General features: G+C 40.7%; 2 protein-coding genes across 3 annotated transcripts in view; one reads left to right on the top strand and one right to left on the bottom strand.

The window, feature by feature from the left end:
- Positions 1–4,974: 4,974 nt before the first annotated feature.
- Positions 4,975–95,031, top strand: APBA1 (amyloid beta precursor protein binding family A member 1). Of its 2 annotated transcripts, XM_055791093.1 has the most exons (13): positions 4,975–5,123; positions 57,272–58,476; positions 68,572–68,673; positions 71,744–71,783; positions 76,113–76,258; positions 81,566–81,598; positions 82,682–82,768; positions 83,320–83,505; positions 86,920–87,099; positions 88,108–88,320; positions 92,092–92,211; positions 92,844–92,984; positions 94,744–95,031. In XM_055791093.1, the coding sequence occupies exons 2-13, from the start codon at positions 57,325–57,327 to the stop codon at positions 94,813–94,815; spliced, it is 2,472 nt and encodes an 823-aa protein (XP_055647068.1). In that variant the 5' UTR covers positions 4,975–5,123; positions 57,272–57,324; the 3' UTR covers positions 94,816–95,031. The 2 variants fall into 2 exon arrangements, with proteins under 2 accessions (XP_055647068.1, XP_055647069.1); XM_055791094.1 differs by lacking the exon at positions 81,566–81,598.
- Positions 95,032–102,040: 7,009 nt separating this feature from the next.
- The window catches only part of ENTREP1 (endosomal transmembrane epsin interactor 1), a 21,532-nt gene continuing 8,078 nt past the window's right edge, over positions 102,041–115,494 (bottom strand). Inside the window, 9 exon segments of the mRNA XM_055791687.1 lie at positions 102,041–102,596; positions 102,599–102,689; positions 103,774–103,951; positions 103,953–104,076; positions 109,840–109,912; positions 110,531–110,660; positions 113,152–113,246; positions 113,366–113,473; positions 114,231–114,353. Of these exon segments, the coding sequence (XP_055647662.1) occupies positions 102,502–102,596; positions 102,599–102,689; positions 103,774–103,951; positions 103,953–104,076; positions 109,840–109,912; positions 110,531–110,660; positions 113,152–113,246; positions 113,366–113,473; positions 114,231–114,353 (1,017 nt within the window). The 3' untranslated portion in view covers positions 102,041–102,501.

Raw genomic sequence — 115,494 nt, 5'->3', positions numbered from 1 at the left:
CCATTTCAGACCAAGCTAATCAAGATGATAAACTGGTTGAGTCTAGGAGATTTTATTCATATAAACGCCTTCCTTCAATTCATTGGTCCAGTATCAGAATCTGAAAACATATACATTTCTGAAAGCTACCTACTTCAGTACCAGCAAGCACTTCTGAAGCAGCCCACAGTCTTCTAGCAGCAGATAATTCACACACCACCGGTCAGAGACTAATGCTTTTTGACATATGAAAGCTGTAATCCCGAGGTTTCAGACAGTTAAAAAGCACTCATTTCTGTCCCTCATGGGAAAAGATCTGACCTTAAAACTATGTCAAGCTTGCAATGGTCTTTTCAGCCTTCAAGAGCTGTTTTGCCTTTGGCCCAAGACTGGAAAAAACAACATTATTGGAAAAAAAAAACATACAAGCTGACTGGATTAGTAGACTAATGTTCAGCTCTGGGGCTCCCAACATAAGAAGGACATGGACCTGATGGAGTGAGTCCACAGGAGGGTCACAAAGATGATCAGAGGGATGGAGCACCTCTCCTACGCAGACAGGCTGAGAGAGTTGGTGTTGTTCAGCCTGGAGAAGAGAAGGCTCCAGGGAGACCTTACAGCAGCCCTGCAGTACCTAAAGGGGACCTACCAGAAAGCTGGAGAGGGACTTTTTACAAGGGCATGTAGTGATAGGATAAGGGGTAAGGGCCTTAAACTGGAAGAGAGTAGATTTAGGTTAGATATAAGGAAGAAATTCTTCACTGTGAGGGTGGTGAGGCACTGGAACAGGTTGTCCAGAGAAGCTGTGGATGTCCCATCCCTAGAAATGTTCAAGGCCAGGTTGGATGGGGCTTTGAGCAACCTGGTCTAGTGGAAGGTGTCCCTGCCCATGACAGGTGGGTTGGAACTTGGTGATTTTAACCCACCTGAACCCAGGTGATCTGAGTCCCTTCCAACCCAAACCATTCTATGATTCTATGAAAGTGTCTGAGCTGCCATGGCCAAGGCTTTTATCTAGGCTAATGGGTATATAAATAGAGGTGGAATGTGTCTAATTATTGGGCTTTAGAGAGTGTAGTTTTTTCCTGAAAAGATAAACCTTCAGCATAACTTCTTCCCCTTTGAAATATCCAGGCCCAGCTAACGAGATGTCCATATGAAACCTGGGCCAGGCTCTTCTCTGTGAGATAGATGCTTTGATGATATTCACAGAGCAGCTTGCGGCAAACAACCCTAAAATATTACAAGAACAAAGGCAGACTGTTGTGGAGCAGATTCAGCCACATACAACTCTGTCCATGAAGCCCAGAGGACCTCCCTGTGTACTCAGGAGCCAAGGGGAACAAGGGCTCTCCAAAATCCATTTCCATCTGCCTTTCTACCTTCACAGCAGTGCTGAGCTGCAGGTGTAATCACAAGACTTATGTGAGGCAGGCAGCGAGGCTGGTTTCAGCTGGTGCAGGAGTTTGGGAAGAAAGGCCTGTTTACACCCATGTTCCCCTAAGGTAAGCATGTCTTGGTCATTGGCAGGGGGCAAGCCTTAAAAGCCATTGACACAAGGGACAATGCAAATGCTTGTCTTTAAATTGAAACACAGGGGGTCAAAAAAACTACATATACAATGAAAAATTGGTTCAGTTTAAATAGCACGATTTATGCAGCAAGAGTGCCTGAATGTGCCAGAAGTTGGTTGATTTGCATTTGTTACGGATTGCCAGAATGACTTGGAACACTGTCACTCTCACAAGGTTGTCCAGCAGATTGTATAAATTCATCCACAGCATTTCTTCATTTTATAAGTGTTACAGATAAGTCTTGTGCTTTTGATACTAGTTTTTCAGTCAGGTTTTATTTACTATATTTAAAGGGGAACTGGTCAGTTTTAAAAGGGTAGTTTACATTTGTTCAGGAGGTTAATTTCATGTAAGTGTGGCTTTACAGAGCACAAAATTGTTTCTGTGTTTCCAGAGAGAGTGATGCCACTGTACAGATACCACTGTATATACATTTATGTTGAAGTATTCTGTTAAGGGAAGGTTGGTGGCTTAGCAAAAGGTCTTAACCTTTTGATCTGTCATGTAAGGGACAAAATGTCTGAACTCCTGAATTACCAAACTCTGATTTAGTGTTTAGCTATACGTTACACAAATCTGTGCACAAAGTTTAGGTCAAGCTGACTCTCAGGTTGTCAAAACTGATGAGTGAAAGGACTTCTAATCAAGGGAGTCAACCTGGGGAAACAAAGAACAGATAATGGTAAGAACACCGTTCTCCAAATCATGCAGAGAGATGCCTCCATGTGAGGAAGTTCTGCCCGTGAGAGGAGACAAACTGGTAAGGTGTTGCAACCCCCAGAAAATTAGCTGGAAGTAGGACAAAGGTAATTGTGCTAGTGGGAGATGGTGACCTCCATCTCAAATAGCCTCCCCAAAAGAGGGCAAACCCCTGCTTGGGGAGCACGTGCAGCTGGTAAAAACCTTCAGCCGTGCTGTCTGAGGATGTGTGCTAATTGGCGTTAGAAGCAAGAAACTTGTAACCAAACCTGTGTGTGTGAACGGAAATGATATGTAATACACCGTGAATGTGCAAGTGCTCTGCTGTGCATGTGTACCCTCGAGCAACTTGGTGAGCACGCTTGGAGGAAACATTCCCCCGTGCTCCCAGCACTGTAATAAAGAATGCCTGCCTTCTAAAACTTCAAGTCTTAGAGGGTTTTTCTTCATTACCAACTTTGTGGTATCAAAAGATAGAACAAAACTATGTTGCATAAATGAAAGTTTAACCTCAAAAACAGATGGCAATTTCCAGCATTTTAATTGCAAAAATTGAAAGAGGAAAACATTTACTAAATAATGATGATCAGATTGAAAATATGTAAGAGCCTGAAGCTCAACACTAATGCAGCATACTAATACTGTTGCTTTAGCAGTAGCATCTCTTCAGGTCCACAGACAACTTGTGTGCTATAAGACCTGTCATGATGAGCTGTGCAACAAATGGGGTAGAGCAGAGCTCTGGAAAAAAAAATGCATTTAGGATATGGAACTTTTCCCTGATATAATTTAGCAGCCATGAAGACTGTTAGCAGTAGTCTTCTAAATTTTAGGAACGTAACAGTGTAAGGTAGGTCAGGAGGGACCTCTACAGGTCATGTCCTTCCTAAAGCAGGGCAAATTTAGATCACATTCAGGCCTAACTGCTCTGTTATTTTGAGAGAAGAAGGATGACAAGTGTTTTACTTAGTGTAACTATCCAAGAATCAATAGCTGTTGAAGTCTCTCAGACGCATTCTGTACACCCTGAAGAGTGGTAAGCTGGGGCTGTAGCAGGGCCATATATGGATGCCATAGAAAAGAAGAAGGGGGACAGACATCACCTCCAGGTTTTGTTGTTTTCACTACAAAAGTTAGAAGGTTGATAGATGTGTCCAGGATTGGAGAGAAAAACACCAGTGAATGAAATCTATTAGCATAGGAGGGGAAAAAAAAATTAAAGTGTTGCAATGTATTAAATATAGAGGAGAGGAATCTGGTAGCAGTTGTCTGAACCACAAAGCTCACTCATATTTTCTTAACTTCTTCCTTCTTTTTCAACAACATTTTTTTCATACTCTCATTTTCAAAGTCTTCATTTGTGGAGTACTGCAGCATTTTAGATAGGATATAAAAGTATGCCTGTGTGTACAGAGTGGCTGAACCATACCGTAACAGGGGAATAACTGCTACCCTATTACCAAGAACCAGAAAGTCTCTTTTGGGTGTCTTTTTGGAATGGGAAAACCAGAAGTATATTATATTATATATTTTATATATATATATAAAACATTATATTCCAAACTAACACCATGCTATCATAGTGACTAATTACAAGCCTTTATACGTGCAGATTACTTATGATGGTTTGCAGTGGTGCATGCCTAAACACTTGGCAGGCGTTTATCACATTCTCTGAAGAGACAAACTCACAATACTGTTAGAATGTACCAATTTATGTTACCAGTACTACAGTTCAGCATTAGTTGTTAGGCATCTTAAAGACTCCTACCTTTTTTTAAAAAAAAAAGTAAAACTGAAAAGTCTTTAGCAGGGGTCCTCCAACTTTTTAACCGGGGGGCGGGCGCGCGGATGCAGTGGCAGGCAGCCATCTGCGGCTGCTTGGTTTCCCCCCCCAGCCCCCAGCGGGGGTGGTGGTGGTGTGTGTGTGTGTCTGTAAATACCGGGGGCCGGATCGAGGACCCCGGGGCGCCGTATCTGGCCCGCGGGCCGTAGTTTGAGGACCCCTGGTCATTAGGTACTAATCTGGGGGTGTGGGGGTGGGGAAGGTGTATTTCTTCTGCTAGTTCCTTTAGGTTATGAGCGTCGAGCCGTATTGATTTAACGACCATACAATGCAAAGCACTGTCTTGAGGATTTGGGATTTTGTTTGTGTGCGTGATGGCATCGTGAGGCAGGGGCGCACGGAGAGCGGCAGCGTGCAGAAGCAGTTACAGTGGCTGTTGCAGCCTGGGCTACAGGAGCGGCGTGAGAGCTAGCGCTGTGCGTGCGTGTGCACACATGCGGGCAAGCAGCCCTCTGCCAGGGACGAGGCACCGCTGAGAACTGTACAGCGGGCGCAGCTCCCGCGGGCTGCGGCACGCTGCGGGGAGGCTCCTGCCGCCTCACAGGCAGCCCCGGCACACCCACCCGGCACCCGGCAGCTCCGCGGGGGCAGCCCGGCCCTCCCCGCCGGGGCAAGCCGCGTCTGCGGGACCGTGCGACAGGGGAGGTCCGTGTCCTGCGGCGCCTCCCCGCTCTGTGCTACCCGGGCAAGAGCTGCCTCCGCGCCGCCCGAAAAGCGGCGCTACTCGGCGCCGGGCGCCTCCGGGAGGGCTGGGGCCGCCGCCCGGCTACCGCCGCTCCCCGCCCCGGCTCCCCGCGGCCTGCGGGGCGGAGGGAGCGGCGCGGCGGGGCGGGCGGTGCTGACGCGGGGGGGCGGCGCGGCGCGGCGCGGCGGGAGGGGCCGGGCCGGGCGGTGCTGGCGGCGGCAGGAGGAAGATGGTGGCCGCGGGAGGAACGGCTGGCTGCCGGGCTGCTCGCCCCGCGCTGCGCTGCCACCCCCGCCGGAGCCGCCCTGCGTGCTGAGGAGGCGGCGCGGACCCGCACCAGGTGCGGAGGGGCCGCGGCCGGGAGCGGTCGGCGGGGTCCGTCCCCTCCCGCCTCGCCGTTGGGTGGCGGGGAGGCCGGTGGGCCCGCGGGCGAGGGGGGTGGAGGTGACGGGCGGGGGGGGGGGGGGGCGGCTAGCGCACTCCCGCCCTCGCTGCGCCTGCCGGTAGCGGGGACTGCGGCCGCGGGCTGCGGCGCGCCGCGGGCGGAGGGAGGCGCCGCACCTGCCCCGGGCTGCGGGGAGCGGCGCCAGCGCCTGCATGGATGCCTCGGCTCCTGCCTCCGGCGGGCAGCTACGTGCTATCGCTCTTTTTATCCATTTAATTATGTCATGTAATGTTGGCGGGGCACGCGTGGAATAATAGTGGCTGGAGCTGTGCGTACCCTGGTGCACTGGGTTTGCTGGTTGTGATGTTTTTAATCCCCCCCCCCCCCGTCCCCCCCCGCGTCTTTTCAGTGCTGGGAAGGGAGAGGCGCGGTGGGCTGTGTGTGCGTGCGTGTGTTTCGCAGTGGTCGATGGAGCGGTGGCGGTGGCAGCGGGACGGAGCACAGCCCTGCCCCGCAGCAGGCGGTGCCGGGCGCTGCGGCCGCGTCCCGCTTTGCAGAAGGGAACCCAGCGGGGCCTGGGTCTTCTCGTCCTCTCTGCGGGGTGCCCGAGCTGTCCGTTCTGCCCTCCCGCCCAGGCCTCGGGGGGAGGTGACATCTGCTGCCATCACCTACTGGTTTCGGGGAACGGAAGGCATCCTCATGTTTTCTTCCCGGAAAAGCAGTTTGATACCGTGATTGCCTAAATCGCAGTCGTGATCAGTGCAGCCATATGTGCTGCTGCGTTCTGGAAGGATCAGTGTTAATAGGAGCAATTTACCAAGACTCGTTTTGTTTGCCATCATCGACAAATCAGCCTTTTAAGAGAGATGGGAACTTGGGCCTAGGCTGGAAAACTGTAACATCTTTTTGCTTTTCCCTGTTGCAGCTTTTTTGGGCTGTGGGATTGCAGTTTGCTTGAGAGAGAGCACGTTGCAGATCCAGCCGTTTTCATAGCTGCTGAGAAGCTAGGAGGCAGAGATGTTTGCCTGACTCTGTGTGTATTAGGAGTGAGCTAATGTGGGTGTAGGGCAGCAGATGGGGCATGGAGCGTTTCTCTTGTCTTTGACATGCATCATGTTGTGCCCACTGAGAAGAGTATGCTCATGTCGCTGCCATTTTGCACCTGCTCTGCGACTGCAGCCCATGAGGTCCCAACCAAGTTCTCCTGGAAAATATTCCAGTCACAGTACTCCGGGTTCTGCTGCATTGCTGTTAAATCCCGGGCTGGCTGCACCTGCCTTTGCAGCCTGTGGTAGGAACAAGCACATGATGCCTGATTTTCCCAAACAACGACAGGGATGTAGAATAATTTTATTCTCTAGGTGCTATGTTCTAGTGATATGCAGATAACCAAAAGTGAGGTGTGTGTTTACCTTTTGCTGTAATGGTGGTGGGGGAAGGGTACACTGCCTGGAAACACTGTTTGGGAGTAAGGGAGAGCATTACAGGTGAATTCTGTGCATCTGTGTGTATTTGTATTGAAAAATTTAGTGTCCAGTAAACAATAATAGAAGACTACAGGAAACTCTGCAAAAGCAGAAAATTTAGCATTCTAAAGCACCTTGGGACAGACATTGTGGATGTCTAATGAGTGAAATACAAACCTGAGTGAAAGACAACTTGCCTTGGTTGGAAAATGTGATCTGAGATTGAGAGATCTATGAGCTTTTAGGCCAAACTGTTTCCACAAAGTAATGGCCGTTCAAGGTTGGCAGTGTAGTATGAATCATATTGCTCTAAGTTTTCTTGGATGTTTCTAGTTATAGCTTGGAGCAATACTTTTATCTTACATTAATGCATTGTCCTCACTTAAAATAGCACATTTTCTGGCTACTGTGTTCTCTTCTAACGGATGCAAGGCCATCCTTTTGGAACGCTATTAAAATAAAGGTATTCACTCATTAGCCCTTTGGGTTATAAAATGTAAGAATGCTGAGAAGGTGACTTGGTACGTCTAGGTAGATAGAAAAAGATAGTTTTGGTGTGTTGGAGGGGAGGCAGAGACACCAAAGCTTTTTAGGATACAAAGCTCTTTTGGTTACTGAATTTTCACAATTTCTTGAGTTAATAATTTAATTCTCAGTCATTTGTTTATGGTAAGTTTGCAATCCTACTGTATTGTTGGGAAGAGTGTAAATGCATTCCCGATTTTTGATTTATTAAAACTGTCTTCATGTGTTTAATCCATAGGAAGTAATGCTTGAGAAAAATTTTCTTTATGCTGGATGGGGTGGTGGATGTCAGAGGTGAAAATCTTGGTGTAGTCCATTGTGCCCTTATTTTTGTGGGGCAAGGAAAGTGAGTGTGGATTTTTAGAGGTAAGCCTGAACATCTTGTTTGGTCCGCATGGATGTGAAGACTCCATAATGCTTTGAAATCAGTGGCTACGAATTTTGAGGCTAAAGTTTGTCTCACCTGTCTTACAAGCAGAACTACCCAGAAGCCTGAGTTCTTTGCATATGACATTTGAGTAGATTTTGATTGGACCAGGAACTGGCTGCTGACTTCTTTGATATCATTTTAAGCCACAGTCACATGCACTGCTTATGTTCTTAAACTTTAAAAGCCTGCAATATGAGGATTATATGCATCTTTGAAAGGTGGTTAACATTCTCTTTTTGTAAGTTGTGCCTACCGGTGCTAGAGCTGACATGAAAGCCATGTGGGTGCGAAGAAATGGAATCTCCTTTCCAGCTGCACACAAATTGCCTGCTATTGATCATAGCTGTTCTGGATTTATATGAGATTATGAATTAGATGTCAGACTTTTCTCTTATATCCCAAAAAAAACCCACAACCAATAACCGCCCCACCCCACCCCCCCAAAAAAAATACAGGTGCTTAGGATAGGTTAATGCACGGTGTCCATAGGCAGTGCAGCTTGGTTAATTGAAGCTTAACTTCAAACAAGAGCCTATTATTGTAGATTTAAGTCAAGCTTTGATGTTCTGGTAATGCATTCGTAAATGTGTTTTTCTGGTTTCACAGAAGGTGAAGATTCCTGCATAATCAGACATCTAGCAAACAACCCTCTGCTCATTTATTTCTAATAGTTTTTCTGTAATACATATTGTATAGGGGTTAGAGGTTTCTGAAAAACAGATTGATTGTTTTTGGTTTAAAGTATTGATTAATCTGGTAAGCTAGCTGCTCAGAGCAGTGTCATAGTATTTGTTTCCATTGCATGAGACTGTGTTCTAAAAAAGTTGTTACGTTTGTTGCTTTACTGAAGGAGCCTGGGGAAACATCTTTATTTGCCACTTTCACATATGCAGGCAAATAATGATGACAATACTTGTCCTAATTCTGAATTAATAAGTACAGGAGCAGCATAATGGATACATGACATAATGTAGATGACAGAGAATTTAGCTGAGGATACTCTAGGACCATAGGATGGTGTTTTTATGCTAGCCCCTTTCTGCTGCAAAAGGTCCATCTGGACGTGGGAGGAGGAGTGGGAATGGGAGTACAAACCTGCTTCCCAGGAGCCAATAGGGAGATGCTGCTGGGAAGGTGAAATCTCACCTGGTCTGTCATGTTGTCCTTACAAGATCATGTCCTGTGCTGTGTTCTGTCTAATTACAAGTATTTACGGGGAGAAATTTCCATCATCCAGTAAGTCTGTATAAGCAACTGTTTATGAATAAGCAGTGAGGTTTTTGTGCATCGTCAAGTAAACGTGAAAGAAGTGGATTACAAGTATTCAAAACAATAAATAGTCTAGGTGAGGTAGACCACACTGGGAGCCTCTGCCTAGTGAAAGGAGGAGGAGGTGTTCTGTGACATTTAGCCAATCATTTCAGAACATTAAGTGTTTAATTTATTTTGTTTAGACAGGTACCCTCCCTCCAGGCTGTCCAACATGTTATTGGATTATCTATATGGTCTGTCAAATCTTGCTTATAAGCCAGCAATTAAGCGTTACTTGCTTCTTTCTTTTTAATGAGCACTTCAACAAAAATGACTTTCTGTAAGAAGATGACCACGTTGTCACCTCTCTGAGGAAAATGTGAGAGTAGGGAGTGAGAGACTTCATTAAAAGTCTGTGGGTGAATGTGACAGATGAGAAGTACATCCTGGGAATTTGGGCTGAATCCTTTTAGTAGTAATTTCTTTTTTCAACTAATTAAACTCTTCTGAACCTCTGTGGCACCCTTTTTCTCCATCAAGAGTATCTCTGCTGAATTTGATATTCAAACTTCAAACCGTAAAAGGTGAGCATGGATCAGGAAAACACCATGGCAGCGGGGCTATGGACTCTACCAAACTTGGCCACCTGCTACCAAGATCGATTGAGCAACCAGCCTACATAAACTCACTTTATTTTTTCCGTGCTATGAACATGTATCAGGGGAAGAACTGCCTTTATATGGGTGGCTAAGGTACTGGTTCAATACCGAGGAGATACAGGTTTGGTGCCCTATATTGATCTGGATAAATAATTTTGTTTATCTGCAGTTACTTTCATTTTTGTATGTTAAGTGAAACGGTTTCTGATTGTTGCTCTTCTGGTGGTAATTCAGAATTATTTTTTTTTACAAGAAACACACTTTTCACAAAAATTGGTGGGTATTTGGGTGAGCAAGGGCTTAGGGGCTGGGGTAGAAGAAGGTAATTTTAAACAGGAGGAGGAAAAAATCAGAACATAATGAAAGATTTGAAACATACAAGAATGTGACTTTTTTTTCCGAACATATGCTTAGGTTTTATTTGTGGATTTTAGAATTTTATTTATTCTGATATATAAGTTGCAATTCTCATTGACAGTGTTACTGTTACCAGGTATTTCTATAGCGTCTGTACTGACGGGGCTTTGATCATGTTTGAAATCTTGGTGCTTTGGAAACCTTAAATGTAACTCTTCTTCAGACTAAATAAATTTAAATTAGAAAAAAACATTTTTAAAAGAACAACTGAGAGTAGTATCTGAAAAAGCTTCTGCCAGAGCAAGGGGAGGAAGTGGAGAGTAAAAGCCCTTGCTCTAGGTCTTCCCCAGGCTAATGTAAGCAGAATGCTTTAACTAACGGTCTTGAAATACGAACAGGCAAACCCAGTAGTTTTCTGTATGTTGGCTGTGTCAGGTGAATTTTGAGAGGGTGAATGCTGCTTCCACTGTTGGAAGAGGCAGTTGGTGTGCTTTGTGTGATGTGTGTGGGGAGCTGAGGTTATTTTTCTTCTTTTCTCTTAACAGCTTTCTTACACCAGCTTTTTTATGATCATAGAGTAACTTGAGTTGGAAACGATCCCTAAATGCCATCTGATCTAAGCTCAGCTCAAACTGGGTGACTAATACAAGGGATGCACATGCCGTGTTTGCAGCTCTTGGCTTAATTAAAGCATGAAGCTCTGAAACCAAAGTGCCGTGCCTCTTGTGGGTTTCAGACACAAGAGTGTGGAGAAGTTTTAGCTTACCACCCCTCAGGATGGGCATGGCTGCTGGAGGCAAGCCTTCCTCCAGCCTGCCTTCCTCCTCTGCTGGCTGAACTGCCGTGCAGAGAGCTGCTCCCTGCCGCCACTGCTGGGGCAATAGGATGTTGGAGTGAAGAGCATCTACAGTTCAAGGGAAATGGCAATTACCTCCAGATGTGTGCTGGCTTTTAAGTCTGTCTTACTGTAATCATTCCACCCAGGAACAGGCTGAAATACAGGTGTATTTGCTGTATTAGTTTATCTAGTAATCTGGTATTTTTTTTTCCTTTTTCTTTTTTTAAATTTGATTTTTAAAGTGATCAAACTGGAGAAAAGTAATATCCGGAATTTAGAGAACATTTTCTTGCGTTAAATTATGTTGCAACAGTTTCAAAATTAGAACACTATTTTTTTTAAATGAAAGATTTATTAAGCAGCGTTCCTAATAATTACGTGCTGTGCAATCACCTTTTACCTAATGAAGAAAATCTCCTCCAGTGACTTTGTGGAGAGCTGACAGAAACTTGTATTAAATAAAAAAGTCAGTGTAAAACCAGTCTGTAGCTTTATAATTACATTGCATTTTCAGTGGACGTTTTACATACCCTTTCCACAAATTTCTTTTGTATTTATGATATCCACAGCTATTTTACCTTTTGTCCCAGAGTGATAAATAAGTATGAACTCAGGGTTCTGCTCTCACTCAAGAATTACCTTCCCTTGCTAATAAATGATTAATGTAATCCACTTACGAGATTGCCGTGACATCATTCAGATTTTGGCATGCTTAATTTTGTTTCATAACAGTGACAAAATCCCAAAGTCCTTGAAAGTTTCTTTATGCAGGACCATGCTAGGGCTGTGAGGAGTGTGGGAGAGACATTTGAGCTTGGTGCCTTCTTGGCAAGAAATTGGGCATCGGTATGAGGGGACAGTGCCGTACTTAATAATTTTGACTCTGCATGAGCTTCAACATCCAGGTTTTAGACTTTTAACTACAGCCTTATGAGAACTAGCCTGACTGCTTAGCTCTAAAGTCTTGTCCAAGTTGGGCAGTTTTACTGGGTTGTAGTTTGAGTGCAGTATCGTATTTGGAATCAGCAGGTTTAGTTCCAGTGAAAGTTGAGTTAGGGACTTCACACACTCTCACATATCTTTTTATTTTGCTACCTAGGAAAACTATGAAGACTGAATGTCTTTATTTCAGCTTAGGTCAAGCTGTGTTTGAATGCAAATTTAAAGGCAGTTAATGCTACAGAAAACATGTATATTTTAGGAGCTGCACACATTTAATGTTTTGATAGACAATACGTTGAAACATTCTGGATTCAAGTTAACTATTTTATTAAAAAGAACTTGTATCTCTAGTTAGTGACTGACGATTATGTCTGAGTTTGGAGCCAAGATATCCCAGCCTCTTGAACAAAATTTTTGTCTTAAGGAAAGCCAAATGCGTAAGCTGGAAGGAGAGGAGAAGAATAAATTGATCGGAGGTCTATAAGCTGCCTTATTTTATCACTATCACTGCTTATTTTAGATAAAAAGTAGTCTCAGTAATTTATCAGGTAACTCGCTGGGTTACATTACTTATTGCAGGTGACACAGAGCTGAGGTCTTCTGCTGCGCTGGGATCCAATTGTTAGCTGTTGTTGACCAGGAATAACAAAACATTTCCTAGAGGAGATCTGATTCTCTGTCAGACCCCCCTCAGGATAATGACCTTCTGATGGCCACTAGAGGCATTTGGAACTGAGTGGCAGTGCAGAAATACAGTTGTGTGAAAAGTAAATACGAAAACCACAATCCTGTTTTTTATGCTGTTAATATTTCTATAGTCAGTCAATTTTCAAAAAAACTGATAGTTCTCTGCTCCTGAAATGGTTGTCCTTTGGTGATTCTCTAGGAGTTAAAAAGTGCGACTTAACAGCACTTTTTGTGCATGGCGCAAAGGCAATTTTTATATGTCATGTTTCTGGTATGCGAATTCAGATCTTTTGGGAAATGCTTTTTCTTCAGCACCTTTATCCATGAAGATAATGACTTCTTAGGTAGAGGTCCAAAGATATATTTGATTTTTTTTCCCTTCCAGTATATAACAGTGTTGAAACGTGAGCAGTTCATAACGCGGTTTTGATCTGCAGTGTTAATCTCTGCGTTTCGGTCTTGTAACCTGTGGCATCCACAGATGCTGTGGTGCAGGTTTGTATACATACACTAGGTACACTCTGGGTAACAGAACAGCAGAAACAGCAGTAAGGTAAGAATTTCTTTTTTATTAAGAAACAGCACTTCATTTATTTGGAAAAGGAAGACTTTCTCAACTGCCTGTCCAAGAGCCATGGGTTTTCAAATGACCGAGTGTGTAGAACAGTGACTTTAGGGCCATTGGACATTGTAAACACTGAGGATATGTACTCTGATTTTGTAGGTGTCTTACGCCTGAAGCCAGAGCATTAAATGACCAGGAAGGAATTCACAGGGTGGGGTTGAATAATTCTGGGCTTCTTGTGATACATGGAAGAGGAAGATACTTTTTGAGTCAGTTAAAATATGTTTAAAGTCAATCTGAAAGTTTAGTAACCATATGAACTGCAAGGTCTTAATGACAGTACACAAAAAAGCTGGCTGTTAATCTTCCATTTTTATATTATTCTGTCAGATTTGTTAATGCTTAGTGTGTCAAAAAGTCAGATACACCTCCTTGAAGACTAACGTCTTCCGACTAGGTGCATATCTACTGTCATTTTACTTACTCTGCTGTTGCAGACTTTCCCCCTCTCCAGTATATGACAGGAATCTTCCAGCTTCATGGCCTTTTGCCATATCTCACACAGTTATTATGACATATTAGCATACAAACCTTGGTGGCAACCTTTCTATGTTGGTTTTTCACATGTAGTGAGGTGCTGAATAGTGGGCATACCTGATAACAGGGTAAAACTCACTGCTTTAGTGGCTCTAAAGAATCCAGTGAAGTCTCTGGGTGGATTTTGTTGGTTTTCACCTGGCACCTGGGGGGGGTTCATGCTAGGGATAGAAGACGTGTTTGCAAACACAAAGTCATTAAAGCTTTCAGCTATGAAGTGGTGTACTGTGAAGGCACCTATAATTGCTTATTTCGTTTGAACAGCATGGGAGACCTGGCTGAAATGCTGGTGGGTTTTAGGAAGGCAGACTCTGCTTGCAGGTGGGAGTCGCTCAATGTGAGGCAGTGGTCTGTTGCTGCAGCTTGCTGGAAACCCACCATTGGTGCCACTTCCCATGAGGAAGAGGCCTTGCACCACTCTTGTGGTCAGTGTATCCAGTGGCAGCAGTCTAAAGGTGACATGTGCACATAAGGGGGAGAATAAGGGAAAGGGAGAAGCGTAGTTAATGTTTTATGGGGTTTTATTCACTAAGAAGACAAATCGGGATGTTGAAAATGCAAGAAAGTATCAGTCACCTGTTAAGGCATTGTGGGGGGGGCCTGCATGAGGTTGGTGGCCGGAGTGGATTATTCAGGAGAAAATCAAACTTCCTGAGGCTTTCAGTTGTGGATAGTTCTGTGTTCACCCTGGTCAATCCAGACTTTTCTGGAGCCTCACAAGCACTGCAGCAGTACAGTTCTGTACATGGTTTCAACTTCAAGACCAAATTTTACCATTAGTTTTGACTAAGGTAGTGGAGCAGTGATTATAATTTGGTAAGTATAAGTAGATATCAACATAAGACTTCCCATGTTGGTGCCTGTCATTGCTCTTTAAAAGTTACATCCTGTTTGGAGGAGAGGAGTGGGGAACGGAAGAGACTGTGTAATTGGAGCATCCATCTGGTGTGTTTTGATGACACAGCATGCTAGTGGGTTATCTCATACTTGCTGTAAGCAAGCCAAGCCAATACCAAATACGTAACAAGGACATAGCATACAATATAAAAAGCACTCGCTATTGTACCTGAATATTTTTTATTTAGACTGTTATAATTTCTGGTCTGTTTATTCTTTTATTTTTATATGCTTGTTTATTAACTGAATGTTTTGAAGACACACTAAGATCCCTGTCTAAAACAGCTATTTAAGAGCAACATTCATGAAATATGACCTTTTTTTACCAGGAGGAAGGAATCCCCCTAAAGACCTCCACCTTGCTTTTATTATCCAAAGTGCGAAGCTTCTGGCTGCAGTGCTGTCTAAAGAAAATTTATGGATCAACATCTTAAGCTTCAAGGGTGGAAATCTGGAAGCCATTTTCTGCTGAGGAGAGACTAAAGCCTTAGAAATTTCGTTTGTTCTGTTGCTCATCAGCTGTGATATGCTTTCCCCACAGGCAGTAGTTTCTGAATTCTCTTTTAGTGGCTCCCAGATCTGTTCTTGCTGATGTTTGTAGCTTCCTAAGCACTGACACAGAGGACTGATGAGATTTTTGACACTTTCACTTGTGAGGAGGCATTTGAGTGTCAGAAGCAAAGATGGAATGAAAATACTCCAATTCCAATTTGCATTTTATGAGATGACAGTGGTATTGTTACCGGTTTTTGTCTGGGAACTCGGGATGATAACACTGCTTGTATTTCTATTTCCAGAATTATCATTATGATTGCAGATTCTTCAGACTCAGCCCCAGGTACCTCACAGGAAATCTTTCTGTGTACTAGTTGTAATTTTATTTTCTCTGTCCCTAAGCACAGCAGTGAAAATTTAATTCCTTCATCTAAGGCATAGCATTGTCAACCTTCAGCTCCATTCACATGTGCGTGGTACTTGTGACAAGGTCTGAATGGTAATGTCATGTACAGGTTTTATTTTGGATCTGGTGTGTATCTGTTCTAGTTTTACATGGGTGCTTCATATTTTAAATGCCTTTCAATTGTGTGTGGCTGTCCTGGTTTTGGTTGGGGCAGAGTTAATTTTCTTCTCAGTAGCTGGTGCAGTGCTGTGTTTTGGATTTGGTGGGAGAACAATGTTGATGGCACAGGGATGGTTTTGGTTGTTGCTGGGAGATGTTTATAGTAGATCAAGGACTTGTCGGTTTCTTGGGCCCTGCCAGCAAGAGGTCTGGCGGGGCACAGGAAATTGGGAGGGGACACAGCCAGGACCCAAACTGGCCAAAGGGTTCCACACCATGGGTTGGCATGCTGAGTGTATAAACTGGGGGAAGGAGATGGGGGGACGTTCGGTGTTATGGCATTTGTCTTCCCAAGTGACTGTTGACATGTGATGGAGCCCAGCTTTCGTGGAGATGGCTGAACACCTGCCTGCCCATGGAAGTGGTGAATGAATTCCTTGTTTTGCTTTGCTTGCAGGCATGGGTTTTGCTTTCCCTATTAAACTGTCTTTATCTCAACCTACAAGTTTTCTCACATTTACTCTTCCGATCCTCTCCCCCATCCCACTGTGGGGGGAGTGAGCGAGCAGCTGCATGGGACTTAGTTGCTGGCCAGGGTTAAACCATGACAGTGGTGAGAATTTAATCCTCTTCGTTCTTCTCTTCCCTCCCATCTGTATCTGGTTTATAAGTTACGTCATCATGTTTTCCATTTGTTCTTTGTCTTGAGAAGGCTAATTCTGATTCTAAATGTAGCCCCATTCACGAGTTCCCAGTATGTGTGGCGTGTTCTCCAACAAAAAGCAATGATGTAATATCAGATTTTTATATGCAAGGATTCAAGGTTAGGAAAAAATGCCTTTGTAAAGGATCTGTTGAACCTGTGGAGGACACATGGAGAGAGAGTTCAGTGAGTTTGTGCCTGGTGTGCAATCTAGAAACATGTTTCAGAAAAAAATATCGCTTGGAAATTGTAGGAAAGTCATGGACTGGGTTAATGGGAAAACCTTAGAGCTTAAAAGTTGGCAGATAGTTCACCATTGTGATAGAAGTAACTTCACAGTCCACAGTTTGGAGCCAGTGACCCACTGCATCTAAATACATCTTTGTCTCTTCATACTAAAGACTTGGCAGTGTGTGGTTAAATCTGGCATTGTGGCAAACGCTTGGTAGTAACTGAAGGCTGATTAACATTATTTCTGTAGAATATTGTTGTCTCTGTAATCCTGAATTCCGTTATGTTCTTTATCATATACGCACATTTGCACATTTTACCCCCGCAGTAATAACCTTCAGCATGCAAAGCAGGCAGTGCTGCCTGTTGAGTAATCACAGCCTGTATTTGCCCAGGACCAAACCACAATTAGGCATCATGCCTGACTCCATTGAGTGGTGAGGTTTCAGCTGCAAATGGTGTGATTGCAGTTGTGTAGAACTGGTGTTGTGGCTTCAGTACTACTCAGAACTGAGAAAATTACTGTACGGCATGTCATTGAATTAGCTGGTTCCTTGGATGTATTTTGCTTGCAAGTATTTAATGGTCTAGAAGGTTGTACATACTGTTTTTCCTTCCCTTCCTCAATGTTCTTGCTGAAAAAAGAGGCTAAGTTTTGAGTCAGAGCTGAAAAACTGTGTAGTCTCCAACACTTCTGTAAGAGGTATACAGCAGATACTGATATATTTTATCTCTTTAAGATCTTTTTCCTGCTTTTGACAGCTGTGCAAAATCCATTAATTTGCCAGATGTTTCCAGATGTGTAGCATTGGAGGAGAAGATAGTGTGTGGGCCTGGGTTGGTTGCTCTGGTGAGGTGACCCAAAAGACTGCCACAGTGATGGTTTCTGATGTGGAAGCCTGTTCAGTGGAACAGAGAAGTTACCTGCTGTACTGGTGGTCGGCCTGTTGGTTGTGCTTCGTGACTGCTGTGCTTTTCCCGTGCTGTGTTAGTTTGAGGAGATTGAGGACACACTGTAGCTTTGAAGAGTTTGAAGGCACATCAGGGAGAATATGCCAGGGAACCGTCAACATCTGTTTTTGGTTTTTGTTTCCAAGTTTGGTAATAAGTTCCTGATGTTCTTGTTGCTGCATATGTAACCCAGATCAGAAGTCACTGAGATAGTGGTGGAATGGTAGGACAGCTCAGGTGCAGAGTTTGTGACTTCCAGGAACCTACAAAGGTTTGGGATAACATTAGCGTTTCAATAAATAGAAACATGTAATTAAAATGACAACTGCCTGGTGCCTCAGACTTACTATTAAGGCAGTTCACACTCTTCCATGACTTTTGGCTAAATTCACCGAAGCTTGTGCAAAGGTTTAACTGTGTGTGTATTGTGTTAAAAGTGCTACAAATACCTGAAAATAAAAAATATTTCCAAGTGCCGTTCGACTTGTTTCTTTCTAGATAGAGCAACAACAACAAAACTAGGGTGACATTGCTGCTTCAATGTTGGGAGAGTAAGGGCAGAAATAATGCATTGATAATCCTCTTGACCAGTGGGAGATGACCTTTTTTACCACTTAGTTGATTTTGATAGTAGTTATTGTATGCTTCTGTTTACGTTTTCACTAACTGATTGCTCTAGAATAGTTTCTAGAAATGCCCCATAGTGACGAGCACGCTGGCGTTGTCTGAGCAATGAATAAGCTAGCAGAGCATCACTTTGTGGAAGCCCTGGAGAGCAGCTGAGACTATGCTTTTGAGCCGCGACATCCAAAATCTCTGAGCTGAAAATTAGTGAAAGTGAAGGGTATTATCAACAGCATTGAGTTTAGCTATATCTTCCCTAAGTGGGATTTTGTTCCTGGGAATCTCAGGATTACAAATCCTTGGGAATTTGAAAAAGTACATGATTGAGAAATAGAAACTATCTGAGAGTCTCAAAGATCCTTTGACTTAGCAGGTCTCACTGCTCTGCCTCTAACATAACTAGCCAAGTCTCAAACAATGGTTTTCATCATTCATGGAATGTAGAAGAAACAGTATTCATTAATGAGGAAAAAACAGTCTAGAGGAGTCTGATTTAAATCTCTGTAGCTCTGCTATAATCCTGTCAGTGACACAAAACTGTATCCAATTTAGTGGAGTAACATTTTTTTTAGAATAAACTGGAGGTCTATTCTTAGGATTTAATCCATGTGTATGTTACCGTTAAAGGCGTTCTTGGGAACTGAGCTGAGGTGGCACTGGGGCATTGTGGACATCTCTGAAGGTTATGCCCATATTCTATTTGAAAGCAAATTTGCTGTCTAAGTTTCCACGTTTCCTTTTTTTGTACTGTTCTCAGACAAAATCTGTTTAACGTTTTTTTTCTCATTGTAGTCTCTATACCATACTCTTGGCACACTTACACCCTTTTCAATTCAGAACAGCTCAATTGCTTAATGGCTTTTTCAACTTCTTTGTAAGCTCAAAAGCGAAGAAAACTTAAAATTTTGTACACTTTCTTAAAGCTGGGGAAAAAATACACCCAAAGAAATCTGTAAGAGAACAAGCATGCTGAGTAGGTAGACTGTTTTATAAGTAGTGCTCTTCAAATCTTTCTTCAGGCAAAATGACTTTATACTCTTCTGTCTCTTTACCTCATGTTGGTGGTTATGGTTCTGTTCTTGCTAGAAGAAATTGCTTCTTTGGTTTTGGTTTTCCTTTTTTTTTTTTCTTCTTTTTTTTTTCTTCTTTTCTTGTTAGGCAATCTATTTGGCAATATAGTAACGACAAACAAACAAAACCTACCACCAACAAAGAAAACCACATCCCAAACCCAGAAACTAGTAAATTTGGACTCTGGGCAGCCATTTTAAGGCAATTTGGGAGTTAGTAACATATTTTTCATTATGAGTAACTGAAGGTTGTTCTCCTCTAATAACAAGTTTATGAAGCTTAAGGGAATTAAAAAAAATAAATACATTGTTTCCTAGCTAGATCATATTTATGGGAATGTATAGGGTGGAAAAAATGTTCTAAATCAATAGTTATATAGCTGTTTCCACATAAAAGACTGAGGTGTTTTAATTTGCCTGCCTTTAACAATGTGGATGCATTTCTTCAGATAATGCACAGAACTTTCCAAACGCTTTTAATTACTGTTTCATTTATTTCTAAGTTTCCACACAGTTTAGTCAGTATTGTTGTCATTAAGAAGCATTGTAAGAGTTTCTTGTGGAGCATTCTTCAGTTTGTCTGCAGTGACAGAATGTAAAGATAATACATTAACACATCAATATTAAAAACAGTAATGAAATCCTGCATATACTTTTGGGATAGAAGAGGCACCATGTAGCTTTGTTTTCTGGCTATGTTTTTAACTTCCCCTTGGAGCTATTAGGTAGATGGGAAGATGCCCTTTCAAGGAACTGCCATTACTGGATTTGCATTTCTGTGTTTAAGAAGTGCTCTTGTGCAGTTACTGCTATGCTTAATCTTTTGCTTTCTGTCATAGTTTTTTTCTTATTGCATGGTCTTGTTAGAACCAGCAAAGTTCGATAGACAGGTTGCAGAATTTAGAAGAAATCAGTGCTGGAGTAAAGCCAAGCAGGAGCATCATTTATAAAAGAAATGATAACTAAGTAGATGGATTCTGTACACTGGGAAGGAACTAAACTTTTGAGTCATATGATGCGTGTGATGTTTGGATGTTTTTATAGAATCTCTTGTATTAAATGTGCAGTTTGTAAGGTTACAACAGACAAACAGAGTATCTTCCCTTGTATGATTTGTAACTGCATTGTGTACCTCCTCCCCTGTCCCAGCCTCAGCACCTGGCAGGTGAAGGATGGGATGCCCTGTGGTCCCTGCTACACTGGTGTACAAGGGCATCAGCTCCAGGTGTTTTAAAATTTAAAGCCTTTTCAGTTTCTTGTATGATTCAAAGCGGCAGGGTGTCTGGTCTACTCACTTTCACAATACAGTTAGTATGTGTTTGGAGATGACTGAAAGTGAATTTAGGAAGCCTGGCACCGAAGTGGCTAGTACAACTTTCCTTACAGAATAGGCACATCCCTTGCCAGAGACGAAATGGCCTTTCTAGGTCCTGTGCATGTCCCGTGCACAACCCATGTGTGGCTCTTGAATGTGGCTTCCTCGTGGCTTTTCCCATGGGATTTTGGGGTGTGTTTTGTAATCTGTAGCCAGTTTATTGTGCAGCATCATGGAGAAACTGAGGAAGGGATAGATGGGTCTTCTGACTGGCATCAGGGCCGCCCTAAAAAGTGACTGGTGAGTGCAAGGTTTTAAGTGTGAACGTGAAAGTGCTGCTATGGGGAAGAGCTTCCATGAGAGAGGATCTGGGAGCTGGGTCTGGTCTGAAGCCAGGACTGGTTAAATGAAGAGAGCCTGGCATTGGGAGTCTGTGTGGTGCACTAAAGACAGCCACAGGACTGTGATCCCCCTGTTACATTGGAGAATAGAACCTGTAAGAAATTACACAAGCACAAGGACACATGCATGGAACCTGATTTTCATGAGATTCACAAGGATCTCGTAAGTCTGCCTTCCTTTTACTGCTCTGTTGCTGCTTTGTCCCACTCCCTATGTTCTTACTACACATCTCCCAAGAAACCCAGGAAATGGGTCAAGAAGCAGAAGAGGATGAGGACAACATCAGGCTGAAGACCTGCTGAACTGATGGTCTGGTCATGCCTGCAGGTCAGTCTGCCAGCCACTGCCAGACTTCTGCTCACCTTTGCCCTACTGGGACGGTGAACCCGGATTGCCTGTGAGGCTTGAAGGAAGTCTCAAATATAAAATCAATTTCAAGTTGGCCAGCAGCTAAAACGTTAAGGATAAGAAATAAAAAAAAATGTTAAATCACTTTAAAGTATTGTTTGTGGATTATAAACCTAATAAAAGAGCCTACCTTCCAGGCTGTTTAATTATAGGGGGCTTTTTTCCAGCATAATACTATGTATAGGTTGCAAATCTTATAAGGTTGTGCAGTTCTTTGTTTTCTGTTTGGTAAACGTTAATTGAAAATCAGCAATATAATGTATTAAATCTTTTATGAAGCTTTAATTGTGTCCGTGCATTTCTGTTTGAGTAATATCAACTTGTATAGAAACATTATGTATACCTCACATATATGATAGCCTTTCCCCAAAACTGTTCACATGTAGATAAAATAACATTAATTTGGTTTTAATTTTATAAGAAGTTAATTCTTGGCTGTGGCTTTGATGAACACTTGTGTTTGTTTGGGCTCTGTGTGGGCCTTTATAAAGGGTCAGTATTATATGACTTATAGAATTTGGATTAATTTATCTAAAAAATATTATAAATGTTTTGCTTTTATAGAAAAAAATTTCTTTTGTAATTCACTGTAATACACTGTGTATCAGACCATGACTACTTCTTTTTCCTTTTTTGCTTCCCTTTTTCTTTCTCACAGACACTTGAGTTATAATTAACTGAATAAACAATTACTGAAGGGGATCATTAGAAACCTTGTATGGCTTTTCTTAGTTTCAGGACTTGTCATTTTGCATTTGCAGTGTTTTTCATGAAAACATCATGCAGTTAACAGTAATATTTTTATTTGCACAGTTTTTTACAAATGAATGAGCTCTTCAGGAGAGTATTTTCTGTTACTTTAGAAGAAATGTAGAACTTCATGATAATCAGACTTCTGCTTTTTTGAAGTATTTTCTTTTGACATTTTTTAGTAAACATTTGAAATAATTTTGAATCCCTGCCATCACTGCCACTGCTACTGTACAATGAAAAATAGTGGGTTATGGAGAGAAAAACTCATCAGTTAGAAACAGGTTTGCTAGACAGGAGGCTGATTTCATCTATAACCTTTTCACTGCCGTGAAACAGAATTTCAGCCATCAAAATTAATGTATTGGCATAGATCAGTGGAAAGGAATAGTATTTTGTATATTGTATTTTGTTTTCTATCTTGAGTATTATTATCTGAATTGACAGATGAAAATACAGTGGAACATTTTTATTCTCAAGACTATAATGATAACTGGGTGCGTCTCTCACCAGCATTTTTATCCATCTTAAAACAATAAACTAGCACAATTTCTCCATAGATCCTAATTTCATATAATACTGTGGTGGTTTGCGCTGTATGTCTGATTACTCAGGTAGGCTATGAAAGAACTCTGCCGTATCAGAAATTATCTAGTTGCAATGGAGGCTGTTTTAATTTTGGGAGTTTGGTTTGGTTTTGGTTTTGGGCTTTTTTTTTTTTTTGGTAAGAGTTTAATGCTAACCTTTAAATTGAATACTAAATGCGTTTGGATCTCAGAAGATTTGAATTCCTTTAATTTTCTAGGCTGTGCTTTGACCTTCCACTGAATTACCCATTATTCTTTCCCAGTGAATAAATTTTCATTGAGAAGTTAATATTAATTCCACTTAAGCAGGAGACATAAGAATGCCAAACAATAGTCCCATTCCATCTTTGTAGGAACAGATAATGCTCTGCCTTCAAAAGCGTACTGCCTTCTGTTAGTGTTAGTGTTGCAATTCCTGTTTCATTTGAAGAGTGGGTTGCTGTTTTCTTCAGTGTCTTTCTCGGAGAACGCTGTTCAGTGTCATTCATGGAGATGGTGGTACTTAACGTTTTAGAAGTCAGGGATGCGCTTTGGTGGTATCACAGACTAGCTCTCTTAAGTACCGGGATTTTTACTGCTGGAACCAGTATGTATGCTATAGCATATACAGGGTTTACTGGCTGAACCTGAACTGAGGCATCTTGTCCCGGTTTTCTTAAATCTTTCATGAATGAAAACTTGGTTAGTGGCAGAAGAAGGGATTTTTAGCCCACTGCTGGTTATTATAAATTAGTGTTTGTTCTGTGAAGTGCCTGTGTACTAAAGTAGTGGGAATTCTTGTGTTGTTATGGTAAAAGAGCGATTCAGTCTGTAGGAGTTTTAAACCAGGGTGCATCACATTCTGTCATGTTTATTATTATGCAAAACTATTGGTATGGCACAGTGCTTTCAGAGGTTGGGAACTGTGAATGAGATTAAGTAGTTTAAGGAGACGTATGTGTTTGTCAATGCTGAATTAAGAGATTTACTTTAAAAAGCAGGTTAAAGATGTAAGAATCTAATCATAGTAAGTTACTCTTTTTTCCTTGTCTAAGAATTATAAAGATTGATTTTTATTTTATAAATGCATGATTTTACTAATCTGTTGCTTTCTACATTTTTAATTCTGCTTCCTGAGGGAGAATTGTCTGAAGACTGTGACTGCTTTGTATGATTGATTATTTTGGCAATGTTTTAATTTTGTTTTGTTTTGTTTTGGTAAGTGTGAGGTACAAATGTGTCCTTGTCCTACAAGTTGAGTCAACATTTTTGGGGGTATTGTTTTTTTAAATTTATTCTAAATTTAGTATTTTTATTATCTTTGCAGAAGGTTTCCTGATACAATTCTGGTCTAGATTTATGTATTTGTTTCGGTGGCAGTGGGAAGAGGCTGGGTGAATTCCACTTTGTGCTTCCTGTAAGATTCATCTTCATCTCAGCTGTAAGACCTATTACGCAAACCACAGAGAGGAATCTAGTAACCTATTGTTGAAATGGAAACCTGCATCAAAGTGGACTTTGCAGGATTTTGGCAGTAGTACTCAACATTTTGATTAGAGGTGTGAAAACCAGTGCAGGGAGGTGGCAGCCTGGGGGGACCCACAAGGACGTTGGAGGACAGAGAAACAATCTTGATGAGTGTTCAGAGGGGGAAGGGAGAGAGATGTGCTCTGCAGCAGGAGCCAGAGCAAGATGCATGGTACCCTGGTGAGGGAGCAGCTGGCTAAGTAGCATGTACGCAGATATCTGGTGAAGGGTGTGGGTGTGTCTATGCAGCTAATGACCGTGTAAGATGGGTTGTCAGTGACCTATTGTTAATGAAAGGCGATTACTGTCCTGAGAGAACAGGAATATAGCCTTAGGAGAGGCTCGATGGTTGCTTGGTGGGGGCTCAGAAGGTGTATCCTCTTTGGCACGCTGTGTTGGAGAGAGCTGGAGAAAGTCTGGAGAGTACTGGAAATCTATAGGTAGACAGGCAAGACCATGAAGAGTGAATCTCCACTATCAAGTGGGGATTGTTGAGGCCAAAGAACAGAGGGTCCGTACAGGGCGCTGAAAATAGCTGCAGTAAAGAGGCAGTGGGGGCTGCCTGTGCTTTGTTTGGCAGGACTGGGTATAACGAACCAGTTCCCACCGAAACAGTGAAGAGTCAGATGAGAACTCGGGAAAACTACCAACAGGAGGAATACTGAAACACTCAAATCTGACCGAGTAACTATGGATGCTTGGAGGCCTTTGAGAATGGGTAAATACACATACCAGAAATGTTACCAGTGTCGCTGATGCTGACTTAAGGGACAGTGACACTGATATGATGTGTCAGACAGAGATTTGACTCTGTGATTGCAGAGGTTTTGTTGTACTGTCACGTAACTGTGTGGTTTGATTGTTTTTGTAGACACGGGTAATACCAATCCACTGGAGGGGTTTCAGACATGCCCCCTCTTTATATCCCCACCCCTCCCACCACCACCCCCACCCCCACCCCCCACCCCCAGCTTGGTATTATAAAGAAGTAGAGAAATCTGCACAAGTCTCCATTTTCCTTTTTTCTCCCAGCAGTACCCTGGCTAGTTAGTTCCAGCCAAATTTGGAAGAAGAGGAGAGATCACAGAAATAAAATTATTCATTTTTAATGAAAATGGTCACATAATGGGGAAGTGCTTTGACTTTCTCCTCTGAGAATAGAAACTGAAATCATTTATATATAAATTTGGCAGTCACCAGTTGAGAAGGCTGTTGTGTGTATTGGACAGCCATTGCTTGTTTAGCTCTGGACTCATTGTAGATTGTTCTGTTTCTTGTCTGATCAGGATTTCTTCAGGTGTTAGACAAAACTTCCCTATAATAATAATAAAAAAGGTGATTTAGAAGACAAAGAATAGAAAGTCATAGGGATTTGAGCTTCTTCTGAGTTGTCTGAGCCTCAGAATAATTTTATTTTATGAAGCAGTAATCCCAAGTGTGCACAGAAAGAGTACCTCCATTGCAATACTCCTGCCATTTAATGACTACCTTTATAGCTTTTGATTTCATCCATTATTTTTTTCCTTTGTACTGATTAGATTTCATATTTAGCCTGTAGCAGGCAAGATTAGAACCATATATGTGTTTGAGAGAATACCAGTGGCTTTGTCAGAATTGTAACCAGTGATTTCCAATATATAATTTTGAAGCTGAGCTGAAATCTTACGATGTATACCCAGCAGGCATGTGAAAAAGCAGTCTGTTTGCAGTTCATGGTTTTAAGTGAGGCCTATAAACTCAGTAATGGCTGCTTGCTTACTAGTGTTTTAAACCTGTTAATTTGTATTTTATATTGAATGCTAGCTGTCTCCCATGTTGGTTAGAAATTGTAACACATCTGAGCATCCTCTTTTCACAGCTAATCTTTAGATGGAGTAGGAGGAATCTGGCGTTCTTGCTTTTCAGGTAGATGTGAAATCCCAGAAACCTCAGATCGGCAGAGTGTCTCTGTCAGACTCTGAAGTCTCTATGCTTGTTGATATGTGTGTGAAGTATTTTCACCTGACACAGATCCTGTGTGGTTGGTAGTCTGACAAGAAGTTTTGATTTATGGTGGAACATGGATTGGGTTAGGACACATTTACTCTGTAAGCCATGATTACGACTTGTTTCCTGCCTGTTTCCTTTGAATGCAAGTTCTGTGATGCAATTTAAAAGGAGAGTAGATGTTGGTAAATTAATAATGTCAAAGCCACAGCTGTAGTCTGGAATAATCAGTTCTGCAGGCTGATGTTGCTGTTGCTCAGTTTTCCTGGGTGTTGCCTTTAAAACCATTTCTGCTCTCTCTTCTTGCTTACTGAGTGATTCTACATTAGGGAAAATGTCCAAGATAACTTCCAGAGAAAATGGAAAAAAATTGAGGGAGATTGTTTTGGTGCTAAATGCTGTTATATCTCTAAGTAATTGAGAATAGCAATATGATTTCGTTCATGTCAGAAGTAGAACAGTATGCCTGAGAGAACACGAATGAAAAACGCTTATGCAGGAAGGGAGAGTGAACTTCAATATGTTGGGAACTATTTTGCAAATATAATCCACAAATCTGTTCTGCTCAGATTCTTACGCTATGCCTCTTTGTGTAGTATTACAGGGTCCTTGAGTGTAAGTGAATGGGTAATATAATTAGTTTATCTCAGCATTTCTGTATGTTGAATTTCAATCCAAACTGTACCTTGGCACATCTTGCTGTCTGGTGTGGTGTAAAGTTTCTAGAGCTTTCAGAGGCACGATACAGTTAAGTTTATGAAAGTGTTTCAAATTGGAATTAAGTTTCTTTTACAGTACAAAAGCAAAACAATAATATGTCAAATCAAAAAACCAAAGTAAATGATTTTTGATTGCTAAAATGAGCAATCAGGAATTATTTTCAATAAAAGTACAACTGTTTTCCATCTTTTTAAATTTTGGATTGTTAGTGACTACACAGAAGTCACACTGTCTGTGTTCCAGAAACCAAGTTTTAATCTGGAAGGATTTGCACGGGTGTTCTGTCATCTGTGAAAGGTCATGCAGATTGGGGAAGGTTCCCCTCAACTTGAAAAAGGCAAACATCACACCCATCTTCAAAAGAAAAATCAGTCATGGAAGCTATAGTCTGATTAGAATCACTTCTGTCCTTGGAAAAATGTTGGAGTGAGTCCTGCTGGAACACATTTCTGGGCATGTGAGGGAGGAGACAGTTATCAAGAGCAGTGAGCACGGATTGACCAAGGGTAGATCATGGCTGACCCATGTGATTTTTTCTGTAATAAAATGACCAGGTTTGCAGGCAGTGGGAGAGCAGTGGGTGCTGCCTTAACACTTAACAATGTCTTGACCCCGTCTCCTACAATATTCTTGTACCCAACTGGAACATTACAGTGTGAGAGGGATGACAAACAGATGGGTAAAATCTGTTTGAATGGTTGGGCTCAGGGGTCGTGGTTAATGGGTCATGTGCTATCTAGAGTCAAGAGGGGTGCCAGAGAGGTGTGTCCTGGGACCTGTTGCGTTCAACATCTCTTGCAGTGATCCAGAAGAGAGAACGAAAGGCACTGTGATAAATTTCAGCAAATGACACCATACTGGGGGGACCAGTTGATACATTGGAGGGCAGGGCTGCTGTTCAGAGGAGCTGAACAGTAGGGACCCGATGAAATTTTGAAAGGACAAAGGCTGAGCCCTGCTCCAGAGGTGGCAGAGCCCCTGTGGCAGTGATACAGGGTGGGACAAAAAGGAGGCAGAAGGCAGCTCTGCAGAGACCATAACTACCCTGTGCCAGTGTGGTGGGTTTGACCTTGGCTGGCTGCCAGTTGCCCACCCAGCTGGGCTCGCATTCCTCCTTCTCAACAGGATGGGGAGAAAATAAGACGAAAAAGCCCATGGGCTGAGGGAAAGAATAGAAAAATCAACTTACTAGTTGCTGTCATGGGCAAAACAGACTTGACTTTGGGAAAATTAATTTAATTTATTACCATTTTAAAATAGAGTGGGATGGTGACACAAAGCCAAAACTAAACCGCTTTTCCCCTACCCCCTTCTTCCTAGGCTCAACTTCACTCCTTCATTCATGACTCCTCTGCCTTGTCCCCACCCTGTGCAGTGCAGAGGGATGGGGAGTGGCGTGGATTCTGGTCAGTCCATGACATCTCCTCTCTGCTGCGCCTTCCTCCTCACATTGTTCCCCCGCTCAGCATGGGGACCCTCCCGTGGGATGCAGTCCTTCATGAATTGTTCTGTTACACAGCATGGGGCAACCCCTGGTCTCTTCTCACAGAAGCCAGCCCCGCAGCCACCCTGCTACCAAAACCTTGCCACGTAAACCCAATATAGCCAGCCACAGCCACTTCCAAGCAGGTCTAAAACTCATTAAAACAACATGTTGTGCACCAAAAGCTCAGCCTGTCAGGGAAGCACATTGCTGCACAGGCATTGCTGCTCAGACTTACTTGAGAGCAGCTGCTGGAAGGGAGCAGAAATGGAGATGTGGCTAGAGGTGCACTATTGGAAGGAGATGATCTACACTGGACCAAACATCACTCCCAAGGGACTGCAGCTCCCAAGCAAGCCAGGCTGGTGCGGGTTGCCCCAAGAGATCACAGGTCTTCGAGGACCCGTACCAGGGCAGGGACACTCCTGGCAGACTGCAGCCCATGGAGGAACTCAAGCTGGAGTGGAGGAAATGAGAAGCAAGCGGCAGCGGAAGAGGACAAGTAGGAAGCAAGGAGCAGCAGAAAGAAACCATACAACACTGGCTCCAACCTCCTGCACTGCCTGTTGCTTGACTATAGGAATTGGGAGGGAATAAGTGTAACCTGTGGTGAAAACAAGAGAAGTTGAGCCTGGGAAGGGGAAGGAAAAGGTGTTGCACTGAAGCTGAGTCTGGAGAAGGGAGAGTGTTTCCCTAAGTATTCAATTGTTTATGTTTTTTTTCTCAGTACACAGACCAGTAATCAGAAGGTTGTATTAATTGGCAATAGGTGAAATGAAGTAAAATTCCCAGAGTCAAGAATGTTTTGCGTATGGGAATGCTGTAACTGTTGTGTGATGGAACTGCTGAAAAGCTAGCTTGTGATACGCTTCTTACTAGTGGAGAACTAAGTTGCATGTTGTGAAAATGTTGATCAGCTAAATGCCAATCAGTTAAGTGTAAGCTATATACACCTACACTGCATTGTTGTAGCATTTTTGCAAAAATCTAACGAAACTACACTTATTTAAAAATACCCACAAGAATAGTTTTGTAGTGTTGGTAAAGTCCGTTATCCAAGTGTCCTGTTTCTAGCTATCAATGCTTAGGAAGAAGTATAAAACCAGAGAGAGTGGGTTGTAATGCTTTCTCAATCTCACAGCATTTCAAGAACTTTATTGTTAATTACAGAGTTACCTTTTTAAAACAAGAGGGAAACTTAGATAGAAATACCATGCTACAGCAATTTGGTGTGTTTTCGCCGGTTTCTGATGTCTCCGATAATCCTTTACATAAAATTTTGATATTTTAAGAACACCTAGGGTGGGTTTTTGTTGCTTCTGCTAGAGCTCCCATTTGAAAGCTGCTGCAGAACCAACTGGTTGCTTCCTCTAGATTTTGTTCATGCCTGTTTGTCCTATTACCAACAGCATCCTTCAGTTTAAAAAGATTGGGTATCTTTACTTTAGCTTCTCAGGTTTTTATTCTTTAAGATCAAGTTCAGCTCTTCTGAACTCTTCTTGTAAGGAAATAGAAAGCTTGTCCTAATTATATCCTTGTGCATTGCCTTTGCGCTTGTTGTTTGTGACTGTGAAATTCCAGCTGAGGTCTGAATGAAGTCTTGTGGTTTGGTTGTGCATTTGTTTGGTTTGCTGCTTGAATTCTGATCTTGATTGCTGGGCACTCCAAACAGAAGCAATCCTGGGCTATACAGATGAAGAGAGCTTTCTGTATTGAATACATAGAACTGTTTCCCTTTGACTAATAAGTGAGGGCGTGTATTTACTGCCCTCTTGGCTCATGAAGATGTGTTTACGGCATTTACGACTGAACTGTAGTTCTCCAGCAGTAAACCTTAAGATGCACTAGTCTAGAGGGCATTAGAAGTATTTTAAAATACATAAAAAACCAAGCACTCTGAATGCTGAAATCGATGCAATTAGATATTGTATCTTTACCTTGATTATTCTGGCATTGTAGGTCCCTAGAGATTTTCACGTTTCATTCTTTTTTTAAATTTTTTTTTGTGTGTGTGTGTGTGTGTGTCAGATTCTGTACTCATTTCTTTGTGCCTAGTAACCTTTATCTGAAATTCAAACCTTGATCCTTTGGGGGCTTTTGATAAACCCTGAACTTGTATGTAAAATATAGAACAGAATGGCAAAACAACACTTGCATTCAGAAAACCAGTCCTCAACGTATTTCTGAAGTTAGAGCCACGGAAGAGAAAGCAAGAAACTTTGACAGCATTTTTCACAATGATGTATTTATTCTACTTCCCAATAGAAGTATTTCAGATGAAACCTCTGGTGTTAAGACCTTTTCAGTCTCCCCAGGACAACTCTGAAAAGTATTTTGTGCAAACATACTTAAAATTAGCTGAAAAAAGTTAGAATTTCTTTTTGCCAGTGTGTTTGTATTTGCCTTGTGTAGAGCTAGATGCTGTGCAGCTAAGGTTTGTACCTTGTTGGACTCTTGAATCAAAGGAACAGATCCTTCTGCGCATACGTGGAGATTTGTTTGTTTGTAGTGTGGGCTGTGGGCAATGACTGATGTCACTGCAGCTGGAGTTTGCAGATTGAAGTTATTTGTCACTCAGCTGCATTTGAGAAATGTGAAATGGATAGACTTTGTGCTTGTTAATTTTTTCCATACAGCATGGTTGTCTATACACTGCACACATTCAGCCTGTTAGTGCACCTGCAACTTTTGATCCTAAATAGTTAAAATGTAAGTTATTTTCCATGTCAACATGTGCATTCAGCTCTGGGGCTGTCTGCTGAGAAAGCCAATGTGTGGATGACAAGCTGTTGTTTGTACCTTGCATAGTCAGTCGTATGCCATCACTGGGGACAGTGCACAGGTTTGCCTTGTGAAATAGCAGTCTGTGTTTCAGGAAGCCAACTGGTGTGCTGCCCATTATGGTTCTGCCAAAGTCCAATCCCTTGGGACTGTGTAGTTAGCTTAGAAGCTGGGACTGATATGTTAGATTACTGCTTGGAAGGAAAGATCTGATCCTTTTTTCCAGGGACATTACTCTCCTATGCTTCTCTCCTCCTTCTGTCGATGGAATTAGAAAATAAAATGCTTAAAGCAGGTGATGTTAATTCCTCATAAAATTTAACAAATCTGAATTGGACCATTATTTTGAGGCCAGTGTCTGTGAGATTATAGGTTTGTAAATCCTGTATGTTGAAAACTGTGTAGTCTTTTTTTAATGGGTTGTAAGGTGGCATTGCTGATATAAGACTTATGTTTGGAAGGTTCTTCAGCCTTCTGTCTTTGTCACCCACCCCCACTCCCCCCCTACTGAGTTGAGTGGGCTTTATAAAATGCCATTATTTAATTCTACCAGAAGAATCAAGGAATCATCATAGAATCATAGAATAGTTTGGTTTGGAAGGGACCTTAAATGTCATCTAGTTCCAACCCCCCTGCCATGGGCAAGGACATCTGCTAGACCAGGTTGCTCAAAGCCCCATCCAACCTGGTCTTGAAAGAAAGATTTGCCATTTTCATGTCACTTTTTCAAGTAATATTTAAGGAAAATGAACTGGAATTTCAAGTATTTTGTAGCAGGTGGCAAAGCATGTGGCCACTCCTAGAGCTCTCATTGAAGCCACTGTCAGTTTTCATTGCAAAGTAGTTGCAAGATTAGATAGGCAGCATATGTGGATTAAGGGGATCAGTCTGTGTCTTGGATCTGTGGGCCTTCTGAAGAGAATTGGGTCTGCCCTGTAGTGGGAGTGAACTGCCATGCTGTGAAACTGCTGAATTGCTCTCTGCCATTAGAAGTGTTTCCTGTAATATGTAGAGACGTTACAAGGAATCTGACCTCTTCCTGATGCCCATCCACTTCAGTGAGGTTACAGCAAATAGGACTGCCTAAGCAGTCCTGAACCATATAAACTGAAATTCTGTACTTTTGCTGAAAAACTTAGCATCAATTTCAAACAAAAAGCTGTACCACTCTGTCTTGCCACCAGCTACTTGATACTTGGAGGACCTTACGATTTTGCATCACAAAGAGTAGCTGAACTCACTCCACTTGTGACACCTCTTCACTATCTTATAAGCATATCTGATTTCAATAATGCTGTCCAGTTTGGTTTAAAGAAAATTAAATAATCCTATTCCTAACCTCCTACATTTCTGTCAGGGTGCGCAACGAATTTGGTGATACATTTTACATTTAAATTCACAGTTCTTATTTATAGATATTTAAATCTCAGTCAGCTGCAGTACACCTGACGTAACTTACAGTGAAGAATTCACATCACAAAAAATTAATGTGCTAGAGATATGTTTGATTTAATTACTGCTGTTGCATGCATTTATGTGCCAAGTACACATTTCTCATAAATTCTCCCAGATGATTATCTTCAGGAGACTTTTTTTTTTAGGATGACATCATTTCTGTATTTATAAACTGAGTGTTTAAGTAGACTGGCCTTGTTTTAAGCTTTATTTTTGTCCGTGCTACAAAAATAAAATAGGTGAAGGAAATAGGATGTAACTTTTCCCTATGCTTACAGAAATTGTGTCTTGAAAAAATGGTTTCTCTTCCTCTCCCTGACTGTTTCATGTTGCCAGTGCTGTGTCATTTTAGGACTCTGTGCTGATGCAAATAGTCCTATTCACTTTCAGTGTTCATTACAAATAAGCACTAATTAATTTTCATGCAGTCTAGTAACTTGATAATTATTTGTGGCATGCTATTTGTTTGTTATTGATAGGGAAACTAAAGGACGAATTTTTTGTGACTTGCCCACTGTCAGGAAGGGATTAGATAGAAATCAAGAATTTCTGACTGCTAGCTATATTCTTGGAACATCCCTTTCTGTTTCAGTACAAAAGTAATCAAAATATTACACACTTGAAGCAGTGGCACAAGTTTTATTATTGAAATTGCTTAAGCATTGCAGCTACCTATTTCTTTGCTAGTCTTAATGGAGAAAATTGGACTCTTCAATAACACTTTCCTAGTGGTGATTGGTCGAAACACTCCATTTTTGTTAGTACTGTTTCTATTTAATATTTTTTTTACCCATAATAATGTAAGTCAAACTGATTTTGATTTGCCTTGGTAGGAGTACAGTGTATTGTTTGTATATTGGGTTGGTAGAGCAGGTACAGTTTTATCTGTATTTGGTTTAATACTGCACTGTTAGAGGGCAATAGATGGTGCTGGGCCTGGCAATGCGAGGGAGGTGAGGCTGCTGCTGCTCAGTGGCCCCACTTCCATCCAGCAGCAAGGCTGAGCCTGTGTTCCCAGGGGAGACATGCATGCAGCACACCTGAACACACACGTACACATACACACACAGCTGTATGGGATGGACACACAGAGCACCGACAGAAACACAGGCAGCACCAGGGTCCTCATCCCGCTCCTCGTTCTCGCAGGGAAGGACTGCGCCCCTAGTGAGACCCATATCTATATATCTGTATGGGAAGTGTGGATCCCATCAGCAGCTGGGGTCACTCAGTCTGCCCTGTAGCTGTCTCTGGGTCCCAGTGGCTGGCATCTGGGTGTACAACAAGCCCCTGCGGCTACAACCGTGTTCCAATTGGTGGTACTGACCATGTCACTTGCATGCACACATACACAAACACACAGAGAGTTGACCAGAGCTCCCCTGCTCCCATAGCTGACCCTGCTGCGCTCTTGCCCTTGGAAACACAAGATCTCTCCCACCCAGGGCTGGCAGTTAAGAGGCCCCTCTGGCTTCGGTTCCCAGAGCCCTTCTCTTGCTCACCAGCTAGTCCAGCTTCACCTTTGCTCACGATCACATGCCCTCTTGCATGTGTGCTTCAGTGCTGGTGCCACAGGCACATGAGCCCTCCAGCCAGTGGTCTGACTCCAGTTGCTACACCCAGGGCCCCGTACACACATGCACATCAGGTAGACAGTCCCTCACACAGGAATGAGTTAGAAAGGCGTTTAACAAGAAAACAGGACAGACTTTGTGGGTCAGGCACAGGGCATGCCCAGGCAAGCGTACCGACCAGCACACTATTCACATGCAACCAGCCTCTTTTATCCCCTTACACCTCTGTCTTCCCAGTCATTCCTCATCAGTAGATCCATCCCTTCTCCTGCCTTTGGTTCCTCCCCTAAACTTCGTGTAAATGAGTTGTGTGTAATCAATCACATGCTCTTCCCCTGCATCCCATAATGCATCCCACACCCCTGGACAACAGCTCTGCTTAGTCCGAAAGGTAATCCAGAGGGCTGCTCGCAGTGACTCATCTTGGTGACTTTCACATCTGGACGCAGGAGCTGAGGCTCTCCTGAATCGGCTCAGAGTGGAGCGGGCATCCCAGACAGGGTGTTCCTTCCTTAGGAGCCTGCAGTTTGAACTGCAATTGCATGCCTCTGTGCTCCTCTGGGCTTGTGGAGATGGGCCTTTGGTGGGCTGATGGCTCCTGGGGGTGGCTGGGACAGGGTATTATTTGAGCTTTGCCCCTGTCCTTATCTTTCTGTGTTGCTTCGTGGGTGAGATTTTATCACATAACATCACTCGTACATCCTATAAGAATGTCAGAAATAATTGCTACCTAGATACAGTTCTGTTGCTGTCAGGGTTTGACACTCCCCCCTTTAGGGTGGAGACACAGGACTTAGCTGATATGAACTATTGAGATGTTTATTGGTTAATGAACACTGTAAGAGGAAAGAGGTAGAGCAGCAAAATAGTCTATGCAAAATAATCTATATGCAATCAAATATATAAATTTACAGTTTTATGATGATACAGAATGCAGATTCTAAGGAATCACATGTGATTATTACTAAATTACAGTTTTCTAAGTACTGAGGTGTAAATCTTATTTCCTGGCTCCACCGCCTGACCCCAGATCTAAAGAACGTAGACCTGGTGGAGAGCCCAGCATGTCATCCAAAGACATTTCCTCCAGCCTCCTCGTGGACTTGAATCTGCGTGTCAGCTTTACTGCCATCTGTAGGTGTCCACACAGCTGCCACTGGAAGACCTACCTTCCTTTTTTCCTCCACTTGATTTGGCTTTTTACTCTCTACATGGTATTTTAGTCTCCATTATCTTCTGAGTTTGGGCCTAGCTTTTCATTAGCCTTGCACCTCCATGTCTGTGCCAAAACTTGCCAGTACACAGCCCACTAGTAACGACTTTTCTGACATTTGGTGCCAGTTTCGCTACATCCACTCCTGTGTTTCCTGTTGTCCTACAGTCACTGTAAGCCTTGTGTAGCATTGCCAACAGGATTGCCTCATGCGAGTGGCTTGGCAGCCCAAAATCCACTGATTGTTACCAGCTTAGAGTGTTTGGATTTGGTTTACATTTTTAAATTAGTAGCCATATTTGGTTTACATTTTTAAATTAGTAGCCATAATTATTCTAGTTTAGCCCTAGATCTCTACCTAGATCCAGTTCACAAGAGATCAGGTCCTTGCCGTATGTGCTGAAGGCCATGCCACACTTCTGCTGTGGGTGCCATGGTTCCCTGCCAGGGCCTTAGCTGTTGCGAGGCCTTGTGCTCCCATCTGACTTCTTGCTCACAGTGTCCTTTACATACAGTCCTTTTTTTACTGAAGTCTTTCTGTTTAATTTACTTGGAAATAAATTAGTACCTTAGTGAAAGACGTAGAGCTGAGTGTCTTGATTTTCTTGCCTTAAAGAAACCTATAAATGTTTTAATAAGCAGGAAAAGCTCACTGCTGTGAAACCTGTCTGTCACTAATGTGGAAGTACAGGGCCAGAAGGCTTTTCCAGATGTGAATCTAATTCATTCCTCTGTATATAGGTATGATGAATCACTTAAATCACCCTTGATTAGATATTTTTCCAATCTCTTTTTGGGTCTCCAGGTAAGGAGACAAGAGATTCCACAGTCTGCAAAAGTAATCAGTTTTAAAGCTTAATTATCCTTTAAGTTAAAATTGTTTGGGGTTTTTTGTTGTGTTTTTTTTTTTGGTTTGGTTTGGTTTTTTAGTTCCCTGAAATCTGATCTCAGTATTTTTTGTTGCCTTTTAGGCTGATTGCTTTTTTCCCCAGGGGACTAAACAAACTCACTTCCTTCAGTCTTTTCTCAGAGGTCTTATATTCTAAGCATCTTGTAATTATTTGTTCTTCTCTGGTGCCTCTCCCAAGTCCATTGTCCTCATCCTGTCACACTCAGAATCCTGCTGTTCTTACAATGCTAAACTTCATTGTTTTGTGATTGTGACACCATTATCTATCAGATTTTGATTTTCAACACTAATTCCTCCGTATCTAGTCAGAACAAAATTTTCTTTCCTAGTAACCTTCTCAATTTTCTTAAGCAACAGAGATCCTTGCATACTTCTAGTAACCATGTTGCATCGCTTTCTCACCCAGTGCCTGAGTTAATGAATTCTTGTATTTTACTATCATAGGCTGTCTTCTGGGTAGCTAACTGGGTAAGAAAAAATGTCTGTATTTGCTTCAAAACTGAAGAATCTTGTTTCACCTATAATACTGCCCTTGTTTTCTTCCCTGCCTTTCATTCTAACTTCACTGCACTCTTTTATCTTTTCTTGAATTTTAGGATAAATGTTCCTGAAATATAATATAGAACCTTGTTACTCTTTTCTCCTTTCCATGGTTATTCTTCATGAACAAGCTGTCATCATCTGTGTTGCAATTCCAGTTGGTTTTATTTGTCCCACAAAGTTCAATACTGTTACCGAAAATGGTAACCAGGAAAACTCTCCAAACCAAACGATAGTTTATAAAGCCAACATTGGTTTATTGCAGTGCTGGGAGCACGGGGGAATGTTTCCTCCAAGCGTGCTCACCAAGTTGCTCGAGGGTACACATGCACAGCAGAGCACTTGCACATTCACGGTGTATTACATACTCATTTCCGTTCACACACACAGGGTTGGTTACAAGTTTCTTGCTTCTAACGCCAATTAGCACACATCCTCAGACAGCACGGCTGAAGGTTTTTACCAGCTGCACGTGCTCCCCAAGCAGGGGTTTGCCCTCTTTTGGGGAGGCTGTTTGAGATGGAGGTCACCATCTCCCACTAGCACAATTACCTTTGTCCTACTTCCAGCTAATTTTCTGGGGGTTGCAACACCTTACCAGTTTGTCTCCTCTCACGGGCAGAACTTCCTCACGTGGAGGCATCTCTCTGCATGATTTGGAGAACGGTGTTCTTACCATTATCTGTTCTTTGTTTCCCCAGGTTGACTCCCTTGATTAGAAGTCCTTTCACTCATTGGTTTTGCTGACTTGAGAGGGTGGGTCATTTGACTACTTGAGAGGGTGGGTCAGCTTGATCTAAACTTTGTGTACGTACTTGTTTAACATACAGTTAAACACTGAATCAGAGGTCAGTAATTCAGGAGTTTAGGCAGCAGTGGTGCTGGGTAGAACATACTGCAGAACTCAGATGGTTTGGTATTTTTGTCATTTGTGTGGGCATGATTGGTGTTTAGAGAGCTGTCTTTTAATGTTCTGTCTTTGTTTCTTCTATTATCCTATTGGAATTTCCAACTGCTTCCTAGAGTCTAGTTTTAAGAGTTACTGTTTTCTTAATCTGTAAGGGCTTTTCCCATTAGTTCCCTCAAAACTTATTTTAATGCTGGTTTTGGTGTTGCTAAGCTAGTGTTCTGAACAGCTCCTTCATCTCTGCATATTTTGGCCATCCTTCATTTGCCAAACAGGTGCTCTCAGTCAAGAAAATTAAAACCCTTCTGCTGTTGCTGTTTCTACAGCCATGTGTTCATCTCAAGTTATACATCTGCCTTTACTTGGGTCTTTACAGCTGACTAGGGAATTGGAGAGGGAGACATCTGTGTCTCTGACGACTTCAGCAATCTCCTAGAAACTAAAAATTTCTGATCTGTCACAGCCATATCTGGCAATGTCATCAGTACCAGGTGAATAGGTAGCATAGGGCAGGAGAGCCTCCAAAGGGGACAGTAGAAATGTAATCAAACTCTTTGAAGTAAATAGTCTTTAAATATTACAGAACAGAATGCTATTTCTTTGTTTGGAAGCCTGTATTCTCTTAAAGTCATGCAGTATTTGAGCTTCCTAAATTGCTTCTGAAAATGAGCCTTAGCCAGTAGTATTCACATGGGTGCTTCTGAGTATGTCTGCGGTCTGTAGCCATATTTCAGAGCACAAGCTCAGAGGAGGTTCTGTTACCTTCATGTTCTAAGTCTGTGCTCTGCAAATTAGTTGGGTGATTGCTGCCATTTCATTTTTTGTCCACCTGCTTGGACTGCAGAGACCTGAGATGTGTTTCTGCAATGAGATATTTGCAGACAGAATATGTAGGGAACTGTCAACTGATCTGGTGCAAGTGTTACTAGCGTGTTACTCTGAGGTGTCCTAGAAACTGTATTTACCAACTGAAATTTCTTGGAAGTGCTTTGTTTGTTTGGTTTTGTTGTTTTTCCTCTTGATGAAATAATGTGTAGTCACATATTACCCATTGTTTAAAGAAGTGCAGAACCATAAACCAGTTTAGGAATGGATTTGAAGGAGAAGCTAATTTCTTCTTGCAAGCTGGGTAACATCTATTTCTGAAAATTTAGTATACTGACTTTACTTCAGTGCACCAGATACTATGTTCCTTGCAGCAGCTGCCTCACAGCCTCCTCTACCAGTGCCCAGGCACTGCACCCGGTACAGAGCAAGTGCAGTTGTTACCTTAGGGGAGGCAAGTGAGCTGGCTTTTTCTTCTTAAGTTATGACTCAGATTTGCAAATGTTTGTACTGGGAAGCTTAGAATGTTGAAGCAGTTATGGCAGTGCATAGCTGGAGAGTTGTGGGTAGCCTTGGATTCACTTAGGGGATGCAGGGTGGGTAGTTCTAGGGTTTGGCAGGAGAGAGTGGTGCAGCTGCGTGGGACTCCGGGCAGGGGTCTTTATGTGCGGTGGCAGGAGAAATGCAAGCCTTGGGACAAAAAGGTTAGACAGTGTGATTTATACACTTATAAATCATCCTAAAAATGTGGTTTATATATATTTATATATATATACAAATATATAGAAAATAACCATATAAAATTTATATATATATATATATATATAACACCAAGACACACACACACACACACGGTAGAATATTGGGAAAATCTAATGTACTTGCAGATGGGTCCTTGATACCATCATCAGAGTGCTTAGGTTTGTGGTTGGCAATGCCCCTGTGCCAGCCGGTGCTGCTGGTGTTGGTCCAGACATGGACTTCTGTCCAGCAGAGTTGTCACAGAAGGGACCCATCTTTCCCCATACATGTGCATGTGTAGGAAGTATCATCTGACATATGAAATAGTTTGTTTCCACATTTCTTTAATACTGTTATTCTGAGGAGTTCAGAATCCTTTGGGCAAAACAGGCGTCAAAGGGTTAGAGCCACAGCTGTGTTTTCTAAAATGCAGGAATGGATTTGAGGTGAGGAAAACCTGGGTGGTGATGTTCCAGAGCCTGATACGAGCAAAGCCGACCCCTCTGGGACCTACAGGGAACATGTGGGGATGGGATTTGGCTGTGCTTGCCATGGCTGAGAGCCAAGCTGTTGTTCCCTGCGTGGTCCCAAGCAAGGCTCTCTTGCTTGTTTTCCTTTAGTGATTTCTGGTGCTTTAATTCTTCACAGTAGGTATGGATTATCGATTTTGAGCTTGTGATTCTGCGGTTGAATCTGCTTTGTTGTGCCTTGAGTTGGACTGGTGGGTTTGGTGATATTTTTTTTTCCTATTTTTGTAATATTCATGTTTCCTGGGTGAGCCCTTTAAAATGTTTGTCTGCATGCTGTTATTCCTATAAGCTGAAAAATACATCTGTGTTTTGGCTTTTAAGTGTTACCGGAATTGTGATTGTATTCTCAAACCGGTATTATTCTCAAACCATGCAGAATTAAATATCATAGTACAAAGAATTAATTGGGGTTTATTGAATGTTCAGGAACAAAAGGGATTTTCTGTGTTCTTTTTTATAGTGTAGCAGTTTTTCTGTCACTGGGTTGTTTTTTATTGTTTGGTTTCTTTTTTCTGTTATGTTTTTGCTGTTAGGCTAGGTTTATCTATTTTGTATTTTCTCCCAAATTTGCTAGGGCAGATATTTGCATAAAATTTATCTTGCTTTGCATGTGCAATGCAGTGCTCATGTTTGTTCTGATGTGCCTGAATTGTGTGCAGAGAATCTTGCTTTGCTGCTGTTTTTTAGGTCCATTTCTATACTCGATAAAATAATTGAGGTCATAGTTTATCTGCCCAGTTTTCTATTGCTGACCTTTTTCTAGTTTTCAGTGTTTACATTTACGGTTACACACTGTCCCCTTGAGAAAATAATATGTGCTAATTTGCATTCTTTGAGATGACTTTGCACACCAATATAACTGATGCAGAATGTTTGCTGCTTGCTTCCAGACTGTCCAGTTTAAATAAGTTGGTATTTGGCTTATATACTCTGGCATCCTACCTGGGGGTGTAATACCTACTGTCAGACTCTCCAGTCCAGTGTGAGCTTTGTGAGGAAAAGCTATTTTTATCCCTTGAGGTTTTTGTAACCTGCTTTTAAGAGGAACATTTTAAATGCTTGCCTCTACCTTAGAGCTTGGTGAAGGTGTGTTCACTTCTGTAGTATTTCTCATGTTTGTGGCTGTGAATAGCTTACAGTTAAATATGCTGGGTTTGCAAAGACACAGCCACAGAGCAGCATGGCAGGGCACTGTAAGGTTCTTTTCTGTGTGAACATTAAGAGGTGTTGTGATGCTGGAGTTGTCCCTCTGTTGCATCTTTGCTCCATGAAATCCCTAGTTGGAAAGTTTGCAGGAAAATCTCAACGGTCTGTTCCACGTCAATGGAATTTCTTTTGGACTTGACATCATATGATCTTTTCCCACTCTCTGATCCATAGTGTCCTGCAGCTTTTCCCGTCTGTGTTGGAATGCCTGTCTCATTGGATTAAAATAACTTTCTGATGTCAAGTGGCTTGATCAGTGCCTTCCAAATGCCTGTTACGCACTTGTCTTTTGGTTTGTACATTTACCTTTCAGCCTGATCTGAGGCTTGCATGTGTAAGTTTTCATTAATGTAGATTGGACCTGCTGCTTATCTGTACTTTGGGGCTGCTAATTTCTTAACAGTATGTGAAGTGGTTGGTATATAGATAATCGAACCAGATTTCATATTGAGCTTTACAATAGCTGAATGTTAGTAAGTCAAAAAGTAAAAAAATTAGTTATGTAGAACATCTTATTTTCTTTGTTCTGGAAATAAATCTGACAACACAACTTAGAAGGGAACAGGTCACGTAAGTTTTGGAATTTGGTTTTTCTTTTGATAAATATACTAATGCAAGCTAATTACATCAGAAATACCTGTATTTGCAAAGGTCATTCCTACATTTTAGCAGAACTTACAGGCAAATCTTGTGTTGGCTGTTCCTAGTCTGAATACAAATTTATACTTTCCTTCATTTTTTTCTGAAGGAGGTGTACGCATTTAAGAATCCCTCTTGTGATGCAGCTAGCTATAAAAAATATGTTTTCAATAGATGGAAAAGCCAGCCCACAGGCTTGAGAAGAGGGCTTTTGTACGGAGTAGAGAAACAGAAGCTACATCTTCAATATTGAGCTTGGGTTTATCTCATTTTTTTATAGAATCTCAGAATGGTTTGGGTTGGAAGGGACCTTTAAAGATCGTCTAGTCCAACCCCTCATGTTGTCATAAGGATGGATAACCTGGGGACTTGACTTGTGGACGATGTTACCTTGTTTATATTGCCAGATGATACTCCAGTGTGATCATGGTTGACAAAAGATGAGATCTGCATAGCTTAAAGCCGCTATCAGTGTGTGTTTCTTGGCTCAAAACCACACACAGGAGAGAAAAAGGATTTGAACACTGCTTTGAAAAAGTAAATGCTGTTAAAAAAGATGGGCATTTTTGTCAAATCTTAACAGCATTAGCCCTGATCTGCTTCATGGATGAGTCTTTCCTACTTAGACCTTTTCTGTTTGTCTGGGTTTTGTTTTTTGGTTTTGTGGGGTTTTTTTTCTGAAATGTTTGGTCTTTTTTGCAAAACTGATTGGGATAACTTCTGCGGCAAAGTATTTTGCTTTTAAGCATTTACCTAGTGGTGGATGCTTTTCTTTTGGAAAGGTGCAGCCTGGTTTTTGATATCCTGTTAGATTATTTTGGTAGGACCTGCAGTGGAATTTCAGTTTCTGTATTCACACAAGAAGTACCACGGTAAGAATAAAAGATGCAAAAGTTGAAAATGACAGGGAAACATTTTTGAACATGAAATGTTTTTTGAAATCCCTTAAGCCTTATTAAGACTTGTAGATTTTTTTTGAGAATTGCCCCAAGGCTGCTCTGAAGGCCATGTTTTTGTGCTTGTACCAGTGGAAGAGTCATTAGACTGAGCTGCAGCCTTACATTGCCAGTATTGTCATTTTAGTCATTTTAGTGAGAAGTGTGAGTATGCTTAGGATCCTGTAAACAAAACAATATGTGGGCAGAATTGCTCTAGAATTACAGAATAAAAATTTTTTTGGCCTGTAGGATGTAGGGGGTCAGGCAAAATGGGTTACTGGTCCACTTGGTCCTAAGAAAAAATCTCTGTATGTGCATGTAGACTATTGGTTACCTTTCAGGAATGACAGCATAAGACAATTAACTCAGAAAGCTGTTTGTTCTTCAAGTAGTGAAAAGTGCCTTCTTGACCAGTGTTACATTGGTACAACTGGTACACTGTACTCTTGTGCCCTGTGTGTTCACATGGCAAAGATTTGGTAGTGAGGGGCTGCAGGGGTGCCTTCTGTGAGAAGATACCAGAAGCTTCATGTCCAATAGGGCTGGTGCTAGCCAGCCTCAGGATGAACCCACCACTGGCCAAGGCTGAGCCCATCAGTGATGGTGGTAGCACCTCGGTGATAAAATGTTTAAAAAGGGGAAAAAAAATCTGCACAACAGCAGCCAGAAGAGAGGAGTGAGAATCTCTGAGAGAAGCAACTGTGCAGACACTGAGGTCAGTGCAGACGGAGGGGCAGGAGGGGCTCCAGGTGCCAGAGCAGATCCCCCTGCAGCCCGTGGTGCAGCCCACGGTGAGGCAGGCTGTGCCCCTGCAGCGCGTGGAGGTCCATGGTGGAGCAGATCCCCACCTGCAGCCCATGCAGGTCCCCACGCCAGAGCAGGTGGGTGCCCAAAGGAGGCTGTGACCCTGGGGACGGCCCAGGCTGGAGCAGCTCCTGGCAGGGCCTGTGGCCCCATGTGGAGAGGAGCCCGCGCTGGAGCAGGTTTGCTGGCCGGGCTTGTGACCCCACGGGGGACCCACGCTGGAGCAGGCTGGGCCTGAAGGACGGCACCCGTGGGAGGGACCCGCGCTGCGGCGGTTCGTGAAGAACTGTAGCCCATGGGAAGGGCTCATGTTGGAGAAGTTCCTGGAGGACTGTGTCCCATGGGAGGGACCCCACGCTGGAGCAGGGGAGGAGTGTGAGGAGCCCTCCCTGTGAGGAGGAAAAAGCAGCAGAGGCAATGTGTGATGAACTGATCACAGTGCCCGTTCCCCGTCCGCCTGTGCCACTGGGTGGGGAGGAGGTAGAGAGATGGGGAGTAAAGTTGAGCGTGGGAAGAAGGGAGCGGTGGTGGGAAGGTGTTTTAAGATTTGCTTTTATTTCTTATCAGCCTACTCTCTTTTGATTGACAGTAAATTAATTCATTTCCCCAAGCTGAGTCTGTTTTGCCCATGGCAGTAATTACTGAGTGATCTCCCTGTCCTCATCTCAACCCATGAGCCTTTCGTTATATTTTCTCTTCCCTGTCCAGCTGAGGAGAGGAGTGATGGAGTGGTTTTGGTGGGCACGTGGTGTCCAGACAGGGTCAACCCACCACATCCTGCTACGCAGAAGAATCTGTTAATAGCACTTTCATATGTGGTTACATGAAAGTTACACTCTTTTGGTTAGGAAACAATGCATGCCTGCAAAGATACTGGAGCTTAGTTTCACTTAACAATTCCAGTCAAAAGCAGCAGTCATTCAGAAGTCTTTTTTAAACTGAATTATATTAATCTGATTCTTCAAAAATTTTCAGTGCCACTAGATAGATCTTAGCCGATGTCTAATGATCTGATACAATGAAATTCATAATATAATCAGGAGTAAAAAACAGAATTTCTAAATACCTTTTAAAGACGTTAGATGCAAGTTTTCCCCCTTTTTACCCCCAAGACTTCTCTTCTTTATAGCTTATGTATTTTTATTATGATTCTTAATGCATTTAAAAAATAGTTTTGAAGGTTAATATATACCTTGTGTGTTATATTCCCCTTCTTTTCTGCTGCCCCTCCACCCACCCTTTTTGCCTTATGTTCTTTGCTCCTCTGAATGTGTTTTCCCAAGTGCATATTTACTCTTATAAATGGGCACATTACATAAACAAATGAGGAATTTGTTGTAAGGTCAGTTCTGATGTTTCAGCTGCACCAAGTTATCACAGTAATGCATACTGAGATTGAATATAATGGAAAAATTCTTAAGGCTAGTAAGGTAAGGTAAGTGCAAAACCAGACTGGGTGCCCAGAGGGATGGTGGAATAACCTATCTGCAGGGGGGGTTGAGGTGTGGCCACTCAGAGGTGTGGCCACTCAAAGCTGTGACCAGCGCCATCTGGTATTTGCATTAGTTCTACTTTAGGGAGCCGGTTGGTCTGGATGATCTCCAGTGGTCACTTCCAATTAGCATTTTTCTGACTCTATGACTTTGTAAGAACCGTCTGAGTATGCAAGGAGGTACCAGAATACACTGGTTTGTCAAATATTTCACCTGTGTCTATAATGTTTTTGTCTTTCCCATCCCACTAGTGAAAATACATCTGAGAGAAAATATTCCCATATGATTAAAAGAATTAGCTTAAGTTAGAAATTATGATAATATTACCAAACAAATATTTCTGTTGAACTGCCCTGAGCTTTCCCTGACTTGGCTGCAGTCTGGCTGGATCTGTAGGACAAAATCTTTGGTACCAAAGACCTAACATACAACCTTACTCACATTTGAGGAGCTCTGGTTGGTGTCATGGATGGATTGATGCACTTCACTCCTAGGAATGAAGTAGCAATATGTTTGTTGATATAAAACATCAGTTTAACAAAGTTTGATAGTAAATGCAGCAGTGGTTTAACAAGGTTTGGTGGCAAGGTACACTTGATCATTTACTGCATAGAGGACAGGATCTGACAAAACTGTCAGGGAGACCATCCCATTGAGTCATGAGGTTCAGAAGGGACCCCTTTAGTTTCTAAACTCTTTTTCAGGAGTCTAGGTGTGGCTGGATCCATACTTAGTCTCAGACTTGGTCAGTGGTTTATATCAAAAGGATATGTGCACAATCAATCCTTTATACCACTTAGCTAAGATTTCGAAGTTTAGCGTGCTATTAATCACTTACCATGAATCTGTTGCAGCAAGGAATCTCTCAACCTAGAGGAGTAACCTTGAGAGGTGCCCCTGCTCAAGGGGAGATCCTGGCATGCAGCCCGCTGCCATGCAGAAGACCTCAGCAGGCCCTGTGCTGTACACTGTTTATGGAGTAATGTGATTGCCGTAGTCGTTTGCGTACCAGCTGTATTTTGGTTGGCGCATGCTCAACTAGCCCTCAGCTGTTGAGCTAGATTTATGGCCCTTAGCTATTGTGCTGTTACCTGGCTCCCCAAAGTTCAGCTTAAGGCAGATGCAGCCATCACAGCACCACTGGTGGCTATTGTTTAAGCAGAAAAGGGCCAGGTCAGGAGAGTGTTGTCAAAGCACACCGCCACAACTGGTCCTGTGCCTGAATGCTTACCAGCAGATTGAGCAAATTAGGGGCACTCCTGAATCTTCTGCCAATTGATTGTTGTTTGGAAGGAATCAGGTACGTGATCTCCGAGTGTGTTCTGCAGTGTGCACTGAAGTGCAGTGTGTGTGGGCCATCAGAAGCTGCCCTTTGAAAGTGTACTTCGGCTGCAAACTAAAACACAAATGTAGATCCATCTGAGAAACTGCCTCTGACAAGTGTATACAACCTGTTCACTCTGCTAAGTTTCAGAATTTTTTGTGCTACTTCCTTCCTGCCCTTCCCCTCTCCTTCCTCTCCCTTTTTTTTGAGACTTTTTTCAATTAGAATTGATGAGAGTCAGAATTTCAGAGACTTTCAGAAAAGCCAAAACCCCAGCCACAGGTCTGAAAGAGCAAACAATGTTTTCCCAGGATTGACTGTGATTTTTTCAGTTGTGTGCCTGCTTTAATCAAATAATTAATTTAATCAAAATTAGTTAATTAATGTAATCAAAACATCACTTCAGCTTGTGACTCACTTTTTGTTCCAGAGCCTGGATGTTGTGTATTTGAGCTCAGGATCTGCATGAGTAACTGTTTGCAGAAACTGGCCTGTTTGGAAGTCTTGAAACTTGGCCATGCTAAATTCCTACTGTTGATTGTCTGCTTTTGTACATAAAAATTGTTCTGGTCAGGTCACTGATGTTTAGAAGGGTGTAGCAGAGAAGCCCTTTGGACCCTTAGTTTTCAATAGCTATTACAACAATGCCAGAGTCCCAGAAGACTGTAAGGAAGTTTATGTTGTGCTAATGTTTTAAAAGGTAAGTGAATGCCTTGATAATTGTAGTGTGGCAGCGTAACATCTGTCCAGTGTAGGATAATGGAATGAATGTTGTGGGTTGACAAACTTTGAAAATTACAGGTCTTTCTAAATGGTTTATGCTGCAGTTCAAGCAAGCAAGAGCTTAGGGGAGTGGGTGGGTCATAATGCTTTGTGGTTTTTAAGAAGTTGGATTTACTACTGATCCATGGGTTTTTACAACTTTTATACAGCTAAAAGCTTTACTTGTCCAGAGAAGTCCATGTAACATGTTCCCCAGACATAACTAAACCCTAACGAAGGCTGACATTTCTCCACATGCGCAGCTTGGAACAGAACTTGAAGAGTATTAGTAATCACACTGTACACAGCTCAGGGTCTTCAGATGTGTCTCTCAAACAGCAGCTTGCTCAAAGATTACAGTCTGAGCAAGGGAGATGGGAGTGATGCCTAGCTACAGCCATGGGGGTCCTATCAGGTGAAAAAAAAAAATAAATCTGTTGATGCTAATTTGGTTAACCACTTCACACTACCACCAGATCATGAAAATCAAAACTAGATGCACTTTATCAAAACCACAAAGCTTTCCATACACTTGCCAGTCTCTACCCACAAAGAAAACTTACCAGAACACAATTACACAGGAGAGAATTCAGAAGAAAAACAAAGAAAACTGAGGCAAGTCACCCAAACACACTTTTCCCTCCCTATGCAATATTTACAGCTAGAGGCTCTGCACAAATCCGTCCAAGTCAAGTAACACATACAGACAATGGGAAAAAAGGATATAGTGTAACGGCATTTGAAGATGCATTCATAAGCAAAACAGAACATAAATAAAAGATTTTGTAAACACATGCAGGGTGGCAGTTGTCTTTTTTAAAATTGTTCATTCCTTCCACCCCTGCAGTGCTTTTGTCTCTCTTCCAAACAGAACTGACTTAAAAAAACCCCTTCAGCTGGCTCACATTTCTGTAAAAGTAGGTTACTTTGTCTTTTTTTATATAGCAGTACTTAGAATTTAGTAGAAGAGTATATTTCATGTAAAATATTTTTAATATGCTTACTTAACCATATCAAATCTTTTTATATTATAAACACATCCAAGTAGTGGAATTACAGCAGAGAAAAACAGCAAGTGAAAAGGGCAGTTTTAACAAAATTTCATGTGTAGTGGCCTTGGAACAGCTAGTTCCGCTAACAGAAATGTGGTGGTTCTGAAAAGTACGTTTCAGTCAAGACCTTCCTCAGTGCAGAGGAAAGAGTGATGCTGATATCCTCTCTGTGTGAATAACTAACTCTCTCTCATCAGCTTTGGGGAGGCTCACAGGGTGTATCTTGCTTCCTAAGTCACTGAGGGTGCAGAAATTGTTAGGTTTTCAGGCTAGAAAAATTTTGCTGTTTGGGACCCTGGAACAGAACTGGCGGAGGCAGGTATGGTAAGGCCAGTCAAATGCGCATGGGTGCTGGTTGATCCTGTACTTTTGGGTTTGAGTTTGGGATGAAAGGAAACAGATTTTTAAATCAAGATATGTTGCTCAGTTGTCTTGCTAACTGTTAGATTTATTAGAGATGCATTTAAGAAGTAAAGAAGTTATTGCTTATATGTCCTAGAGGCTTTTTCCTTTTCTCTCCACATGTGTACTATTCTGCTACTTCAGCCTTTTTTTCTTTGAAACTCTCTTCTGCAAACAGTATTGTGCAATTTGCTTCTCTCAGCTGAATGAAACTAATCAGGCAAACTAGCTGGACTTCACTGTCTGTTGTTCAGCTTGGTTTTACTGAAAGCTACATATTTGCTCAAGAGCCTTCTCTCACATTCTACAAGACCCTTCTTTTCTTGAAGTGGTCTCAATACCATACAAATGTATGTGTGTCTGTCATAACCTGTGGCTTGATTGCATTAAAGAATTAAAAAAATCTAGAGGTTTTTTTGAAAACTTTGCTTTTTATAACAAAATTGATAAACTTTATTTCCCCCTCACAGTATCACTTCAGGTTACTAAATCAGGAGGACTAAGTGAAAAAATTTCAACAGATGAAGAGTGTTCTCAATCTTGATTCTTGACTGATCCATCTCCTGTCTTGCTTATACCAAAGATACGTTGCTTCAGACTGTGCAACACTGACCAAGAATAGAACTGAGTAAGATTCATCCAGAAAGGTTGGATGAAGTCTGTATGTGCAGGCAGAGGAGGAATATCCAAGGGCTTTTTGGACATACTAGTTTTTACTCTCTATGTGAATGAAGCTTGAGGCATCCTTACTCACCCTAAAGACAGCCATGCCCTGCAGCTTCCTGGATCATATTTTTTAGCTCTGTCTGCCTCTGTTCTGTATTATGCTATTAATGGCATCTCAAAGGAGATAGAGAGGGTATTGGGCTTGCTGGGTCGAGTTGGGGTTTTTTTGTAGCATTGGTCAAATCCCTCTTTGTTTAAATAGAGGGAAATATATAGTTTTCATCACTATAAAAATGTCACCAGTTTAAAGATAACATCATTTGCATTCAGAATTCATCACTGAAGAGTCAGCGTTTTCCACTGTGCACTCTGAGACAGTTCTGCCCTTTTACACAGAGGAGGTAAAAATAGTAAATTACAAACAACCATATGTTCTGATTTAGTAAAATTCATTTTTAGTAATTGTAGTTATAGCAGAGATTGAAGCTAGTGTTGCATTGTAATATTGATCTTAAATGTTGTTGTACTTTGACATTGCTTATATACTATTTCAGTTTCTCTTTCTTCTTTGGAAATGGGTTTTATTAGTAACCATGATGTAAATACCAGAGTAACAATTCCAGTGGTCAAAAATTTAGATTATTCAGCTGCTAATTAAAGGTGCAATCCATAATATACCCAGGAATAAAACCATCAGTAACCTGTCAAAGAATCACAGCAGAAAGAGAACCCCCAATTTCCTTTAGCTTAGATGTTACAGGACTTATGATGCTTAATCATTCTGGTTGGGGAGAGCAGTCAGATTTGTTCCCTTAACCAATTACAATCTGGATTTGTGATTAATTGGTTTTTTGAAGTGTCTTTGATCTGGTGTGTCTAATTGTACTTTACAACAGAGGTTGCTTGTGGATCCTTGTCAAGATTTGTCTCTACTGCTTTTGGTTCATCTCGTCTGTTTGGGCCATAATACCAGCTAACCTTCCTCGGTCAGCAGATGGATGACTTCACATACTCTCAGAGTCCATTGCCTTTGTTTCTTGTGTAGGCAGGACTTCAGTGTTAAAAGGTCTGTTGCTCTTCTGATCAGAGTACTCTTTCTCTTCAGTGCTCTAGAAGATTACGAGATCTGGCCTGTCTGCATTTAAGATTACTGAATGGTGTTTCTTGCACAAGTTTAAATTTTAATTTTGAATAAGGTGGGAATTCGAAGGAGAGAAAAAGTGAGTTTTGAGAGCTCATTAATTGTGGTAATTCTAGATCTGTTTACTATGAACAAAACTTCGGGGTTCTTTTCTATCATGTGCAGGTTTCTCTCAGCTCCCCTTTCTTTTCTTGGGGGCAGGCATGGGCCTGGAGGAAGAAGACCTGTGGGTAGGAGATGAAGGAGCTGGTGGTTTGGGTTTTTTTCATCCTGTGCCTATTATATTGGCTTTGTCATTGACTGCATACTCGTCATCAGCTTTTCAGTGTGCTCAGGTTCAATGGAACAGGAAACTGTTTTTTTCTTTCTTCATAGATATTCAGTTTAATAATTGGATGCCTAAAGCTCATTATTACTTTTCTAAAAAAAATTTTCTTATTGATTGAAGACTTGGAAAATGATGCTTCTTATTTGTTTTAATTCCGTATTAAAAACAGGTACAGGTGATTCGTATAGGCAGTAAGTAATTTCTGTTTTCAATAAGCAGTTGTTGTAAATATCATAATTAATCTAAAGTACTTTTCAAAGCTTATATAAACTTGTAAAGACATTTTTCAGATAAATGGTCAGTTTTTTCAACTGGTCTTCTGTAGTTTCACCAGATTGTGTGCTGCAGTAGGTGAAATAGGAGCATGCTTTTTGAAGACTCGCAGCAAGGGTGAAGTTGTGTTATCAGAACAAAAAGTTCAAAAATAGGTACACAGAATTAAAAAATGGAGGGTTAACAATGAAGTTGAGCGAAATATGGCATGGTCTTAGTACTCTGTTGTCTGGGGAGTGATGACATTTCCAGACTCCAGAGGGGCGCTGTGTGACCTGATCAGGTTTCTTGAGTTATGATGTCAATTTAATTTGAAGAGCTATTTAAGAGCTGATGTAAGCAGAAATTCAGATTAGTTCCCTGTAATCACAGAGTTAGTCTGAGATTATGTGGTTTAGGATGTCTGCTGCTGACACATCTTTACCCTTTCCACCACAGAATTTTATACCCTGGTGAGAGCCAAAATATTTTTAGAAACAGTGGGAAACTGAAATCTCTTGCCTGCTTGATCTGCTTTTGAGTTACTCTGGTGCACAATGCAGCTCAATCCAATTCACTTCCATTCCATCGTGGCTTGTGTACTCCTTTCGTTATTGTTCCATATACATCTCTGGTGTTAATAACATCATGTTTGTGTTGTTTATGGGGAAGCTTATAACTACTCATCTAAACAATAGATGTAATTATTGATGTATAACAGATAAAAATAGATGTATAAAAAAATTCCCAAGAACTTGTAGGTTTTGTTTATTTTTCTGCTGCAGGCTTAAATCCTGTGATGGTCCTGTTCTAGTAGTGCGGTGGTTCTTCAGTCATAAATTCATGGGTTTGCATTTTTTTCCTCTGTTATGCCCAAAATTGGACTTCTTGTGTGCTTTCAGTTGTGGGACACCTGAATAGTAAGCCACTGAGTCTTGTGCCAGGGTGCTTGATCTTTGGCTAGTTGCAATTCTCTTGTTAGGCACAGGACTTTGAGGTGCCATGGCCAAGGTGACATTGTAAGCATAGGCCAATGTACAGCTCTCTTTTATTTTAACAGCAGTATTTTCTTACTTTTTATTAGGAATCTGTGTACTCTTTTAGGCTAGTTGTGGTCAAAAAAGAATGATGCAGGTGGAAGCTACCCCCTTTTGAAATTTACATACCTTAGTAGAAAGTAAAAGGCCTTTTATTGAACAGCAAGTAGAGTGTGTTTTGAACTTTGCTCCTGCCGAGTTCAGAAGCAGCCCTAGGACTCAGAAATGGAAGCTTGCAGGATTATTATGAAGAAAACTGAAGTAAAAGACTTTTCAGAAAATATTAAAGGCAAATTATAGTGTTGAAACTAATGTGTTTAACTTGTTTAAAATATTACAGTGATACAAGGATTCCACAAACATTTGTATAAAATTTTTGTGTGCGGAGTAACACTGCATGCAGCTTTTTGGCTTTACACTTACAACATTTTGAGTGTTAGTTGTTCAGCCTCATCAGTGTGAACGAATGCATGAGTGTGTGTGCATGTGGTATTAATGTCACTTTCCAAGTGCTGCTTTTGCTGACTGGCAAGAAGCATACTTTCACAGCTTTTTTTTTTTTTAAAGCTCTTTTGGATGAGCTTACTTAGCACATGGCAGCAGAAGCGATTGGGTTTACGGTTCAGGAAAGAGAATCATCTAACACAGGAGAGGTGGGGAATTCTCTCTGAGAGGGCATCACATATGTTGTTAAATTCTCAGCCATTTTATACCATAGGGGCTCTTTATAAAAAAAAAATATATTTTGAAGGTGTGTCTCAAAAACATAGATTTGCTAACATTGACTATGTTGTTTTTTTGAAAGTTAGCTTGTGTTTGTATGTTTTGTCAATAACTGTATCTCTACAAGCGATACAGCGGTGTATTGCTGGAGTCTGGAAAAACACAGGTGCTTTGTGAAATTCCACAGAGAATGTGCCTTCTCAGATTCAGAGGTCTCTTTGCTTCTCGTGTGAGTTAGAGTTATGGTTAAATGTGTTCAAAGAATAACTATTTTTTGTGAAAGACATGGGTAAATACATCCAAAGGTTTTAGGGAAGACAAAACTATTTTTGCTTACATGCTCAACTGGCGTAATAACTTCTTCTCTTGCAAAAGTTCTGCAAAATAAGAGGAAACAGTTATGCTTCTTATAAATGAAAAGACTATTTAAAAGATGTATACGTGTAATACCCCTCACAGCAATACAGTCTGGGGTTGGTGGGGCCAAGGGACAGCTCTGGGTCATGGCCTGAGCAGCAAAAAAAGGGACAACAGTGCCTGGGTCAGTGTGAGCAGGACATGGCCTTAAAAGCCAGGGGAGGGCAGGGACTGTCCCCTCTGCTCAGCACCTTTCAGACCTCACCTGGGCACTGCCTTCACTTTGGGTCCCCAGTACGGGAACGACACTGAAAAACTGGTGAGAGATGTGGGGAGGCCACAGAGATGGTGGGGCTGGAGCCCTTGTCCTGCAAGGGGAGGCTGTGGGACCAGGGCTGGCCCAGCTGGGAGGAGGGACAGTTTTGGGGGCACCCAAAGAGGCCAGGGGATGGAGGAGATGCAGCTGGGCTCTTCACGGTAGTGTGGGGCAGGAGGGTGGGTCAGAGACAGGCAAATTCTGAAACAGGGAAATTCAAACTGGCTGAAAGGAAGAAAAGTTCTCCCAGCAAGGACAGCCCAGAAGTGGAGCGGGGGCCCAGACAGGCTGTGCCATCCCCAGCCTTGGAGGTTATCAGGCCCCAGGTGGGTAAGGCCCTGGTCAGCCTGGCCTGAGCTCAGGGCAGGCTGTGCTTTGGGCAGGGCTTGGGCTGGAGACCTCCTGTGGTCCCCTCCTAACTGTTACCCTGTTATCCTCTGTGTGACAAAAGCCACTGGCTACGTGTATGTTTAGGGGTTCTCTTGCTTCCACCTGGCACACAGCTTTGTTTTGAGACAGTAATAATAGTACAAGACCTACTGCACCTGCGATCTTTTATTCCAAAAAGTGGGGACTGGACTGTGGAAATAGGATGCATAGTGCTCTTACAAAGTCAACTCTAAAAGGTGTATTTGGAATAATTTAAGAAAAAAAAAAAAAGCTTCATTTCTGCCTGCATGCACAAGAAACAATCATAAACAAACATATAAAACATATTTAAAAACATATAAAAAATAAAGCAATCAATTATACATCTGGACTTGAGAAGCAAATAACAAACTAAGTTAGAATCTGAACACTCACATTTTCACCTTTTCTTATTGCGTGACTTTTCCTGAGTAGCACTGGGAATGGATGTTGTGGTCTTGCTCCAAGATGATCGTATGCCCTTTGGTGGTGTTTTAAACACTTCTTTTTTGTAATATAAAGTAGCAGAGAAAAATCCTTAAACTTCCAGGTTTTCCTTATATTGCTTGAGAAATATGTGGAGATTTTTTTCTTCTTTACAGGCAGGAAGGTAGTTTAACCTTCAGCAAAGAGCTAGTTGCAGTAGTAATCAGCCTTTGATTTCTCTATTTTGGAGAGATTTATCCATCAAGTCCTGAGTGCAAAGCTAAGAGTGCTTACAGAGCACTTTCCTGTGTATGTTTGATTACTGGAGCATAGCTGTTGTGCAGGGTAATTAATGTGAGAGGATAATATCTTTCAGATGGGTGTTGTGTCTTTATTTCCAAGGTCAGATGACCTCTCTTGCTTATATTCTCTTCCATCTATGGCATTTTATATAGTTATTGATTTTTGTTTGCTTGCTGGAAATAAAATGCTTTTTTGAAGGCCTGGTGAGAAAAATCAGGTAGACCTTGTATTTGCTTTAGGGAAATGCTACTAAGAATGAAAAAAATTGGTTTTTAGCAGTTTTCCACCTACCATGTATGAAAATGGATTTAGTGCTTCTAACCCCCAACCTTAATAGGTAGTTCTTTAAATTATTGTCCTAAAGACTGATTGTTAAACAGTTAAATAAATATACGTGACTTAGAAGCTTACTTTTCATTGAAGGTTATTGGGGCTTAGGTGACCTAAGGGCATTTATTCAGATCTACAGTTTTTGAAGTAAACTTATCTTCTGTTCTAACAATTAAAATTTCTTTTTTGAAAGTTTCAAAATACATCTGAAAACAATGTTTTATTACTTCTAGAATTAAAGAGTAACATTAAATTGAAATTACTGGAGGAAGGGCAACACAAGAGAATCTTTTCCAGTAAAAAGCTTTAAGTAAAGCTTAACAGTTTCATCCTCATCCCCTCAAAAGACACAACCTTGAAAATTTCAGGATATCAATATTTGATACTAACCTGAGATCATTCTTCAAATGAGAGCAATTTTACAAGTGGAAATTTGGAGACTTCCAGTTTACAAAAGGAGAATATTGGGGCTCTCAGGTAGTTTTCAGCAGTATTTTCTATTTGCAGTTTCTGGAGTTTGTTTCTCACAGCTAGACATGTTAGTAATGCTGCTGTCTGTAGTATGCATTATGTTGCATATGTAGACTTCTAAACCAGAATCATGTATTTTCAGATATTATCAGAACTTTCATTGTTATAAATATTGTGGCATTTGATACCTTGTTTGACTTGAGGTATGGGTAGTCTTCATGTAGTTGAATTTTGCCTTTCTAACTGAAAAATGTTAAAAATGTGGCAGGATAACATGTGATAAAGATTTCAGAAAGTTGGTCATCATCCTGTGTTTATGTGTAACTTCATTTCTTTCAATTAGTACTGCCCTTTTCCTGTGGCTGACCAGTGACACTTAGGTGCAAGTCAGGGGCTGCTTGAGTGCAACCCATTTAAGGTAGAATTTTTAAACAGTCCTTTATTTAAGCCTAGTGCTGTCTATGTCCAAAGCAATGGAAGTTTTATAACTGACTTCAGTGGAAGCAGGCAGTCCTGCTTGGTATGGACTTTTCAAAGGGCTATTACTTTAGAACTGCATTTTGAATAGGGTTATTATTTTAGAACTGCATTTTTTATATACTATATGATATACTATACATTTTTCTGCCTTGTGATGAGGGTGAGAAATGCATGTATTAGAGATTAAACACAGCATGCTAGATTTGCAAATACTATGTATATGCTGTTTCTGAAAATGTAAAGATCTGTCTGGAACAAGGGCCAAGATGTATTTTGTTTCCTTTATTTTAAAAGGACTATTAAGTTTTAAAGGCTAAAACATTAGGTGTGACAAAGACAAGGAGTGTTTGCTGAGCTGGAAGCTGCTCCCACTAGATTTCCCATGGAAATATAGCACAAGTAACTCCCACTGAGGCTTGCGTACCTGTCAACTTAACTAATAGAGGGCAACTGAAATTACTGTTGCTTTCTCGTCACAGGAAGTTATTCTCACTGCTTTTGTTGCACAGAGCTCATTTAGTCAGCAAAGTGTCACCTGAGACTCCTTGCCTCAGTTCAGTAGATTTAAGTACTATTTTACATTCATGTTAATTTTTTTTAATTGGTAGTTGGCGCATGCTTTTATAGATCCTCCAAGTTAGAAGTTTTCCAACAGGTACCTTTTCTTTTAGGACTTGTAAGTCATGGTCTAGAGCTGCATTTTACTTAAGGATATGTGGTTTGACCTAGGGACCTAAAAAGATATAAAATGTCCTTTTTATGACACATTTTAAAAACATAGGGCAAGGTTCAAAACAGCTGAAGCCCTTACCTAAAAATGAAGCCTTCTGAGATAGATAGACCTGTTTGCTCTATGAAACTTGCAGAAGCTAATCTGTATTCTTATGGCGCTTTCCTGTTTCTGTGGCTTATATATTTACTATTATTGACAGACCTCTTCAGTAATTCTGTCATCTTTTGAGATTTTTGCTCAAAGTCATCAAGGGTAAGATCACTCATTAGTCTCAATGTGGTCATGGTTATGACTTCTCCATGGTTTAGGAAAGATACTTGGTGCAGAAGCCATCTTAAAGTGATTACAGAGACATTCTACAAAGGTAACGATGTTGTATCTAGGTGTCATGGGCTTCTCTAGGGATAAGATGTTTCAGATACCCTGAGAGTGCGTTTTTATTTCTGATTGTTTTTTCAAAAGTGCATAGGGTGAGTAGCTTAGCTGAAGATACCATACTGAAGAAGTGTAGTATGCATAGCTGTCATGTACCTGAGCAACTGCAGACTCCCATGATGTTACTAAATCTGTGGTTCTACATTACAGAATCCTTCCTTCACACTGTGTTAGTGAGCTGTAGGGAGAGCAGTAGAGCAAAGGTGGAATATTCTTGTCATAGCTCTACCATGGTTGAGTCCCTGGCAAAAGTTAGCTTTTCTAACATTTGCTTGCCAACTTCATTGAATTGCCACAGCACTCCATAGAAGCATCTCCAAGGAATTGCTTGGAAATGATCCTTCCGCAAAGCATGTCTGTAGAAATAAGAAGTACAGTCCCCAAGGGGATTTTTGTTGGTTGCTGCTGTTGGAGATCGTTTGCATGGGAGGTCATACTGTTTTGCTGGCTGTCATCTGACTTCAGAGCTGATGAAGTCAAATGTTCGTCTGCTGGGGAAGGAAGGGTAGGGTGCCTTTTGTTGCTTCCGTTTATTGACTCTACTTTTTTTTAAGAGTAATGTCAAGAGTGTTTTTTTTTATTTCTTTCCAGCTGTGATAGACAAAATGTCAATACATTAAGGGACCTACCCACCAGAACTTGCCATGAACCATTTGGTTGGACCACCTGAGGGGGAAGTACATGAAAAGCCAGCAAGCGGAGCAGTGAACGAGTCAGTGGAGGCCGACCTGGAGCACTCAGAGGTGGAAGAGGAGCAGCGGTATGCAACTCACTACCCAAGGCATACAGACAGCAGCCAAAGGGGCCTGTCCGGCCAGGAGGAGGAAGGGATGTTAGCTCGGTCAGCCAGCACTGAGAGTGGTTTCCACAATCACACAGATACTGCAGAAGGGGATGTGATAGCCACAGTGGAGGACAGTTATGACACAGAGAGAGTTCAGGAAAATGAGGATGAGAGCATGTATGCAGTGCAGTACAGGCCTGAGTCTGAGGAGTACACGGAGAATGCCGAGGCTGAGCATGGCGAGGCCATTCATAATCGAACATTGCCCAATCACTTACATTTCCATTCCATTGAACACGAGGAAGCCATGAATGCAGCCTACTCAGGTTATGTCTATACGCATCGGCTCTTCCACCGAGGAGAAGATGAACAGTATGCTGAGCCTTACGCCGACTATGGACTGCAGGAGCATGTGTATGAGGAGATAGGAGATACACCAGACCTCGATGTCAGGGACGGGATCCAACAGTATGAGCGGGAGAGGGAGGAAGCCGACAACTACCGCAAGGAGGCACTTGGTGCTCGCCTTCACCATTATGATGAACGGTCTGATGGAGAGTCTGACAGCCCTGAGAAGGAGGCAGAGTTTGCACCCTACCCGAGAATGGATAGTTACGAACAAGAGGAGGACATTGATCAGATTGTAGCAGAGGTGAAGCAGAGCATGAGCTCTCAGAGCTTAGACAAGGCAGCTGAAGACATGCCAGAGGCGGAGCAGAGTTTGGAGCATGGTCATGCTGTTGCTGGTGGTGGGCATGAAAGTAACGGCCAGCTCCCAGCTGTGTCTCGAGTTGCACCCAGCTCGGGAGAATCTGTACAGAGGTACAGCAAGGAAAAGAAAGATGCAATTTCACTGGCCATCAAGGATATTAAAGAGGCTATTGAGGAGGTGAAGACAAGAACCATCCGTTCTCCTTATACCCCTGATGAACCTAAGGAGCCTATCTGGGTGATGAGGCAGGACGTCAGTCCAACCAGGGACTCTGACGACCAGAGGCCACTAGATGGAGATGTGAGTATACAAAGCTTTCAGCTCTCAGGTTATGTATGCCTCGTTCCTTTAAATGTGGCAAACATGGCAGTGAAGGAAGATGCATTTTGTTCTTGTTCTGTGACTTATCCTTCAGTAGAGTATGTACTGCTTTTTTGAGTTTGTACTTTAAAGAGCATGTGCATTATCAGTGGGCCAAATTTTTCTTTATGCATCACTGCTGACCCCCAGCCATAATGTACAAGAATTTGTCACATGAAGCTCTTTACTTGTTTTTTCTGAAACAAATGCTGTTACATTTTTTACTGCCATTGGATATTTTAGACTAGCTACCAAACACTTTGTCCTCTATTACCTGTCCTTGTGTGTTTCTGTTAATTGCAGGTTTCTAAGTTTCGTTTTCTGTCACATAACAATACTAACAATTCCACTAGAAATCTGTTAATATTCTTCATGATGTTACCATGGCTCAGAGTCATATTCCAGAAAAGTTGCAGGTTTTTGTCTACTAGCAGGCTCTAGAAATGTGTTACAAACCTCAGTATATTACATTTTCACTGTAAAGCATATTTACTGTACAGCAACCTAAGTGTCAAAGGCCATTGTTCAGATTTACAGCATCAACATTTCTGAAATTCTGTACTTTTGGCATGAAGTTGAATTTGGATCAGAATCAGTTCTCAGTTTGTGGTTGCAGCTGCCTGTATGACAGTCTTTACTTGAAGTTTTATGGTTTTCTGCATTTCTAGTAAAATAAACTCATAAACAACTGTTAACTACATTACGTTTTTGCCTGATATGAAAAGAGCTGGTAAGCTAAATTTGCTGGCCAAAAATAGTATATCATATGGACCCATGCTATTACTTCAAGGATAAGGGCACTGCAAACATCTGCTCCATCCTCTAAACTGCTGTGGAATTTTTTTTGTGACCTTTGGTTTTTTGGAAGAACACTGAAAATAGAACATTTTATGTGTTGTTTGGTGTTTGAAACTGAATTATTGTTACATTCTATAAATTCATCAGAACTATCCAAAACACCTCAGCCTCTGCAAAGGGAATTCAGATGGTGAAAAAAGATCATATGCCATGTAGATCTATGACAGGCTTCTGATTTCTTTGTCTGCCTTCAAGGCAATGAAGGCTAGTATTCTACAGATAGGAAGAGATTTTTGGAACATGGTATTTGAGTTTCTCAAAACCATGCAAGCTGACTGATACATGCAGCTTCCAGATTTTATTTTTCCTGGAAAACTGTTGGAAACACACAGTGATGAGTGTGTTTGGGTTGGGATTTTTTACTTCATAGTTTAATTGATTTTTTTCTTTTTTAATTATTTCTGTTACAGAGTTGATTAGCAGTCACATAAAGGGCTAAAGCAATCTTCCAGATTGTTCTATATGGGAGAACAATTATTTTTAACTTAACTTCTTTACAAATTTCCAGAAGCTGTAATTATTTCTCTCCCATTTTTCAGGCAGATTTTGCTGTACATTTTGTTTACCAGATTGTCTGTGTTTGTAAGTGCTGTCTTTGTCTGGGAAGATCAAAGAACTTCCTGTTGCTTCCTGATTGTCTGATTGTAAATGGTCTCAGTGACATTAGGTTGGGGATCCTGAGAGTACTGAGTCCTTCCTGAAGGTGCTCCAGCTGCTCTCCAAACTCTTGCTGCACCTTCCTGAATTCAATTGCCTAAGGTATGCTGGTAGGATTCAGCCTGGTATGTTCATACAGTAAAAAGAACAGGTGTTTCTGTTGGTTGGTATCTACATTAAGTATTGAAATACACAGAGGTTTCTGTTTTGCACCAAAAGTTGATTTCTCATTCCATATTTCTCATAGCCTGTCAGATAAGAACCTGACTGAGATTTTCAGCCCTGGCTGTAATCAAAACAGTGACGTATAATGACAGTTAATATAGCTCACTGCAAAGATAAACAATGGTTGCAGATGGGCAGACAGTCTGTGTTCGTGGAAGGAAGGAAGTCAAGTGTATAGTTTAGAAGATCTCTAGCAGACTGAGGGGAATACATGCTGTAGAAGAAGGGACCTGGGACTGGGTAGGAATTCTGTTTTTCACTAAAGGTGAGGTATGTATTTGCTTTACTGGATTCTTTAATTCAGATACCAACTCATGAACAGTCTAAGCAGTCTGCTTTCTTTAACAAAGCATTTGTAGAACCGCTTAGCAGTAAACTGGGTAAATTAGGTTGTGTTGACCGAGTGACCATAAGTGATAAATTGTAATAAATATATAGTTGAAGTTCATTCATCTAAATGTAGATATTTCTTCTGTCTCCCTTGAGAAAGGAACAGGATCTCAGACAGGAGCTTCTCAGAGTAAATGCCAGAGATGTTATTAAGTCTGGTGTGTAACATTGGACTTGAAATAAAAAAGAATTACATAAGGCAGACACCCTTTTCTTCCCCCAAAAGTATCAAGAGGCTACAGATAAGTGATGCAAATGGGGTGCTTTTATTACCTTCAGTTATTCTGCAGGTCTACGTTGAAAATGGTCCCCACATTGTTTTTTAACAAAACAATTTTGCTTTTAGAGATAGGACTTAACTTGAAAATATTTGTAATCATTTTGTGTTGTTAACCATATAATACTGAAAGTGCTAAGACATTTTTAGATACAAATAGCAGTCACTTTTTATTTAGCTAGGAGTTCTCCACAAGAGAACAATGAAGCCAGGGAATCAGAAGAATGATTTGCAGTTCACACATTAATACAACAACCTCTTTTGCCTATTTTCACAAGAAAGCAGCTGTTACTTCTCAGTGCTGGGCATTTGGATGATACATTCCCAGCAGAATGTTTGGTAGAGTACCAGTTGGAAGTGTCCAGAGACTATTTTGTGAAGCTAACAATCCAAAAGTGTTCAGCTGGCCTGCAGCTGGGTATGGTTTGGGACTGTTAGAAAAGACATGCAACAACTGTGATGGTAAGAAAGCTACAGGTCACTGTATCTGTTTGTTTTCAGGTTTATTCACACTTTATCTACAAGGAATTTCAGTCATTCCTATGTATTTCTTCTCAAAAGAAATATTTGATAGGTATATGAAAAAAAAAAATTGGTCATAGCCCATGAACAATTTTACTTTAACAAACTCTAGTAGTCTTGTGATATGGGAGGCAGGTGGCAGAGTTCTGTGAATAAATAAATAGTGTACCAAAGTACCTGCTTAATATTTAACAATGGAGAGTATTTGCTGTCATGTGCCTTGTGCACCCTGATTTAGTGATGCATGCTTTCATGTGAATAAGAGAAGGTCTGGACATTTAGTTTGTGGAGAAGGTGTTGTATTTATGTTTTTGCTAAAAGCTGAAAAATTCTCCCAGTGTCCTTTGAATAAATGCAGTAAGGTTTTATGAGGTTTGCCACACATACAAGAGAAGAACAATTGACATAAATTTCTGAAATATGCTGGTGTGTTAGCTGTATGGAAGGTCTAAAAAAACATTTTTAAAATGTCATAAAACTTTGAGAGTAGTGGCTTGCTTAGTTGTGGAAGTACAGAGACCTGTTGAGAAGAGTCCTGAAAGTCACAAAAGCTAAAGTAGTTTGGTTTTTTTTTTGGTTGAGCTTTAAAGAACAATTCTGTCCTTTTGTTTCCAGAAAAGAGAAGCTGGCTGCCTGCTTCACTTCTGCCATAATCAGGAGAAAATTTGGAAGGAGAAATTCTCCATTTCAGAACTAAGCACCATGATCTTTTTCTGAGGTCCGTTCAATTATCCATGGGGTTATAGATCTGAAACCATGTTTTGGGGGCCTGCAAGGCACGGTGTGTTGCTGCGTGCCCAGACTTTGGTTTTGCAAACCCCCCTCATCAGTGTTTACAGTCTCAGTTCCTCTGCGGACACTTGAGATGGTGTGGTTAGAATAAACTCAATATATAAAGTAAAAACCATATGCATGGGTGGTTTAGATTTGTGAAGGAGAAATTCAGAGCTGAAGACAACCCTCTCAGGCAGAACAGAGCTGAGCTGCATTGTTTTGCTTCTCTGTTCTTTCTGGTTATGTAAGTTTTATTTCAACCTTTGAGTTCTCAGTTGCAAGATTTTCTCAATTCTGGTAACTCTAGAAGTGAAGTGTTTTCATGGACATGAATTTGCTTCACTTTTTCCACAGCAGAAGTAATGTATTATTAACAAGGCAGTAGAGAAGTCTGTTTTAAATAATTGAGCAGGTTTCAGTAATAGGTGAACTAAGGGGGAAGAAAGACAAAGAAAATACATGAAATAAAGATGAGTTTATATTGATGAGATATTGTTTTCTTTTTCTGGGCAGACCTTTTAAAACTGTTGGCAGAGCACACAGAATACAGGTCAACTTTCCATCATTGATGCAAGATCACAGTGTTAAAATTATACAGAAAAAAATTCCCCCAAAAAAACAACCCAAAAATCATATTTAAAAAAACCAACCAAACAAAAACCCCAACCAACCAGAAAAACCCCCCACTCATTTTAATATCCAGGGCAGAAAGCTTGATGCTGATACATCAATCACACAGAAGAAAGCTTAAATTTATCAATTTGTCTTGCTTGAAAACAAACACTTCCCAGATGAGTTATGGGTTTCTAAATTGCAGTGAGCACTGTATACATAACCCCTTGAATATTTTTTTGATTTATTATCGTTTTTAATTATTGAAAGATGAAAGCAATTCCAAGTGGTTTTTGTGATGTTGAAGTCTAGTTTTTTACAGTTAAAGTCTTTTGAAGACACAGGAGGCATCCACACTGACTTTTTTAGACTGACACCTGAAGTTGCATTCAAACTACAAGTTCAAGTGAAAGTGCAGTTTTCCAGGAAGGAGAGAGAGAAACAGCCAGCACTGAATGGGCTTCCCAGAGCCCTGCTGTGCTGACAGCCCTCTATCCAGTGCATGTGCTGCTGGACAGACCCTACCCCCATAGCATCTGTGTGTGATCTAATGGGCAGTCAGAGCCCATACAGCCTAAGATTTTATTCAAAGAGAAGTTACCAGCTAAACAAAGTGTGACTGTGGTACCACATGGTTACTGCTACTGACTCATGTGGCCAAGAGACTCTGAAATGGGCAAAAAGAAAGGGTCATCTTGCCCTAAGAGGCTCAGTTATGTTTATTGTTTGCTCACTTGGACTTGTTGGTGTCAGGTCTAAATCTCTGTGTATTGTTAGGTATGTTTTTATTTTGTATTTCAGACTTAGTAATATAAGAGTAACAGACGGGGCTCTTGCTTCAAAGACTTTGGCAGAGGTGCACAGTTATTGCTTAGGTCAAAATTCGTATTTTTGTGACTTCAGCGAATTTTACTGAAGAATTAGCAACTTTGTGGTATGCAGACACTCAGGGACAGTGTGCTTGTTTTAAAAAAAGCTAGTTTATTCAGAGCTTTTGAGTTGTGTAGCATGTGTGGACAGTCAGGTCTCTCAAGGGGGATTGCCAGTCATTGCCCAGATGATGGCAAGTGGCAGGAGGCTCCGTCCATGCTTGCAGGGCATCGTCAGCTGGATCAGGGGAGATTCCCCAAACTATGACTGCCCAAACTGCATTTGTTCTCAAGTCTTACAGTTGGTCTGTGATCCTACATGTCCACTCTAGCATGTGTGATCCATTGCTATAGTGTACCTTAAGCTACATATAAAACACTTTCTAAGTTAACTGTGTACACAAGACTGTCACACATGACCTTATTTACCTGCATCTGTAGGAATAGTTTCTGTCTGGTCATTTTTGCAGCAGAAACTGCATGGGGGAGCTGTTGGGTCAGGCATAGTCCCTACTCAGGATGGTAGTTTGTGCCCTGAAGCAATGAATTGTGCCTCTCACTTGGCATGTGCACAGGAGGAGCCTGCAGGGGAGTCTCTGAGGCTGCCTGAAATTCCTGTACGGAGAGGTCTTATAGCAATTAGTGAAATAACGTTTTTCTGAAGTGAGCAGTTTAGTCATTTACCTTGTTTCAGGTCAACTCATATCATCTGTGCACAAACTGGCAGGGAGCAGGTGCTGGACCACTCAGCAAACTGAAGGGTAAGTGCACTGGTTGTGTGCAGTGACAGTTACACCACAATTACAATTACACCACAGCTACATTACAAACTTAAGTTTTCATCTTGATGTCACAGTTATAAATCAAATTGCATAGACTGTGCCACAGTATGCATGTACATGTACAATAGTTGTAAGTCAGTTTTATTCTTTCAAACCCTCAGTTTTTAACATTATAGATAAAACAAATTTAAATGAAGATGGCCAATAATGATGATTAGTTACACTGTAAGGAAATTTAGCTTTCAGTTCCATTCTTTATGGGTACTTTATGCTGTCTGAAAGCTGTGAACATATGTTGATGGTCTCAGTCTAGATTTTAGCGAATAGAATTTGAACTGTTCAAATAACAGTAGGTATTCTGCCACAACATAGCTGTGCTAAAACCTGAGATTTATTGCCGTATTTGTGCTGTATTGCATGGTGTTTGTGAAATTAGGCATCTGACTATATTTGCATGTTGGGCAAAAGTTCATAGTGCTTTGACCTTTACCTAATGTGTATGGGTACCACTCAGAAGACTGTTTATCACTAAAACCAAATAAACCTAAAAGCCTTGCTTTATCCAGTTGTCTCCTCTGAACTAATGTACAAGACCATACTTGCCATTCCTCTGCCAAGAGTCTGTAGATGGACATTAATATCGTATCAGTAATGGCCTTTTTTTTTAAGTGAACCTTGCATTGCTGAAGTATTTATTGATTTCATCCCAGCTTTGTCCCAGCTTGTATGTGATAATGTGACCCACTAGGTTACTCTTTTCAGGTAAGTTGCTGCTGAAAGCAGATAACAAAAGCTTTTATGAAGCAAGACCAGGTGGTTGCATTTGAAGGTGTTTCAGTGTAGGTTGTGTTTGTCCTCATGAGCTATTCAGTAGCCAGCTAGACTCACCTGGACAGGTTAGATGCAAAACTATCCTCTCCTGTTACAAGTTCTGTTACTAAATCCCTCTGCAGAATAGCAAGGAAGGTTTCTTAGGTGGCGTGGGTTGCATGTTAGTTAGAGTCAAACAACGCCAAAATTGAGATGGAGAATTTTTGGATGTACCAGGTTGAGTATCGTAAAAAAAATGTAAGTAGACATTCAAGAGGAGAAATGAGGTAACTAGTACTTTTTTATTGCTGCACTTCCGCTGATGGACCTCTCTACATAATAACAGTATGCTTCACACAAACCTACTATGTTTGCTCTGACAGCATTTTTCTTAGGCTTGTAAAACTTGTTTTATTAGCAGATAACGAAACAGTCACTAAGCATTTATTTCAGACTTCAGTTGTAGTGTTTTGAGCAGCTATGCAAATTGTCTATCCACTATGATATACCAAAATATTTCTTGTTATCGCTGTGACTGCATTCTTTCCTTGTGCATTGTATATGGTACCTCTAAAAATGCATTTTGATGCAGAAGAGAACTGAGTGTTTTTTCTTCAAAGGCTGAACTTTTTTATACAAATGTTTTTGGGGACAGCTGTCATGTCCTGTCATGTAGCAAACTTTGTAGGATGTTTGATGCTTGGGTTTGGTAGTTTTGGTTTTGGGTTTTTTTCCCCAGAAAAATCTGAGCAGACATTCAAACAGAGCACATGGAAAGCTGTGTGATCATTTTGATGGTTGCTTAATTCTGATACTTCATAGATGAAAACAGCTGAGTACAGGTATTCGCAGTGCTGCTGGAGTAACTGTTAATAAATTTAAATGGTGCAAAATTTCTTAATGCCAGCAACCAACTGGTTTAAGTGAAATCATTTATTGTTATCACTTTAGTGTGTGAATGTCAGAGCTTTCAGGCATTTTAAAGAACTTTTTTTTGTGTGGAAATGTTGGTGCTAAAATATGATATGTTTTACTTTGTTTCTTTGTCTATTATTTAAAGCTTAATCCTACAATATCCTGATGTCTTTATTAGGTTGATAGTATTGTGTACCTTTTATATTTAATCCTAACACAAAAATACTATGTAACTATTGGAAATGCGAGTACTATGAGGACACTTCCTAAGTAACTAGGAGTTATCATTTGTGCGTTTGAGTCACTGTGGTGCTGTAATTTTGGTAATTACACAGCAGGTCAGGGGGAGCGTGTATCTCTCCTACAGCTCCTGTGTGAATGACTGTGCAAGCACATGCCAGCATTCTAGGGACCGTTTCACAGCTGCATCTCCTTTTTGCCCTGCAGTTGTAATTCAAAACATAGGGAGATACAAGGGCTGCTCTTCTACCCAGGAGACACCTGTATAAGGAATTACCTCTTAACTCTTTGGAAGTAATTATAATATTTAGTAATTATCCAATACAGACCTTTTAAAGGAATGAAGGTAAAGAGAAATAGGAGAAGGAATTTTATTTTCTTGTTTTGTTCTATATCTGTGAAGCTAAGCTTGTAAAATTTAGATTTTATTTTCCACACTATTTCATAGAACTCAAATGTTTCAGCTGGAGCAGAGGGAACTCCTAGACTGGAGCTGCTGCCAGCTGAGAGCACTGGAAGTGTAGCCATTTTCTGGTATGGCTCACTGGTTTAGAGAAAAGCCATGCCATGTGATTGTTTATGAAACCAGAAGAATAGTATTAGATTTTTCTGCCATCAGTGATGAACTGCTGAGCTGGCAAAGCTAGGACCAAACTCCTTATGTCAAAGGAGAGTGCAGAATGCCAGGGCTGCTGGGCGAAACGCCCAGCTTGCATAGCTAAATGCTAAACCTTTCTTTGAGGATTCACATTTTGGCATATGCACTGACATGTTTTGCAGGTACCTCCTTAAGATCTGCCTTTAAAAATACCTGCTGGGTTGAAGTTTGTACTTTCTTTCATTTTGGTCGCCTTCATTAATTTCATACTCTGTGTTCTGTCATACCCCTGTACCACTCCTCCCTGCTCTGGACTTCAGATACCTTGCTACAGCTTTTTGGTGTTGCCAGCATTCATTAGGAATTGTCTATGATTAGAATATCCTTTCCCAAAGCATTCTTTTTCTTTATCGAGATACTTGCTGACTTACCACGTAGATCCAGTCCATGATACTGTTTTTCTATGCTGTTCCCTTTGTTCCTCTGCTATGACATTCTTGATGATCATGAATGACTAGTACATGATTGGAAAGACAGTTTCTCCACTGAATTATTTATGGTGAAAGGAGAAGAATGAGGAAATCTGATCTAGAGAGCACAAGTATAGTGCTGAGATCATAGCATGGACTGTGAAATACTTTCCAAGTTTGCGCTGTATCTAGGTCGAGGAGCCATAGTCCTTGATTACACTGGTATTGAATATCCCTTGGATACATCAGTATTACTCTGTATGATTTGTAAGTGTTGTTTTTTAGGATGATGGAATAACATTTATGGACAACCACTGCAGCTTACCTCTGCTGAGGTTAGATTAGTTTAGCACTTCAGGTTAATTATATCCAAGAGCATATGTGTTTATGGGGAAATTGCAGTCTTTTCTTCACTCTCCTCGACGACTAAATAATTTTTAGCTGAATTGGTTGTGTTCTGGTCATGGTCAATTCACCTGTCTCCCCTCACAGCTTACTTACTAGTGACTTTATATTTTCTTTCCTAGAACGAGTTTAGGATGAAGTCAGCCTTCAGTAAGCCCGCAGTCATTTCCCTGCATGCAATAGGCAAGTAGTTGTGCCACTTAAAGTCCTGTAACTGCAGCTTAGTTGAATGGTGACAGTAAGTGTAAGTAGTTGGCCCAGTACCAATATCAGACAATCCTCAGTTCACCTTGCAAAAATACAGTTTTATGACACACTTTTGGCTGAGTGTTTCTTGTCGCTGAGTACAGCTTTTTATTTTTCCAACTCCTTAACTTTATGTATTATTGACAAATACAGGTGTTTTTTAGAAGATTCAGCGGTTCTGAGAAAGTCCAATGAGAAACTGAAGTGTGATCATTATGATAAAAAGCAAGGGTTACAACATTAAAAGTGTTTGTTGTGTTGGTTTTATTTGTTTGTTTGTTCCCCTCTCATCTCTTATTTCCACTGCCAAGTTAGAGGAAAATATGAAAGAAGAATTTCTACATTGGTCACTCAGATTATTATTTAATTTTCTTGCCATGTCTAGTCTCCATCTCCAGATTCCTCTTCACCTCGGGGTGCTGAGTCGGCAAGTAGGCAACATCACCAGGATGTCTGCAGTACAGCAGAGGCCTCCACTAATAAAGAGGTAGAGTGAAATTTTTAAAAAGCCCACAGTTTTGTTCATGTAAATTTTGCCTTTTTATTTTCCTTTCCCCCTTGTACCTGTGCGATCCCTTCTCTTTTTGCAAAGTTGCAACAAACTTGGAAAGCTGATTTGTAGCTCCTTTCCCTTATGCTTGCCTGGCTGGCTGACTGAATTTCTAACATTTAAGACTGTTTATCATGGCCCTTCTGACTCTGTGTTCAGATGCCACTATATTTAACAGGCTGGGAAGCATAGATTTAGCAAACAGCCAATATCACCTCTGTATTAGAGGCAAAAGAAAGAAGCCCTTTGCTTTTTTCCATGCAGAATGTCTTCCTGCAAAGAAAAGGATGTTTCTCAGCCAGATGAAAAATCTTGCTTAAATGAACTCAGGTGGTATTATATGCTGCTTAATATTTTGTCATTGTAGAAACTGACCTGCCAGTGATTCACAGTCAGAATTCAGGTCCTGACTCCAGGCTCCTCAAAATACAGTTAAATACTTGTCCCCTACCCCTCATCTGGCAGGTTTTTACACTGCAGTATTTCCACCAACAGGAAATGAGAAGTGTGAGTAGTTGCAGTGTGAAAAGAAAATAATTTGTCATAAAAAGTATTTGGATTAGTATAGAATGACTGGCTCTGTAAACAGAAAAATCAGCAAATATTTAGTTTATTTTCTTTTTTAAACTTCAAAAAAATCTAGAAACTCTAGTCTGACAAGATACCATATTGTTACAGATAGCAATGCATGAGTTACTGTCCACAATGAAAAAAACTGATCTGCTCTAACTGGCAATAGTGATTAAGTAGAAATACTAATTATTAATCCATTCTTCCCCCCCCCCCCCCCCCATGTTATTGTTAAAGAATAAAAAAGCTTGTAACATGCATGTATTTGTGCTGGTCCGTATTTGCATTTAGAAAATAATGAAAGGTTTCAAAAGACTTAAAACACTCATAATTTCTCATGTACTTAAAGCCTTCAACAAGAGATTGTGCCATTAAATATTCATCTGCTATATTTGTTAGCTTGTAAAAGCCTTTAGCTTTCTTCAGTACAGATTTGTCACTTCATATATATCCTAACTTTTAGCAGTTTTTAGATATCAATAAACTTACCCAAAGGAAGAAAAGAAACAAGATGCTACTCATTTCAGTTTTTAGAATGTGCTCACACATGGTGTCAGAGGTGGTAAATCAGGTTTCACTGTGGGATGTGTCAGGCAGGCTGTTTGTTTCCCTCAGGTGAGCAGTAATTCCTGCTCTAGCACTTCTAATGGAAGAACAACAGTGATAAAGTGGCCTCATAATTTTTAGGAATGACTTCTAGGTCTTTGTAAAACCTTTTTTAAAAATACAGATTTTACAATACTAGGTGGCAATGGGATTAACAAGAGTAATGAAACATTAATGAACTTAATATTTCATTATTCATGATATGTAAATTAAAAGGTGTAAGTTTCCTCCTGTTGGTAACTTTACCTGTTACTTTACTATTTCTCTGGTCTTCAGACCAGTGGCAATTACAAACAATTGTTGAAGACTGTGTGGGCGGTGGTCCAGTAAAAACATTTCACCCGAAGAGATCAAAAAGCCACAGTTCTGAAAAGGCATGTCAGTGTCCTCACACCAGCTTAAATGCCTTAATATCAGGAGATTTTGGTTTATTAACGTCTTTATTTATGCTAGTACAATCTCTAATGGAGAGCTTTTTCAATTTTGCAGTACACTATAGTCATTTACACAAGGAACAGCAGGTGGTCACAGGCTGTGCAGGATCTGTGTGTCATGCATCTTTTGTTTTTGTTTCACAGGTTTTGTTTTATAGCAAGATGAGCATCATTGGTTGAAAAATACTACTTTTAAAATCCATTTTCTATTTGTTACAATGGAAAAGACTCCTTGGCGTTAGTCAACTGAACTGTCACATAACTGTGAACTGCCTAGTTCACAATGGAAAACAATGCAGCATATATTTCAGTGTATGTTGTCTGGAAATATGCTGGAAATTGTCTTAAGATATTATGCATTATTCTGATCATACAGAGATTTTTCTTTTAATAAAACTGTATTAAACAGTCATTGGAGGAGTTACTGCTAATACAATCAGTTGTAGATTCATTAAAGTTTTGTAATCCTTGGGATACCCAGAATTCTTATCTGCAGCACATGTGATATCAGCAAGTATTTCAATATACCTATTGCCATCTGTATATTGCCACACAGAATTTTCTTTGATAAATTTTCCTATGTTGTTTGCATTATTGATTATAACAAAATGATGAGTCTTACTCACTGGAAGTCGTAGCTTTCACATGTTTGAAGTGTTAGTCTTTCACATAAAATTGAAGTCAGAAGTAAGGTCTTACTTTAGACTGTGTATTTACATAGGCAAGTCAGGATTTTTTTTGTTTGTTCACTTTTTACATAAGTGAAGCTACCAGATGTGGTTTTGTGCTTGATATTGTGTAACCATACTTGGTGGTGAGATGTTAAGTGAATTCAGTTACTCCACAGAACACAGGTTGCTACCTAACCTGTTAAAATTTAGAAAGCTTTTTGTAAGGCTGTATTAATGTGAGGGATACCTCTAAAACCTGTCCTAATGAATAACAGAATTTGGTTAATGAATAACAATTTTGTTAGTGAATAACTGACCAGGCTGATGCTTTCAGTCATGAATAATAACACTATAGCCTTATTTTATATATTCCTGCAGGTATTTATTTGAGATATGATGTATTCTCTGGCATACCTCTTGATTAGTAAAATTAGAGCACCTATTGGTAGACAGTTAATATACTATTGAACACCAACAAGTAACTGAACACTGGGCCTAGCATGTTGCCTGGTAGGTAAAGACACAAATGGAATACATTGAATTTAAATCTAGTAGGTGCTTAGATTTTGAAAATACTAAATGTAATAATAAATCTTAATAAGTGGTGATCTTCCTTTGATAATAAATATGACTGATTTACTTTTTCTTTTTTTGTCATGGAGAAATTTTGAATGCATATTTGTGCATGCTCTGTTCTGTTTGAAATCCTTTTTGTCTTAATTACAGTCCAGAAAAAGCTTGGCTTCATTTCCAACCTATGTTGAAGGTAAGATAATTCTACAGTTTCTAAATGTTTTTTCATATCCTCAAACCTCCAATATTTAAAACATCTAAAATTTTATTTTTATTTGCTGAATAGAAAAACTGCAAGGGTTGGGTGTACTCATTTAGAGTAAATTGTATCCAGTCTGGAACCTGAGCTAATTGTACTGTGCTCTTTTTGTAGTTCAGGAACTTGGAACTTTTATTTTTTTAGTGTTTCATTCGTAGTTTCTATGTCAGTTCTGCTGATTTTTTTATCAGTATCACTTAAAACACTACTAAATTTTTGTGGTATTTACACAACACATATGAATGTGTGTGGACAAGGAAAACAGTCTAAGCGAGAAGATTCTAGTGCTCTGTTCTGCACTGATTTCAATTGGCAGATTCAGTCCAATCTCAGTTGGATTAATTAGCAAAATTGAATTAATTTGATTAATTGGGAGCCCTGCCAAAGGAAGTCTGCATTGCTTTACAGCTGCTTGTCTTCTAATTAAGTAGTGCTTCCTGTCTTAGAGTGAAGGTTGTGTTTGTACTAGTGCTGAATTTATTCAGAACAATGTGAAAAAGCAAGTTACCTGCTACATGAACTTCTGTTACCTTTCGTATGAGTCTGCATCCTGTGTATACAGGAAGACTGCATGCTGTAAACCACAGTTATTTCATTATGTGAGCAGCAGCATATTTCATTGTGACAGAAGCAGAAAATTTGAAGTTTCATTTAGTTTTTTGTCCCCTAACAGTGCTTGTTGCATATGCTTGATGGAATGCCAGAAATACAGTTGAGATGATACATCATTTGGACTGTCTTGGAACTCCTTGGATTACTTTACAGTGTGCTGTGTTTAAGCTATTATGTGATAATTCTCTTTAGACTGCAATTGGATCATTTTTTAGTCTTCAGTGTATGAGCTGCATATTTTGGAATCTGTCACTAGAATGTCAATAGCGTAAACTTCATACATTGTTTTGAAACTAGATGAGCTCTGGAATTTTGCAGCAATGAAGGATCACTCTAGAACTGAAATTCATCTCCTAGTGGTAGCCCTGTCTACCAAGGACTATCTTAAATAGTCCTTCTCTCCTCAAAAGATAATAATTATAAATTAAAATTTTCTTAGATCTCAATCCAGTGCAAAATTCCTTAAAACCCCAAGTTTTTCCATTTTTATGCACTAGCAGTCCAAGAAAATCTTGCTAGTACTTTCATTCAGGTAATAATTTAATTGTCAGAAGTAGTAAATGGAGGGGATCTTAAAAAAGCAGCGCTGTCTGTGTGTTCACCACTGAAGAAAGTAAAGCACATGCCTTTTTTGGTTTTAATATGCTTCCTTCTGGGAGTCTTATCTACACTTTTGTCAATTTATATTTATGATTTTTGTGTTTTGATCAGAAATTGTACTATAAAGGGGTTTGTGCCCTTTATAGTGAAGTGATGAAAGTGGTGAAAAGGCCTTGGTATGTAGAATAACGAATAGCAACACTTGAAATGCCGTATGGTTTCAGGACTGGAAGAGTGTGCAAATATACAGTACTTCCAGATGCATACATTTCCTTCAGGAAAAAATTCCCGTTTTGGGGGGCTTGAAAGTGACTCATTCATTTTGAGAGTTTTCCAGATACATAGTATCTGAACAAATTCTGCACTTTGGAGATGAGCATCTTAAAATTACTAGTCATAAATTTTCATATTTAAAGAAACCATAAAGGAGACGAGCTTGCTCATAAGATTTATGTATCTACTTCTGTCCGTGTGTATAGTTTCAGTGTCTCCAGCTCTTTCTTTTACCATTTTAATCTAAATAGTGACTTGCATTTCTTTGGGGCCAAAGTTACCCATGCTCATTCTCAGGGGCTGTTAATCTCTTCAGTTAGAACAGAATTGGCATTCTGAGTAATGTTAAACTTTAAGCCCCATCACCTTATAGCTCAAGATACCCCTTGAGCTAATAAAAGCTCCCTTCCGATATTGTAGGGTTTTTGCTTTGCTCTTACAGGAAAAAAAGGCAAACTGAAAAAGTTTATTTTTTTGGTGATAGAATATAGACACTTTTACTCTTAGCATTCTCTAATACGATTTGCATTTTTATTTGTCTTGAACATAATTAGGTTAACCAGCCTCCCTTTTGGATCATGACAATTTTAACATGTAGCAAGGTGTTACAATAGAACATGTTTGCATATACAATTTTTAGATACAAATGCCAAATACCAAAAACTTAGGAGATCATAAATGCTGCTGTGTAAGGATTTGCATATTCAGGTACTGAACACTTCAATACCATCTAACTTCTCACAGAAGTTGTTGGGAATCAGGTCATTCAGAATCTGCAGGACAAAGAGTTGTTCTGCCGTTAGGAGAGCCCAAGTTCTGTGTATTTAACAACATTTTTATTTAACTTTGTCCTTTACCTCAATATCGTTGTTGAGACTAACAGTGATGGCATAAAAGTACTTTTCTTAATTGGGCAATCAGTCCTCTTGGTAAGGGGAGACATTTTGTACCTGTAAAGCATTCCTGTGGAGGCTCTACTGCAGGGGTCCTCAAACTACGGCCCGCGGGCCAGATACGGCCCCCCAGGGTCCTCAATCCAGCCCCCGGTATTTACAGACCCCCCCGCACCCCCCCCGCTGGGCGCTGGGGGGGGAAACCAAGCAGCTGCAGATGGCTGCCTGCCGCTGCATCCGCGCGCCCACCCCCCGGTTAAAAAGTTTGAGGACCCCTGTTCTAATGCCTGTTGCACTAACTGCAGCTAAGGCACAGGTGAGCAAGTGGCTGATGGCTGTTACTAAATTGCACCCTTCCTCTTTCTGTTGTGACTGTCAGTCTTACCATTGCAAGGCTGGTTTTGGTGGGTGAGGAAAAGCTCAGTGACTGTGTCTGTCCCTTTATAACAGTGAAAAGTTACAGAAATTATTTTGCTCAGGGATGATCCCTGCTCACAAAAGAACAAGCTATTATGAGAGATGGGCTAGATTAACAGTTAAGGCTTTTACTGGAGAGACATTGTATTGAGTTTGTGTGGCAAAGATTTGGTACTGGGTGGGCTACAAGGGTCCCTTCTGTGAGAAGCTGCTAGAACACTCCCCCATGTCTGATGGAGCCAGTGCCAGCCAGCTGCAAGACTGGACCCACTGTTTGCCAAAGCTGAGCCCATCAGCAGCACTGGTAGCAACTCTGTGATAACGTGTTTAAGAAGGGGGAAAAGTTGCTGTGCAACAGTAATTGCAGCTGGAGTGAGGAGCCAGGCTATGGGAGAGAAGCAACTGCAGACACCGAGGTCAGTGCAGACGGAGGGGCAGGAGGGGCTCCAGGTGCCAGAGCAGATCCCCCTGCAGCCCGCCGTGAAGCCCACGGCGAGGCAGGCTGTGCCCCTGCAGCACGTGGAGGTCCATGGTGGAGCAGATCCCCACCTGCAGCCCATGCAGGTCCCCACGCCAGAGCAGGTGGGTGCCCAAAGGAGGCTGTGACCCTGGGGACGGCCCAGGCTGGAGCAGCTCCTGGCAGGGCCTGTGGCCCCATGTGGAGAGGAGCCCGCGCTGGAGCAGGTTTGCTGGCCGGGCTTGTGACCCCACGGGGGACCCACGCTGGAGCAGGCTGGGCCTGAAGGACGGCACCCGTGGGAGGGACCCGCGCTGCGGCGGTTCGTGAAGAACTGTAGCCCATGGGAAGGGCTCATGTTGGAGAAGTTCCTGGAGGACTGTGTCCCATGGGAGGGACCCCACGCTGGAGCAGGGGAGGAGTGTGAGGAGCCCTCCCTGTGAGGAGGAAAAAGCAGCAGAGGCAATGTGTGATGAACTGATCACAGTGCCCGTTCCCCGTCCGCCTGTGCCACTGGGTGGGGAGGAGGTAGAGAGATGGGGAGTAAAGTTGAGCGTGGGAAGAAGGGAGCGGTGGTGGGAAGGTGTTTTAAGATTTGCTTTTATTTCTTATCAGCCTGCTCTCTTTTGATTGACAGTAAATTAATTCATTTCCCCAAGCTGAGTCTGTTTTGCCCATGGTGGTAATTACTGAGTGATCTCCCTGTCCTCATCTCAACCCATGAGCCTTTCGTTATATTTTCTCTTCCCTGTCCAGCTGAGGAGGGGAGTGATGGAGCGGTTTTGGTGGGCACGTGGTGTCCAGACAGGGTCAACCCACTGCAGATGTTGAGTGCATTTACTTGGCATTTTGTACCTTTGAAAGTACTGGTTGCCATATGATCATGCTAAACTATGAAGTATTTCAGAGGAGTATTTGCAGCCATCAGGTTCAGGCTCAACTTGTCAGATTGCTGCTGTTTTGCTGTGGTTCAGCATCATTTTCCGCAGCGACTGCTTTCCTGTGTTACAGTTCCTGGCCCTTGTGATCCTGAAGACTTAATCGATGGCATCATTTTTGCTGCCAATTACCTTGGCTCCACTCAACTCCTTTCTGATAAAACCCCCTCCAAGAATGTGAGAATGATGCAGGCTCAGGAAGCTGTCAGCAGAATCAAGGTGAGGAATGGTTCCTGCTCCTTATTATATGCGTGCCTTAAGGTATGAACTTGTTTTTCCATGTGGGGTTATCTGTGGTTTCAGAAAGCTTAAGTTCCTCATCTTTCTTTCTGCAAAATAAATCACGTATTTAGTGATGCTTTTGGAACAACACTGATCAGGAAAATTTACCAGATAATTTTAATTCCCGTTTAGTAATACTTCTGCCATGTACTCTAAGCCAGATCTGAAGCCAGATTCAGTGGTCTAAGTTATATATTACCTGGGTATTGGGGGGAAAACAGGTTTAGGGTATAACCAGTAAGTACTGCAGGTGTTTCTTTCCTTACGCTTGATGGAATGGGTACTGTGGTAATGTTTGCAGTTATTTTTGACCCTGTTGTGGGTACTAGTTTCTCCACCACATAATAGCTATGAACTGATTTAAAAAGAAAAAGAAAAGCCTGTGATTGTACCGAGATGTATGGAAAAAAATAATTTGTCCTGGAATCTGGTATGTTTGCTTTGTTTGTTTGGAAAACAGAAGTGCCTACCAATTCTGTACAGGCCGCAACAAGCAATGGGCATGCTGCTGTATTGTAAGTAACAATAATGACATTGTCAACTGAAGTTAAGTACTGCATGGTTGTAGAGTATGCTGCAATATTCCCACTACCCATATGTGACTGGGTGGTATGCACACCGCTTCATCTTCTGCTAATTCAGCTAACCAACACAATCTTATCTGAAAGTCTTCTTTAGTTTAATACTTGTGTGTTCCTCTTTTGTGTAGTTTATTTTGGATTCCAGCTCAAACTTTGTGTGCAATCGTATAAAAGGGAGAGGAGGAGAGACAGTATGTTATCAGCAAAGCCGATAGCACTGTCTATTAAAGGTTGGCTGATTCTTCCTACTGTTACTATTCCTTCCAATGTTTTCCATGCCAGGTGTTCAGTTCGGTCTGTGAATGAGACTTTCACAGTGAAGCTCTTAGTAGAACCATTGAGATACTTCCAGAAAGTGTAATTTTGCTGATGTTCAAATACATAATTTCTTGTAACCTTGTCTCTGAAAATCACTAACACTCTAGCATTTTCGAGGCAGGGGTGTAGCCTTCCTGTTACAGATAAGTCGTCTTCTGCCACCTCTGTAGAAGTTTCCACAAACTTAAACAACTGCTGAACCTTTTGAAAAAGAATGATTTATCTGTGTTTATTGGAAACTTTGGATTCAGTGACATTTTTTAAAAGGATTTTTTCACTCAGCTTTCTCAACTCTGGCAGGTCTTGGTGGGTTCTTCCCAAAGCTACAGTGGAGATTTTCCCCTAGAGTCTGCTTCTTTCCTGCTCTGGGTGTGAGTAAGGCTGTGCCTCGCTGTTTAATAGTCCCCATGTGTTCTTTCCTGATGCTGGGCCACATGGTAGAAAAGTTGTCTGATTTGAATGCACAGGAGACTAAAGGTAAGATAGAGAAGGGAGTGAAATACGGGCTTCAGTGAGGCTGGATCTAGGAGGGCCACATCACTGGAGATTGAAAGGAAAGATTAGCAACAGCTGCTGCAGGAAACTGTACCAGGAACTGAACGTGAACCTGGGGGTGGGCTGGAAGTTTGCACCTGGAAGGTAAAACTTGCATGGGAGTACACTATTAGACAGAGATTGAAAGAATGTGTTACAGAAAACAGAACAGAATTGGTTCAAAGTGGGCCTGTGAGATGGTGTAGAATCTTTCCCTGATACTAAATGTATTTTTTAGAAATTGTTTAACAAAATAAAGTTCTTTCTGAGGATTCTGTTATGCCTCATCAGTGCTGTGCCGCAAAACGTAAGAAATCTGTTCAGCTCATTTCACTCACAAACCCCATAGTTTATACATCCATACAAATTGTCAGACACATATATTCTTGGTTGTAGTAAATTCACCTCAGGATGGAGGCCCAAGTAATTACATTGTTGACCTGGTAAAACCGTAGCTGGTGTGCAGAATTTTCTGAAACTGTATTTCAGAAAATTATTGGCTTACTGCATGGCACACAATACCATTGTACACTTCCTTGACAGTTACTGCTTTTCTGCTTCTAGGTGAAGCTCAGGCAACGTAAATGTACCTCCCTGCACCTTGGGGTTTTTGGTTTATTTGGGTTGGTTTTGACTGGTTTTCTGATTGCCATTAAAGCTAAACCTTTTAAGTGAGACATCCATTATGATGGAGTTCCTGCTGCTAAATTCATCACTGCGTAATATAGGTGTTAGCCCAAATGTATAAAATATTGTTCACACAATGACTAAGATACTTGGGTGCTAGTCGTGTTTGTTTACAGTGTGTTAGGTGTTGCATGTGAAACATTTCTCTGTAGTTAAAGAAAACAAAGGTTATGATTTAAGAATGAGTTTTAAAAATTTTTCAGACTTGAAGTTAAGAACATTAAAAAGGGGGAAGAGCTTTGTTTAAAGCCCACTGTGTACACATAGCTTCTCTATGAGTGTGTTCCTTTTGAATTTATTAATCCCTATAATGTTTCCTTTTAGCAGAGCCTTCAGACCACATAGTCATTTAGAATATGAACAGATTTTGAAAACAATTCTCTTCGCTGCTGCTTTAAAGTATCTCTTCAGTTTAGAAGTATGAGGGTTGGGTTGGTTGTTTTTTTCTTTGGACTTCATCTCTGTGAAATCAAACTAATTTAAAACAGATGCACTGCTTTGAAGATGTTTGTAGAACAGTTATTTCACATTTCCACTAGCAGGTACTTTCAGTAATAGAAAGGGTATATCACCATCTTCAGACTGTAGTGTCGTTTCTTTAGATACCACAGAAAAAAATGCCTTTTCACATTTTGCTTGGAGTGGAGCTATAGTACTTGTAACAATAAAAAAGTTGATGTTCATGGTTACAATTCACAGCTGATCTGTGTTGGTTACATTTCACATCTGAACTAACAATTAACTTTCATTTTTATTTTTCATCAGCAGATTTGAGCTGTGTGGCAGGTTTGAACATCTTTAGATAACAACTGATGTAATTACTGAATGTAATTTAAGGTAGAACCCGTGTGTGGGAATAATACGCACATTTTGTTCACTCAGTATCATCTCGGTGTTCACTGAGTTGCAGTACATTTTTTGTAGAGGTTAAATGGGTTGAGTATCTTTAAGACATCCTGTAGGAAAAGTGGAAGCTTGCTGTTTTTTAACAATTTGTAATTTTGGAAGTTGCTACTAGATACATAGTTAAATTTAATTTACCTGAAATGAAAAGTCTGGACTCTATATTTTTAGAAAAACTGTATTTTATTTAGATTAAGTAGTTTCTGTTTTTTTCTAAAAATTAGAATCTTTTGCTCTGAATTAGCAAAATAACATGGTGATAAAGAGGATTGGATTGGTAAAGTGTCTTGCATAGAATTATCCTTTTTTTTTTTTTCCCATGGACCATGACTACTTTTCATGGCATTTCAGTGTAGTGTTAAATCACTTACTAGAATTGGTTATTCCATATCATCACCTTAGTTTTATGAAATATTTGAAAGTAATTCTTCAAAAAACTAAAATACTACTAAGACCAGATGCTTCCAGTGCAAGAGCAGAATTTTCATTAAATTGAATGATAGTGTGTTTTGATGAATCTGTGATTCTGCATTGTAAACCTCTAGCTCAAGGATTTTTCCCCCCCCCCCTTTTTATTCTTTTTGGCTGGTGCTTTTCTTCTTTTGTGAGGTCCATCACTCTGTAAAGTTTGGGGAGTGGGGCAAGCTGTCAGAAGAGAAGCTTGGTTTTGGAAACAATTTAAATGCTCTGTCTCCTGAGTTTATCCCCCCCCCCCCTTGTCCAGTGTATAGCAAGCAGCTGTTAGTCAAGATGATTATGTCATTTCTGACTACCAATTTAAATTAATATTAATCTAATGAAGCGCCTGCAGCATGAGGCAGTTATTTTTTATTATTTTTTTATTATTGCTTTTTATTAATTGCTTTTGCAGTAGTTTGCAGTCACCGGGCTATCAAATATTTCTTAAGTTTCCAAAAGGTGACTAAAAGCTAGTGAGAGAATGTTATTTGTAAATAAGCAGCAAGGTCTGAAGTTTCAGTAGCCACTTTCAGATTTGTTTAGACAAAACCTGAGAGGTGGAAGTTGTGAGCATCAGTATAAAACATTTGATGTGTCTTGTGATTCAGGCTTTCTGTTTGTTCTTCATGGAAGTAGTTAGCCATGCATCTTTATGAAGCCTGTGATACTAAGCTTCCTTCCCACTACAAGTACACCTGTTAATTTAATTAGCTAAGAGGCAACAGTCTAAGCTAAGCAGCTTAGACTGTTGGAAGTAAAAGGATATCTGCTAGCCTGGTGAGTATTGTGTTTCTGCAGTAAGCAGGTCTGTAAGTTCAGTTCACCTGGGTTTGAATTAATGATTGCAAGCCTGTAAGAATAATGCTTATTTGTGTTGTTATTGTTGCTATAGTAGTAGCACATGAGGAATCAATTTGTTGCAATGGGTTGATACGTGTCTGGATGTAAATCAGTTAAACTACTTGGTGACAAGAAACCTGGATTCACGTGTTTGTGGAACTGAAGTACATGCTCCACTGCCTTCTTGAAAAAATGTGGTAGTGTTAACGTATCTTTGTGCAGGTGTCACAGTAAAACCTGTTGTCCAGATATGCAATGTTAACATTGGTGTGGATGTATTTGCACAGAAGGAGGAGAACTTTGCACAGAATGGAGGTGAAAGTTAACTTGTGTCATTTTGTTTTTCCAGGAAAACAGCGTAGTTTTAGAGAGGTTATTTTCTGAAGACTGTTTAATTATGAGAGCATTAAGAAACGTCAGTCTAAATTCTTTAGATCTGAAAATGTTGGGGTAATAATGGCTAAGATTCTTCTTTCACCTTTTACATTGGTGTTGATTCAAAAGAAGTGGTATCATGGTTAACACTGCTGTAAATGATGGGAAGTGCCATTTTTTGTCCTTAAAAAGAATCCCAAGAAAAAAACTCACAAAACCACCCCCTTGTTTGTTTTGAGTAACATTTTAAATGGACGAAAAAACCCAAACACTAAAAAGCAACAACAAGAAAAAACCCAAACCTTTCATGTTCTTCCTGACTTTTTTGGTACAGTTTATTTTTTAAAGTCATTGTGCTAAACATGAAAATTTTAGGCTTTTTTTAAGCCAAAAAGAAAAGGAGGAAATTAATCTAAGCAGGGACTAATTTAGAACAGCTAGTAGTCTGTGAGCCCTGGCATTAGCATACAGATTCCTGCTTGACTTGGAGTCTCTGTAAGTCCTTCTCTAACTATTGTCCTGTCTCTGTTTGTTCCATGCTAAGCAGATGGCCCAGAAATTAGCCAAAAGCAGGAAGAAGGTGCAGTACAAACTCCCATCAGCTTGATGTTATGCGTGTTGTTTTCTGGGAGGGATTTTTGCCTTTCTTTTTATTTTATGTTTTTATTTTCTGCATCCAGCAAGGTTTTTTTTAGATTTGTTTCTGAGCCACCATACAAGTTGACATTTCTCAGAAATCAGTTGCCTGATCAGCCATTTTTTGTTGCTTATCATTAGCCATTTCACATTAGAAATAAGAGTAAAGATTGGATGGTTACAGGCAGTACCCAAAATGCATACTAAAGAAACAGGACTGACATGGCAAAGGTTTTAATTCTGTAGAACGATAGATTAAAATTAAGTCTTTTATTTATTTATTTATTTTGTTATCTTTCTATAAGAGTGCTTTGTTTGATTTACGGATGTGTCAAATTGCTGGATGCAAAAAAAAACATTTATGTATATACACATAGTAATATGCTGAGATTGACTCATTTTAGTAGTAAGTTTCATTTATGGAGTTTCTAAGTATCTTTGAGCAAATATTATTTTTAAAAAAATTAAATTTTTTTGCTTTCTGTTAACAAAATACGACTTCTAAAGTGTGTTAGTGCTTGAATAATATATTGTCTGACTGTGAAGGTCTTACCAGAACTGCATTATGAATTGCCTAAACTGTACCTACCTGTGGTGCAGGTTTTTCCATTGGTCTTGGCAGTCACTGTTAGCCCATATACAAATTTCTCAGGCAAGAGATGCAGTTAAGCCTTTCTATGGCTTGTGTGAAAAACCTTCTTTAAAGTGGGATTCATAGTGTGGGAAAAATGGGAGAATAATTTTGATTGTCATGAAATCTTTATATAGTTCATGTTGCAGTCAGGTATATTTTTACTGAATTGGTGAAGCTTTTATGGTGTTAACATTTTTTTCAAATAATATCCAGTTCACTTTCACATATATGTATATAGTTTCCATATCTTTGTGTTTGGCTTCTGCAGTCTAATACTCTATCTTGCATTGCTGTTCTGTTGACTGTGTCTTGGTGCGCCCCTGTTCATAAGCTAACATAATTAGTAACTATGTACCTAATGTGTTTGTTTGACACTAATCCATTTATTTTCAGGCTCCAGAAGGTGAATCTCAACCCATGACTGAAGTAGACCTCTTCATTTCTACACAGAGAATAAAAGTACTGAATGCAGACACACAGGTATACACAAAGACACCTTTGTCAGTATTGTGGTAGTAGGCTTCTGAAACAGACTTCCACCTACCTGCCAAAAGTTGTCCTTTAAAAAGGCCAGGCACCATGCTCAAGAATTGTGTCATACATGAAATTACTGTGGTATGTCTGACTGTAGAAATTATTAGAATTTGCAGGTAAGCTAATTGCAGTCAGCTCACTTCTTATGAGCTATAATGTGTCAAGTATTGATTGTGTCCAGAGTAACCCAAAATGTTTGCTTGTGGCAATTTGAAGTCTATAGTCCTTTGCACATACATGCCCAGCATACTCACATGCCGATATTGAGGCCTGTATGTGCTTTTCCACAGAAAACACAGCTTTAATTTGTAAAACTTGCTCTTTGCTTTACTTTTGGAAAGTGAAGCTCTTGTTTTCTTTTGGCATCTGCCTTCATGCATGACAGGTATTACAGATTTCACTTGGCAAAGGTCTTATATTGTTTGTTTTCATAATGCTAGGTGTGCAATAAGAACTTCATTGAAACAGGTACTTATGTTATTTTTTGTATTCCCCAGGAAACCATGATGGATCATCCCCTGCGGACCATTTCTTATATTGCAGATATAGGAAATATAGTTGTTTTGATGGCTCGTAGGCGAATGCCACGGTCTAACTCCCAGGATAATGTGGAAGCATCTCATCCTTCTCAAGACGGAAAGAGGCAGTACAAAATGATTTGCCATGTCTTTGAGTCTGAGGATGTAAGGAATTACTCTGTCTTGTAGTTTTCTAGGGGTGGAAGTGTAAGCATATTTTAGTAGGCTTGAAGTCCATTGCAAGCAGTCCCATTTGTTCTTTAACTGCAACAAAATACTTCATCTAAGTAGAGGAACATGCCTTCTGTTTGCATGTTTGCACCTGACATTTTATTCACAAAATTGGTGTTTATAGTAATGCTTCCCATCTGCCAGCTTCTTCAGTGCCTTTCAGTAACAATGAGAGGAGGGTCCAGTTGCCACAAATCCTAGCTCAGATTCCGTGTGTGAGAGTGAAAGCCTATCAGATATGCCTATTTTCCTAGAGAAATTCTAATCCTAAATCTTGCATCAAGTATCAGTCACTGATACGTACTAGAAGGTGAGGGATTTTTTTTGTTTGTTTGTTTGAGACTTGTACTGGGGAGCAGTTGCTGACATCATATCAAAAAGCCAGCAAAGGAAGTTGGTAATTTCAGCAGTCCCAAAGTATGCTGAATAGAGACACAGCTGTGTAAATTTTAGTCTATGGTGCAGGTTACTAAGTTACATGATATGGGACTTGATAGTGTGTTTTCACAATCAATGTGCATAACTTGCTGATTTTATACACTTTTTAAAGCTCAGTAACTGAAAGGTAAAATCAATCATATCAGATTGAAGTGGATTGATATGTAGTTGTCAGGATCATTATCAGGTTAGCCCTAATAATTTGGGAAAATAAAAGATCTCAGTTCTCAGCCCTCCAAATAGCAGAGTATTACTTAAGAGAACTAAGGTGAAAATCAGTTTCTTATCAAATACTCCTGTGTCTTCCACTCTGTAATGTATCAGCAAGGACTTGGGAAGGTTTTCTTGAATAAGCAACTGATTTTATGTAATGATGAATCTTTACTAAACCCATGTCTGTATAAAGTATATGGGTGCAGATTAATGTACCTATATGACTTACTGCTGAAGTTAAAAAGTAAGGACAAGAGCACTGACAGAATTGATCCTCAAACAAATTTTTGACAGAGAGCATAGGAAGTTGTGATTTTTTTTTTTCCCCAAAAAATAAGATATAGGCCACTTTTGCAAAGCCTTTCGAGAAACTGGTGTGAAAATAAAACAGCTTTGATGCTGCTTTTCCTGTCTTTCTAGTCACAAGTTTGGACACCGCTTGCTGTCTTACTGGCCAGTTGAAAAGGCAAAAAACAGTCAGATACCAGAGGCTGGAGCTTATTTTCCTTCAGCTTTTGGTGGTCTGACTATGATCCAGACTTCCTGGATCCGTTTCCCAGGCTGCTATTAATACTCTGGCTAGCTGGATTCTGTTTCCTTCTGGGGATAACTGACATTACTTTCTGTGGTTTGTTTGGGTCAGCCCATATTTGTGTCGGATGTGATCCCCTCTCTGCCACGGGATGTTGGCCTGGAAAGTATATGCCTGTAGATGAAAGAAAAACATTGCTCAGTGATGTGAAAACACGCTGAGATGTTACAGGAGATTATACCTCTCCTTAGTCACGGTATAGTTCACAAATAGATTGCAAATTCATCTCAGATACCCAAATGACTGAGAAAGAGTTAGAATGGAAACCTTGCAGCACCTGTTAACAGCAAGGAGATGGCAGCTTCAAAGATACTGTAGAGCCAGTGGAGTTGTACAGCCTGTTCATACTATAAAACTCATATATGTATCATTGTCACCTTTTCTTCTTCTGGGGCAGCTGGGTATTTTAGAAGAATTTACCCAGTAACTGACACAGAAGCTGTAAGTACTCAAGTGGCTGTTGGCCAGAATATGTCTCTACTTGGAAGAGTTCTTATCTAAGGAGGACAGCACTGGATTTTCAACTGTATTTAGAGCTGTATCTTTAAATGAGCTGAATCCTAGTGATGTGTCCACATGCTGGGTGTCCAACTGGGACTTGGTCTCTTCCTGGAGAGAAGATACATGTGTATGAATGTAAAGTCTGCGTTTATCTCCGCACATTACAGAGCTATGGAGGTGTAGTTTTCCCATTTTCTTGCTGTCTTGTTCTTGCTGTCAAAACTGTGTTGATCTGAGCATTGGTGAATACTGCCAGGCTAAATATTGGCCTTCTCAGCAATCATCCTGTTGTCATGAGCAGGTTTGAGTTGCTTTAAGATACAATCATGTTTTTATTTCAGGGTTGGGAACTCTTCCTTTATTAGGGACCAAAATGGACTTTAAGTAGAGCTGGTAGGCTGTATGAAAATACACCTCAGCAGTATCCATTCATCGCTAGCACTCCCCCAGCCTGTCAGCTGTGGAGCTGTCCTCTTCCCTCCCTTCATCACAGCCAGCAGCACTGTGCTCCAGGGGTCTGTTTTGGTACACACAGTGTCCAACTCCTGTTCGCTACACAGTACTTACTGCATATATTGTGCCAGTTATACACAGCAGTACTCTGCACCATGCTGTGCTGCTTTCCTCTTCTTTCCATTACCTGTCTCATACTAAACATGATCACTAACTCCAAGGGAGGCATCCCTCTGGTCTGCTGTTTCCAGCTGCATCTCCTACCTTGCACGACACAGAGCTTTCCACGTGTCTGCCTTGTGCCCAGTTTCTCTCCCACTGCTGCAGATAGGGAACAATTTGTGGTGGCAGCAGTGCAGTGTAGCGAGTGGCACATTTGGTGGCTTTAGGTGCAGAGAAGGCGATGGGAAGCTGCAGGTGCAAGAGGGTGCACACAAAGGGCAGGCAGAGAAGGACAGGGACAGGTAACTGGCAGACTCATGGGAGTTGGAGAGAGGGAAACAAGAAATGTGGGGAGAAAGGCTGAAGGAGGTAGCAGGGTGGGGAAGGAGATGTGTGTGACCGTTTCCAGTTACTTCAAGGCCTGGATCCAGTCACTGATTGCTGCCCTTTTCCTTTTATTCATCTGTGACTGAGGTAGGAGCAGTCAATATATATGTGATGGTTTTAAAGCAGGGTAAGAAAAGGAGGAAATGCCCTCTTAAATGTGGGTTTGTGTTTTCCACTAGACATTTTCATTTTCACTGCTGGCTTGTCAGAGAATGGCATTGCCTCTGCTAGGATGGAGAACCATCTGGGAGCTGCATGTGTGGGAAGAATTGTAGGTGTGGGCTACAGCCACTATAGTGGGTATTTCCTTACATTTACATTAGCAGTTCTTAACTGTGAAAGGATGGCTTTATTTATATTTCATATTTATAATCGCTTACCCAGCTGGATTCATGGCACAGGTGAATGTGTTGACATTTTGTGGGTCTTTAAAATTAATCTTTAATGCATAAGTATTTTTTAAACTGTATTGCCGTAACTTGTAGGTTCATCAGCTTGATGGTTGACATTTTACAGTGTGATTTTAACAGTGAAAGTATCAGTGGACAAGACCATCAGAATGTTTCACTTTTTTCTTTTCTCTTCTCTGGGAACTGCTACAGGCACAGTTGATTGCACAGTCCATAGGTCAAGCATTTAGTGTGGCCTACCAGGAGTTTCTGAGGGCAAATGGAATCAACCCAGAAGACCTTAGCCAGAAGGAATATAGTGACTTGCTCAATACCCAGGACATGTACAACGATGACCTGATTCACTTCTCCAAATCTGAAAACTGCAAAGATGTATGTCTCATTTTTTCTTGCATAACAGCATTAAGATGCTCTGTATCGGTTGCAGGCCCACGCTGGCAGAAATCAGAAAACCATTAATACTTCCTATAAATGACCTCAGTGACTCTAGAACAGGAGTCCTCAAACTACGGCCCACAGGCCAGATACGACCCCCCAGGGTCCTCAATCCAGCCCCCGGTATTTACAGACCCCCCCGCCCCCCCCCCCCCAGCTGGGCGTTGGGGGGGAAACCAAGCAGCCACAGATGGCTGCCTGCCACTGCATCCGTGCGCCGGCCCCCTGGTTAAAAAGTTTGAGGACCCCTGATCTAGAACATCCCCCCAAGTAGAACACCCTGTCATCAGTTCTGCATCAGAGGCAAACAACGAACACAAGTCAGCAGTGAAAAGATACACCATCTGTTTGTGTTCTTTTTACCAAACAATTATCAGATGTGTTTGAAAATTAATTTAAAACAAATTAACAGATTAATACAATATAACAGATTACAGTAAACAATATAAAATTAGAGAGTCATGGGTGTTGGTGAAAGTGGCTGATTCCAGATTTTAAAGAATTGTATTTGCTGAAAGGATTCGCAGCTTGGTTAATAAAGATGAGCCAGTGCACCACTGGAGCACACAGGCAATGGTTTTCCAATCCACAGTCATAAACTGTTTCAAGTCTCTTCCTCTTTAGCTTTGTCTGCCAAAGGCCATGGCACCAGGGCTTCTTCCACTCCAATCTCCTCTGCTCGTATGGAGAAATAAGTTGTGAGGGGTGTGTTCTGCATTAAGCAAAATCTATATTATGTAGTGCTGATATTTGATTTCATGTTTGAATACAAATGAAATGTAGTAAGATGTGTACACTACTTTGTTTTGCCATTGAATTATGAATGTTGCAAATAGGGAGAGTGTATGTTTGTTGGTTATACAAATGTTTGGAGAGGGATGGTGCTAGTCAGTTCCATAGGTGTGAAGAAGCTTTTTTTTTAAACACTTTTTTCTTATGATACAGGTTTACATTGAAAAGCAAAAGGGAGAGATCCTAGGTGTAGTGATTGTGGAGTCTGGCTGGGGATCCATTTTGCCTACAGTTATCATAGCCAACATGATGCATGGAGGACCAGCAGAGAAGTCTGGGAAGCTGAACATAGGGGACCAGATCATGTCAATCAATGGGACCAGTTTGGTTGGCTTACCACTCTCAACGTGTCAGAGTATTATAAAGGTATGGAGAGTGTTTCTGGAAGTTGCACATTTTAAAAGGATTACATAATAATCTCCTTTTTAAAAAGGAGAGCAGGAAGTATAGAACTCTTAAGTAATTTCTTACCAAATGTTTGTATAGCTCTTTCCATTTTATGATCTTTACAGTGAGAATTATGCTACCCCAATTTTCTGACTCCCAGAAAGTGAGCTGTGCCATTTACTTGTATAGGCAAGGACTCTGTGCAGAACTTCACTCTGCAAGAGAATATTTTGTTCAGAAGGAAGATATTACCAGATACACACTTTAAATTTTGTGTGACAAATGGTGGCACAGGTGCCTAATACTGTCCTAGGCCATATTAGCTGTTTAAATGTCTCCTAGAATCTGGCTGAAATAGAGCTGATGCTTTTGTTTGTTTGTTTGTTTGTTTATAACTATTTTTAAAACTTTTGAAGTAAAGACATACTTATCCTCTGTAGAAACTTTGCCCTACTTATTTGAAAGTATGATGCTTCTTTTCACTTAGCTAAATGAGATATTTTAATTATAAGAGCTTTCTTGTAATTGTCAGAAAAATATGTGACTGCAAAAAGCATACAGGTCAACTGGAACTGGAGAGTGTCTGGGGTAGCTGTAGCATACAAGGAAATAAGTGTTTAAACATGAGGGTTTCAAGAGCTGGAAAGGTGCATCACTAGAGAATGTTTGAGATGTAGGTATATGGACTTTGTTATTTACCAAAATAGCCCCACAGAGCTCCTGCAGATCATAACATGTAGACACGTAATGTAATGCTGGTGGTGTGCTATACAGATGTCCTTCTCTAATTTCTAGGAATATGCGTGTTATATTACTAATTTAGGCAACTTCCTGTAACAAGTTGTGTTATTTAATACTTTTTTTTGCATTTTGTACTTTTTTAAATTGCAAAGGAAATTTTGCATTTACAAAGTACATTTTTTTTTTTGTCCATGAATTAGTTTCCTAATACTTGAACCAAGATATTTGCTATAAAGACTTCCCATTTTGGTTTCCAAAAATGTTGATGCTGAGTTCTGATGAGTAATAGTTCTGTAAGTCACTGAACCAGCCATTTTAGATTCAGTGAATAGAAATGATAGCCTGGAAGTTTAACATACTAAAAGCATGGCAAAAACTGTCTTATATTTGTGAAGGAAAAAAGAATTCATATTAAGTATCTTTGTGCCAGCTTCACTGGAACAAAAGTCCCTGCAAATTTAGACTTTTCATGTTAGCCGTACTTGTTTCCTATCCCACATCACTCTTATTTCTACACCTGTGATGAGTTACACTTCTCTGATTCAGAGCTTTTCCAGGTGGAGCTTTGTTGGGCTCATCAGTACTTTCTCAAAACAGCCAGCTTTGGTGTTCCCAGTTTCTGCAGACCTTTCTGTTCCTCGCTGATACTTACTGCTGTTGCCATAGGAACTGCTAGCCATTAATTTGTCTTTCTAAAGAGAAGATTGTGTGTTTGCAGGTCTTCGTAACCATACATCTGGAGCTGTTCATATGGCACTTCTAGTAACAAGTATATATACCACTGAATGTTCTAAGCACACATATGAATGTGGCAGAAATGTTTCTGGATTTCAGATTTCTTTAGCATGCTGTAAGGACTTCTATGAAAATACGAGAATATTATGTAGCTAAGAATATCTCACAAGCACTTCAGATGAAATAATTTCAGTGTTATGGCTGTAATCTCTGTAACAGATTGACTGTAAAACAACTGCAAACTGACAGCTTGGAAGAAGCTTTCCATATGTGGTGGTTGTTTCCTAATTGTATTACATTACTTGTATCTTTTTCAGAAGCATCTGGTGCTGCCTACAAACAGAAGCAGACTCAGGGACTAGATAATCAAATAAGTTGGTCAAATGATGCAATTGTTTTGTTTCTGAGCAGTATATGATACCAGTCTGCATAATACTGGAAATCAGCCACTTTTGAAATATATGTGCTTTCCGTAAAATTAGAAAATTATTTGTGGGGACCACATTTCTTTTTTTCCAAGGAATACATGTAAGTAAGTTGCACATTCTTCAGGGAAGTGAGAGCACAATGATACCAACTCTGTTGAGGGCATGTAACCTGAGTGAATTCACATGACTGAGGTTAGACACCTAAATTCCTAATAGAAATGGGTATCTCCAGTATTCTGCATGACTCCTGCTCTCCTGGATTAAGAAGGATGAAGCAAAAATGCCTGAGAGTTTTGAGTAAACGTCAAACTCACAGCTTAGTGCAGGTTGAGTAGTCCCTATCTTCTATAATGTGCGCTGTTGTGAAGACCTGCATATAGAAGATGAATGGCCCTTGAGCATGTGTGGTGTGCTGCTAAGTCCTCACCAGAATGGAGGAGTCCGTAGTCATGGAAGAGACAGCATTCAAACCCTTCTGCTGGGAGTGGAGTAGAAGCAGTTCCCACTGCCATGTGTTTTGTCATGCGGTGTTCACATGCCCATTCTCTTGGAGCCACTTTCAATAAGAGCCGAGCTGAGCTCAGCACGGTGTGGAAGTGACTGCAACTGTTTCCCATGTGATGATTACATCCAGTTTAAGGACTGACAGGAAAACAGACTCTAAGGCAGTTCACCCTGGCAGGATGCAAGTCTAGTTACACAAGTCACTGCTGAATCTGGAGTGTGGCTCAACAGAATCAGCAGCAGTAAACTGGTTGTACATACTTCAGTGTATTACCTTAGCTATAGTAGGAATTATTCTTCAGAATTAACCTTTTCAAGTCCGTGCCAGACACCTCTTAGTTGCGGTGGGACCCAGATTTCAATTGTACATATAAAACGAATTCAGAAGCAGGTACTGAAATTGGTAGGTGTTGTATTAAGTAGGGTGAATGTTGCTGTATTCTTTATAAAGCATTTTTTCTCCATGTGGATTTTATTAATGCATTTATTTATGGCTAATCCTTTGTGTGAATGAAGCATTTCAGAAAAATGTCTTGACAATCTCCAAGAGCTCTGACTACTTAAAGTTGTAGAAGGGCTTAGATCAGTTATCTGCATTTTTACATTTGAGTTTTTATGGAGCCATACAATCACAGAGTCTCTCAGGCTGGCAGTCACCACTGAAGCTGGTCTAGATCAGTACTTTGGTTCAAAGTAGACCAGGTTGCTCAGGACTGTGCCCACTAGGGTTTAAATAACCCCAAGGCTGGATACTCCACAGCCTCACTGGGTAATCTGTTCCAGTGTTTTACCACCCAGTAAAAATAAATTTTCCTTCTTCAATTTTCTTTTTGTAGCAAGGAGTTCATGATGAATGTGATGTTTAGAAGGGGAAGAGAAACAGAAATTATGAGCACTGCTTATATAAGCATGATACGAGCAGGACCTGCCATTTGCTTGACAAAATTCCGTATATCCTATTAGGGAAGCCACTTATTTCTAACTATCTTCGCTACTTATTTAACTTTTTATTCCCATCCATGGTCATTGCTTTTTTGGTGAGCTGCATAGGCCCATTTGATATTCTTTTTATATGTGATTGTGTTATCAAATGGAGAAATTGCTGACAGGAAACTAGTTTTCTTAAAAAAAACTGTCAGCTTCTCAGCAAGAAAAATTTGGTATCTTTTCACTCATTTCACTGAACATTCTGATGCTGCTGTCTGGCATTCAGTGATGAGATTCTGCTACAATGCATACAAAGAGGTATTTATTCAGGACTGTCAATATTTTAACACTTTTTATATCACCTACTACCTCCACTGAGTTTGCTAGCATTTTTCATGGTGATTTCTTTTTTCAGGGTTTGAAAAACCAGGCCCGGGTTAAGCTGAACATAGTTAGGTGTCCTCCAGTAACCACAGTCTTGATCAGGAGACCGGACCTCAGATATCAGCTGGGCTTCAGTGTGCAGAATGGGATTGTAAGTAGCTTCCACACTCTCTGGTTAAGTTTTAATATATAAGAAACTTCTTATCTATTTGTGGGTAAGTTTCAGTGTGGGAAGGCAGAGGTAGCTGTTTTCTCCCTTACAGTAAGCAGGACTTTGCACATGTGTTAAGTCTCCTATATAGAAGCTCAGTTAATCACAGTTATTTTTTGTCTTTGACTCTGTTTACTTCACAACTTTATAGAGTCAGCCAGAGGAACCGAAAAGCTGTTTTAGGTAGAGAAACAAAAATGTGTGGTAGAGGTTGCTTTCAATCTGCATCATTTGTGTCTAACCAAGCAAAAGACAGTCCTCGATCCCCTTTTGTTGTAAGGCATCTGCCTTCTGAACATTGCTAAACTGTGGTCCTTCATATACTCTTAAATTTCCAAATCACAACATATGTGCCGTACAACACAAACAGCCTTTTCTGACAGTTTGTTCTGCTCTTGGAAGAGAATATCCAGTAGTTACTTGTCACTAACAAATTTTAATTTGAATCAGTGATCGATTACATTTTAGAATTTGTTGAAAACCTCTGTGTTTAAATGCTGATTTACAGTTTACAAGCAAAAATGAGTAATCTAAAGCCTCTGACCCTGAAAAATTTGTCCTTTCCCTTACAGATCTGTAGCCTTATGAGAGGAGGTATAGCAGAGCGAGGAGGTGTACGTGTCGGCCATCGGATCATTGAAATCAATGGACAGAGTGTTGTAGCAACACCCCATGAGAAAATTGTTCACATTCTCTCAAATGCTGTTGGTGAGGTAAGAGCAGGCAGTGTGTCTAGGCAATATAACAGCCAATCACTGTTACCAGTGGAAACCAGTAACAAGTGGTGTCCCTCAAGGGACCATACTGGGACCAATACTTTTTAATGTCTTCGTCGATAATGTAGACAGTAGGATTGAGTGCACCTTCAGCAAGTTTGCAGGTGACACCAAGCTCTGTGGTGCAGATGAGGAAAGGAATGCTATCAGAGGGACCGTGACAGGCTTGAAGAGTGGGCCCATGCAAACCCCATGAAGTTCAACAAGGCCAAGTGCAAGATCCAGTACCCGCGTCGGGGCGGTCCCTGACACCAGTGCAGACTGGGAGATGAAGGGATTGACAGCAGTCCTGCAGAGAAGGGCTTGGGGGTAATGGTGGATGAAAAATTAGTCAAGACCCAGCAATGTCCACTTGCAGCCCAGAAAGTCAACTGTACCCTGGGCTGCATAAAAGGAAGCGTGGCAGCAGGTTGAAGGAGGGGATTCTGCCCCTTTGCTCTCATCAAGACCCCACCTGGAGTACTGCTGCCAGCTCTGGGCTCCCCAGTACAAGGCAGGCATGGACCTGTTGGAGCAGGTCCTGAGGAGGGCCACAAAAGTGGTCAGTGGCTGGAACACCTCTCCTATTAAGAAAAGCTGAGAGAGTTGGAGATGCTCAGCCTGAAGGAGAGAAGGCTCTGGAGCGACATGTTGTGGCCTGTCAATAATTACAACTGGCTTATCAGAAAGACAGAGAAAGACTTTTTAGCTGGGCCGGTAGTGAAAGGACAAGGGGCAATGATTTTAAACTGAAAGTGGGTAGATTTAGCTTGGACATAAGAGAGTAATTTTTTGTGGTGAGTGTGGTGAAATATTGGAACAGTTTGCCCAGAGAAGCTGTGGATGCCACATCCCTGGAAGGTTTGAATGTCAGGTTCAATGGCACTTTGAGCAACCTGACTCAATGAAAATGTCCCTGCCCATGGCAGGAAGGTTTGGACTAGATGATCTTTAAAGGTCCCTTCCAACCCATACCGCTCTATGGTTCTATGATACTGTGATTTTTGGCTTTGAGGCAAAAGCTAACAAACAGCTATAAATTCTGTATTACAGAAGTATTATAGCAGCCTTCCAGTACCTAAAGGGGACCTACCAGAAAGCTGGAGAGGGAGTTTTTACAAGGGCGCATAGTGATAGGACAAGGATTAATGGCTTTAAACTGAAAGAGGGTAGATTTGGATTGGACATAAGGAAGAAATTTTTTATGATGAGGGTGATGGAACACTGGAACAGGTTGCCTAGAGAAGATGTGGATGTCCCCTCCCTGGACGTGTTCAAAGGTTGGATGGGGCTTTAAGGAACCTGATCTAGTGAAAGATGTCTCTGCAGCAGGGCAGTTTGGACTGGGTGATCTTCAGAGGTCCCTTCCAACTCAAACTGTTCCATAATTCTGTGATTCTACCTCTGTTAGCCTGTTGCTACTCAACTTTAAGAAGTGGAACCGAGAGCAAGCCAGCGCACCATTTGTTTTATTACTTAGCCATAGTTCTTTAGAAGTATCCTAATCTGAAAATGTGAAGTGTCCACAACTTCAAATGGTTCATTGATATTAAACATACGATTTTGTAAAATCACTAGCTGCAATACTTTAATAAGGGTATGAGAACTCAGTTTTACCTTCCCCTTCTGTTCTGTATGACTTTAGCTAGTTCCTTCACCAACCTCTGTTGTAGTATGCATGTTAGGAACATAGATTAACTTGCCATATTTCCTCTAGATTCATATGAAGACTATGCCAGCTGCCATGTACAGACTGTTGACTGCACAAGAGCAACCAGTTTACATCTAAAGCTGACACCTCACCGTCACAACGTGCATGGAGGATGTTTTTCCTCATTAGTGCTTGTCTCTCTAGCACTGCATTTCTGTGTCTGCAAAGACATTCTCACCCCCCACGCCCGATACAAACACAACACTATCTCTCTGTCCTCCCTCCCTTTTTTCATCTTCTTCCCACCATTTTCCTGTATTTTGGGAGGGAGCAAAATATATCTATAGGACTATTTCGGTTGTGTCTTTTTACAAGTGAAACTTCATGCAGTTCCACATGCAAAACAGGAAGATAACTGCAGCATTGTTCACAGCACGATTCACAAAGAAGATTGACTCCGCTTCATGCTACATAATAACTTTTATTATTGAAGCTATAATTGGACAAACTAAGTAAACTAAATGTTGCTGAACAAAATATGTCTTTACCAAACAGATAAAAGTATAGGGCACAAAGACTTCTCTTGGATATCCTGCATGTGACACTGCTTTTCTGGCACTATTTTCCCACAGGCACTGAGCTCAGTGTTAAAGGTTTATGTCTGTAGGGAAAGTAGAATACCAAAAGGATAATTTTGCCTTCAGGAAGAATTACCTGCTTGTGAAAACTCAGTAAACCCTACTGTTGTAAAATGGACCGTCAAAATACACACCTTTTAATTCCCCTCTGTCATCAGTTCTTCATGACAGTAGGACCCCAAAAGGTACTCTATGAGTTGCTGAAACATGTTACACTTGCATTACTTACACTAAGTAATTTGGGAGGCATTTTTTACAGCTGCCTCCCCCTCTCTGCCCCCAGGTTTCTAACTCTTTCGTTTTCTTCTACTTTGTTTTTAAATGCAACATGTCTTTTATAGTCCCTTGCCTATTTTAGAAGTTAAAGGAGAGGGGGAGAATCTTTAAATATCTACAGGAGAAATAATGAGGGGATTTCCTGAATAGCTGCTCTTTTTCTAGGCAGTTAATTCAGAATTTGGTGCACACAGCCATGTGCGCCAGTGTATATAGACATTTTTTTAAATTGTGCTTGCTATTTATGGAAGTTTGAATATAAGAGATCTGCAGACTATTCTAAGTGATTTTGTTCTCTGAACCAGTTTTAACATATATTTTTGTCCAAAGACCTGTCTAATTTTATTGACTTTTCCTTTAGTTCATGATATAGATAAGAGTGGAAGGGATGAGGTGGGAATAAACCTATTTATTTTGTTATATAATTTAACTTGTGATTTTTTTCCATCCATGGCACTTAAAGGAAATATGTGTGTACTATATGCACTTGTATGAAGATGATAAACTCTAGGAATGTATGAAATCTAGGATTTGATTGGCCTCTAACTTGCATGCTAGAGACAAAAGGGGAAAAGGGGGATTGGGTTGGGTTTTTTTGGGGGGGTGGGTGGGTGTGGGGAAAAGCAATGACTTCTCTTGCTAGTGAGAGAAAAATTCTCAATTCTTTGTAGTTACTTTTTACCAGGACAGTGTACTGGTGCATGTGCTGAAATTGAACCATGCATTTAGTCCAGGCTAGTATGTTGATTTCTTTCAAATAAGCAGTTTGTGCTTAATTTTACTGTGATAGAAAGGCTCAGTGAGATGAAAACCAGAGCAGGTCACACAGCCACAAACCACTTCTGCTTTGCAAATGTGCTGTTGGTCTTAGTCATTTATTTCTCAGTTGTGGGGTCGACTGTGCAATGTAAATGTTGTTTGCAGTCTAGTAATGATACCTAGACATTACTACAGAGATTCATGGAAGTGGATGTGTGTGTGTGTGTGTGTGTGTGTGTGTATGCATATGCATACTTAGTGCAAATGCTGCTAAGAGCCATTGAGCACTCTTGCTGGAGGTTCATTTTTGGTTTTCAGAAACCATGGATATTTGTGGGCTGATCAGAGGTGGAGAATAAACTTTGTATTTCAATCAGAGGTAGAAAATAAACTTTGTATTTCAGTGAGCAGTAAATATTTAAAGGGGATAATAAAGTGGTGCATAAACTATTGTAGTAAGTGAATACATTTTAGTGTTGAAATTAGTGTATGATGACTTGATTTAACTGCAGTTCTTGTTGTTATATAATTTAATCCAAATCTCCAGAATAGCAGATTGCACAAGAGAGCAGTGTTAGTATTCCAGGTTAGTACTTACCTCTACTACCTGACTGATGCAACTAGATAGTGAATGACTTGTGAGTATATTGTTTAACTGTAGGCATCTGGTTTATGATCATACAAACTTTTTTCCAGAGTTTCCATATATATAGTAATATATGTAAATATGATATATAACCATGTACAATTTAGATTATATACAGTGCAGCCTTTCCATAAGTTGCCTGAGAAAATCAGTTATCATGCTTCTGGTTCATGCTATGTTTACACCCTCTGCTTCACTTGTTTCTGTGGTTCTGTCCAGCTCATGTGGTAGGGTCTTTAACTCACTTCATGGGGAAATGATGAAGACCTGAAGATGCAGATGTATTTAGAGATGTATCAACTGTTTCTTTGAAAATCTTGCAGCCAAGATTCTGTGAAGTTGCTGGCAGCTGGGTGCTTGAACAGTTCATGGTAAACAGGTGCTTAACATTAAGCAAGTGAGTGCTTGCATGATCAGAGTCTAGCAAAAAGTCACAGTTTTCCCAATTACATTGTGTGCAGACTGAGAGGTCCATAGTGTGTGCACACTTCTGATAACAGTAAGCAATCCCTTTTTACTTTGTAAAGGAAAGGTTTCAAGAAAAAGGAGCTTGAAAGGGAAAGCTGGCAGTTCTCTGTAGACTGTTGCAGCAGTTTGTTGGATTACATACACGAATTTTTAACAGACTCAAAGGAACAAACTGCTGGTTTACATTCCTTCTTTAGCGACAGACCTGAATTATTTCTCATCCTTGCTGCTTCATACAGTCTGATTAATTCTTCCATGTTTACATTAAGGATGAAACATCCCTTATATTTTTTTATTGGCAAGTTTCACACATATGTTTTGAGTCTTGTTTGAATTTGACTCAGTTGGGATTTCCAGGTTTGCTTGCTTTCCTTTTTTTCTAAACAAAATGTATTTCTGAAGACAGCAATGTGGTTGAGATCTCTTGTACATATTTAGCACAGTACCTAGACTATGAAGTTGTACTATTGTTCTGTAAAAAGGGTGAATAGAAATTATTGTAAAGCGTTGGGAAAAGTATAGTTATTGTATTTGTAACAATATTGTTCTTTGTAAACATATAATGATCTCTCTATATAAATACAAATATATATAAAAATATGTGAGCCTGGAATGTTGATATTGCACATCTACTGAATGTAATTCCTCTGATGTTTTTGCCACAGGTCTCTGACCTCTGTAATGAAGCTGCAGTGTTTTGATTTGGGGGGAGGGTAAGGTGGAGAGGAGTGGGTTTTTTGTTTCAGATGGGGCAGAGTGGGGGGTTTCTGGCCAGCTATTTTGTTGTGGTGTATTTACTGTGCTACATTCCTTTATTTAACAGAGTGCTAATGTCTGTAAGATTTGCAACAATAAAATACAAAATTACCTCAGACTAGGCTGAGAGTTTGCTCATACTGGCCTAGGGGGTTGGCTTGCCAATACCAAGTGGGTGAATGCTTGGAAGGTGTCTGAACTTTGCTTTTGCCACTTAGTCTGGAGTAATATGATATGTGTTTCTGCAGGTGCAAATGAATGCTGTTGACTTTATTTTTAAAACAGCATTATTTTCAGGTAAGAAATTACACTAGTGCTCCTAAAGGAAGCTGATTCCTATCTAAGGTTGCATCCCTGCTTTTACTATGTGAAATGTCACCATGTTTGCCAAAAATATGTTATTTCAAGATACCTTTTATATGACAGAAATATTATTTCATTGTCTGAATTACTTTAAATATGCCTTTTTCATAAATGAGGCCTTGCTAAAATTCTGTACACTTACTATCATTTCTGATTTCCTCACTGGATGATTTTACCAATGACCAAATTAAGATTTGATTAATTTGATTCAATTAATAGGATTAAGATTCACAAAAACCTCTTTCTGAATCCTAAGCAACTGGCTAAAAGGCTTGTGCTCTCTCCCTCCACCACTGTTATTTCTGCTAGTCCATGTGCACCTGTGTATAGGGAGTAGGGGGAACAGGGAAGACATAAGAATGACTTTCAGAGAAGTAAACTAAAAGCAGGTACAATTTTTTTTTTTCACTTTAAGCCCATGTTTCATGCTTATCCTTATCATAAGCATCCACTTACCCATTGATGCTTCTTCCCGCTGTCTTTACCCTGTTGCAGCCTGCATGTACTCTGCCTTTCCTCCCTGTTTCATCCCATAAAGTATCTTCCATGGCTTCTGTGAGTTTCACCACTGGTGAGGAGGTGTGTATGCTGCTCCTTCTCCAGAGGGGCATCTTCAGGCAAGGCCACAGAAGTTCAGGAGATGTACCCTGACAGCAGTGGAAGAGAGACAGTGTGGCAGGTTGCCCTGAGTTGTGTGCCCCCTGTTTTAGAATGAGAAGGTCTGGGACTGAGGGCAGTATCTCACCCACTGATAAATTCCCTTTGCTCTAACTGGTGGCTTTTCCATTGGGTGGGAGTTGCTGGAGCAGTGGTGATGGCAGCTGTGTTTGAGAGGGTTGATGAAAGGAGATTTTTCATTAATTCTGCAGTCTGCCCAAATGGGAAATGAGACTGCATTTGCAAATGGGAAAGGGCATGAGAAGTTTATCTTTTTAATGACAATGGCTCATAAAGCTGGTAGTTTTAAAGAGAAAGGGGGGGGGGGGGGGGGGAGCAGCCGCTGGTCGGAGACTGGTTCTGATGAAAGATATTTGTGTAAACTTTTTCTTGATGGATTAAAAAACACTTTAGGAAATGAGAATGATTCTTCTCTTGCTAAGGGATGCACTGTCACTGGAGCTGTGGTGATTTAAGTTAGCCACAGGATACCTTGTAGCTCTTGGAATCTTTGCATGTTTAATACTTGATGAAATAGTATTAAGTGTGGTAAGTATCCTTTACATGACCTCTTGCTGAGATTCTAATTATGGCTAAGAAAAAGCAACTGGGTTTAGTACTGTGTCTCTCAGTGCCTGAAGATAATTAAATTAAAACTTGCCATGTTGTTTGAGTATAGGGGTAACTTTTTAAAAAAACTTGCAATGTTATTGTTCTCATACTGGTAGAGAAACTTCTATTTTGGATAACTACTCAGTTTGCAAGAGCACTGTTTTGAGGTAGATTTGCTGCCTCTGTAGAAAGTACTGAATCTTTTCTGGATCAGTGTGCCATAGTCAGAGAGATATGTGAGGCTGGCTGTAAATTCGTGGCAGTCAAGATGCAGTATTAAGTGTAGTGGCTGAAGAGGGTAGGTGCCTAGTGGACAAAACAGAGTCCTGAATGATATATAATCCTTGCAGTTAGCAAGGACCTGCCTGTCCAGTCCGTAGCCATTAAGGTTGTCAGGTGCAGAATAGAGCACAGTCTGGCTACAGAAACTAGCCTGCTTGGTGTTCAGGACAGTCTCCAAGAAATACAGGTATTCTAGTATTTTTTACACACTGATTCAGCTACAAAATTTGCAAGTATAACGTAAGATGAGGTACATGGAGAACAGGTAGGCTCCTACCCTCACATAAAGTCCCTCAGCTTGTGCATTGAGACTGGTTACCCGTAGTGCACAGACCTGGCTATCAGCTCTCGGAAGCACGCCAACGGGACAGGGAAGAGGTCTTCCAAGAAGCCTGTGACAACAGGCCAGTATTACCCTGGGAAGTTGATGACTCTGAATATATATGTTTTTTGTATTTTTCCTCAGGTGGAACAGCTGCTTGTGCCACATTGTTTCTCTTAGGTTTTTAGCAGGTCGTGTTTTGTGCAGCTCACTAAGGGAACAGTGTACCAGGGTAATAACTTGATTGATAGGTTTTATAAATAATTGTGGCCTTCTTCCTGGCATAATTACCTGGTCAATTAGAAATTAAGAGCTGTAGTAAGCAGACAATTCATTGAAATCAGATTTTTTTCTCTCTTCTGTTATCAGAAACATTTACCTGTGTTTTGAAGCCCTGTTCAGTGGTCCAATGGCTGGTAATTTTAGCTCAGGTTAGTCCTGTTCCACTGCAGTAATGAGCAATGAACTGAATTGTGATCAAGTCTTCTGAAGGGTAAGCTTATGTTGCATCCTGACTTGGAGCCCTGGGACCTTTGTGCTTTTCTCCCAGTAGGGCTGTGAGGGGTTTATATATAGAGTGTGACAGCAAGGTAAGAGCTGCCAAGAGCTACTGGAAGTACGGCTCGCAATGATGGCATGTGCAAAATTTTCCTCTTCCACAGCCTAGTGTTGGAAGGGTAGGGATTAACTGGGAAAAGGAAGCTAACGCAGAAGGTAGGAAAGAACTCCTGCTTAAGATGATGCACGTAACAAGAAGAGTTGGAGTTTTAAATGTGATGAAATTGCAAAATATGTAGCAGAGCTGAGGTAAAAGCTAGCGTAACAAAGCAATGTGTTCTCATGGTGTTTTCTTTCTTCTCTGAAACAAACCCCTTCATTTTTCACTTGCTGTGCTCTTACTTCTGAGGGCAAAATGTACCAACATGCCAGTACTCCATCAAACTCAATACCCCTAACATATTTCCCTTACTAGACAGGAAAAATAAACCACCAGTTCCAGTACAGAGAGAAGCATTTTATTTTATTCATGTTACTACCTTTAGTGAGTCAACCCGTACTGCACAGTTTCAGCTTCTGAACAAGGTCAATTGAAACTCCCCTTAAAGCTCTCTGGTTTTCAGTCTGGAGGCTGTTCAGTAAGTTTAAATGAAGCTATACTTTATTGTTAAAACAGTAGCAAGAATATTTAGCCATCCTGCTGAGGCACAGAAGATTACAGCTAGTCTTGCAAATAAAAATCTGTGTGCTAGATCCCAGCTCTGAAAATCTTTTCTGTATTCTGTGTTAGCAGCAAATACACAGAACAAAGCTTAACAAACTCTCTGCAGTCAACAGCTTGAGCCAACAGGCATATACATTTGTTTATTAGCCAGAAGGTGTCAGCTCACTGTGACCTAGTGGTAGGTGATAAAGATTGCCCAAACAACGTTAGGCAGTCACCTGCACATCTGCAGAGGATTTGAGATGGCTGCATACATGCTTCCAGCATGGATAGCGGCTGGTATGTGACAAGCGCCTACACTAGGAAGTAAATTGCTATAGGCAAAAAAAAAAAAAAAATACAACAACAACCAAACCAAAAAAACAGTGGAACTACAGTAACACATACCAGATGAACATAGGTATTGACACTGACCCTGCTCTCCAGCAAGATACAAAGTGCACACATGCATTAACTGTCCTTGCCTCACCACAGTAAATGAAGGCATAGGGCTGTTCTGCCATCTCTTGTCAGTTGAGTGAAAAAAGCAAATCTGTCCAAAGTGGTGACAGACTAGAGAGATGCAACAGGACAGTACCGTATGGGAAACAGACTAGTTGCACCTGAGAGCCATGAAGGCCAGCATGCAATCTCCTTAATAGGCTTTGTAGAACAAGCGTCCCCTTAGCAGCCTTGAGTGTGAGGGTATAAAAAAAAATGGATTATTGACACACTTTTTCATCTACTCGCCAAAGACAATTTTCCTGTGAGGATGTATATCTAACAGAAGTGCTTTACTGAGGAATAAACAGAAAACAGCTCAAAAACAAAGACAGAAAGTGACTCAAATTATGGTTTCCCTGACAATGCCAATAAGACTATGATGCCATTGATACTGTGCTGTCTGGATCTTCCTCTCCCCTAACTGGTCCTCATCCATGTGAAAGTAGTCATGTCACCGCACCCCTTCAGCTGCAGGAATCCAGGATACTGTCTGAAAGGTAACACGTGGGCACTTGATGACATGGCTTGCTGGACAGGTGCCATCACTAAAAGAAAAGAAAGTGTATCAGATTTGGTTTCAGGCTTTTGTTCCATTAAAATAGTTTCTTACCAACTAGGAAGAAGCTAGTTGTGCTGTTGTCTGTTATTTTTTAAAGAATAATACAAAATGCTGAGACTAAAACTTCTGTTTGTCAAGAAGGTGTGGGAAAAGCAAACCCAATTGGGAAAAGGACTAAGAGTTGTCTTTTCTGATTCTTTTTTTTTTTCTTTTTTTTTTTTAATTGCACAAGAATTAACTCACACCAAACCATGGCATGTCAGGTGTTGCTTAATGGGAATCTAAATGGCTTTTGCCACTGGACTGTAATAACTTTCAGGTCAGTGCAATAAGTTTTAGTCTCATAAGGAATTTTTTTCCCAGCTGTTCATGTCAAATTTGTTGAGGTTTTTGTTGCCTGTAGGCTCCAGTGGGAAATCTCACTTTATCTGCAGAGCCTAAATTACAGTCTTTGATGTGTTTTGTTTCAGAACTCAAACCAAAACCAGTTGTCACAGCAAATCACTTGTACCATGTGTGGATCAGCTCACCTATCCAAATTGCAAGCTACCAAAATTGCTTGTTTGATGAAGTCTATAATATCTGAAACTTCTGAATATTCATTCCATCAATGTAAGCATACGTTTTTCTGATTTTTTTCCTTTAGTACTAGGTCTAGTTGCTTACTCGAAGCAACTAGAAAAGTTGCTTCTAGTGGGTTTACATATAAATTTCCTTGTCAGCTTCCATTTATAATAGTAACTCCTTTGTAACATCTCTTCCATCTTGCCTGCCATGCACTATCATGTTATTTACAGTTCATGATTCTACCACAGAAAACCATCTCTTTCAGCTTTTAAATACACATATTCAGTGTTGCGAAAACCTTCCTGGCTGTGTGGTTGATAAAGCAAGAGACATCTCACCTGCGCAGCCTCTCACACACTCCCTAAATAAATCTACAGTAGCAAAGCTAGTTAGGTTCAAAAACTTTTACACACAAAGCAGAGTGACAAATGTAAACATGTACTCCCAAACCAAGGCCAGTGGGTTTCCACATCACCTAAGAAATACAAGTAACAAAACTACCTGCTCAAGGAAGGGGGCACTGGTGATAGCTTCTGCCCCATGTTTCTCATCTGATTTGAAAACAGACTTGATATTTTCCACACATTCATATAGGTCAGGGCTCATGCTACAGGAGAACTGCTCTAGGATCCTCGCCAGAAGCTGTTTCATTTCAATGCAGCACATACTCTACCAAAGATTGGAGTCTTCCCCTCAGAGCTCTTCCTCTCAGACTTTTCAGCAAAGTGACAGAGCAGCATTGTGGTTCTCCTTCAGTCTCTGTTTCAGCTTCATAGCTGAGCACTCCCCCTGAAGATAAAGATCAAACAAAGCAGACAATCCACTTGGTTCACAGTGCTGTTGTTCAACAAGTATCCCTTGGCATTTTGTTCCTGACTCAGTGATGATGCAGTGCACAGTTTAATGACGTAAAACGTAACAGTCTGGCATGATCAGGGCAGCATGCAAGGCTCACTTGTATTGGATTTACACTAGAGAAAATGCCTGTAAAATAGTCATACATAGCTATGGTTAAGCACATATCACGTGTCAAAGGGTCTGGAGGGACATTTCTGCGAAAACTATTTGCCATTTTGTGTACAACTGTTCCTTTCTCTTTTGCTTCTGTTCTGAACAGACCTGAAATGAGCATCGAGTGCCAGTGTTAACATACAGGTATACAAAGCAGGTTAAGCAAAGTTTGAAGGCTTTCATGATCTCTACTAAACTCTGTAACTTTCAGTTACTACCAGTGAAGAGGGCTAGTTACAAACTATCTGAAAATAATTACCAAGCTGGAAGCTAGTAATACTACAAAGTGGAAATGTAATAAAAAAATTAAACAAAACAAACCCCCAACATTCAAAATTACCTTTTCAGGACTAAACAAGGGGCAAAGAGGAATCAATTCCACTGTCTTTGGTCTGAATAAAAATCCCCTGCCTTTGATCTAAATAAAAATCACCAGTTTTTGGTCTTGTTAAAAAATAAGAGCACCTACAGGTTGTTCAAGAAGCGCTTTAATGTTGGCTTTATGCCAAACACAACAGTACCCAAAGCAGATGCAAAACTTTCCAGCAAGAGCAGCACAAACTAACTTGGAGCAGCTTCCACTGTTCTGCTGCAGCTGCATCCCCTTTCTGCAGCACTCATGGATTCAGCTTTCAGGTCCAGTGCTGAACAGACCTAACCTCAGTTACACCAGGCCTAAAGAGCCCGGGTGCTTCTGACTGATGGAGTCTCTGTACAGCAGAAACGCTTTGCTTTCACAGCTATGAATAGGCTGTGTCATGTAACTATTGCTTCAGCAGCAAATTCTCCAGGGTGCTGTGTTGGAACTCGATAGGAGGAGTAGAGAAAACACATGATGTAGCAGACATAAAAACATTCCACAAAATAGTAAGTGTAATCCTGATAGGCATGCTGTCAGTATTCAGAATAAATGGTTGTTACTGACACGCTCCCTTCCTGCTTACATATTGTGAGTGTTTCTATGAATCAGCAGTTAATATGGGGGATTCCAACATCCTTTAATAAAAACTGCAAGACTCTTAACTAGTGGATTTTTAAGACTGTCAACAGAATCAAGAACTCTGTAGTCACATTAGCAGTTTTTCCACAGCAACTGAAATGGATTACTGACACTAGTGTGGATGCAACAGACTTCATTGGCTCTACACTGTAGGTTTTTTGTATTGCGTTTTCATTTTTGTGATGCTATGGAACAAGAAGAGACATGCAAGTGAAATAACCAAGATAATTTTGCTTTACATTGCTCACATTGACAACTCCCCTAGCAAGTTTTTAAATGAGAAGTCCTGTGTGCTCCCGCCTCATCTTTCACCATCCCTCCCTCCTCCCCAGAATAACAATGCCTGCTACAGACCGTGTTCCTGCATGTGAAAGCCTAAAACCAAGCAAGACTAAGGTGTTGGGGGGAGGAGATTTGGCAAAGCACAAACTGCTGATGTAGGTACTCTGTTGGGAGACAGTAGGTGATTTCTGCAGATGCTAGGTTCAGGGTACTAACCTACACAAATAATTTTTTAAGGACTCATAACATCAGCACTGACAGAGAAAACGAAGTCACCTTGCAGCAACCAGTAGCGCAGAACAGGTCACTCGTACATCGGTTCTGCAGGGGACTGAAGGCGCACCGCCGTCCTGCAGGCGCCCAGCTCCGTGAAAGGCTCACCCTGCTGGCAGGCTCGGGAGTGCTTTCAGCTGAGTAGTCGGGAACATCAAAGGTGGAGGAAAAGTAGTCAGAATAAGGTAGATCTTGTAGCAGCCGTTATTAGAGATTATTACTGATTTTTTTTTTTTTTTTGTCGTTCCCCCTCCCCCTCAAATCTGTAATGATTGGACACAAAAGCCTAGAGGTGCAAGTATGTGTGCGTATACCCACACTCACCAGTAACACTGGTCTAAAGCCTGCTTAAACGTTTGCAGAAACCTGTTCAGCCTTATGCAACTGGAATAGCAAAAAAATACAGTTCTGCCTGGTGTAAACCTTATCTCTAACTACCTGATCAGAGAGAAGGGAGCTACAGCTTTCTTGGAGTGGAAACTAAATCTCACAAAGCCTGAAATCCTCCTGCATATAAGCAGACGTGAGAGGATACGTTCACAGGGGCCAGTCACTGTTTGCAATTCAGTAGCTCATGAATCAGCCATCAGTCGCTATAAGGCAATTTAAAAACTTGTTTCATGAGGTTCTTTATTAGAAGAAGTATTTTCCTGAATTCTTGTGATAGGTTTCATCTTTCCAATTAGTCAACATTCCTCCTTTTCCTTAGGGTGGGATTATATACTGCGAGTCCCACAACTGCCTTTTAGAGAACAGGACAGGATGAAGCTATATATTTCTCACCAAGCCTGGTTCTATACCTCCCTCTGATGCCACCTGGCATATTACAGAAAACAATGTTCTTTCTCATGCAAGAGTAAAATACCAAATCAATTTAAACAGTCTTTTGTTCAGAACATGGCAAATGTTTGTGCTGCTAGTCTAATAGGAGTGTACCAGTGACCAGGGCATTTGCAAAAATTAAGGCTTTGATGATATGTAGTTGTTGAGCATGCCACCTTATCTCCTAAACAAATGCAACCTAGAATCTCTAAAGCAAAGAAACAGTGACACAACCTACATCAAGCAGACACCAGCCTTGAAAGTCAGTAGGTAGGACCATCAACAAAGCATGGTGGGCCAAGAATCAGGCAGGATTAAAGAATCCATCACCACTATAAACTTGTTAGCACCAATGGAGTTGTGCTAGCAGTCAGTTCTTGAGGCACAGTGCTGTTGGTACTGGAGAAGTCTTTTTATTAATTACTAATGAATTAAATTAATTACTAATTACTAAACAGATGATTGCCTATGATAATTATGATAAACCAATCTTACAATAATTCTTCATAATATTAATATTCTAAATGTCAGAGATGTAACTGGCTTAAGCCGGTGTGTACTGGAAATGCATATACCTAGTATTTGATAATGAAGACCAGCTTCCAAACATCCCCAGCCATCAGCAGAAGGTTGCATGTCTTCCTACTACAGTTGGCAGGGAAAGTCCCACTTTGCTTGACAGGAGTACTTTTCAAGTCAGTAAAACAACTTCAGCTGGCACAGAGAAGCTTACAGCTCCTTGTGCAGCCGGCAGTCAGGACTCCCCCAGTTCTGCTGACAGGGAGTAGTGTGTAGCTTTAACTTCCATCGGGAGCTACAGATCAGTTCTGGTGATGCCAAGAAAATCACAGCACCATACACAAATGCCCTGACACTGCAGGCTACCAGCATAAACTGAAAGTTCAGCTTTTATTTATAGGCTGTAACTCTACACATCAGCTGAGAGAGACGATGGAGTTCCTCTGCCACAATTCCAGGATATCCCCTCATTTTGTGTTTCCCTCTTGCTGTGGTTTAACCCCAGCAGGCAGCTCAGCCCCACACAGCTGCTCAGTCACAGCCCCCATAGCGAGGTGGGGACAAGAGCTGGAATGGCAAAAGTGACAGAATTCATGGGTTGAGATAAAGACAGTTTGAGGCAACAGGGATGGGATGACCAACAAAACAAACTGAAGAAAAATGAGTGATGCAAAAGCAATTGCTCACCACCAGGTGACTGACATCCAGCCAGTCCTAACTGTTGAACATGATGTTATACAGCATGGGTCGTCCCTTTGGTCAGTTGAGGTCAGCTGTCCCAGCTGTCTCCTCTCCCATCCTCTTGCTCACCCACAGCCTGCTTGCTGCCAGGGGGTAGGGTGAGGGGTGGGATGTGGCAGGGGGAGGGGAGGGGATTTGGAGGCAGAGTAGGAGATGGAGCAAGCCTCAATGCTGTGCAAGCATTGCTTAGCAAGAGCTAGAACACTGGTGTGTTATGAACACTATTTTGGTCACAAATCCCAAACAGCACCATCTGGGCTGCTATGAATAAAATTAACTCCATCCCAGCCAGACCCAGTACATCTCCCTAAATATAACGAGAGGAAGAGATACTGCTCAGCATATTTCCTTTTCTTAAATTAATTACCCCTAGAAAGCCTTGGCATCAAAGAAGCAACGTTAATATTCTTTACTGAGATGCTCACTTTTTTCTTTATCTGAATTTAACAACTAGGCTGAGATTTAAACGTCTCTCTACAGATCTTTTTAGGGGGGTGGGGGGTGGGGGGAGATGGAGAAGCCAGTTAAAAGTTTAGGGAGGAGGGTACAACTTAGGACCTTTGCTTAGATCTGCTTGCTTCCAAAGGAAGTTTTTAAATGCAAACAATACCTCAAACAATGCCTCATCATAGCTTTCATTTTTTAAAACAAAAACCCAAGGTTTTCTGACTCTCCTTCACAAGTTGCATTTTCTATAGTATTCTTTTCCTGTTTGCCATTCTCATAACTTTAAATAGTCACCATGCAGCCTTATTTTTGACATCCTATTTTCATTTGTGCTCAAAGAGCCCCAAGAAAGCAAGAGCCATTTTATCAATAAGAATTCCTTGAGAATTAAGATTTTTGCTACAGCTCTTCTAAATTTTTCTGGTTATCACAACTGATGATATAACAGAAGCATGCAAGTACTTGTCTTCAGAGGTCTCAGGCAGACTCCCGGAGTGTAAGGGAACTTCAAAAGACTTGGTTTTTGGTTAAAGTATGCTTTTATGTAAACATATTTTTTTTTTCCTGCCACCACTTAGTAGGGACAATTTCAACTGATAAACTTCACACTAAAGTTTTCCTACAGCTTGAGAAGTACGTTGGCTGAAGAGAAACCGCAGTCAAATAGTAGATTTGGGACTTCCCCTGCCACCCCTCCCCACCAAGTGTCTTTACTGTCTATATTCTTGCGGCGTGCATGTTGTGCAGGTAGGCACATAGCCATCTGTTGCACAACAGATATCTGCTGCATAATGGCAAGTTCAAATGAAAAATAGAACAGATTTCCACTAGGGCTGTACTGGAAAAACTGCCTGTGACTTACCTGGGAGCCGGTAATATTTAATTGCAAACGTGAACGATGACAGATTAGGCTAAAAACCAACTTGGAACCATTTCCATGGTTTTCTAAAACAATACTGAGCAAAGTTTGATGAGGCCTCTGTAAGTAGTGTAGCTACGTCCTGTACCTGTATGTAGAAACTATTTAGTAATTCTTCCAGTGCAGGCTGAAGAACAGAGTAATTCTCACATTTAGCTCAACACACTATGGTATTATTTTATCCTTTTCCTATTTTTGTCAGTAACAAAATGTCAACAGGCACCATCGTGAATATAAAACAAATGGAAGCACTGGAGCTGGACGTAATTTCTTACAATGTATGAATGTAAAGTGCACAACTACTTTGTAGATTACTAAGAAGGACATATATCTTTATTTTCATATCTTAAGAGCAAACAACTTTTCAAGTATTTTAAACATTACTCCCTGTTCCTACCGCCTAAAACAATCACGGTTCTGTATCTTCAGCTTGCAATATGGTGGCTGCCTTTCAAAGAAATAATAATGTTGCTGCTACATTGAGTCATCTGGGTTGGGTAGGACTGTTACAGACCAAATTTTAAAATGTGTTTTTTACCTTGAGCGGCCTGCCTATCACTCACTTCCCTTGATTCAACAGCAACTTCCATGACCCTTTTTAGTGCACCTTCCTAGAATAAAATAGAAAAGTTGAAAAATCACAAGCCACTATCTTTTTTCTGGTACTTCCTAAGAACTGCAACATCCATCTTACAAAGTGAATACTTTTGCTTAACTGCACAGGGACTATGTGATACGGGTTTAATTCCACTGCAAAACCAAGACCAGTGAATGTATAAATTTAACGTTCATGATCCAGGTCAGCACATGTTATCCTGGCGAGTATTTCTGGGGGGAAAGCACTGAAAACACTACTGAAAAAAGATCAGTGAGCATGGCAAAATCATGACCTAGTCCCACATGGGAGGAGTACAGGTGCAGAAGGGAATTAAAGCAAGGAGGCAGCACAGGGGTCCTCTAGAATAACCAGCAAGAGGTGTGCTCCACAGTACATTTTGCTCCTTCTGCCATGCCCCAACAGAGTTTTCCAGCTGGGGAAAACTTTTCAGTTCTAAAGGTAAGTGATAATTAAAATATTCAGTGATATTTACAGAAACTCATATTTGCAACCAAATATATTCTCCTGCTACTCTGGAATGAAAAGATACCTGACTTATGTTTAACATGCCTCAGTGCAAACTTACCTTTATAGTGGTCATGTTACACTTTTAAAATCCTGTGAGCCATACCTGCTCAGAGTTGCTCTGGCTCCATGGAATTTCATAAATAGGATGTTGCTTCAGAGAACAAGACACTTCAATGTTTTTGATTAGCGCTCCATAACCACAGGGCAATAGATTCACATCAGAGCCAAGAATCCTGCAACAAATAGCACCAAGAGACTCCATGAGTATGGATTTCCAGCTGAAAAAAAAATCACCTGCTACCAAACTCCATCGGGTTCCCTGTGCCAGCTCAGATTTTGAGATCGCAGCCACAGCTAATGAACTCGTCAAGAGCTGCAAGAGATTTTCCCAGAAGATGGCAGGAAATGGCTCCTAAGGAGGTGCCTCTCCAGTGCTTCACCAGAGCTTCAAATGCCTTTGGGCAGTACTGCACCTGGGAACCCATTTCAGTTTTAATTCAGAGATTCAGTTTTGTTTCAAGAGATTCAAATACAGGTGTTCACTCAAAATGCAACAGCCTAGCTCTGATTTTTGAGAACTACTGAATTCTTAATTGTAATGGAAATTCAAGATACTTCTGATCTCATGTTTTATGTTCAGATACAGCTGCACAGAAAAAGGTAAATTCAAACTAAAGGCTATCTTTGTGAAGATGCTTGATTAAGGATATTATAGTTGGATCAATTCATGAAGGCTTGTATGAAGCAAATGTATATCTTGGTTAACTTTACTTCTGAATTTTCAAATTGCTCTCCAAACCCCTAAATACAGCAGAAATCCCAAAGATCTTTTGCTGTATCATCTTCCTAGGATGTAGCTCTGAGAGGGAAGAAATCAGAACAATGCCTGGAGAAAAATGACAAATGCTGATTGTGATAACATAAGTTTACATTACACCATTAACCATTAACACTGGAAGAGAGCAGGGCTGCTGAGGGGACCCTCTCCACACAATCTTCAGAGAAGTTTGTGAACCAAAGTGTCTCAATTTTTCTCCTCTTTTAATACATTTTTTAATTGCTGATTTGTTACTGAGCAGGAACCTCAAGCAACACACAGAAGTCCATGTGTTTTGCTCTCTGGACCCGTGTCAGGTTTACAGCTATCACTAGCAGATGTGATCTCTCTACAAAGAAATGTTACACAAGAGCAAGTACTTCCTTCCAGAGTTTAGGGCTTCTCTGGACACTGGTTGGAGGGAACAAAGATGACTGTGAAAATTATTTCTTGCAAGCACAGAGGAAAGAGCAGAGGTAATGGAAATGCTGCCGGTGGAAGGCTACTTACAGGGGAAAAGGAACTGGGGACCAAAAGGCTCTTGTCAAGGTATTGGAGGGACTACATGGAGAAATTTGAGGAAAAGAAAGAAAAAAATTTGATAACCGGTCATTGCTTTTTTAGTCTTAAAAATGGTGGAAATAAAACATGTTAAAATCATTTTTCATTTCAGCCTATTTCATCTGCCCCTAAAAGCTTCAAAACAAGATTGGAGAACAGGGGAGGTTGGTGCCTCCTTGACATTAATTCGTCACATTTTTCACATTTTTCCAGTACGTTCATGCTGAGCTTACATTCAGTGTAGGCCACAAAATTATATACTTATTGAACTTTAGTTTTATTTTTAAACATGCTTGATCTGGCCTACCCAGATTAGTCACGCTTTGAAAATTAAAATTGCATCCAAAAAGTATACCATGTTAAAACTTATTGCAGAATGTGCAACTAGAAAAGCATTCCCTTAAGTCCCCTAATATAAAAGTAATTTCCAGGATGTGCATGTTTGTCAATTTATTCTTTATTTCTTTATTTCCACTCTTTATGCAAGCAAAGCAAATTCTTGTGTTAGTCAAAAAGTTGGCATCTTTTTGAAGTAATGGTACAGTAAAGGTAGAGAATAGGAGTCAAAGCTTTTTCAGCGAACCCCACTGCCGAGACAGTGCGTCAGACCGTAGGGAGGCTCTGTACCACCGCTGGCAAGCAAGACATGAAGGGGCAATGCACATCCTTTGCCACTTCTTTCCCACCTTCTGCACTCATACCTCAGCTGAACAACACCGTCAGGGCTTTGTCCTCCTGGAAACGTTAGTGTTTCAATAGCAGAAATACATTCGGTGGTTAAAAAAGAACTGTCAGCAGCACAGGGTTTCAGTTTGAGGCACACACTGAATTTGAGAATACACAACTTGGACAAGCAGATTTGCATTTTGGCAAATGCCTCTAGTCCCCAAATGATATTTTAAACTGGACTGGGGTAGATTTCTAGACTCCAGATGACTGACTTGCTGCCCCACATAGATTGCCTCTTCCCTTAAATTCACATGCCTTAAAACACTTTGTATTCTATTTTCCAGGTTGTGCCTGGCTTTCCGTCACTACCCTCACCTGCTCCTGACAGCATCATAAAAGTTTTCAGCCATGTCAAACTGCAGTACTTCTCTCACCCAGAAACAGTTTCTACAGATTCTAAATTGAAAACCACAAAACTATACCACTCACCCACACCATATATACACTGCCTCCTAACTCAACGGGGTTTTAATTCTTTTTTTCCCCTTTTTTTTTCCTAAAGTTACCAAACTTTCTTGGTTAGTAACAGAGAAAATGGTCTTGAAAAATGAAGATTATGCAAATCTTCATTTGTTTCCAAAGACACTAAAGGAAGGTAAGAGAGTGTAGAGGTTTACCTGCGACTTGCTTCTGGAGAAGAATCACAAGCTCCAGGTGCAACACAATCATCAGGAACAAAAACATGATCTTGGTCTCCAATCTGAGACTCAGCCTAATCAAATGAAACTTCTGTTAAAAACCTTCCAAGATACACAAAACTGCTGGGCTGTTTAATCTAGCAATAGTGTTAGTACTGCTGTTTATAGCAGGCAATGTTTTGCTTTCACTTACTATGATGGTTCTTCTTGTTGCAGAAATCTTTAAGTAACACAGGGCAGCTGCTATCAAGCAGATCATGGTGCTTACAGCATTCAGAACACAAAGAGCAATGCAGACTTTCTGAAGAACATGAAGATAATGGAAATTAAAGATTAAATCAAAGTATTTGTAAATGTCAAAATAATAACAAAAAACTAAAACAAACGCAAATACAGAAAACACAAGGTTGATGATGACAATTACTTCTTAGAAACATATGTGATGAAGTCTTCAGGACAAATAATCTCCAAGCCTGGAGTAATTTGCAAAAGCTTGTTTTGCCCTATTGTACTTCCTGACAGAGAGATCCAGACAGGTTTAATACTGCTCAGATGTTACTTATAGTCCATCTATTCATCCAAGAATTATAAGCTTCCTCTTAACTTTTCTGTGGAAAATCCAGATGTGAGATAATCACCATTAAAAAGAAAATGTTAGCACACTTTTATATTTGAAGGTGATGCTGTTTGGAAGTTGTATTTTAGCAGTTTGTAAGGCAATTAAGGCTGAGAAGATAAAAGACCAGCAAAGACATCAAATCATAGCTAAAACTTACACTGTATTTAACCATGCAATCATGTCTGAATTAAGCTGTAGTTCTGGTTGCATAAAACACAGACAGGACAAGAACTACATACCAGATCAGCAATGCACTGGTCAAAACCCAGCGATGAGAGAAAAAAACCTGTTACAGAACCATAAAGAGCTTCTGACCAGTGTGGAAGACCAGAAAAATAACAATTTTTCACAGTAAACACAGCAGTTGCCTCAGCACTGTACTCTTGCACAAGTGTGGACATTATCAAAGCAGTCATATTGAGCAGTGTGTGCAGGGTGCATTGAGAACAAGGTGAGCAATACTGCACGGCTTCACGTGGTATAGCTTCAGCACTATCTCTTCTGTACATTCAGTGCAATGTTCTTCACAGCAGAAACAAACCTTGTTTTCACCCATACCCACCTTTAAAAACACAAAACTCCACTTTTCAATTTATTGGCTGTTTTATGTGACATATTTATCGGCATAATATAGAGCCTATGTGTTAAACTCTACCTCTGGCTGCAAAGCAGACTGGAAATGCAGGCTTGTAAAATGAAATTTGTACCATTTGGTAAGCCAATGATTCATGCATTATAAGGCCATATTCTGCAATCTTCCTATCTGAAAGGAAGATTTACTGATAAGCTCAAGAAATTTAAATACAACTTAGTTGAAATCAAAGCTGCACTGATTACTAAGCAATTTTAGTATCCATGCTCCTTCAGATTCATAGCAGCCTGAAAATTCTTTCTGTGACTGATGTGTAAGCCATTGTATATGGAGTGCACACCTTTTCTTTCGTTCATGAGTATGTTTTGCATCTCTATGGATGGAATGAAACCCAGAGGTAAAATTTCAACGCAGTCAAATCAATAATAGTTATGTCGGTACACCACTGTTGTTCGTAACTTTAAAAACTAAGATAACATTAATTTGAAGTAGAAATTCAATGTTTATCTATCTAGAGATAATAAGGGTTTAGCTGTCATACTCTCTAGAGTCATAGTGTCAAAGGTCTTCCACATACATAAACCTCATATATAAAAAAAATATTATTTCAATAATGCCTTTTGGCTGTACACAATGCTTGAAATCACAGAGTGCTCCAAAACTCCTGAAATGTTTAACCATCTCATTTGGAATAACATTAGCAGTTCTCTGTGCTGCTTTGGTACCTTGATATTGGGTGAATCTAGATTGCCAAGTGCTTGTAATCTTGGACTCTCACTGCAATATACCTACTGGCATGTTAAGGAACAAACAATAGCTTTCTTGAAGCAATAAATGAATGAAAATAAATATTAAAAAATCTTTCCATTAACCTTTTAAGTCCTTCAAGCCTTTACACACAATTATCTTTATCCCCAAGTGACCCTGTATCCTTCAATTTCAATTATTCCACAGTTTCTGGTTCATAAATAGACATTCTTCCACTTCTTATGACACTGATTTCAGAAAAGTCATTTGCATCCTGTCCTTTCTTGTGCAGATTGCCTCTTCCTCAAGTAGAAATGTTCTGAAAAACTATTATGTTTTGCTCTGTTTGCTCTACTTTTATTTT

This window comes from Falco peregrinus, chromosome Z (assembly GCF_023634155.1).
Source record: "Falco peregrinus isolate bFalPer1 chromosome Z, bFalPer1.pri, whole genome shotgun sequence".
In the NCBI taxonomy this organism is placed as follows: Eukaryota; Metazoa; Chordata; class Aves; order Falconiformes; family Falconidae; genus Falco; species Falco peregrinus.
Note: the sequence above shows the minus strand (reverse complement) of the source record. Positions and strands in the feature narration are given on the sequence as shown.

Bases quoted from the DNA above. Each gene is read 5' to 3' on its own strand.
- APBA1 (XM_055791093.1), top strand. From the start codon at position 57,325: ATGAACCATTTGGTTGGACCACCTGAGGGGGAAGTACATGAAAAGCCA. The intron at 82,769-83,319 runs GTATACACAAAG...TGTATTCCCCAG, and splicing joins TACTGAATGCAGACACACAG to GAAACCATGATGGATCATCC. The intron at 83,506-86,919 runs GTAAGGAATTAC...GAACTGCTACAG, and splicing joins ATGTCTTTGAGTCTGAGGAT to GCACAGTTGATTGCACAGTC.